This window comes from Ranitomeya imitator, chromosome 3 (genome assembly GCF_032444005.1).
Source record: "Ranitomeya imitator isolate aRanImi1 chromosome 3, aRanImi1.pri, whole genome shotgun sequence".
In the NCBI taxonomy this organism is placed as follows: domain Eukaryota; kingdom Metazoa; phylum Chordata; class Amphibia; order Anura; family Dendrobatidae; genus Ranitomeya; species Ranitomeya imitator.
In genome coordinates this window covers 113,778,833-113,904,020 of record NC_091284.1, presented here as the reverse complement: position 1 = coordinate 113,904,020, position 125,188 = coordinate 113,778,833, and the positions used below count along the sequence as shown (strand labels likewise).

Here is a 125,188-nt window from a genome sequence, read left to right as displayed (position 1 = left end):
CCCCATCCTGTCATGTGCTGCTCCATCCTGCGTCCCCATCCTGTCATGCGCTGCTCCCATCCTGCGTCCCCATCCTGTCATGCGCTGCTCCATCCTGCGTCCCCATCCTGTCATGTGCTGCTCCATCCTGCGTCCCCATCCTGTCATGTGCTGCTCCATCCTGCATCCCCATCCTGTCATGTGCTGCTCCATCCTGCGTCCCCATCCTGTCATGCGCTGCTCCCATCCTGCGTCCCCATCCTGTCATGCGCTGCTCCCATCCTGCGTCCCCATCCTGTGATGTGCTGCTCCCATCCTGTGATTCGCTGCTCCCATCCTGCGTCCAAATCCTGTCATGTGCTGCTCCATCCTGCGTCCCCATCCTGTCATGTGCTGCTCCATCCTGCGTCCCCATCCTGTCATGCGCTGCTCCCATCATGCGTCCCCATCCTGTCATGCGCTGCTCCCATCCTGTGATGCGCTGCTCCTATCCTGCGTCCCCATCCTGTCATGTGCTGCTCCATCCTGCGTCCCCATCCTGTCATGTGCTGCTCCACCATCCTGCGTCCCCATCCTGTCATGCGCTGCTCCATCCTGTGTCCCCATCCTGTCATGTGCTGCTCCATCCTGCGCCTCCATTCTGTCATGTGCTGCTCCATCCTGCGTCCCCATCCTGTCATGTGCTGCTCCATCCTGCGTCCCCATCCTGTCATGTGCTGCTCCATCCTGCGTCCCCATCCTGTCATGCGCTGCTCCCATCCTGCGTCCCCATCCTGTCATGCGCTGCTCCCATCCTGCGTCCCCATCCTGTGATGTGCTGCTCCCATCCTGCGTCCCCATCCTGTCATGTGCTGCTCCATCCTGCGTCCCCATCCTGTCATGTGCTGCTCCATCCTGCGTCCCCATCCTGTCATGTGCTGCTCCATCCTGCGTCCCCATCCTGTCATGCGCTGCTCCCATCCTGCGTCCCCATCCTGTCATGTGCTGCTCCATCCTGCGTCCCCATCCTGTCATGCGCTGCTCCATCCTGTGTCCCCATCCTGTCATGTGCTGCTCCATCCTGCGCCTCTATTCTGTCATGCGCTGCTCCCATTCTGCGTCCCCATCCTGTCATGCGCTGCTCCCATCCTGCGTCCCCATCCTGTCATGCGCTGCTCCCATCCTGCGTCCCCATCCTGTCATGTGCTGCTCCACCATCCTGCGTCCCCATCCTGTCATGCGCTGCTCCCATCCTGTGTCCCCATCCTGTCATGTGCTGCTCCATCCTGCGCCTCCATTCTGTCATGCGCTGCTCCCATCCTGCGTCCCCATCCTGTCATGCGCTGCTCCCATCCTGCGTCCCCATCCTGTCATGTGCTGCTCCATCCTGCGTCCCCATCCTGTCATGTGCTGCTCCACCATCCTGCGTCCCCATCCTGTCATGCGCTGCTCCATCCTGTGTCCCCATCCTGTCATGTGCTGCTCCATCCTGCGCCTCTATTCTGTCATGCGCTGCTCCCATCCTGCGTCCCCATCCTGTCATGTGCTGCTCCCATCCTGCGTCCCCATCCTGTCATGCGCTGCTCCCATCCTGCGTCCCCATCCTGTCATGCGCTGCTCCCATCCTGCGTCCCCATCCTGTCATGTGCTGCTCCACCATCCTGCGTCCCCATCCTGTCATGTGCTGCTCCATCCTGCGTCCCCATCCTGTCATGTGCTGCTCCATCCTACGCCTCCATTCTGTCATGTGCTGCTCCCATCCTGCGTCCCCATCCTGCTACGCACAGGCGCCGATTCCGGCACCAGGAGGAGAAAGAGAATGGCTGCGGAAATGCCGTAGGTAACAAATGGCTGTGGCATGAAGTGCCACAGCCTCATGACACAGCCATTTGTTACTTACGGCATTTCCGGCGCCATTGTCTTTCTCCTCCTGGTGCCGGAATCGGCGCCTGCGCAGTACGCGCTTTCCGGCGCCATTTTATTGAAGACACTGCAGTGTGTCTTCAATAAAATGGCGCCGGAAAGCGCGTACTGCGCAGGCGCCGATTCCGGCACCAGGAGGAGAAAGAGAATGGTGGCGGAAATGCCGTAAGTAACAAATGGCTGTGGCATGAAGTGCCACAGCCTCATGACACAGCCATTTGTTACTTACGGCATTTCCGGCGCCATTGTCTTTCTCCTCCTGGTGCCGGAATCGGCGCCTGCGCAGTACGCGCTTTCCGGCGCCATTTTATTGAAGACACTGCAGTGTGTCTTCAATAAAATGGCGCCGGAAAGCGCGTACTGCGCAGGCGCCGATTCCGGCACCAGGAGGAGAAAGAGAATGGTGGCGGAAATGCCGTAAGTAAGAAATGGCTGTGGCATGAAGTGCCACAGCCTCATGGCACAGCAATTTGTTACTTACGGCATTTCCGGCGCCATTGTCTTGCTCCTCCTGGTGCCGGAATCGGCGCCTGCGCAGTACGCGCTTTCCGGCGCCATTTTATTGAAGACACACTGCTGTGTGTCTTAAATAAAATGGCGCCGGAAAGCGCGGACTGCGCAGGCGCCGATTCCGGCACCAGGAGGAGCAAGACAATGGCGCCGGAACTGCCATAAGTAAAAACTTTCTGTGCCGGGCGCACATATGGCGCCCCCGTGCTCCCGACCCCCTGCTCTCGTCGGCATCTCCCCGTACTCCCGACCCCCTGCTCTCGGCGGCATCTATAATCTAACGCTGGGAGCGTCGCGCCTGCCCAGTCTATTAAGGCTTCGGACAGAGTGACGCTCCCAGCGTTATATTATAGAGATATATATATATATATATATATATATATATATATATATACGAAAGTCATTTCACGTAACTTGACGGAGGGGGGTTATTTACGAAACATTGCACAGGTGTGTGGGAATTTTATTCATCCAAAGCAGTATCTCAGCATGCAGGATGTATTCCTACTGACCTATAGCAATATCTCACAAGGTAGCAGTGCGCACCAGCGTGAAATGACTTTTACACATCTTTTTATTGGATTGTATGTTTGAGCTACATACTGTATAAATAATTATTGTGATTGAAAATAAGATCTGTTGGAGGTTGTCTTCATTTCTATGTAGCATAAGTGAGCATTAGATAGCTCTGACACACCCTATTGAACTTGCTTTTATAGTTGCCTGCATTTGAAATGATGTCCATAGGATATAAAATAAGTGTCTAATATAGGCGCACTCAGCGGTATTCAGAACTCCCATAGCAATGACTGTACAGAGTCGGCAGATGCAACACCATCTCTCTACTCACTGGTGACAGGACGCCAGCTGGAATCAAGGATCATGGGGCTCCAATTCTAGAGATAGGTGAGGGTCCTGGATTTATCAGACATATAGGACCTATCCTTCCATAAATGACTCTTGTGAGATGACTCCTTTGAAGGGAATCTGTCAACAGGTGTTTGCTACCTCATCTTACAACAGCCTGATATAGGCAAAGAGAAGCTGAATCCACAAATGTGTTACTTAGATTACTGTATGCAGCTGTTCTAACACAATCAGAGCTTTTAGATTTAGCAGTGCAGCAGAGCTGAGGAAGCTAACCCCGCCCTCACCAGTCTCTCCATGTACAAAGTCTATAGACAGTGAGCTGCCTATCACTGGATGGGGCATGTCAGACTAGCATGCACGCACTGCTGTGTCCAGTAATGATGAGCTCCTGGTGCTAAAACAATCACTGCAAGCAAACAAAACCGCGTAGCTTGATAAGAGAGACATCACTGAAATCTGTGTTTTAACTCTTACATCATGCCGTGTTCAGATTACATTGCAACGACCTTCTGACAGATTCTCTTTAAACCTGAATACGACTTGTACGAAGTACATATTGCAGGTCTTATTTTACACTGGCGGTCCATCCGAGTTGCACATTTTCCATCGCATTACGCATAAATATGGAATTAATGTAATTTCAAAAGGTAATTATACATTATCTTTATTTAGTTTTACATTTATCATACAGTTTAAATGTATTTACATAAGAACATTCTATACAGATCCGTAAGAAAGATTTGCACACTAATGATTAATAAAAAAAAATGCTTGTTTAAATATTCTAATATAGACTCTGATAAAATTCAGATACTGTAAAAATACAATTAGATAAAATTATGTTTGGTTGCAAACTACTGAATATTGTTGTTATTCAAACCCCTGGTCCAGCCAGGCAATGTCAACCATATATTATTATTCTAATCACAGAGGGCAGGGTGGTCCGCAGATGTATTCAATAGGCTTCTATTAGGCAAGCAAAAAAAGCAAGGCACCGGAGACACATCAATATATAGACACAGTACATTAATATTTACTACGATCATATTTGGGGGGGGATTTATCGCTATTGGATATGCCCATAAGGCCTTATGCGTACACATTTAACACTGCGTGTAGCGCTGTATGTTGCTTCCATCACGCACCATATTCTTCCCTAATAGTGTAGTTTCTACTGTAATGCAGAATTGTTTTGTGGATTTTCCTGAAAAACTAATCATGGAAACTTCAGGCATGCAAGGGTACAGTGTGGACCCATATCATTTTATGGCTGCCATATTTGAAATGCATGCCACATAAATCGATAATATGACCATGTGCATGATCCCAAAGGATATCTCTCATTCTTTAATTCTACCCTAATGAACAAAATCAAGTTTGGGAGCTGTGACCACTCCCGACATGTCTACTTTAGGAAATACTTCTATTGCCCAAATTATAAACATTGTGGATTCATAAATTGACAATTGTTTCCTACAAGTTAACCTACAAGGTCTGGCACTGGTAGTACTGATTCTTTAAAACAAACCAGTCACATTGAGCATAATATCTGGGCTTATGAGTCTTTTCCATATGTGTATGGCTGTCAATAACTAAGTAGGAATACGGAATCTGTTGCCGGAAAAATGCATTTAATTTTTGGCTCAGATTGACCTGTTTGTTTAATTGCTGTTCACTGATCAAGATGTTATATGTGGCGTGGCTAGACCCATACCAGCGTGACTATAAAAGCTGTCGTAAAAGTAATTTATAGGCAACTTGTCAGTAGATTCATGCTGCCTGAACTTTGGAGTTTCTTGGCTACAAAAAACAATAGGGGTGATTCATCAAATGTTTCATGCCAGAAAATTGATGTAAAAGCCTTGAAACGTCTCAATTTTTTGAGCAACGGGGTGTTGCACAAAAATGCTACTACTTTTGCCATTTTATCGCCACTTTGACTTGTGTCATTGCCTCCCCCATCAAATTCATCAAAAATGCTGGCGTTTTGTACACCAGAAATGCTACTCCGGTCCCTGAATGGAGTAGCATTTCTGGCGCAGTGCATGGAGGCACACAGCACTCTGCAGAGAGTGTGCGTCGTAATGAATTTGGCTTCTCCTGTACTCTGTAAAGACCGGGGTAGCTCGAGTGTGCACTACGCTAGTCATGAAGAATCGCCATTTATGGTCTACTCTAAAATGCTGTAAACTTTCAAATAAAACTTCAATGAAGGAGAGGAAATATTGTCCAGGAAAAGGCTTTCAAATACTTCTCCCACAAATAGGAAAAATCCTATCAATTAATCCGAGCCGAGTGAGGAGAGGCCAGAGGAAGCCGTCCTGCAGACTTAGTTTGGCATCTTAAAACACAGTTTTACATCTTAAAAGTTATGAAAGCAAAAAAATTAAGAGGTTAAAAGCCTGACATAATTCCAAATCAATAACATTAATTTAAATATGATAAAAATTAGTGTTGCCAAACAGAAAACCTATATTTGTACAATGTATTACAGAAATTGAATGTATCATTTGCTTGAGAACACAAGACCAGTTGATCTGATTGTGAAATAAATGAGCGTTCTGCGTTTCTACCAGTCCACAAGTATAAATTCATTGGAAGATTGCGTGTATGTGATTCTGAATGCAAAACCAACATTTTTCCAAATTCTATCCCGCCATGGTATTGCATTGTCAAGTTTGATGTTCAGCCTATTGCGGCAGTAACTTTACAAAAGTCTTCATTTTTCCATGATCCATTGGAAACCAGTCATCCATAACTGTAGGTGTCTGGATATTTTGAAATTCTACTTTTTTTTTTAAGGAAATTTTAGTATACTACAAATACACAATCTTCCACAAAGGCCAATAGTATAAAAAACTGATACTCCTTGGATGATAAAGTATGAAAAAAGTCTTTCTTAATGAATTGTTTGCTTCTTTCTTGCTTTCCATGCCATGTGTTGTCCATGGGGGAGATGCAGTGTTTGGCAGTCGTATGATGTGCCATGGATTAGATTCCATTCTGTGGCAGTTGTGGCTTGTATGTCGCCCCAAAGATATCTTCATGATAATGCATTTCATTCTGTAATATAAGAGAAGTGTCATTATTAGATCTTGTATAGCACACAATGTTGGATGGTGATCGACACACTCTTTCTGTATGTTGGGGAGGCATGTTCTTCTATCCCGGCATTTTAACCTTGAGTACTTGGAGGCATCTCTAGTACAGTGGTTTTTCATCCACTAATTTAGAAATATAATGTTCTGTATGGTTGGATATTACTGATATTGTGCTCCCTGTAAAGATTCTAAGAAATGGAATATACCGTATATATATTTCCTGCAAATTGTACTTGCAGTATGAATGCTGAAGCCTGAGACCGAGGGGGTGAGTTATTACTAAGTCTCTGTTCACAGGAGTTCAATATGAGCTTCACATATCCAAACTGTCTTAAGGTACCGTTACACTAAACGACTTACCAACGATCACGACCAGCGATACGACCTGGCCGTGATCGTTGGTAAGTCGTTGTGTGGTCGCTGGGGAGCTGTCACACAGACAGCTCTCTCCAGCGACCAACGATCAGGTGAACGACTTTGGCATGAAACTGTCTTCAACGATGCTGAATTCCCCGGGTAACCAGGGTAAACATTGGGTTACTAAGTGCAGGGCCGCGCTTAGTAACCCGATATTTACCCTGGTTACCATTGTAAAAGTAAAAAAAAAAAAAAAACCACTACATACTCACATTCCGATGTCTGTCACGTCCCCCGCCGTCAGCTTCCCGCACTGACTGTGTCAGCGCCTGCCGTAAAGCAGAGCACAGCGGTGACGTCACCGCTGTGCTCTGCTTTACGACTGGCGCTGACAGTCAGTGCAGGGAAGCTGACGGCGGGGGACGTGACAGACATCGCAATGTGAGTATGTACTGTTTTTTTTTTTAAACTTTTACAGTGGTAACCAGGGTAAATATCGGGTTACTAAGCGCGGGCCTGCGCTTAGTAACCCGATATTTACCCTGGTTACCAGTGAACACATCGCTGGATCGGCGTCACACACGCCGATCCAGCGATGACAGCGGGTGATCAGCGACCAAAAAAAGGTCCTGATCAATACCCAGTGACTAACGATCTCCCAGCAGTGGCCTGATCGTTGGTCGCTGTCACACATAACAAGATCGTTAGCGGGATCGTTGCTACGTCACAAAAAGCGTGACGTTGCAACGATATCGTTAACGAAATCGTTATGTGTGAAGGTACTTTTAGGCTAAATTCCCACTATTTGTCTTTGGTGCATTTTTGCAATTAGCTAAATTAGGTTACTTGCATTTTTTTTTTCATTGTGTTTTCTAGTGCGTTTTATTTACACGCGTTTTTATCATTTTTCTTCCGCTGTGACTTTAAAAATAAATAAAAAAGAAAGCATATTATAAAAAATATAAATTTCCTTGCTGCATCTCATACGCCGAAAGATGCAATAAAAAGTGATCAATGCATTGTATTTAAGAATAGTACAAAGAAAAAAATAGAGCTCGGCATGCACAAACAAAAAAATTGCTCTTGGAAAATGGTGACTTGAAGTCAACATTTTTTTTTCTTCTTTTACAAAGTTCTAAATTTTGCTCTTTGACATTAATATTTATTATGAATATATGAAGGTTTAAGACAGTTTTATTAAATGTTTCCTATCATACTTCATATTTCTTGGTGCACAAAACCATTTATTCTGCAAGACAGTTTTGGCAGTTGCTATTTCTGAGTTGTGCACTAAATGTCCATTTTTTGTGTGTTACGTTCTGCCTGTGCTTCTGGCTCATTCATGTACAAGTGAAGAACAAATCCCGCATTATTGTGTAATATACCTTTAACTGGGTCAGACATGTCTCCGCTTCCTGGTCACTCAGCCGCTTCTTCCTGGCAATAACGAGTTTAATCGTTGTAGCCACATCTCTGGCCATCTCAATTTGCCCACACACATACACGTGGCCTTCTTCCTCGAATAAAGTCCTGATCACTTCATCTTCCAGATTCTTTTCCAGAATGTGCTGAACGTACATCTGCAGATAACGAGCAGAGGGATCATTCATATTCAGAATCATAATTGTGCAAAAAGTTTTTCACTTAGTTGAATAAAGCGTCTAAAATACAAAATGTGACTATTGACTTACGTGTGACACTTTTATAATAATATTACTATAATAATAGTAGTATAAAAACACAACAATAATGTCAACATGTGATACACGCTATGAGTATACACTTATTAAATGGTTGTGCTTCGTGAGCAAACTCCTTATATTTGACTATCCCATGATGATCTGCTGGTTCTGGGGAGAGGGATGGGTGTGATGCTACTATTAGGACCTGAAAATATCAGCTGTTAGGGTAAGTAATTCCCCTAAAATCTATTCATATAATTAAAGCCTCGTTCAGACATCAGTTTTTCTCGCGCTTGTATCTATTATGGGGTAGTTCACATGTCCGATTTTTTTTTTCTTAGACCGAGAAGCCCACACAAAAGCACTGAGACTTGTCCATTATTGATCCGAGTGTCAAATCAAACTCAAAAATAAAAGTCTATGGGTCAGTGAAAAAATTGGGCAGCGCTTGAATGCCATCCATGCTTAATGGGAGAAGTTGGAGAAACTTTTTTGTCCCATTCGAGAAAAACTGATGAAACCCGAATGACAGGTGGAAATCTGATGAAACTCTGATCAAAGACGCTGACGAATCTCGGACCAGTTTTCTAATACAATGAAATAACTAACACTTAGATGAGCCCTAAGACTTTGCTCACACATTAGTAATTTTTTTTACCAAAAATTGTTTGTTTTTCATCATTGTGCTGGATCCATGTTTCGTCCACTTTTCATCCGTGTCCATTTTACCATCCAAAATTCTGCCCGCAAAACAGCTCAGAGATAGCCAATGCTCATGTTTTCTATGCAGACCATCAGTCAAAACAAAACCCTGACATTTGAAGAGCCCCATGGAATATAATGTATCAATATGTTATAATTGAAAAACACATGGAAGACAAACACTCATGTCTAATACGGCCTAAGGCAAAGTCCCATGTCATTATTTTCTTGTACAGATGGCATCTGTGTGCTGTTTTTTTTTCACGGACCATGTAGTATTTGGCCAATATGTTACATCAGTATTTGTAAGCCAAAATCAGGAGCGGAACAATCAGAGGAAAAGTAAAAACACGTCACCACTTTTTATATTTATCACCCACTCCTGGTTTTGGCTTACAAATAGTGATGTAAAAAACTGCCAAAATACTGTACACGTGAATATGGCCTTTGAAGAAAAAAAAAATGGAAACGTCAAAAGGCACATAGACCAAAATGGGCACATGTTCTAAATAAAAGGAGCTATAACGCTATAAGGCTATGTGCACACATTGCGGATTTTGCTGCGGATCCACAGCAGTTTTCCATGCATTGTACAGTACCATGTAAACCTATGGAAAACCAAATCCGCAGTGGCCATGCTGCGGAAACTACTGCACGGAAACGCTGCGTTGTATTTTCCACAGCATGTCAATTCTTTGTGCGGAATCCGCAGTGTTTTACACCTGCTGCTCAATAGGAATCCGCAGGTGTAAAACCGCAGGTGAAATCCACACAAAAACCACGGGAATTCCGTGGTAAATCCGCAGGTTAAACGCACTGGAATTTGCAAAAACGGTGCAGAAAAATCCGCACACGAATCCGCAACGTGGGCTCATAGCCTAACACGTATGTGAAAGTCAGACATGAATAAGAACTCACTGTAGTTAGTAAAGAGGAGTCCTGATTTAGTGCCCTCCTCTATGAACCCAATATACCCTGCTAGTGAAAACACAGAATCCAAATTTACCGTTTGGCTATTCGAAATGACAATGGAGCTGATTCATTAAGGCCGGCGTCACACACAGCGTAAAACAATACGGTCCGTATATTACGGCCGTAATACGCTGAAAAGTCCCCAAAAAAATGGTCCGTTGCTCCTCCGTAGGCAGGCTGTGTCAGCGTTTTTTGCGCATGGCATCCTCCGTATGTAATCCGTATGGCATCCGTACTGCGTGGTTTTCTCGCAGGCTTGCAAAACCAACATACCGCTATAGAAGTGATCCATGTGTCCCAAAAAGAAAAGAATATATATATATATATATATATATATATATATATGTCAGTAGACACATATATGTATATATATTAATACTTATTCCAGCGCTATACAGCTTGAAAGCCGGTAATTCAATTACCGGCTTTTTCTTTCTCCTTCATAAAACCCGACATGATTTGAGACATGGTTTACATACAGTAAACCATGTCTTCTCTCCATTTTTTTTGCAGATTCCACACTACTAATGTCAGTAGTGTGTATCTGCAAAATTTGGCCGTTCTAGCTCTTAAAATAAAGGGTTAAATGGCGGAAAAAATTGGCGTGGGCTCCCGCGCAATTTTCTCCGCCAGAGTAGTAAAGCCAGTGACTGAGGGCAGATATTAATAGCCTGGAGAGGGTCCACGGTTATTGGCCCCCCCCTGGCTAAAAATATCTGCCCCCAGCCACCCCAGAAAAGGCACATCTGGAAGATGCGCCTATTCTGGCACTTGGCCACTCTCTTCCCATTCCCGTGTAGCGGTGGGATATGGGGTAATGAAGGGTTAATGCCACCTTGCTATTGTAAGGTGACATTAAGCCTAATTAATAATGGAGAGGCGTCAATTATGACACCTATCCATTATTAATCCAATACTAGTAAAGGGTTAAATAAAACACAAACACATTATTTAAAATTATTTTAATGAAATAAAAACAATGGTTGTTGCAGTATTTTATTCAACGCCCAATCCAGTCACTGAAGACCCTCGTTCTGTGAAAGAAAAAACATAATAAACCAACAATATCCTTACCCTCCGCAGATCTGTAACGTCCAACGATGTAAATCCTTCTGAAGGGGTTAAAACATTTTGCAGCAAGGAGCTGTGCTAATGCAGGCTGCTCCTCGCTGCAAAACCCCAGGGAATGAGGCTAAAAATAGATCAATGATCTATATTTAGCTTCATTTGCGGTGAGGCGCCCTCTGCTGGATGTTCATAGATCGTGGGAAATTACCTAGAAAGCCAGGGAGCTTTCTAGGTAATTTCCCACGATCTATGAACATCCAGCAGAGGGTGCCTCACCGCAAATGATGCTAAATATAGATCATTGATCTATTTTTAGCCTCATTCCCTGGGGTTTTGCAGCGAGGAGCAGCCTGCATTAGCACAGCTCCTTGCTGCAAAATGTTTTAACCCCTTCAGAAGGATTTACATCGTTGGACGTTACAGATCTGCGGAGGGTAAGTATATTGTTGGTTTATTATGTTTCTTTACTCACAGAACGAGGGTCTTCAGTGACTGGATTGGGCGTTGAATAAAATACTACAACAACCATTGTTTTTATTTCATTAAAATAATTTTAAAGAATGTGTTTGTGTTTTATTTAACCCTTCACTACAATTGGATTAATAATGGATAGGTGTCATAATTGACGCCTCTCCATTATTAATTAGGCTTAATGTCACCTTACAATAGCAAGGTGGCATTAACCCTTCATTACCCCATATCCCACCGCTACACGGGAATGGGAAGAGAGTGGCCAAGTGCCAGAATAGGCGCATCTTCCAGATGTGCCTTTTCTGGGGTGGCTGGGGGCAGATATTTTTAGCCAGGGGGGGGCCAATAACCGTGGACCCTCTCCAGGCTATTAATATCTGCCCTCAGTCACTGGCTTTACTACTCTGGCGGAGAAAATTGCGCGGGAGCCCACGCCAATTTTTTCCGCCATTTAACCCTTTATTTTAAGAGCTAGAACGGCCAAATTTTGCAGATACACACTACTGACATTAGTAGTGTGGAATCTGCAAAAAAAATGGAGAGAAGACATGGTTTACTGTATGTAAACCATGTCTCAAATCATGTCGGGTTTTAGGAAGGAGAAGGAAAAAGCCGGTAATTGAATTACCGGCTTTCAAGCTGTCTAGCGCTGGAATAAATATTAATATATATACATATATGTGTCTCACTGACATATATATATATATATATACCTATTCTATGTGTACACATTTATTCTACCTATTCTACTGTAAGCTGTCAGTGTGATTTTACTGTACACCGCACTGAATTACCGGCTTTTCTCTCTAACAGCGCTGCGTATTTCTCGCAAGTCACACTGCTTGTCCGTGTGTAATCCGTATTTTTCACGCTTCCATAGACTTTCATTGGCGTATTTCTTGCGCAGTACGGTGACAAACGCAGCATGCTGCGATTTTGTACGGCCGTAGAAAGCCGTATAATACTGATCAGTAAAATACGGCAAATAGGAGCAGGGGCATAGAGAATAATTGTGCCGTATTTTTTGCGAGTTTTACGGACGTAGATTCTGCGCTCTTACGTCCGTAAAACTCGCATGTGTGACGGCGGCCTAATACTACCATTGAGTATGCCAGTCTTAGGGCCACAAATCTATTTTTTTATATAAGAATATAACTGATGATAGAACTCCAAGACTGAATATGCGATGAATATTCATCACCTTAATGAGCGGCACCACGTGACCGCTCACACAGTACGAGCTGCCGGCGCTGAGAGCAGTCATCGCGGGAGTTGGATAAGTAATTCTCTTCAAGCGGGCGGGAGCACGGGGGGTGGGGTGGGGCGGGAGGCGGGATTGGTGACCCCAAACTTTAATTTAAACCAAAAAAAATTGATCTTTCATCCCTTCTCTCCTGCTAGCGCTGCTTTCAGCCGAGCATGAGAGAAGGGATGAATGCCGGCTTCTGCACCACACGCAGGGGACAGCACTTACTGTAGTGCTGTCTCTCCTACCGCGGTATGTGCACACGGAGGAGAGTGCACACTGTTCTCCGTGTGCACGTGTGCGGGACGCTTTGCGGACCATGCTGCCGGAGAAAAACGGACATGTCTACGTGTTTTCAACACGAACACACGGTCTGTGAAAACACGCAGGCCTGTGCATAGACCCATTCATTTGAATGTGTCTACGTGTATCAGTGTCTCCGGTACGTGAGAAAACTGTCACTACACGTACCGGAGACACTAACGTGTGAAACCGGCCTTTAGAGAATAGAGATTTTCCCATCATTGAGATAGGAGATGACAATTGGCGCTTATAGAGTTCTATGTAGAACTTTAGCAGTTCAGGAGAACTTGCAGCAGAATGTCTCTGTGTTGTGTGCCTCCAGCTCCTTATCTTCCTCCACTCTCCAAAGAATTTTAAAAGCACCAGCTGTCATCTTCTATCTCAATATTGGGGAAATCTGTCTTCACTGAATACAGATTTTATCTATGAATTAAGAAAGATCAGTCCAGGAGGAGAAAGAAGCAGATTTCTCTAATAAACAATATAATAAAGTTTCTTACTTTCACATGCACTATTGATTTATGATGTAAAAATTATACTGCCGGTTACATATAATATATCTCACCTTGGCTTGTCCTGGCTGACGGGAGTAAGCAGTGAACACGTCTTGTATAACACCTTTTCTTTTCATGTCTTCCTTCTCTTCTTTATAGATTTCATCAACTTCCATTTGCTGGCAACCACTTAGCAATATCATAGAGCCAACCGCCTTACCTGAAATTGTAAGTTTGCAACACGTAAGATTTATTTTGGAATATAGTAATTACTATATGATATTATATGTAAAAAATAGATTTTTTTTTTTAAGATATCAGAGTAGCTCAAATAGCAATTCCCTGATATTCTGTAGTATTAGGCTACTTTCACACTTCCGTCAGCCTGACGTACCGACGGATGTTGTGCTAAATTTAGCGCAACGTGGGCAGCGGATGCAGTTTTACAACGCATCCGCTGCCCTTTGTGATGAGCGGGGAGGAGGGGGCGGAGTTCTGGCCGCGCATGCGCAGTCGGAAATGGCGGACACGTCGCACAAAAAAACGTTACATTGAACTTTTTTGTGACGACGGTCCGCCAATTACCGACGCATCCAGTGCATGACGTATGGAACGTGTGTCCATACGTCGCGATGCGTCGGTAATACAAGTCTATGTGCAAAAAACGCATCCTGCGGGCAACTTTGCAGGATGCGTTTTTTTGCACAGAACGACGCATTGCGACGTCTTTATAAAGATGTAAGTGTGAAAGTAGCCTAACACTGACAATCAGTGGAAGCAAGTCATTCCTAAATTCCTACAGAAACAGAACATTAAATGGGGTTATCCCGTGAGAAGCGTTATCACCTTGCGGGAATGGAGCAGCAGCGCGCATGCCTTACTAGGGATGAGCGGACCCGTAGATGTTGGAGTTAGACAGAACTTTAGACCAAGGTTCGATTCTGTACCAGAACTGAACCCGAACCCCATTAAAGTCAATGGAGATCTGAACTTTGGTGCTCTAAAATGGTCATAGTAAGGGCTAGGGGTCTCTCTCCGAACACTAAAACGGACTTTTGGGAGAAGTCTCGCAAAGTGTCCCAGTATGGACCCCGAACTTTACAGTTTGGGTTCCCTCATATTCACTTACCACCAATCTTCATTTCCATGAAATTGACGGAGAAAGTGATGAGCTGCACTGGCACCGTAGAAATAGAGTGGTGGTCATGAATAGGCAATAAAGTGGACTCTGTTTTACCGGGACTCAGGGACCCCGTCCACGGAATCAGTAAAGGCCTGAATGGTTGGATCCCAGTCATACATTTATTCTCTGTCTTGGGGATAAGTGATAAATACTTTTCTTGGGATAACCTCTTTAGTTTAGTTGCCTCCTGCCAAAAACATTCATGGACCAATCACGGATCTCCAGTATCGACAAGTCACCGATACCAAATCTGGTGTGTTATTTTGGCACAGATACGAGTGGAGGTTCCTAATCACATGTTTGATCTCATATTTTAGAAATATTTTCTTTTTGAATTTGATTATCTGAAAATAACGGTTATCCAACCTGACAAGCACCTTCAAATTAGGAAAATGACCAGGCTGGTTTATGTAGCATGTTGGCCTTACCTTTCTCCATGTCATACAATCTCTGATGCCAGAAAGATCTGTAAGGAGAAATCCCAGTGCCAGGCCCGATCAGGATGCACGGTGATAAGGGGTTTGGAGGGAGATGGAACGTGTTTGTACTGGAAAACATAGAAATGTAAATGTAAGACGCAAGTGCAATACACAGCGGGTGAACCAAGGGTTAATGCTATTGGATTAAAACAAGCATGATGGGGACTTGTAGGAAGGGAAGAGGCTGGGAGAAGGAGGAGAGGAGTAAAGGAGAGGACGATCTATTCTCCCACTCTATCAGAAAGTCAAAGCAGCTAGTCATTGGAAGTGGGGAAAATGATGACCCCGAGTAATCAAAAATGGCATAAAAAGCTTTAAAAAGTCACGACATTTTGGTGAAAAGTGAGGCTGTGCTAAAATGCATGATTTGTGTGACTTTTACCATTCTGACACCAACAGAATAAGTAGAGCTTGGACGGAGCGTGCAATCTCAACCCCTGCTTGTCAAATTCGTGAGAAGTGGCGCACTCCGTCAGCCACAAATCTTACTCCAGTCCCCAATTGGAGTAAGATTTGTCGCAAGGAGCACATGGAGGCACACAGCACTTTTCTTAATGAATCAAGATCGTCTCACTCCAGCACACGCCATCGAAACCCGCGTGAAAATCGCAGGTCTTAGAGTTGGGTCCTATGAATACAGCTTGGACTGAGATTTTCCAACTCCAAGCATTCCCTCTGTGTTGTTGTGCACCTGTCTACAACGTAATGTACACAGTACATTACTCATCAACGAATTGATGTAGATAATTCAACCTCATGAAATATCTCCGTGTCTTATTTGATATGTAGGTTTTGGGGAATACGTGAAGGATCTTGGACATTAGAGTATATGTTAGGGCTCATATATAGTATATCATGCTCCTATAAAAAAACATATTAAATTTATAAAACTATTGTTGAAGCTTATACTTTGCCCTAATCTTTACATACCTCCTTATGAAACAAGGAACCGTATCATTCAGGCTTATCGTGTTCAACCATGTGCTGCATACCCCATGGTGGACCGGACCATGACCTCCTAAAAATAGACAAGTTATACCTTAAACAGGAGAACAATGGCACACCAAATCTTTACATTTGTTTACCAAACTGTTTTTGAACAGAATCTGTCACCAGGTTTTTCTAACCTAATCTGAGAGCATCATAAAGTAGAGACAGAAACCCTGATTCCAGCAATGTGTCACTTACTGGGCTGCTTTTTGACTTTTTTCATGAAATCGCTGTCTTACAGTGGGGGTTTATCGCTAGTAAATCTGCTGTCATGAAACTTCCAAGCTCTGCATAACTTCACCCCCACCACTGATTGGCAGCTTTCTGCCTATGAACAGTGTAAACAGAAAGCCACCAATCAGGGGTGAGGGCGGAATTATACAGGGCTCAGCATTCAGATAACTGATAGATCTGCAGCAGATAAAACAGTGATTTTATTTAATTAAAAATACAGCAAGCAGGCCAATAAAGTGATACATCGCTGCAATCAGGGTCTCTACCCTTAGGTAATGATGGTGGCAGATGGGGAAACAAAAACCTAGTGAAAGATTCCTGTTAAGTTTCGAAAGTCTTGTAATGCAATACATTTTTTATGTTTTTGATTTACAGAGGGCATCTTATTCCTGTGATAATAGAAACGTACATGGATGAAAACTTTTTTTTAAGACTCATCACATCAGTAGATTCAGTAGATGTTCGTTACAATTATTACCTGTATATTGAACTTATCAATAATAACAAAAAAGAGGGTCATCATTATGACACTCATCTCCAGGGGGTATTCTATGCTAAGCAACTGAAGTTCATTCATTATTCAGCCATTCTAAGCTTAATGTTCCTGCCATCGTAAAGTGGAGAGGTTTATATATTTTTTATATCTTCAAGACATTGATTCTTTGTTTGTTGATCAAATTTGGATTACATGGTGCCTGGCTCGCTACAGATCTGTCTCTCAGGGCTCGCTCACACTGGCGAGAGTATCGGGATGATTATTCTAATGATATACGGCTCAAACTCTGTCATAGTGTGATCCGAGTGTCATCTGAGTGTGATCGGAGCACAGGTGTGGAGAAGAAGGAGAACTTAATTTCTCTATCCCCTCCATTGTCTCTATGATCTTACTTCGGACTGCACTCGGATGTCATCCAAGTGCAGTCCGATGTTTCACTTGCCCCATAGACTTGTATGGGTGCATGTGATCTGATTATATTCACTGGATGCACTCGCAGCATGCTGTGATTATTTTCTCATGCCGAATCGTGTAACACTGGGCATCGGAGAGCTCTCGGTCATGTTATACACCAGTGTGAGTAAGCCCTTTTAAAGAGTGATGCACCAGTGTCTCAGACACATGACCAGGACAGATTTTGATCCTCTATTGCTAAATTGTCAAGCACATTGCCCAACTTATTTCTAAGGTCATTTGTGGCTCCATCATCTCATCTACTATGATACTAACCTTTAGTTCTGTAGTTTGCAACAGCAACGGTGAGATGGATCTCCCCGGGTGTCAGGTCATTTGAGGAGCTTATAGAGTAGTACCTGGCCTTAAGAGGTGGCAACTGAGTCAAAATAAATGTAGTAGGTACATGAAGAGATTTAAACTCCTCCAGTACGTCAAGGAATGATGGGTAATTGTAGGACTTCCAAGCATTGTACCGTTTTGTATCCTACAAGTGTAAAATGATACAAGAGGAAGTTTATTAAACCAAGACCAAGTATAGACACTTTAAAATCAATGTTATACTACAGTATGTATGGCCTGAATAAATGAAGAACAGCACAAGATACAAACTTAACCAACCAGTTGGCTAAAATATTTCCCCGAGAGTGAAATGTTAATTCAATAGTTCCGTAAATGATTGTCTCTGGTATTATTCCCGCTGTGGCGCTAAAGTCACATGAACGGAGCGGCAGCCAATCAGTGCGCTCAGTGACATTGGCAGCAGTGGCGGAAATTCACTATTACTACAACTGCTACAGCGCGGTTTGTTTCTTTATATTGATCCGCACCTAGGGACATTCATTTACTGAAAGGGAACAACCACTGGTAATTCCTTCCTTTATTGTCTTTATGGACCTAGGTCTTTTTTCAACCCATGTAACTTTGTAACACCTATAATGAAGTTCAACTGAAGGTGAGAAATTTTGCACAATAGCTGCAGGATTGCCTGAATTTACTGGGTAGAAAGGCAAAATGAGCAATTGTAAGTGCACAGTGCTGTATAATATGATGAGTGCAATATATTAAAAGGATAAAAACTTTGATGGGAGGAGGAAGAGGACTTCTTTAATATAAGAAGTAGCACAAAGCCACATATCTGAAACAGGTCTTTGCTGGGTCTTAGGGCTCATACTCACATGCGAGAAACTCAGATGAGTCTCGCACGTCAATACACGGCACTCAGGAGCGGAGCGTGGGGCTGCACGTATTGCTATACGGGCGCACGCTCCGATCCGTGTGCTGGGGATTGACGTGCGAGACTCATCTGAGTTTCTTGCATGTGAGAATGAGCCCTTAGGCTGAGGCTATAAAGTCACTTAAAGGGGTTGTACTGACACATAAAATTACATAAACACCTCTCCATTTACCTCTATAGGACTGATGGCTATCTCTGTACAATAGCACCATTGACTTGCAGAATTTATGATTGTTCATGAAACTTCATGCTACCACTTAACTCCAACTCCATGGTCTTCTACGGACTGATGAAACGGCTACAATCGAACCAGTGAGAGAACTACCATAGGAGCACATGAAGCTGCCCAACTTGTGAAAGTTGTGACTGCAAACTTGGAGTTATGGAACAGTCGAAGACATTATACAAGAATATGATGCCTCTCCGCAGAGCATAGAGAAAGACGACGTTGTTGTACTCTTACATGCTCCTTTGTTTTTGTATGTATATATTTATAAGGCTAGGCTCACATTGCGTTAGTGCAGTCCGTTCAACGCATACGTTAAACGGGCTGCGTTAACGCAAGTGCCGAAAAAGATCGCGTTTATGCGATCGCGCTAGCGCAGATGCTCTATCTGTGCTAGCGGTGACGGACCCGAAAACGCTGCAGACTGCGTCCGAGGGTCCGTCACGGAATGACGGCACATCGCTAACGCATGCTGATTATGACATTCGTTAGCGATGCGCTACATAATGGCAGTTAATGGGTGCGCTAACCATAGCGTTAGTGCCGCCATGTAACGAATCCCGTCAGCGCTTTGCCATTAACGCAATGTGAACCCGGCCTAATTGCCGTCCAGATGCGACTTCTTATTTATAAAATGCGTACGTGCCTGGAACGCTATGTTTATAATGATGATTCGCAATTTCTGCCACAAATAAGTTGCCCAAAGTAAACACAGTACATTAACACTAATGGAGAAACGTAGGTGTAGAGTGAGTGGGCCTTGCTCCTACTTTGCTCAAGTCTTCCAGTCTCCGTTTGTCTTCCACGTCAGCGGCCAGCAGAGACAGCTTTTTCAGAAGCAGCTGGGAAGGTGGGGTGGTTATGTCTAGGAAGTAGGTCAATGCCTGGGACAGTGAACAGGGGGGGACTTTCTCGCTGGTTGTCCAGAAGTTACCTGAAAACACAGGAAGGAGAGGAAATGTATTAATATAGGATCCAAAGTCTTCCTGACAGTTTCTAACTTTTCCCATACTTGCAAAGTGTAGGGAATTTTAAGTAACAAAATAATGTGTGAAATCCCAGAAAATCCAGATAAAGACATGACCTTGGCCAGCTTCACACATCCTTCCTCCATATCCTAGGCAGGTGCTTTCATGTGCAGCATCGAGTCATTTATTTTCAATAGTTCCTGGATCTTATTTAGTAGCGGAGACGACTTGTGACTCATTATTTTTTTGGCACACAGATTAAAATTTTCCGAGCCTCCAAGAATATATATTCACCGGCTACAAGTCGGCCTGGGTCTCAGCACATGGACAGGAGCCCATCTTCTGATATGTCTCAGTCATCTTCATTATTCAGGTGGCTCAGGCTAACTTTTCATCTAGCATATCCCATTTTATGGATGTGATCGCTGTATTGGCCTTTAGAAAAGGGATTGTATGATCTATATTTATTTATTTATAACTAACTGAGATTGCAAAATATATTCCTTTTTTAGAATTTGTTTTATGGTTATAGATTTTTGCACATGATTATGGAGGTTATCATCTTGCTGGAGGGGTATAGTTCGGCCTAGGCTATTTTACACCCCCGGGTATAGTTTATCTCCTTGGATATACTCTGGACTGGGCCAAACTATACCCGGGTTTAATCTGGACAGTGGCCTGTTACACCGATACTTGTTCTGGGATAATTAGGTCCAGTGGTTGAACATTAATCCTTGTAGGATATGTCATGGAGGCAAATAAGTCAGCTGCAGAAGTTGCACCTTGGTCGTTGCAGTATGTCTTGGCCAAAGTATCATTATGGCCAATACATTTGTGTAAAAGTTGTTGGACAGCAGAGTATGGGGACTAGTTAACTGTAATAGTAGGTCAAAATAATAGCTTTAACATTTCTTTAAGAAATGCTATCAAATAATAAAGTGGACTTCTAGTTCTGTATTTTGTATCCTAGAAGAATAAACTTTTCCCATATTATTTGCCCCTTTAGCCGGGCAGCACTGTCTGCTGACAGATCCTCTTAAATGGATGTTACCATTCATGGTGATATGGCCAGAACCCTACTTCTATCCAATGAAATGCTATAAGTTACAGTATATCGTGGTACATGTAAGGAATCTGTCACGATCGGCAGGCAGGATGTTATGGAGAAGGAAAAGCTGTTCAGATTCATATACATTTTTGTAGGAACAGTTTCAGTAAAATGTTATTCATTGAAATCCCTGGTGTTTATAGGTATGAGTCCGGTGGGCGATCCTATTCAGTCACTAGCAGTCTTCCCTGTGTGTCTGTGTACGCAGAGATAGCTGTCAATCACTGAATAGGACCACCCACTGGACTCCTGCATATACTGAGTTTTTTCCAATAAACCAATATAATTCTGCTCATCGTCTCCTTCCCTATATCATGCTGTCCACCGATCGGACTGAATGTGAAAGGTTCACTTTAATGGATGTTGTAGGGATGGAACTGTAAAATATGGCACAGAGCAGAAAATGTCTTTTTATCAACGAGTTGCCCAAAAATGACATGTCTTTGATGATTTGAGTCGGGAAGTTGTTATTTCAAAGAGACAGCACAATTGTCTAGTATATTAATGACGCATCTGAATAGACCAAGAAGGAAGTCAAGGCGTTCACCAAAACACAACAGATCCTTACCCTGTTCACTGCGTGTCTCCAGCCGGATGTCCTGATTGATGGGGGGAGCATCCTTCAGAAGTGTAATTATGCTTGTAACCAACTCTGGCTGGTTGCCCGAAAACACCCCAACATGTTCTCCTGGCAGATACTGAACTTCCTGGTTATTCTCACTGGAAAGTTTCACTAGGAGGGTGGCACGGCTGAAAACAACAAGTGCGAATCATAATAGGACCGAGTACGTACAGAATACAGGATTTCCTCTCTCTGAGCAGAATCAACAATTTCATTTACACTGGGACTGCACCATGTTACTAAGTTTGCTTCTTTGAAGCCTCGTAGGAGATGATGACTAGGTGTATTTATAAGTGCAGTGAAAAATGTAAAAATTTATCGCAAAATCAAGCCTTTTATTTGAGGTATAGATGCAGTAAATGGCATAAGAGCAATTATGTCTCACCGCACCTGCTGGATAATGCAGCAAGTCTCTTGGTTTGAAGAGTCTGAGATCAAGGGAAGAGTCTACTGGGTGGATCCCTTAAATGGTAAATGTTGTTTTAATCTGTATTTTATAAATTATTAGTGCACATGAAGAGAAGCAACTTGGTAACATATCTATCTGATTAGATAAATCTGCTTCTTCTCTTGTGCTGATCATTTATTCTCCATTCATGGACTAGTGATGTAAAATATTTCTTCAGTGAATACAGACTTTCCGATTAGTGAAATAGGCAATGGCAATTGATACACAGCATTCTATGGAGTGGGGATGGACATGAGCCAGAGGCAGACATAGACATTCTGCTCCAAGTTCTCCTGCAAGCTCATCCCTCCTCTCCAGCCTCCCCTCTCCATAGAATCTTATGAGCACCAACTCCTATCTTTGTAATGGAGCAATCTGATCACTAAGTACAGATTTTACACAGGGAAAGATCAGTCCTGGAGCATCGAGAAAGAAATTTCTCTGATAAGATATCTTACAAAGTTTCTTATTAGGTGTACTCTTGATTTATGAAAAAATTTTGAACAACGGTCACGATTTAAAGAGTATATCCGGGACTTTAAAAAAAAAAAGAAGCATGTACCGTATTTTCCGGCGTATAAGACGACTGGACGTATATTAAACGACCTCCAACTTTTCCGTATAAAATATAGAGTTTGGGATATACTCGCCGTATAAGACTGGAGTCATCTTATATGCCAGGTGTCATCTTATACGGCGTGTGCGGTCCGGATGGTTCCCTAGAATAAAAATAAAAAATAGGGATATACTTACCTTCCAACAGCCCCCGGAGTTCTCCCGTGTACACCGCTGAGAGCCGGGGGCCGTCGGAAGGTAAGTATATCCATATTTTTTATTTTTCTTCTTTTTTTACATGAATATGGATCCCAGGGCCTGAAGGAGAATCTCCTCTCCTCTAGACCCTGGGAACCATCCAGGACCGCTCCCTGCACACGCCGTACCCAGCGTATAAGACGACCCCCGACTTTTGAGAAGATTTTCAGGGGTTAAAAAGTTGTCTTATATGCCGGAAAATACGGTAGTTGCTAAGAGATGCAGCTACCTGTCTGTTGTACCCGGCGCCGGTCATTGACCGCTTCTGCCAGAGAATCAGCTACTACCTGACTGCAGAGCAGCAGTTTCTCTTACTGTTGACAGGGCAGGACTACTGATTTATAGAAATCCCCTGCTCGCTGCACTTTTTTTTTACACAGTGTAAACTGACCTGCGGTGCGTTTTTCAAATCCGCAACATTTCAATTTCTCTTGAAGATACGCTAAGTTTTCGGTGTGGATTTTCCTTATAGATACATGCGGAAAATCCACATGTAAGAAATGCACATGCGTTTTTAGTGCGTTTCTGCAGCAGAAACTCAATAAAACCGCATGTAATCCACACTTAAAAATGTCAATAAAGTTTTGTCAAAGCCAAATACCAGGAAGTATCAAAAACATAGCAACTTTATTTAAAACTTGACACACCAACAAGAGATAAAAAATGCAGCATCCAAAACACGTAAAAAACTTATGTTAATAAGATGCACACAAAAACAATGAAAAAGTGCAAGTAACCTAATTTAAATAACAGGTTGAGAAATGGGACAGAAATTCTGCAACATCAGAAGCTCACCAAAAGCTCATTGTGGGAACGCAGTCTTAGACCTTTATGTTAAAAAATACATGTAATGTAATGTTTGTTACTGGACTCTGTGGGTTGGAATTGGGTTGTCTACTGCGCTATGCCATACCTTTTTTATATAGTATATAGAAAAAAAGTGGCTAGACAAATGTGAATAGGAGACTCTTTTGTCCTCTGTCAGGCAATAGAGCCATGTGCACATGTCTAAACATAGGAAAAAATGTATAAGTGGATAAAGCCTAAGGCTGCATATATCTAAAGTCAGGCAGTATTAATATGATCCATTGTTTTCATGCTTCTTACCTAGATTTAGAGCTATGCAAATTTTCCCTTGACTTTAGGGTCATTGTCAGGATATTTCTTGAATGTACTTTTGAGAGTGCTAAATGAGAAAGAAAAAACGAGAATTTGGTGGTAATTATATTGATAACATTTGACTACTGTCAGACCAGAATATGAATGAGTTAATAGCATTTCGCTGTATTGAATATATGGTATACAATTTACCTTCAAGCTCTGTCTTTTGAATACTGTGATGCTTTTATGGTAGATTGCGTAAGGCTACGTCCCCACGGTCAGTAATCAGCAGCGCTTTGGACACATGTCCGCGCCGTCCAAAGAGCTGCCGGCTTTTGTACGCACGGTGATTCCGCATGTGTTCATTGAACCATGCGGAATCACAGCGCCCAATACATTGGACTGGTGATATTTATATTGCAGAGACTGAGCGTCTCCGCAAGATAAATAGTCATGCTGCGGTCTGAAAAGATGCGCCGCATGTCTGTCTCCGCAGGGAAGCCGGAGGCGTCCGTGCACACATAGTGGAGATGGGATTTCTTGAAATCCCATCCACTATGCTGTAACATCTGGCCGCTGCGGGTTGGACTCTGCGGAAGTATGCAGCGTCCAACCTGCAGCGTTTACTGACTGTGGGAACATACCCTAATGTGCAGATGAATTGCCTGCTATATCAGAGCGTTATTTTTTTCTGGAAAAGAAGAGCTAATCCCCTAGCATTCTTTTTAAACCTTGATAAATGCACTAGTCAGGCGGTAAAACGCGTTGGTGTGAATAAAAAACCCTGTTTATGCTCTCCGGACAGCATTAATACCGCAAGCCCACATATCATGATAACCTGCAAATTGGTAAACTGCTACCTGGAAGAATTGTTTTCCTCCAGCTACGGCATACTTGGCTTTTATATGTGTTATGTCCTCACACAACGCCCACATGTGAGTGCTACCATCATCCCCATCTTGCGCCTTACGGTATTGCGTTATCTGTGCGCTTTAGTCCCATCTAGATTTCCTTAATCCCTCCGCATAGACATAGAGACAGATGATAAAACTCTAGCAGACTGAGCCATTACTAAGAGGAGCTTAGGATCTTGCTGCATAACAATCTATCATTACGTCAAATGTTGAAACTGTGTGTAGTAATCACCTCAGCACCCTGTAATAGTGTCTACAAGCATTGCACCATGCTCTAATATATTTTTATATATTGTACATAATCATTTAAAAATGTTAATTTTGCCCTTTTTTATTATTCTACTATGTCTGATTTTGTGGTTCATTATATTGTGCTACCGAAACTGCCAGGCACAAAAAAAAAAACACAAAAAATTGGTAATAAAAAAAATTAATTGGCTGTAGAGAACTTCATAACTTCATGTCCCCCTTTATGTTTATCCAGCGATTGGCTGGATATGTACCCCGGTTCCTGGTTGCCAATCAGGCACCAAAAAGCCAATCTTACTTGGTCAAAGAATTCAGATATAGGAGGGTTGCTGATTTAATCTTTTCCCGGAGTGAAGGAAAGCCGAGCATCTTATAACACTATCATTAATAAATTATTCTACATAGAACGCAATGTTCATAATATGTATTATCTGCAGCATTTACCCATCTATGTCACATAGTTACGTACATAGGATGAAAAAAGACCTAGGTCCATCAAGTTCAATCTTTTTCTACCAATTGTGTATTTTGTCACTAAATTAATTAATGTATTATCTTATTTATTAAATAATATAGTGAGACTGTTTCACAGCTGAAGAACAAATGGTCCCTTTACTCAGCAGTTAATGTGCACATCATTTTGCAGCCCGTTTCCTCCGTACTGAGCACGCACACCTTTTTCCGGGCTTCAGCTATTAGACAGATGTTGGGTAACAATGAGCTGAGCACTGAAAGAATAGGATAACTGGAAACTCAAGAGTAATTGAAAACATAATAGCTGGCTAGCAGAATAATACCCTTGTTCTTCCTGGCAGTAAATATGTGGGGTCACTCAGCAATTACCTAATATATTGTTATGGTCAGTCCTGCTCACTTTAGCCTTTATTTATATCACTCTATTATCCGTTGAGCCTATGTCAACACATGGGTCACTTGGACAAGCATGTGGGATTGCAAATTTCCTGCAGGTTTTTATTAGAACATCCATCTTAAGAGGGTGACTACAACAATAACCATCATAATTTTAATTTTTCACATCACATCTGTCCCCGTTTATGAATCTAAACCCATGAAAACCAGGATTCAGACATGACCTTGATGGAGCTACTCAGTCCGATTATGTTAAAGGAGTCCAAAATATAAAAACTTGAACCCTTTTGCCCTTTTTTCAGCTGGTGTTTGATTTTTTAGCTGGACACAATACATAGTATTCTATTGCAATAGATACTTTGATACTTTTTTATTCTGTAGGCAATTGGATTTTTTTTTTTTAGCTATTCTGGTAATTTGTTTTAGAATTAGTTGTAAATAGCATTCTCCATAGACAAATACCTTTGATGTGATCGAAAGGCTGAGTTTCATTTACAAGACGATGATTTTCTGGGCTCCAGCCTTCTGTTGAGGTATAACATTTTGGGAGCACAATTTTCTGGCTTTCAGGAATTTTGAACTCTTCACAGGCAGCCTGAGAACGATGCAAAAGTCATTAGTTGGGTGTGATTTTTACTATTACCGTATATTAAAGAAGTATAAATACAGTCAGTGCTCCTGGGGGTTGAGTAATAAAGTTTTAAAACTTTTAAAACATTGTTAAAAACAGTTGCAAACTTTCTAAAATATGAAACTAAATAGTCCTCGCCTCTTTTTTTTTCCCTGCATAACCACTGCAGACAATATCTGGCCTCAGCGCTCCCATCTCTGAGCGTTGATGCCATGTGACTGCTGCCACCACTGATTGTCTGCAGCGCTTAAGGACCTCAGAGTGCCAGACCTCGATCGCCAAGTTTAAGAATAGTAATGTTCATTTTGTTATTTTGTGGTTGTTTTAGTCTAATAGTAATATAGACAAAACAGACACAACTGGTACAGTATGAGATAAATTCAAATGGTTGAGTGTGAGAAAATCCATAAGGGCTCCGATCTACCCATTTATCCCTGCTCGTTTGTCATTTATAGCTCAGTTAATCTTTGTTATTTTTTTTTTTTGTCGTTTTCACATGTTGTCAGTTCATTTTTATTCTGCGAAGTATATAAAAATATCTCCTGTCTTTACTGGGAAATTACTGGGAAACAAGAAGCTGTTGGTGGACCTGGAATTTCTAATGTATATATTTAGTTTGTTGTGTGCATTGGCTCAGTAATACATGAATACCCAAATACTAAATACCGTATATACTTGAGTATAAGCCGACCCGAGTATAAGCCGACCCCCTAATTTTGCCACAAAAAACTGGGAAAACTTATTGACTCGAGTATAAGCCTAGGGTGGAAAATGCAGCAGCTACTGGTTAATGTCAAAAATAAAAATAGATACCAATGAAAGTAAAATTAATTGAGACATCAGTAGGTTAAGTGTTTTTGAATGTCCATATTGAATCAGGAGCCCCATATAATGCTCCATACAGTTCATTATTGCCCCATAAGATGCTCCATATAAAGCTGTGCCCCATATACAATGCTCTGCACTGTTCATTATTGCCCCATAGCTGTGCCATACAGTGCTCTGCACCGTTCATTATTGCCCCATAGCTGTGCCATATAGTGCTCTGCACCGTTCATTATTGCCCCATAGCTGTGCCATATAGTGCTCTGCACCATTCATTATTGCCCCATTGATGTACCATAGAAAGCTGTGCCATTGCTGCTGCAAAAAAAAAAAAAATGCCATACTCACCTTTCTTGCTTGCAGCTCCCGGCGTCCGATCCCGGCGTCTCTGCACTGACTGATCAGGCAGAGGGCGGCGCAAACACTATATGCGTCATCGCGCCCTCTAACCTGCACAGTCAGAACGGAGAGACACCGGGAAGATGGAGCGGTGCCCGGCGTGTGGAACGGGGATAGGTGAATATGCGATACTTACCTGCTCCTGGCGTCCCGCTCCTTCCCCCGGACAGCTGGCCTTCGGTGCCGCAGTCTCTTCCTCTATCAGCGGTCACCATTACCGCTGATTAGAGAAATGAATATGCGGCTCCACCCCTATGGGAGTAGAGTCCATATTCATTTTTCTAATGAGCGGTCCCACGTGACCGCTGAAGAGGGGAAGAGCTGCGGCACCCGGAGACAGTGACGGCAGGGGGAGCGCCAGGATCGCCGGGACTAGGTAAGTATGCCTCAGCGCCCTCTCCCCCTCACCCGCCGACCCTGCCACCCACCGTAACTCGAGTATAAGCCGAGAGGGGCACTTTCAGCCCAAAAATTTGGGCTGAAAATCTCGGCTTATACTCGAGTATATACGGTACTTAAAGTATTTAGCACTAACTTTTTTCCAGTGTATAAATTGGAGAGTTATGTGAAAGAGAACAGAACCTTTGAAAAGCTACACATACCTTAAATGTGTGGACAGCCCATGACAAGAAGGCCTCCTCTTGCCCACTAAGTTCATCTCCTTCACCCGTAAGGCTAATTTGGGAGGCACCAACCTCTGCCAGTCTATCATCTAAGGTATGGGCAAATGCACAAAATTGTGGATACATGCTGGAGCCAAGTCCAAAAACAGCGTACCTGTAAAATAAAAAAATATATATATATTCTCTTTCTCTCTCTCCATGTCCACAACTTTTTAACAGTCTTTGAGTATGTTCACACCAAGTTTCTTTCAGAGTTCAAAAAACATGAGTTTTGAAGCAGAAACAACTACAGGAAACTCCGTTTTGAGGGTTGGTTCTGGAAGAGTTTTTTTTTTCTTAAAATGGTTTTGAATAGCTTTGGCAGAGTTTTTTCCTGAAGCATTCTTTGCAGCCTATTGTTTAGACAGTGCTTCTTGGAAAGGTTTCTTTGAGGATCTCCATCAAAGAAATAACATGCATTTTCTTTGTTCCCTCATGAGATTTTTAAAACATCTTCTAGAAAAAAAACTAAAAAAAAATATAATATTAGCAGAAGAATGGATTTGCCATGGAAGCACTTTGGAAGAGTTTTCCAAGACGTTTTGAGGAGGATTTTGGAAAATGTTTGCTCCAAGAACTCCTGAAAAAAACTCAGTGTGAACATACCCTAAAATAGCTTTCCTCCAACCTCTTGATATGATCCCAGCTTTTCAAATATCTCTGAAAATGCTTTTATAGTTGCACAGCAATGTATGTTAATGGGCGCAGAGTGGTCTGAAGGCCGTGCCCAGCACCTCCTCTGTGTCCACAATTGCGCCGTCTCTTAACTGCAATTGACATGGAAGAATTCTACTACATCATTCACATGGCCTGTCCCACTGTAATGCCTGTATAGGTAGCAAGATATTTATTTTTTGTATTTTTTCCTCCTTAAACAATAATTGAAAACTATGAAGACTGGCGCCCAAGTTAGATCTGAAAATAAGGCACTTTCAAATGGAAGGTGTCACATTTGTTAACTCATATACTGGCACATTGTGCTTGTCTTATGGTGTCTTATTGTGCCTAGAGGTATCTAAAAGGTGATATAAAATATCTTTCTTGGAAATACACCAGTGATGCCCGATTGTGGATAAAACTGGTGAATCTTTAGATAAACCAATTCTCCCGAGAGATGACTTTCCACTTTTTACTCTATCCAACCATAACTTGGAGTGAGTTTGCGACTTTTTATGAGACTTTTTAAAAAGTTTCAAGTATAAATCTGTCTTTAAAAAAGTCAGTCGGCACAGAATGACTGCTTAAACCATGTACAGGTGCTCGCTGCACCCTTGGCGTGGCCAATCAGTGCACCTGTCAACGTTCTTGTTTTCTCTCTCCATTCCCGCCACCCCCTTTCTTCTTTGATTCACAGCTCTGGCTTTAAAGATCCAGAGAAGAGCAGAGACAGATGGAAAACAAGTAGGGTGAACGGTGCATATAATTGGCCACGTCAAGGGTGCATCATGTGCCTGTTTAAACATTCATCCTGTGCCGAAAGACTATCTTAAAACTTCATTTGGATCACTAACTACACACAGATTACATCTACTTTTTAATAGTGTAAAAGAGTGGCACTAATTTTTGCGCTAATATGGCATGCAACGTTTTTTGCAACTTTTGGAAGACAAAAAATCTGTAAAATGTCCTGATCTATTCTCCCTAACTGTACCAAATAATGCTAATATCTTTTTGCACACAGTATATCGCTGTAGTGTCCAGGAGCTTACTCTGTACTGTATTATACTTTCATACCTCAATTTCTTTTTCAGTTTCTCCAATTTGAAAATTGATTTCTTGAATTTCTGTAAAATAAAAACATTAAATATACACTCCTCAACATGGAAACTCCAACACCAAGAAGGAAAAGTCATGGAATTATGGAAAATAGGAAAAATAGAAATGAGATTTATTAGACCCACCTCTCCATTGCTGGGGCAGTCACCATTTCCGAAGGTACTTGTAACCACCAAGAGAAGAGATTCTTTATCCAAGTTATCAATGTTGCAATCTTCCATACAGAAAACCTACAATGTAAATCATTTCATTACAAAAATGCTCCGATCTGAGCATAAGGATAAGAGGTGGTCGAGGGTTTGTTTGCAAAGAAGCACTTGAGGAACATGTTGGTAAAACAAATCTACTGTTAGTAATCATTTTCACAGTCTTACACACGGCCCTTCGTCCATCCCGGACTGGTAAATGCTACTTCACAGATACCACAGGTTGGAATTATTTTCCAATTCACCTATGCGATTTAGCACAAATAAACTTGGTAATCTATGACTATCACGTCCACAGACTTTAGAGTAGGAGGGTCACTTTCCATGCATATGACCCTATGAATTAAGCAGCAATGCCTCCTACAACTAATATTTTCTTGGCCCATTGATGTCTGACATTACTTGCAGCAAACAAAAAACTTCCCTCTTGGAGCTCACCTCCCCAAGGGCTGAAGATCCTCTTAGCCCATCCTGCTTGTTCACTCTTTCTCTGAGGGATGAAGGTACAACTGACTGTCATCTTAATCCTCTGGACCTATAAGCTGAATTTCCATAAGAAACTTGTTCCGGCCTCATGCCTACTGTTTCTCTTTCTCTCGGTGAGGGAAAAGCCTCACCTACTTCAGCCTACTGACAGTTGCATGGTAGAGAATCCAATGTCTAATGTGTAGCTCAATGGCAGTTTCTCCAGACACAGCACACGGTCCACTCACACTGTTTCTTGTCAAACCCCACTTTTATTCACTCCCCTTACTCCTACCTACCAGCACTATTGTGCAGCACTCCAGAGCCAGAACATACACACTAACTACAGCAACAAGCTCTTCCTAGTCTCTACTGAAAAAAATTCTGACACCAGCAACCATGACAGAATTTGGTGGCACAGCCCATGAGGCCATGTAACCTTGGACCTCAAAGTGCACGAATCATAAAAGCACAATATACAGTCTTTTACCTAATGGGGAATAGACCACTAAAGCAATCGTTAGTGGTTATTGAAACACCCAGCTCATCAATAAAGAAGAGCTATTCAACACAGCTTGCTGTGACTCTGAAGTTGACCCAGCATTTGGGTTGATCACAATAGATCAAAAAACCCCAGATAACAATTAATATAGTCAGAATCAGTTGCACATTTCCATAAAAGTAATATTACATGCTAGTTGTTAAATAAAATAATAATCTTGTATTATATGGGTGAACTGGACTCTTCACAGTGAGAGCCATGCTGATAAATGAGTTGGACCAGATGACCTAGGAGGCCCCGTTCAACTCTACTATTCTATGATTCTAAGTAGGATCCCAGCTGGGAACTTTTTAAATTAGTCTTTTGTTTCCTCCGAACACTAGGGGGATCATCCATACTCAAAAGTGGGGTTGCAATCAGTGTTCAACAGGGATCATGGAAAGGAATGTGAAAATTGAAAGATATTTCAAGAAAAATCTAAGTGAGAAAAGGTTGCAGAAGACAGAATGTAAAATTATAAAATCAGATTATAACCTTTTCATTTCCTTAGCTCCCTTCCTGCAGAAGATCTTTACAGTGCACTTGATACTCATTCTAAGTTTTGTTATGTGGGCCTATACTCACCTGTTTTGCCGTTGATGGGTAGCCATAATGGTTGCAACAATTTATTCCCAAGTTGAGAACACAAGAACGGCATGTTAAAAACTTGCAGCATAGGTCACTTAAAGATCACAGGATCAGTATCTGCACTGGTAACTGTATTTTCAGGTGACTTTTCAGAATAAGCCGTTGTGCATACATGAGTAAAAACACCATTTCAGACCATTTTATAACTTGTGTGTTTACTTTTTCACTACACGCAAAACCTTAGCAGTTTCAGCTTGTGTTTTCCTACTTTCCCTCCAGTTTCTCCCATCTCTATAGAGTTTACTAAGCAATGGGTGAGGGGTGTAATTTGATCCCTCACTGCAAAACGATGTGTAGATGATTTGAGCATTTTTGGAGAGTAAATGATCAGTGAGGGAGAAATTTAGTGCCTGATAAGTGGGGAAAGATGCAGTTTCTCTAAAAAGACTATATGATAGTTTCCTATCTTTATGTGAACTGTTTTATGGAAAAAAGGAAGTAGAACTTTGCATACCTATAAGTGTTTTAAGATAATATACTTTTTCTTACCTTAGTGTTAAATGCATAGCTAAATAATGTTTGTAGGTTTTTAGCAAATGTCTCAGACTTTCCAGTTTCAGTCGCAAAGAGGATTGTTGCTTTTGTCCTGGCCATCATAGATTTCCGCATAAGCATTGAAGCAAAAAGCACTGCCCTAAAAAAAGGACATAATATGCATTAAGCATGTAATGTATACAACCAGCAAAATATTTCAGATCAACACATCATCTATTTCTGTAACAGGATTAACACGTGGTTTCCTACGAGGCCAGCGGTTTTTTCTTCTACAATACATGTCCGCCAGCTAAATGGTCTGAAAGTTATCTGATTTCGGCAGCCTGCTTACTCCTTATTACAATGTTGAAAACTCCCTTAAAACCCATTGACTTGTCAGAAAGGATGGATGTGATCAGAACCATTTTATGTTACTGCAAGTATAAAGACTTGGTTCCCATTCAGATATCTAACTTGACGATCTTCTTACTTGGAGATAACACTGAATTTGAACTCTTTCTTCTTTGGCTTACTCTTCTCGTTATGCCACTTGTGAGTTTTCCAAGCATCAATCTGAAATAAAAAAAAAATTACAAAGCTTTGTAAACATTTATTTAAGTACATGGAGTTACCTGTATAAAATAGACAATGATTTAGGTATCAAACTTATGTATCATAATCTTAAGCAATGTCATGGAACACAAAGTAAGTAATGTTTTTAGAAGAAGTGGAAGATTGGCTCCATTGGCCAAAAATTACGTTTTCTAAATTGATCCGAAGACACAAAAGTCTCAGTGCTTCAATATTCATGTAAATATAAAATCTAGAAACATTTGGGTATAAAAAAAAATCAAAGCATGCTATTAAAAGATGCCATCCACCAAAATGCATTATCACGATAAACTTTTAACATCCTGAAGTTTAGATGAATATTAAATCTAAAATTGGTTAAATTGCAAAGTTCTTGTAAAAAGGAGCAACTTTGCTAATTTCTTGTTAATAAAATTGCTCTCTGGTCTCATGGATGGACTCATATTTTATTTTATTGTTTATACTGTAATTCGTAGCCTAGGTTACAGACCACCAATGCAGTTTATCAGAACAAGTCGAACAGGGTCTGTCTCATAAGTGCTTTCCAATAGAGCTAGTAAACACTGCCCTGAAGCGGGTTTGATCTCTGGAGAGTACTGATAGCTACCGATCCAGCCAACTACAGTGTCCTTTCACTCTCACAAGGCTGAAGAGGCAAAGCTGCTGAGTGAAGCTCCAAAAAAAAGCATAGATCAGGCTAAAAGCACAAGACTGCCGCTGGTCCGAACTATGGATCAAACAGGGACAGACTGCCCCAGTGAGCAGGAACCTCGAAAGCTGGGGAGCTGTGCTCTCCTGCTTCAGAAGATGAGACAAACTTTAAAAAACAGATCCAAAAAAATGTCTTAATTCAGCATTACACAGCTCGGGGGGATGCTGGTCTGACTTTATGGCATGTGTGCACTTGTTGGTCTTACAATGGGAGATACAAAAATTGAAAATCAGGTAAAAAAAAAAATTAATATATCATCAAGAGAACCAGTTAGTTAGGGAAACTAAACATTTCTTTCATTTTTTATATTCATATTCCAAAAATAGTTTTATGTCAGAAGTCATAAATGGCTGCATTTGTATGAAGATCTAATAGGTTCTCCGCGTTGGTCAATGCCAATTCAGAGGAAATGAAGCACTTCGAAATCCCATGAAAATCCATTAGCTGTGTCACATAAAGCCTGGACTTCAGGCAGACACATGAAGGTGCTGGGTCATCCAGAGCAATAGACCCTCTTGGCAGTCATTCTCAGCTCTGACTATGTTAGGGTCTCATTAATCTCTCTATTTACTTAATATTCCTTGATAGAGTAACTAAAATCGAGTTTTTAAACAAAACAACCTCTTTAAAAGAATGTTAGTCAATGACTTGGGTATATGGGCTGAAGAAGATGCAAAGGTACTTTATCCGGAGGGGCCAGAAGAATGCTTATTGAGGTGCAATGTATAAAATGACTCTGGACAAAAAATTATTGTTAAAATGGTATTTCAGCCTAACATATTTTATACCTACAGTATTTAGTTTAAAAATACTAAACTGTGGAAAATCTGACCACTTCAATGCCTAAATGTCACCAGAAATGGGTGCTAGAGGATTTTGAATAGCATAGTGGTCAAGTGTATGCCCTATTACACCATTCAAGGTGTATGGTCCTCACTAAAGCAGCCACACACGTTGGTGATAATTTCTTCAGGCTATAATATTCCTTTAGAAATATTGTGGAATAATATTACAATTAAGTTGCATTACAATGAATTAATTTTATACACAGTCAAATGATGACATTAGGAATTAGGTAGGTGCTCAGTTAAAGTTTTTCTAGCAATGAGATGACATCTATGCCTGTGAACGGAACAGAATCAGTGGCTTCAAGTATAAATACGATATCATGTCTTTTGTAGACTTTTCTCCTACCTGATAGAAGTAGAAAGGACTCAGAATGTAATTAAGCATTTCTTGGTGAAACACTTTAGTGATGCTTCCTGACATTGGGGGAACAAGCCAAACCCAATCTGCTGGACATCCTCCCCTCAACCGGTATTCGTTCTCCATATGCTTCATGAAAGACTCAGATGCAGAATGATGGTCCATGATAGTCACATTTTGTTTCTGAATATAGAAATGTTATACTAGAAGTTACCTTCTGCTTGATATTATCAAGAATTGAGGAGAAGAGGTTGCGACGGTGGTATGGTGGTAGAAGAATAGTGGTTTGCGTGATCAACCCCTTTCAACTGAAGAACGGAGAGAGAGTACCAAAAGTGTACCCGTTCATGTACTGAGCGGGATGAAAGTGATCTGTAAAGCTGTGCAGTGTCAGTGCGCTACCCGATGAACAAAGGGGAGTACAGTGTGAATAATTAATTACCTTTATTAGAAGTCCTCAATTCACTTAAAGAGTTTTGGGCTCCGGAAGAAGCCTTCATCAGGTGTCTGCTAGTAAAGGTAATTAACTATTTGCAGTGTACTCACTTTTTTTCATCAGGTAGCGCACCAGCACTCTGCCACTGTACAGATCAATTTCAAGAATATGTATTTTATCATTAACATTTATTAGATTCTTTGTAGGATAGGCTTTCTAAATATAAACAGTGCACATTAGAATATTAGGATATATGTTCTACTGTATTAGAGATTATTGGAGATTAGCTGGATTACAACTTTTTGAATTTTGGGGCATATGCATTTGAAAATTTAGACAAACATTACAAAAATCTTCTAGACAAGTCAATCAGTTTAATCAGAATTAATGACTGAATCAGCTACACTTAGACACAGATAAGCTGAAATAACGTGAGTCTTATTTTGGCTTTTGAACATCTATCTAGTTTGTTTCTACCTCGCTGATAAATGACATTCAGTGGTGAAACGTCTCATTTTTTTTCTTTTTCTTGATTCAACTCAACTTGGCAGAGTTTGAATCAAACAGTTTCTGAGCTAATCTTGTGTCATTTTGCCAAGATCCTCTTTGTGGTTTCTTCAAAACTCAGAAGGATACATTCTAGAGACAAAGGGATATTTGTGGTAACCCAGTGCCCATAAGATCTAAAGATGGCTGTCGGGAAAAGTGGGCCCACTAGGTCACTAACAAATTTGAGTCACGACTCATTCAGGAAGTGGAGTCCAATGGATTGTACCCTGTTTGTGACCCCTGACAAGGTAACACCTGAAATATTGGCCGAGAGTCAGTGTTAACATGCAGTACCAGGGAAGTAGGCAGGAATTATAGTTGGACATAGCATGGGTTGAGGATGGCAGGGTTCGGTTGTATGTCATGGTCAGGCAGAGGTTAGGGTCAGTAGATTAGTCAGAAAAAAACAAGTTGAGTGGTAACAATAGGAAAAAAAAGTACACTAAAGCCGTAGGGAGAATTTAGCACATACTGACTCTTCCATAGGCCATACACTGATGCAGGTGTGCAGCCCACAAACAGTGCAATGTAGGAGAGAAGCATTGCCAGGCTGAAGAATGGCAGGCACCTACAAAGACGAGATGGCAAATTTGTATTGGAATTCCAAGTTGGGTTGTAACTGTTATTTCCAAAGTCTTGTGAGAAATAAAAGCAGGAATCGCATTGTTTTCTATGGGCAATTTCTTTAGGGCCACTGCTTTTCTGCCCATATGAACATATCATAGCTCACATTTAATTTTTCCTTTGCAATTTATAACATGCAGCTTGAATTCTCACTGGTTGCTGTAGACTATAGGGGTCAAAGTTTATTGGACACAGTCATGTTACATAAACCCCAAGTATAAACCGTACAATGACAATCAAGTTTCATTTCATGGGATAATATGGAATTTACCCACAATTTATACATTGATCTGACATTTTCCAATATGGCAGAACTTACCTGGAAGCTGTATAGCACGGCTACATTAATTTCAACAATGGCATGGTCTTTCCACAGTGAAGCCAACTTGTGCGTTTCTAGGCCCATCCTCTTTCCCACTTCCTGAAAATTCACATTGTGACACATTAGATATTGTACTCATATAGAGAGAAAAATATAAGATCAAAACCATAGGTAATGGTTCCATAGACGTGAATGGGATTATTTTTGCAGCATGTGCATGGAAATGAACGAAACTATCACAGATTATAAGAAATCTAAAACTGATACATTTTTCCAAGAAGAAATAAAAATGACCAAAAATGTTATATAGTCTCATGATAGCCGAGTGAATAATTTTAGCATCATATTTCTTTAATTTTTTAAAAAATCTTTTAGTAAAGAATTTTAATTAAAACAAAAAAAGTTTAACTCTTTCACGGCCTTTGATGCCGCCTCACACGCCAAGCCCACACTTGATGGCTGAATTAATCAGCCATCATGTGCCTCTAGCAAGACGCGGTTGTTAACCTGGTAAATCCTGCTGTCTCTGACAGCGGCATTTTACACATCCCGGCAGGGGGCATGTCGGTCTTGGCTTCCATCGCGATCATGGGGACATAATGCGCTGTCATGACAGCCAGGGTCGGATGATGACTGCCATGCCTGTCTTGACGATTCTCCTGTGAAAGGCAGCCTGTAGCTGCTGTTCTTAAGCGACTGTGATTTTCAGCAGAAGCCCTGCTATGTATAGCACAAGCGATCAGAAGGGCGCAACTTCAAGTCCCATAAGGGGGCTATTAAATATAGTAAAATGTGAAAAAAGTTGTTAAAAACGCCAAAATTACAGTTTTTGAAAAATTACAGCAATAAGATGTACCCCCAAAATACTATGAGTAAAAACATCAGTTCAGGGTGCAAAAATAAGCCCTCACACAGCCCTATATCCCGAAAAATGAAAACATTACTGGTCTCGGAAAATAGTGAAAAAAATAAAAAAATTTGTTACAAATTTCTGAATCTATTTTTCACCAATTACGGTAAATAAAATTAAAACTATACATGTTTGGTATCTGTGTACTCGTACTGACCTGGAGAATCACATTGCCAGGTCAGTTTTACGATATATAGTGAACATCGTAAATAAAAAAGGTTAAAAAAAATTGTGAAAATGCACTTTTTTGCAATTTCAACACACTTGTATTTTTTTTTCTATTTTCCAGTACAGCATGTGGTAAAACGAATGGCGTCATTCAAAAGTACAACTCGTCCCGCAAACAAGCCCTCATGCGGCTATATTGACGAAAAAATTAAAAGGTTACGGCTCTTGGTAGAAGGGGAGGAAAAAAAAAATTAAAAATCCCCATGTCATGAAGTGGTTAATAGTGATATAATATATTATTTTCTTTTTGAATAATTTTAGTGTAGTATTCCTATTAATTTGTATTTAATATTTGTAGCATTTCCGTAATTTCTGTGTTATTTGGCCGTCTACATGCCTTCTGCAGAATTAATCAGGCTGATTAAAATAAGTAATGACAAGAATCTGCCCTGGTGAAAATGACAGTCGCCTAGTACTTTTAGAATGGGTTTCAGAGCACACCAGAAATGGGTGGGCTACGTGTCAGTTCCTGTCGCACTACTTTCCCATGCCTGTGCTCGCTGCAAAGGTTTCACTTACTTTCTAATCCTAATAATGAAGCTGTTAACCCTTAACCTCAGCACAGCTAACCATTGTGTGAGTCCATTACCTCCAGCACGTTGTACCGTTGAACGTCACAGAAGTCTCGAACACCAATTTCTGTCCCCATGTACCAACCATTAAAGGGGCATGCTGTAAATTCAATACCTCCAGCCTCAAGCATCATGCTAGAAACTGCAGGTAATATGTACCACCGCAGGTTAAGATCCTTAAACCAATTGAATCTGTTAAAAGAAGACAAACTATTAGTCACCTGAAGAATACTGCTACGCTGCTCTATTATTTTTATATCCAATACGCTATACAATGCAAAAAAGTGCAAAATTAAGGGAGTCTGCTGGCACAAAATGACTGTCCAAACAAACCACTTGGCATGGCCAAACAGTTCAGTTCTATTTTCATCCCCCTTTTCCTTGATTCACAGTTCTGGCTTTACAGGAGCCAGAGAAGAAAGGAGATAGATGGATAACAAGTGCAGTAGATGAGAAGGTGTCCTGAATTGTTTGACCATGCCTAGGATGCATCGATCACTTGTGCTTGGTTTGAACAGTCATTTTGGGCTGACAGTCTCTCTTTAACAATTTCCAGGAGTGTTCGTCTATAGATCAGGGGGCTGAACAGTGGGTGCTGCTACAATTGCTGTTAGACATCTTTATGTACAGCAGGACATGGCGGCCTTCAAATCCATCTCCCAACATAATCTAGCAGAAGTACGGTAATAAAATTTGACATATGAGGATTTGCCTCTATAAAGACTTTTTTTTAATAACCTCCTATAACAAACCCGCCCTATCTATTCATCTTTACATTCATTCAATGTATATACGGTACATTGATAGATACAGTACATATCCGAATACGAAAGTTCACAAGATTGTAAAAGTATTTTTGAAATAATCTGATTTTCTTACTTTGGGTGTTCCATTACGACTTCAGACACCAGATCTTTTGGCAGCTCAAATAATTCTGGGTCCTCACCATTTGCCTGCAGGACCAGAGGAAGAACCTCAAACCGCTCATATTTTGGCTTCCATCCAAGCTGTATACATAGCTAGCAAAACAGTATATGTGTAATTACACAATGTACAAGATTCTTTATCAGCATTCAGTATTTCCTTAAAAGGGTTGTCCGGGACAAACATATTGGTGACCTAACTAAAGTGGAATAAATCCAACACCTGGTACGCCAATAAATGAGCTGATATCTGCTCTGGCAGCAACGGATGTAAGCAATGTAAGGAGCAGAACCACGCAGCTCCTTACATTGTTTAATGGCTGCTGCCAAGTACTAACGTTTATCTCCTATTCACTTGAACGATAGATCATCAACATAGTAATCTTAGACAACTTCTTTATGCTCAATCCAATTATCACATTTTTTATACTTGGCTCAGTAACACTAAAAGCAGTTATCTGAGAATCTATCTCTGCGACTGTAAAGAAGCCATACACTAATGGTATTTTGGCCAACGCTAATCTCTCCTGACTCCTCATACAGATGAACAATCAGATCAGACAAGTGTTTTCTATGGAGCGAGGAGCAAAAGCCACAGGCAGCAGCTTATCTCCCAGAAAAATAAATGGAGCAGTCATCTAAATTTGAAAAGTTCAATTCTTCACTCCCCTCCCCCCCACATCATTTGTTTTGGGAGAGTCGGGAGGCACATCAGATAGGACCAAATTTAATCCTTGTATACAGAGTGTGAGGTGTTCAAGAAGGTATTCCCTGAAATAATGCCACATTTGTATGCCATAAAAGTTTATGGGCCTCAGTTGCAATACCTGACACGGCCTTTGGCAAAAAAAAAATCAGACCCTTTATTGTAATCTTGGATAACCTTAATAAACCTGAACAAAAATTAAACTAAAAATGTTTTATGTCTTCAGTTTAGAATTGTATCTTCTAAAACCCGGAAATGATGTTTTTCTTAATTCAAGTGCAAAAAAATCAGTGACATAGTTTACAAAAAAGTACATAACATATAAAACTAACATGAGCCCACACCAAAAGGGCCTCCACCTATTCCCCAACCCTTGGGAACAGGAGGACAAGCAAGGCTCAAATTACAGTGAGTGGGCACCCCTTACTTATCCGATGGTGACCCGTCTGGGTTCTGTTGTCTACCTAAGCTTGCCAAGTTTACCACTAGTGTCTAAGTTTGGCTCCTCTGGAAAAAAAATGGATTTCAGGGTGGGATCATCATCCCTCCCACTAGATAAATAGAAAGGACATCATCCTATAAGGCAGTGTTCCCCAACTCCAGTCCTCAAGAGCCACCAACAGATCATGTTTTCAGGATTTCCATAGTATTGCATGAGTGATTGAGTTATCAACTGGTGTCATGCTAAGGAAAGCTTGAAAACCTGATCTGTTGGTGGCTCTTTATGACTGGAGTCTGGGAACATTGCTATAAGGGCACCTAATGCCATTGTTGTCATCTACAGGGCCCTTCCATTCTTATTACTTCAAGCAAATTCTCCATATCTCACATACTCAGTATGAATGTCCCAGGTTGGATCAGGAAGCTTAGGATAGAACTTGCTTTTCCTTGTCTTTGTGAGATTGATTAAGGCTGTAACCAATGTCGTGAATCTACTTGTACAATTCTATGATATGGAGGATGACTATGATGAATGGTCGTATATTCCACAAGTACATAGTTCCATGGAATCACATACCTCTGTAAACTCTATACTGCCAGGATCTCCAAGGATTGCTCCATCTTCTAATTCATACCCTGCATATTTTATCAGCTGACTGTTCCAGACTCGAAAATCATGTTTCCCATCAGTACGATGAGGAAATACAGTAATCGCAGACCTGAGAGAAGACAATGTGGGATTGCCAAGTAAAATTAATTAGCTATTCCTTTTAATTTCACAAAAAAGTGTGTTCATTATCAGTCTTTGGAAACTTTCTCATGAAATCATTATCTCCTCACATCTGTTGGTCGGTATACGTAAGAATCAAACTTCAAGAAGGATCATGGTTTCCTGTTGACTCTCAGAAGGCAATGGGTTCAGTGACAGCATGCCACTAGGTGATGAAGGAAGCCCTACATATCACATCACACATTAGAGTCCATTGCATTTTGAGGGTTCAGCTTCACCCAACGAAGTTTAAATTCAGTTTTAAATATACTGTAAATGAAGAACAGCGACCACAGATAATTGAAGATTAAAAGATCATCATAATTGAACATCAAACGACTTTTTAGGTTTTGCTCACATGTACGAATTTTCAGCCCGACAGCACTCGGATCAATGTTATTCAATAGGGCTATTCAGATGACCACTTTTTCACAGACTGAATTCTTAAGTGACAAAAATTTTATCATGGACAAGTCTTATCTATATTTTAGATGATGTGCACCTATTCAAATGAATGGGTGTAGAAAAAAAACATCGGATCCATTCTAATCATCCAAATAGCATCCAATTTTTACAGGTAAATTGCAATTTTTTAACATTGTAAACTGTATTTGTTCTTGTAAATTTTAATAACTACTGATGTATAAAAAGCAGATGTCATACAAAATGCATAGAAATGACAATACAGATGAAAAATCAAATAATTTGTTGTTTGTTTTTAATGAAAATTGGACAATTTTTATATGTTTGTGGGAATTTAGCCTAGTCACTGGGTTAAGATAATAGTTTTAACTACAAGTGTTTGAAAAAGTTCTTATTTCTAAAAGTTTTGAGTATTGTGTCATCTTTACATAATGCGAGGTACTTGAAAAATGACTCCATATTACCTTTAGGTCTCATTCACACATCCATTTTTTGTGCAAGAGAAAAAAAAACGGATCGTTTCTCATTATTGTGTTAGATCCGATTTTTATCCGTTTTTGGTCTATGCGTCGGTGTTTACCACAAAAAAATTCAAAACTTCTTCTACCCATGAAACAGTAAAAAACAGACAATATTCAGATGACTCAAGGATGGCAAATTATTCAGTCCATGTTTTCTCACAGCCCCTTGGATCTGATTGGGCAAAATTTATATTTTGTGGGCACTCAGTCCGCAGAAAGAAACTGGCATATGAATGTACCCATCTGTAGACTATTATGGCTTCATGTTCTATCCATGAAAAGCATGTATAGATCTCAAATGTGAAACATGGACATCTGAATTAGGCCTTAGAAACTATAAAATGGTGCTTAAAAGTGGAGCTAACTTTAAAAAAGTACGGACATATTTGCATCTGTGTTTATATTGCAATCATTGTACCTGAAGACCTACCTCTTCCGACAAGCCTACAACCTGCAGTAACCACCGATCGACCAAACCACTGCATGACCAGCTCTATCCTTACCTACTGTATCCTCACCCAACGCTTGTAGATTGTGAGCCCTCGCGGGCAGGGTCTTCTCTCCTCCTGTACTAGTTATGACTTATACTGTTTAAGATTATTGTACTTGTTTTTATTATGTAAAGTGCCATGGAATAAATGGTGCTATAATAATAATAATAATACCTAAAAGAAAAATTGGGGCAACTTTGCAGTTTGTTTAAAGCACCACTCCTCCGTTTTTTTTATTGCAGCCTTTGAATGGTGCTTCTAATCTAGTGTCCCTGACTCTGGTCTTATACTTACCAGTCAACATCTTCATCTTCTATCGCTGCCGCTTCGGTCATCTTCTGCAGGTTGTGACCTGCCGGATCGCTCCAGTGTTTGCTACTGTGCTGGATGTCACTACTCAATGTAAGTCTATAAGAGGCAGAACAAGGCTCTCATAGATTTACATTGAGAGATTATGATCATACCTCTGACATCCGATCAATCATATGTTATAGTCACAATATGGGGGCACGGGACCGGAGTGGTGCTGGGAAGAGCTGAAGATGGCACCTGATAAGTATAAGACTAGGATCAGGGAACTAAGATTAGTGGCACCACTCCAGTGCTGAAATTTTTTTTAAAAACCACTGGGGTGGTGCTTTAATGATAGTTTTAGTATATTTTAATTGGTCAGTTTCTTATTTGTACAGTAGATACACAGTTATAAATATAAGTTCATGTCTACCATGTACTCTACACATTGCACCTCTCATTACAGATGGAGAATAAAGTTGGATATAACATTTAGAATTTTAAAAGAAAAAAAAATTCTTTTACATAAACCTTACCTTAAGTTGCCACCATTTGAGGCATACTTTATGTGGCGACAGATGAGGTGGAACATATTTTCAGCTGTCTTGCACTGTCGGGCATCAAACACCTTTAATAGAAATATGGAATGTGTGATTCATTAAGTTTATAGCATGCTAATAACTAAAAAAAAAGTGAGATTTCACCATTCGGAGATCATCAACTGAAACCCCAAAAATATGTGTTATAAAAGCAGCAAACTTAAAGTGCAACCAATCTTGGGTACTTTTATAAGTGCTGCTATGATTCGTTTACAAACGCATGCAGATGTAGGAAAAAATGAAAAATAGCGTCTATCCTATAACTGATGCTGTATTTCACACCTTCAGTATTTGGTCAGTATTTTACATCAGTATTTGTAAACCAAAATCAGGAGTGGAACAATCAGAGGAAAAGTATCATAGAAACACATCACCACTTCTGTATTTATCACCCACTCCTGGATTTGGCTTACAGATACTGATGGAAAATACCGACCAAATACTGAACATGTGCCTTATTAAACGGAACCTGTCACCCCCAAAATCGAAGGTGAGCTAAGCCTACCGGCATCAGGGGCTTATCTACAGCATTCTGTAATGCTGTAGATAAGCCCCAGATGTATCCTGAAAGATGAGAAAAAGAGGATAGATTATACTCACCCAGGGGCGGTCCCCCTGCGGTCCAGTCTGATGGGCGTTGCGGTCCAGTCTGGGGCCTCCCATCTTCTTACAATGATGTTCTCTTCTTGTCTTCACGCTCCAGCGCAGGCGTACTTTGCCATGTTAAGGGCAGAGCAAAGTACTGCAGTGCGCAGGCGCCGGGAAAGGTCAGAGAGGCTCGGCGCCTGCGCACTGCAGTACTTTGCTCTGCCCTCAACAGACAAAGTACGCTTGTGCCGGAGCCGCAGCATGAAGACAAGAAGAGGACGTCATCCTATGAAGATGGGAGGCACCGCACCAGACCGCGACGCCCATTGGACCGCCCGCCCAGGTGAGTATAATCTATCCTCTTTTTCTCATCTATCAGGATACATCAGGGGCTTATCTACAGCATTACAGAATGCTGTAGATAAGTCCCTGATGCCGGTGGGCTTAGCTCACCTTCGACTTTGGGGGTGACAGGTTCCCTTTAAGGTGCTTTTACAAGCGCCATTTTACATGTGCCACTGCTTCAAACTGGCACATGTCAAATAACACACTTTTTCATAAAGGGGTTGTTAACTTTAGCAGTGCTAAAATAAAAACAGCATACTCAACTAGCTGTCACTGCTGCCGGTTTCCACTTCAGGTCTCCTGGCTTCCACTTTTGACAGAAGGTGAAGAGACTGATTGACTGCAACTGTAATATTCTGTCCGAGCTGGAGGAAAGTGTTAGAAGACTGTTTCTATTAACCCAGACAGAACTTTACTGCTGCAGCTAATCAGTGGCCACCGATTGGCAGCAGAAGTCTCATGAAGATGACCCTTGCTAGAAAAGGAAGCGAGGAGACTGGCATTGGACACCAGCACATGTAAGAGTACTGAAGCTCGATTTACCTGCAAATTATTCCACTGAATCCGGCCTATGCATCGGGGGGCATTTCTCCACGCCTGTTTAGCTGCGAATACCAACTCCTCATACGTTAGCTGGTAGGTTCCGGTAAGTTCAATTTCTTTGGTAATAGTTTCTAGTCTATTAAGGTAGTTTTCGATTTGGGGCCTGAAATGAATTAAAGAATATAATGGATTTAGAGATTTCTACAGTCAAGTTCAAAAATGAAATAGTGTAGATAGACAACCTAATTACTGATTGTGGTGATAGACTTCCAATTTATTCTCAGCAGTTTTAGTCTGTTCTAAATATTATGTGCTGCGGTTTCCAAGAATATCACTTGTCAGAAGAGGTAGACGAGGCAGCAGCGGCACTCAGGACCTGGTGTGTGATGGGGACTCAAGAATACTGACACATAGCACATTGTGGGGAGGGGGGGATGTTACACATTTTGCTTTTGGGGCCCTGGAGCTCGAAGAGACAACGCTGTACTAAATTTTTCTGGAGCTAAATCACCTTTAAGAATAACTTACTCTTTGAAAGACTTGTAATATTGATTAATGAACTCTACGGCTTGAGGTAGCAGAGCATCCAGTGGTATTGGCTCATCTCTTGGACCTCTCGTGTAGCAATTAGGATTCATTACTGATCCATGACAAACAGTAGACTGGCAGGTGAGGTTCTGCAAAGAAAATTGTGATGCATTCAATTATCATCATTTTAGCACCGTAGGAGATAAAAGGGTAAATAAATCTTTTATGACCAAGCCTGCAAAGGGCCTTAAAGAGAACCTGTCAAAGGATTTAGGGCTATAAAGTAAAGCCATTGCCATAATGGCACTGTGACACTGATTAATGTGAAACCTGCTGTGAAGGAATCCAATCAGTGGTTGTGGAATAAATATTCTCTACATTTTTGTTCTAATGATATCTTCTGTGCATCGGTATGCATCGGGGAGGCTTAGGAGACAGGGTGGTCTTCTGCTTCTCCGCCTCCTCACCATCTTCCTCTCTTTCTTTTACAGATCACTGATTATTCAGTGACCTGCCTTTGTAAAATTTAGCTCAGCCACCATCATTGGGATGGGCGGCGCGCGCGCAGTGTAATTCTACAGGCCAGTCTTTAATCAAATGGAGCCAGCAGCGGCGCATGCACACAGATCATGATTTCAGCTCAATTACTTCTTCACAAAATCGCGATCTGCGCATGCACCGTTTCCAGTGCCATTTTATTTAAAACCTGAAGGCCGCCCACTGCGCATGCGCCACCCACCTCAATGATGCGGCAGTGGCCGCATCTTATAGTGGCAAAATCTGCTGACAGGTTCCCTTTAATGAGTCCTCTTCTCAGGATCTACAAGCGAGAGTGGAAAGTCACTTAAAAGACTACCTCAGGAGAGCCATATATTAGTGAGTAATGTGGTGGCATAGTGAAATAGTAATAACAAAGGCCCCTATACAATTCTTTTTGTATTGATTTGTGTAAGCCACATCAACCAAATGATTTTCTGCATGTAACAATATTGCCAAAATGAATATCTATGATGGATTATAATGACCTAAGGTTTGCTACCATACAACATACCTGTTTTGCATTCAGATGTAATGTGTCTTGCAAAATCTTTCCATTCTCATAGTTTCTTAGTTTTAAATATTTGGGACAAACCATTTTTTTGCATGGATGTCCATGATATTCCGGAGCACTCTTCTAAAGTGAAAAAAATATATAGTTATCAGAAAAATGGTAGATAACAGATGAATATCCTTCCCTACTGTGACACTGTCCAAATTTCCAAATCAGGGCAGGAACATGGCCTTTGAAGAGTAAGATTAACACTATTTGAATTTTCAGGTGGTCAAACTGATAAGAGTGGAATGAGGGCAGATCAGGATGTAGTTTGATCTTAGGGAGGGCTGTGTCTCAAAATAATGTGCTTGAAATATGAAGATATTCATTTTATGCTCATGATATGTAACTCGCTAAGCTGTTTTCTTGAGTGATAAAATCAGGGCCGAGTTACAGTGAGGACAAAAAAGGTGCTAGGTCAGATGCCCCCAACCCCTATCAGCCTATATTCTCCAGTTTCCTTTAAATGGAATCTATTATCAGAAAATTACCTATTGTTTAAAATGGGCCTTTCACCAGTATGAGCATGTTAAACTGGCCACATCATGGAATAGTGGTTGCAAAGCTAAATAAACATCAGGTTTTTTTTTTTGCTTTTTTTTAATTCAGTTTCTTGTGTATGTGGTGGAGATTTTAGCTTGTAAAGTTTAGACGCTAATTTCCCATTCAACCAACGGATGCTAGTAGAGATTCCTCTCTGAGGGCATGTTCTTTTACCCAAAGTGAAATTGACCAATCATAAGCAGGAGACATCATGCAGGCGAGAAAAAGAACTTACCCAATTAAACAGCAATTGTTTTAATTTTTACTTTTTAAATCAATAGTACACATGTAATATAGCTTATCAGAAAAAAATGCTGAGCTAGAAAATGACAGTTGCTATGGATAAGATTCTATGTAGATAGAAGGGGTATGAGGAAGGGGAGCTCTGCCTTTATCTCCTCCCTCCTGTCATCTATGTAGATAGAAGGGGTATGAGGAAGGGGGAGCTCTGCCTCTATCTCCTCCCTCCTGTCATCTACATAGAATTGTATCCATAGCAACTGCCATCTCCTAGCAGTAATGGGAAAGTCTGTCTTCACTGAATAGAGATTTTACCTCAGAATTAAGATTTTTATAATAAGTGATCAATTTTGGCAGAGAAATAAGCAAGTTTTTCTGATATATTACAAAGTTGCTTATTTTCATGTGTATTATTGATTTATGAAATAAAAACTAGCAGCGATAGTTAAGCTTTAAGTTCAGGACAAGCCTTCACTGCTAAGACATGTATGACACACAGCTCTCCTTTCTCCCCAGGTCACACGGATCTCAATGCTTTTATCTACTGTGAGTATAATCAGGAGGTAGAGAGTTAAACTATGTGTCACTGCAAATACCACTCTGTAACTATCTCAGGCATCAGGGAATACTGCTGTGACAAATAACAGAAACAAAGCAGTTTATGTGATATGCTGCAGCTCTCATCTCACAGCACTGTAAAGGTACCGTCACATTTAGCGACGCTGCAGCGATCTAGACAACAATCCCGATCGCTGCAGCGTCGCTGTGTGGTCGCTGGAGAGCTGTCATACAGACAGCTCTCCAGCGACCAACTATGCGAAGTCCCCTGGTAACCAGGGTAAACATCGGGTTACTAAGCGCAGGGCCGCGCTTAGTAACCCGATGTTTACCCTGGTTACCAGCGTAAACGTAAAAAAACCAAAACACTACATACTTACATTCCGGTGTCTGTCCCCCGGCGCTGTGCTTCTCTGCACTGTGAGCGCCGGCCAGCTGGAAAGCAGATTACAGCGGTGACGTCACCGCTGTGCTTTCCGGCTGGCACTCACAGTCAGTGCAGAGAAGCACAGCGCTGGGGGACAGACACTGGAATGTAAGTATGTAGTGTTTGGTTTTTTTTACATTTACACTGGTAACCAGGGTAAACATCGGGTTACTAAGTGCGGCCCTGTGCTTAGTAACCCGATGTTTACCCTGGTTACCAGTGAAGACATCGCTGAATCGGCGTCACACACGCCGATTCAGCGATGTCTGCAGGAGTCCAGCGACGAAATAAAGTTCTGGACTTTCTGCGCCAACCAACGATAGCACAGCAGGATCCTGATCGCTGCTGCGTGTCAAACTCAACGATATCGCTATCCAGGATGCTGCAACTTCACGGATCGCTAGCGATATCGTCCAGTGTGAAGGTACCTTTAGTGTGTAGGGGGAAGCAGAACAGACAGTGCTGTGAGATGAGAGCTACGGTGTGTCATATTACTCTAGATCTGTGCCAGCTATCAGGGCATTATTGCGCAATTCCTGGAATAGAAGCAATTAAACTGGCAGGATCTGCTGACAATTATATAATAAAAATCACCAGTAAACAAGGGCTGTCCACCGTTTAAAAATATTTAAAAAAACGACGCAGCCTACTCAAAAAATTAAAGAAATCTATACATAGAATTATACATTAATTTTGTTTTTTAAAGCAGGCTGAATGATTTTTCATATATTATCAATTCAACACTGCCAGCGTTGGAACAGAGTGTGGGTTTATGGCAACTAAAATTAATGGGAGTGAATAGAAATACCATAGATTATTACAGTCACCAGGAAGAGATGGATTACCGCCTCCTCTCTCCTCCTCTCCAGGTCACCATGAAGTGACCGGAGAGCTTCATACCAATCCTTATCTTTGTGTACTGTGCTTCTATCGTGGTGTACAGAGTGTATATATAATGAATTCTGATTTAAGCTATATCATTTTCTGATTATAATAATCAGGTTGCCAACACAAATTTGTTATTTCTTAGTCATTTTATACTGTTCTAGAGGATCCATCAGTGGCACCAGCTATATTAATTATTGTGTTATCACTTACCTCTAATCCTGCTTTAATTTCGGCCATAGCACTTTTTGTGCCATTGGATTTGACATCCTCTTGTTTCAACGAGCTGAAAAAAAATAATATGACCCCGGGTGGTTAATAGTGAGCAGTAGAGTTGAGCGACCTTGACCTTTTTAGAGTCGAGCCGGGTTTCGCGAAACCCGACTATCTCAAAAGTCGGGTCGAGTGAAATCGGCCGATTATGACGTAAAGTCGGGATCGACCGAAACACGAAACCCAATGCAAGTCAATGGGGGAGCATAGTCGGCAGTGAGTGGGGGCCAGGAAAACACCTAGAGTGCCCATTTTAATGTCAAAACCATCCATTCTTCTTAATGAAGCTTGTCAAGCGTAATTTACCTTATAATAATTGGAAGGCATTTGAAATTGGGGGTCATTTGGCTAAAGTTGTGGTGGGTAGGGCTGGTTCAAGTAATTAGTGGGCCCAGGAAATCTGGACCACGTCACGGCAGTGGAGCAGGGAGAGGTAAGTATTTCAACTTTGCAAGTGCTGTGAACCTGAGCAAGCAGGGGGGGCCCACTTGTTGGCATTGGCACTGGCACAGGGCCCCTCAAAGTACAGCGGTGTGTTTGCACGGCGGGGGCGCCTCCCACCGGCAGCAACACTTTTGCGTACTATGAGAGGCCCTGTGCCAGTGACGTCGCCAACTAGTATTCCTCCCCCTCACCTGATGAAGGAACCTGCACTTTCATCTGCACCTTCCTCTTTGTCCCCGTGTAAGGTCGTATGGTATGCGGGAAGAGCAACCTGACTTTCAGCAGGGTCACAATGTTGTTGTGTAGCGTGCACGGGGAATGTTGCGTTATGGGTCAATGTACCAGCAGACTCATCTATCACTGGCTGGGCAATGGGCAGGATGAGGAGGAAACACAGATATAGGCCCAAAGAATAAAGTTGGCTAAATGCAGTTCAAAATTGGTAACACAGGAATAACCAGGGGGCATTGCAGTGGAGGACAACTGGAATGAGAGGCTGACACAGAGAGTAGGCCCAAATCAGTAAGTAGTCGAAATGCAGTTCAAAATTGGCAACCGTAGTAAACAGGCGGCACAGCTTTGTTCAGTGGAGGAGAACAGCAAGGAGTTGCAGACACCGATAGTAGGCCCCAACCCAACTAGTAGACCAAATGCAGTCTAACATTAACAACTACTTAACGAGCGCCTGAAAACGGAATTTCAGGACAGGAAACCAGGAGAACAGCAAGGAGTGGCAGACACCGATAGTAGGCCCCAAACCAACTAGTACGCCAAATGCAGTTGTTCCGTTTAACCACAATTTAATGAGAGCCTGAAGATAGAAGTTCAGGAAAGGCAACCTGGAGAACACCTTGGAGTGGAACACACCATCTCTCTACACCCCATACCCAATTTGTAGGCCTAATGCAGTGTAGTTTCCAACAACTACTAAACGAGAGCATGAAGATCGAAGCATTGGCGAGGAAACCTGGGGAACACCTTGGAGTGGAACACACCATCTCTCTACACCCCATACCCAATTTGTAGGCCTAATGCAGTGTAGTTTCCAACAACTACGAAACGAGAGCCGGAAGATCGAAGCTCAGGAAAGGCAACCTGGGGAACACCTTGGAGTGTAACAAACCCTCTCTCTACACCACGGAAGGGCTGATTCTTAGGAAGGAAGGCTGTCGGAAAGAAGCAGGGCGCGTCCGAGGGTGATTATATTCTTATTAGGTATATACTCACCCTCGGACGCGCCCTGCTTCTTTATTTGTAATGAATGTTTATTTGCAATGTGGTTTTGACTTACTCTATTTTTTTGGTAAATAATGATTTTATTATTTTCATTGTTTTGCATCTTCTTGGCAATAATATAAAGAAGACGCGACAGGACAACACTCGGTGGATGCCATATCTGTGTTTAAAATTGAAAAAACCTTTCAGTTAACTACTTGCAGGAGAAAGTTATTGTAGCTGGTGGCCATTTTTAGTACTGTACCAGATTTTTGTTGTATGTGTTTGTTTTTAATGTTAAAATGTCTGCATTTGATATCTCTCCAGTATTTTCTTTTTTATAAGCAAAATACTTATTTTTATATATTCTGATGTTGGTTCCAGGGGTACACGGGCAGCAGTGGTGTGGTCAGTGGAGGCCTAGTGGAAGGAGTGACCGCAGACAGGCATCGAAGGCCTAAAATAATATCACATGGCTGTAGGCAATTTTAAATTGGTTCCAGGGGTACACGGGCAGCAGTGGTGTGGTCAGTGGAGGCCTAGTGGAAGGAGTCACCGCAGACAGGCATCGAAGGCCTAAAATAATAACACATGGCTGTAGGCAATTTTAAATTGGTTCCAGGGGTACACGGGCAGCAGTGGTGTGGTCAGTGGAGGCCTAGTGGAAGGAGTGACCGCAGACAGGCATCGAAGGCCTAAAATAATAACACATGGCTGTAGGCAATTTTAAATTGGTTCCAGGGGTACACGGGCAGCAGTGGTGTGGTCAGTGGAGGCCTAGTGGAAGGAGTGACCACAGACAGGCATCGAAGGCCTAAAATAATAACACATGGCTGTAGGCAATTTTAAATTGGTTCCAGGGGTACACGGGCAGCAGTGGTGTGGTCAGTGGAGGCCTAGTGGAAGGAGTGACCACAGACAGGCATCGAAGGCCTAAAATAATAACACATGGCTGTAGGCAATTTTAAATTGGTTCCAGGGGTACACGGGCAGCAGTGCCCTGGTCATTGTAGTAGTAGTTGAAAGAATGGACCGCAGACAGGCATCGAAGGCCTAAAATAAAAAAATTGGGCTGGCTGTAGGCAATTTTAAATTGGTTCCAGGGGTACACGGGCAGCAGTGCCCTGGTCAGTGTAGTAGTAGTTGAAAGAATGGACCGCAGACAGGCATCGAAGGCCTAAAATAAAAAAATTGGGCTGGCTGTAGGCAATTTTAAATTGGTTCCAGGGGTACACGGGCAGCAGTGCCCTGGTCAGTGTAGTAGTAGTTGAAAGAATGGACCGCAGACAGGCATCGAAGGCCTAAAATAAAAAAATTGGGCTGGCTGTAGGCAATTTTAAATTGGTTCCAGGGGTACACGGGCAGCAGTGCCCTGGTCAGTGTAGTAGTAGTTGAAAGAATGGACCGCAGACAGGCATCGAAGGCCTAAAATAAAAAAATTGGGCTGGCTGTAGGCAATTTTAAATTGGTTCCATGGGTACACGGGCAGCAGTGGTGTGGTCAGTGGAGGCCTAGTGGAAGGAGTGACCGCAGACAGGCATCGAAGGCCTAAAATAATAACACATGGCTGTAGGCAATTTTAAATTGGTTCCAGGGGTACACGGGCAGCAGTGGTGTGGTCAGTGGAGGCCTAGTGGAAGGAGTGACCACAGACAGGCATCGAAGGCCTAACATAACAAAAATGTCAATACAATGGTATTGTCAGTGGCAGGCATTGAAGGATGTCAGCGCATAGACTAAACATTGGTGGAGCTGTGAGATAATTTTGCAAGTGGTAGAGCACTGTTTGAGGTGGGGTGGGGGGAAACTGTCTTGTGGCCGGCGGTACAGGCCCAGGGCCCCTCATATTACAACGGTGTGTCTGACGTTGGGTGCGCACCACCACCGCCAGAGACACTTTATTGTACTAGGAGGGACCCAGTGGCAGTGCCGTCGACCAAAAGCGGGCTCACCCACCTCTTCAGACAAACTGCACTCCCACGGGTGCTGTCGCCAAGTGTCGATACCACGGCCCCGTGTGGGGAGTTTGGCCATTTAGTGAGGTGTAAACATGTCGTATGCTGGACAATCAGGTGCAGAAAATTACGAGATTGGAAAAGGCATTCAGAATAGTCCACACAGGCAAGACCTTTTCATAGGAAAGCTAGGTGTCAGCCGGGCAAGGTGGGGCAAAAGATTTCGAAATCCAGTTGTGGTTCATTTTAATGAAGGTTAGATCATCTACATTTTGGGTAGCCAGACGAGTCCTTTTTTCTGTTAGTATTGAACCTGCAGCACTGAATACTCTTTCTGATAGGACACTAGCTGCCGGGCAAGCAAGCTCCTGCAATGCATATTCTGCCAATTCTGGCCAGGTGTCTAATTTTGATGCCCAGTAATCAAATGGGAATGACGGTTGAGGGAGAACATCGATAAGGGATGAAAAATAGTTTGTAACCATACTGGACAAATGTTGTCTCCTGTCACTTTGAATTGATGCTGCAGTACCTGTCCTGTCTGCGGTCATAGCAAAATCACTCCACAACCTGGTCAGAAAACCCCTCTGGCCAACGCCACTTCTGATTTCTGCCCCTCTAACTCCCCTGGTCTGCTGGCCCCTGCAGCTCGTGTGAGAACGATCACGGGCGCTGTGTGCAGGGAATGCCAGAAGCAAACGGTCAACAAGAATTGATTGTTTGGTTGCTAATATTAGTTCCAAGTTCTCATGTGGCATTATATTTTGCAATTTGCCTTTATAGCGAGGATCAAGGAGGCAGGCCAACCAGTAATCGTCATCATTCATCATTTTAGTTATGCGTGTGTCCCTTTTGAGGATACGTAAGGCATAATCCGCCATGTGGGCCAAAGTTCCAGTTCTCAAATCTGTGGTTGTGCTTGGTTGAGGGGCAGTTTCAGGCAAATCCACGTCACTTGTGTCCCTCCAAAAACCAGAACCCGGCCTTGCCGCGCCAACAATTTCCACTGGCCCCGGAAAAGCTTCTTCATTAAAAATATAATCATCCCCATCATCCTCCTCGTCCTCCTCCTCCTCTTCACCCGCTACCTCGTCCTGTACACTGCCCTGGCCAGACAATGGCTGACTGTCATCAAGGCTTTCCTCTTCCTCAGCTGCAGACGCCTGATCCTTTATGTGCGTCAAACTTTGCATCAGCAGACGCATTAGGGGGATGCTCATGCTTATTATGGCGTTGTCTGCACTAACCAGCCATGTGCATTCCTCAAAACACTGAAGGACTTGACACATGTCTTGAATCTTCGACCACTGCACACCTGACAACTCCATGTCTGCCATCCTACTGCCTGCCCGTGTATGTGTGTCCTCCCACAAAAACATAACAGCCCGCCTCTGTTCACACAGTCTCTGAAGCATGTGCAGTGTTGAGTTCCACCTTGTTGCAACGTCTATGATTAGGCGATGCTGGGGAAGGTTCAAAGAACGCTGATAGGTCTGCATATGGCTGGAGTGTACGGGCGAACGGCGGATATGTGAGCAAAGTCCACGCACTTTGAGGAGCAGGTCGGATAACCCCGGATAACTTTTCAGGAAGCACTGCACCACCAGGTTTAAGGTGTGAGCCAGGCAAGGAATGTGTTTCAGTTGGGAAAGGGAGATGGCAGCCATGAAATTCCTTCCGTTATCACTCACTACCTTGCCTGCCTCAAGATCTACAGTGCCCAGCCACGACTGCGTTTTTTTCTGCAAGAACTCGGACAGAACTTCCGCGGTGTGTCTGTTGTCGCCCAAACACTTCATAGCCAATACAGCCTGCTGACGTTTGCCAGTATCTGCCCCATAATGGGAGACCTGGTGTGCAACAGTGGCAGCTGCGGATGGAGTGGTTGTGCGACTGCGGTCTGTGGACGAGCTCTCGCTTCTGCAGGAGGACGAAGAGGAGGAGGATGGGGTGCGAACGGCTACAGCCAATTGTTTCCTAGACCGTGGGCTAGGCAGAACTGTCCCAAACTTGCTGTCCCCTGTGGACCCTGCATCCACCACATTTACCCAGTGTGCCGTGATGGACACGTAACGTCCCTGGCCATGCCTACTGGTCCATGCATCTGTTGTCAGATGCACCTTTGTGCTCACAGATTGCCTGAGTGCATGGACGATGCGCTCTTTAACATGCTGGTGGAGGGCTGGGATGGCTTTTCTGGAAAAAAAGTGTCGACTGGGTAGCTCGTAGCGTGGTACAGCGTAGTCCATCAGGGCTTTGAAAGCTTCACTTTCAACTAACCGGTAGGGCATCATCTCTAACGAGATTAGTTTAGCTATGTGTGCGTTCAAACCCTGTGTACGCGGATGCGAGGCTAAGTACTTCCTTTTTCTAACCATAGTCTCATGTAGGGTGAGCTGGACTGGAGAGCTGGAGATCGTGGAACTAGCGGGGGTGCCGGTGGACATGGCAGACTGAGAGACGGTGGGAGATGGTATTGTTGCCACCGGTGCCCTAGATGCAGTGTTTCCTACTACGAAACTGGTGATTCCCTGACCCTGACGGCTTTGGCCTGGCAAAGAAACCTGCACAGATACTGCAGGTGGTGCGGAAAATGGTGGCCCTACACTGCCGGAAGGGATGTTGCGTTGATGACTAGCTTCATTGGCCGAGGGTGCTACAACCTTAAGGGACGTTTGGTAGTTAGTCCAGGCTTGCAAATGCATGGTGGTTAAATGTCTATGCATGCAACTTGTATTGAGACTTTTCAGATTCTGTCCTCTGCTTAAGGTAGTTGAACATTTTTGACAGATGACTTTGCGCTGATCAATTGGATGTTGTTTAAAAAAATGCCAGACTGCACTCTTTCTAGCATCGGATACCTTTTCAGGCATTGCAGACTGAGCTTTAACCGGATGGCCACGCTGTCCTCCAACAGGTTTTGGCTTTGCCACGCGTTTTGGGCAAGATACAGGCCCGGCAGATGGAACCTGTTGCGATGTTGATGCCTGCTGCGGCCCCTCCTCCTCCGCTTCAGAACTGCTGCCGCCTGCACCCTGTTCCCCCAATGGCTGCCAATCGGGGTCAAGAACTGGGTCATCTATTACCTCTTCTTGTAGCTCGTGTGCAACTTCGTCTGTGTCACCGTGTCGGTCGGTGGTATAGCGTTCGTGATGGGGCAACATAGTCTCATCAGGGTCTGATTCTTGATCAGCACCCTGCGAGGGCAATGTTGTGGTCTGAGTCAAAGGACCAGCATAGTAGTCTGGCTGTGGCTGTGCATCAGTGCACTCCATGTCAGATTCAACTTGTAATGGGCATGGACTGTTAACTGCTTCACTTTCTAAGCCAGGGACGGTATGTGTAAAGAGCTCCATGGAGTAACCCGTTGTGTCGCCTGCTGCATTCTTCTCTGTTGTTGTTTTTGCTGAAGAGGACAAGGAAGCGACTTGTCCCTGACCGTGAACATCCACTAACGACGCGCTGCTTTGACATTTACCAGTTTCACGAGAGGAGGCAAAAGAGCTAGAGGCTGAGTCAGCAAGATAAGCCAAAACTTGCTCTTGATGCTCCGGCTTTAAAAGCGGTTTTCCTACTCCCAGAAAAGGGAGCGTTCGAGGCCTTGTGTAGCCAGACAACGAACCTGGCTCCACAGCTCCAGACTTAGGTGCAATATTTTTTTTCCCACGACCAGCTGATGCTCCACCACTACCACTACCCTCATTACCAGCTGACAATGAACGTCCCCGGCCACGACCTCTTCCACCATACTTCCTCATTGTTTTAAAAACGTAAACAAACTAACGGTATTTGTTGCTGTCACACAAATTACACGGTGAGCTATAACTTCAGTATGATTTAGCTACCCCTTTACAGGTGAGTGAGACCACAACGAAAACCAGGCACAATGTTACACACTCTGTTGTTGGTGGCAACAAATGAGAGAGATGCCACACACGCAGGACTGTCACTGAAGCACAAATGTAAATATTAATCTCCCACTGATTTGATTTTTTTTTTTTTTTTTCAGGGAGACTTTAGGAAAAAAAAAAAATAGAATAAAATGATTTTTTCAGGAAGAATTTAGAAACCAAAGAAAATAAAATGATTTTTTCAGGGAGAATTTAGAAAACAAATAAAACAAAAAAAGGCTTTCTATGGCCCACTGAGTGAGAGATGACGCACACAGGAGTCAGGAGTGGCACACAAGCCCAGAGGCCAATATTTATTTCCCACTGATTGATGTAGTGATTTTTTCAGGTAGATTTTGGAACCCAAATCAAGCTAAAAAAATAATAGGCTTTCTATGGCCCACAATTGGAGAGAGAGAGAGAGATGGCACACCCAGGAGTCAAGACTGGCACACAAGCAGAAAGGGCATCTCCCACTGATTTGTTTTTTTTTTTTTTTTTTCAGGGAGACTTTAGGAAAAAAAAAAAATGAATAAAATGATTTTTTCAGGAAGAATTTAGAAACCAAATAAAATAAAATGATTTTTTCAGGGAGAATTTAGAAAACAAATAAATCAAAAAAAGGCTTTCTATGGCCCACTGAGTGAGAGATGACGCACACAGGAGTCAGGAGTGGCACACAAGCCCAGAGGCCAATATTTATCTCCCACTGATTGATGTAGTGATTTTTTCAGGTAGATTTTGGAACCCAAATCAAGCTAAAAAAATAATAGGCTTTCTATGGCCCACAATTGGAGAGAGAGAGAGAGATGGCACACCCAGGAGTCAAGACTGGCACACAAGCAGAAAGGGCAATATTAATCTCCCACTGATTTGTTTTTGTTTTTGTTTTTTTTCAGGGAGACTTTAGGAAAAAAAAAATAGAATAAAATGATTTTTTCAGGAAGAATTTAGAAACCAAAGAAAATAAAATGATTTTTTCAGGGAGAATTTAGAAAACAAATAAAACAAAAAAAGGCTTTCTATGGCCCACTGAGTGAGAGATGACGCACACAGGAGTCAGGAGTGGCACACAAGCCCAGAGGCCAATATTTATCTCCCACTGATTGATGTAGTGATTTTTTCAGGTAGATTTTGGAACCCAAATCAAGCTAAAAAAATAATAGGCTTTCTATGGCCCACAATTGGAGAGAGAGAGAGAGATGGCACACCCAGGAGTCAAGACTGGCACACAAGCAGAAAGGGCATCTCCCACTGATTTGTTTTTTTTTTTTTTTTTCAGGGAGACTTTAGGAAAAAAAAAAAATGATTAAAATGATTTTTTCAGGAAGAATTTAGAAACCAAATAAAACAAAAAAAGGCTTTCTATGGCCCACTGAGTGAGAGATGACGCACACAGGAGTCAGGAGTGGCACACAAGCCCAGAGGCCAATATTTATCTCCCACTTTTTTTTTTTTGTTCCAGGGAAAATTTATAAACCCAATAAAAAAAATAATAAATAGGCTTTCTATGGCCCACTATCTGAGAGACAGAGAGAGATGGCACGCTTAGGACTGGCACACAAGCCCAAAGGCCAATATTAATCTCCCTTTTTTTTTAAAGGGAGAATTTATAAAACCAAAAAAAAATAAATAAATAGGCTTTCTATGGCCCACTATTTGTGAGAGAGATGGCACGCTCAGGACTGGCACACAAGCCCAGAGGCCAATATTAATCTCCCACTTTTTTTTTTTTTCCAGGGAAAATTTATAAACCCAATAAAAAAATAAATAAATAGGCTTTCTATGGCCCACTATCTGAGATAGAGAGATGGCACGCTTAGGACTGGCACACAAGCCCAAAGGCCAATATTAATCTCCCACTGATTGATTTATTGAATTTTCAGGTAGAATTTAGAACCGAAATAAAGCAAAAAAAAAAAAAAAAAAAGGGCTTTCTATGGCCCACTGAGTGAGTGATGATGCACACAGGAGTCAGGAGTGGCACACAAGCCCTGAGGCCAATATTTTTCTCCCACTGATTGATGTATTGATTTTTTCAGGTAGATTTTAGAACCAAAATCAAGCAAAAAAATAAATAGGCTTTCTATGGCCCACTGAGTGAGTGATGATGCACACAGGAGTCAAGAGTGGCACACAAGCCCTGAGGCCAATATTTTTCTCCCACTGATTGATGTAGTGATTTTTTCAGGCAGATTTTATAACCCAAATCAAGCCAAAAAATAAATAGGCTTTCTATGGCCCACTGAGTGAGAGATGACACAGACAGGGATGGCACTCTAGCAGAAATGTCAATCTTAATCTCCCACAAAAAAAAAAAAAAAACAGGGAGTGTCCTTCAATTACTATCTCCCTGCAGTAATCTCAGCCAGGTATGGCAGGCAGCAATAAGGAGTGGACTGATGCACAAATTAAATAAAAAGTGTGGACAAACAAACAAGATAGCTGTGCAGAAAGGAAGGAACAAGAGGATTTGTGCTTTGAAAAAAGCAGTTGGTTTGCACAGCGGCGTACAGACAGCAATGCAGCTATCAGGGAGCCTTCTAGGGCAGCCCAATGAGCTACAGCGCTGAGGAAAAAAAAAAATGTAGCTTCCACTGTCCCTGCACACCGAAGGTGGTGTTGGGCAGTTGAAATCGCTACAGCACAAGCGGTTTGGTGGTTAATGGACCCTGCCTAACGCTATCCCTGCTTCTGACGAAGCGGCAGCAACCTCTCCCTAAGCTCAGATCAGCAGCAGTAACATGGCGGTCGGCGGGAACTCCCCTTTATAGCCCCTGTGACGCCGCAGACAGCAAGCCAATCACTGCAATGCCCTTCTCTAAGATGGTGGGGACCAGGACCTATGTCATCACGCTGCCCACACTCTGCGTTTACCTTCATTGGCTGAGAAATGGCGCTTTTCGCGTCATTGAAACGCGACTTTGGCGCGAAAGTCGCGTACCGCATGGCCGACCCCGCACAGGGGTCGGATCGGGTTTCATGAAACCCGACTTTGCCAAAAGTCGGCGACTTTTGAAAATGAACGACCCGTTTCGCTCAACCCTAGTGAGCAGCAGTGTCGGACTAGGGTGTCAAGGGCCCACCAGTAACATTGACATTGGGGGGCCCACTTTTCACCTGCATACAAATATTATATTACCCTCGTTCATAAATTTACCTACATCTCTATATAGTAATGAACTGAATAGTTTGGTTAAAAAATGAGATGCTTCTTTTCTCTATACAGAGTGAATAAAGTGAATTATGCTACGTACTGCCCATACAGTGGGGTTGGGGGCCCAGATTTGCACAGGGGCTCACCGGGGATTCCCCTGTTACCCTATGGGCCAGTCCGAGCCTGGTGAGCAGTAATCATTTAAGACTTAGACACATTCATGTCTCCTTCTTTTATTTAAATTATTTTATTTTATTTCGGAGGATTTTACATATGATATATGCTTGCCCTTTGTTGTAACTAAGTTCCTGACACAACATTTCTCTTCTTAATGGGATGTGACAAGACGAATAAACTGATCATGTAATAGTGCTTAGTGTTAGTTTCCTCTGCAGTTTGTGCGTCTCCCTATTTGTTATCCTATATCATGAATTGTAAAGACACCGTACATTATCAATATATTTTTTGCTTTGAATTTTACTGTTTTATGCGAATTCCTGATAATATTTTGATATCTTTTGTTATACTTCCATTTTTTTTCTCCCTCCTCCACTGGCTGTTGATGCAGAAGATTGGCGAGAGACACAATATCCTGCAATCATTTAAGAAATACTAACAGTAAATGTATACGGAGGGTGGCCCAAGTCCTCCTAACCTGTGCCATCACATATATGCAAATATACATTATGGGTTTAGGCTTGCTAGCCGTGCCATTTGAGGTAAGGGTGCTTTCACATTGCATCTCTGCATCCGTTCAGTGGCCCCATCGGAATTTACTCCTGAACCCCTGGCAAAACAAGACTCGAATTTATACGCCGTTGGGGCTATAGACTTTAAGGGTGACGGCAGAGTCAACGTGCGCTCTGATGTGCCTCATTATCGGGGGTGTGGGCCTACAGGAGGCAGACACTCAGACGTGGTAGACCCTCACCCCATCTGTCTTCTCTGTGCTCAATAGGGAATATTTAGTTTTACTTTGTTAAATGTAGACAACTTAAAACGAAGCCAGGCAGAAGATCCCCACCCAATGAGCAACACAAATATAAAGTGTGAGGCCCTGATTCTCGAAGAAAGGTGTTTCATACGCCGGTGTTCATGATAGGCATGCAGGAATAAAACATGCTGAATTCATTAGGAGGTGCCCACTACTTAAGGAACTTGGCTCTTCTTCCCAGTGGTGTGGGTCTCTGAGTGCCTCACCAGAAATGTTACTCCAGTCCTGGAGAAGCATTTTTGCTGTACGGAATGCCGGCTCTTTTGGTGAATTTGACAGGCAGGCATATATATATCGACGCCCCATCCTGCCCCTAGTGCACCTTAGCTTTGCCCATTTTGCAGAGCTGCTTGGAACTGGCGTGAAAACACAAAATTTGCAAAAAAAAACTTTTTTGCTCAACTCCGCATTGCGCAAAAATTTTGCTTCTCTTCAAAGTTTTTTACATTAGATTTCTGATATAAACACTTTGATGTATTGAGCTCTTTATGTTTTCTGAAAAACTGACTAGCACAGAATAGTTTTTTTTTTTAAATAATAAGCCTACAAATTCTTTAAAAAAATTAAAAATTAAAAAAAAAATCACTGTATAAAAAGGAATGAAAAAAGGAATTGGCATTGGTCCTGAAAGAAATGTTGCAAAAATCTTGCCAATAGCTCGATAAATAAAAAAGATACAGTTGTTAAGTTCACATATACTAAAGTTGTGCTGAAGACCTAAGATACGCTAGCCTAGAGATGGAAAAAAATAGCAAAATAACTGGGAAAATGTCTTATTAAACTGAAATAAAGCAGCTGCAGAATCCAAGAAACCAGTTTCTATCATAATTGATTGCTAGAATCATCACTATTTCCCTAAATACTGTATGTCACATACAGAATGATAGCAGAATATGTGCACTGCTTGCTACAAAGTAACAGTACGTTCAGTGCTACGTTGTCTGTTGTTATCTAAACATTTCATCAATTCTGAGCGATTCATCTATAAACACCTCTTCATCTGACATCAGTTTCTATTTGAGCACATTTCTAAGGAGGGTTCCCATTAGATTTCCTGTACCGCCCTTCTGTGCAGTTTCACAAGTAGACACCTCTGTTTTTCACTCATGAATTTCAGATTCCAATCAATGAAAGTTAAAAACAATCTTTGAGGACAGAATAGAATATATTATAATTGGGGGCAGATCAACTGAGGGGGTCTCACCTATGAGTTGCACTAACATTGCGGCAGTAGGCTATGTGCACACGTTGCGGATTTTGCTGCGTATCCGCAGCGGATCCGCTGCTGCGGGTCCTTAGCAGCTTTCCATGCGTTTACAGTACAATGTAAACCTATGGAAAATGCAATCCGCTGTGCCCATGTCAATTCTTTGTGCGGATTCCGCAGCGGTTTACACCTGCTCCATAGTAGGAATCCGCAGGTGTAAAACCGCGAATGGAATCCGCACAAAATCCGCATAAAATCCATGGTAAATCTGCAATAAATCCGCAGGTAAAACACAGTGCCTTTTACCTGCGGATTTATGAAATCCGCTGCGGAAAAATCTGCGGAGCTCAAAAATACGTGTGCACATACCCTTAGGGCTGATTTATTCGCTGAATACTTGCTGTGGAAATAATTCAACATATTTCAGTTCCAGTAAAATGAATGAGGTTTCTGGAATCTCATGCACACGCTTCTGGTTTTTCCTTGCAGATTTGAACCATTGAAGTGTTTTTGTTTTCTTCACATCTGCAGCATGTCAATTCTGTGTATTTGCAGCATCCTTCTCCCATTCTAATGAACGGGGGAAAAATGCATAAAAACAGCATGCAAAAAAACATGCATATTTTCTGCAGCTTTTTTCCTACCAACACATATTTTTTCATCCTACATCATGAAGGCTAGAACACATATCCCCATGATCAAACATAGTGACATATCTAAGTGTCTCTAAGTGTACAAGTGCCATTACAGCCGGCGTCAACTTGGGTTATAATAAATATTTATGGCATTAAATACTTATATATTATTTAAATATTATTAATCCACATATAACATATCATTACAATAATGTGCATCTATTAAATAAGCAAACAAAAAAATAACAAAAAATATTATAAGATATTATTAATTATTAATATTTTGTATTAAATTGAACCAAAATACCAAACTTAGCTCTGCTGTATATCATCATACATCTACCGTACTAATGTTTTTCTTTTATTTTTTTTTATTATATGCTTAGTTAAGATTAGGGCAGCCTCTAAAAGCCATTGATAATGAAAAGAATAAATGTTGTTAAATTCTCCATGTAGCTTTTCATTATAAAATATTGAAGTTCATTACTGCATATAGAAGAAACAGAAACAATTACGGTAAATTGTTACCTTCAATAAAATCCTTAGAACTGGATAAAATGAATAAATAGCTACGTCGGGGACGTTCTTCTTACCTGGGATCTTTCTCATTCTTGCTCAGGTTGTTGTTCAGATCTATTACATCACATTGCTTTTTTTTCTTGAGGTTTCCAGATATTACATTCAGCTTCCATGGGCACATCATCGTTCAAGTCTCAGCGATAAGACAGATCTTACACAAGGTGCAAGAAAAAAAAAAATCTCCCTAGAGGGCTGGTCTTCTGGATAAACAAATAGGACCAAGTTTCAGAAAGGAAAAAAAAAAGTTGCTGCTATTAGTCCAGGAAACATTTTTTTTTTCTCACAGTATTACAGGGTGGCATCCTCTGCACTCTAAATACATGACCTTCAAGGCTAATTAGGCTCTTGTAAAAAGCATATTCTACTAAAAAGATCACTATCAGTTCCAGGGTTTCCTACTTGTAACTTTTTTGAACATTTTTTTTGCCTGTTGGCAATGAAAACAGGTTATCTAGGGTAAAAAGAAATAGGATGGTACTTCTGGTTATACGACACATAATTGGATTGGGAGAGACCTAGAAGTGCAGGTCCTAGGGAATAAATGTGTTTACTGGAGCTCGCCACATTGTTTCTGATATTACTTACATTTTTCCCAATAGCCAAAAAAGATGAAACATTTCTTGCTATCAAAGCACATTTTAAAAATGTGCATGTCATCATAAGGCTACATTCCCACAATTAAGTTTTTGGTGAGTTTTACCTATTTTACTTAACCCATTATCTACCAATGTCCTTTTTGGGGGACTGCCTAATTTTTAGCTTCTAGCAACTAAGATTTTATAATTTTTATCATTGGGTCCAATTTTTTGTGTTGTGTTTGTAAAATGAATGTTTTCAAAATAGGAAATCATGTCATTGCCATTTTTAATTGCATATTGGGACGCCCTTTTCTGAAAAATCCGTACTTGTACAAATTTTAATTTGGCAAGTAATGGGTTAAAGAGGTTGTCCACATCTTTTACATTGATGACCAATCCTTAGGATAGGGCATCAATGTCTGATCGGTCGGGGTCCGAAGCCCACCCCCCCTGCCGATCAGCTGTTATCGGTGTCGGCGGTGGCAGCCGCCAATCGGAAGTACTCACTTGCCGAACAGCTCCGTCTTCGGATAGTGGTCGCGGCAGGGTACTGCACATCCTCCTTCTATTCAAATCAATAGGAGGCAGATGTGTTGTACCCTGCGGCAACTACTTCCAGAAGACTGCCAGCTCCGCAGGTGAGCATTTCCAGATCGACGACGACGACTCCATTAACAGCTGATCGGAGGAGGTGTCGGACCTCGGTCGATCAGGCATTGATGATAAGGATAGGTCATCAATGTATAAGTAGGGGACAGCCTCTTTAATTGGTGCAGAAAATTTGCATCATCAAAAAATCTCCAAAAGCTCATCGTGGAAATGAAGCCTAACACTTCAGGCATTTACATTTCTAAGGACAAATATATGATAATTACAATTATGACTGATTTTTTGTGTGTGATTCAAATTTGTGCACAAAGTATATGAAACCACGATATTTGCATAGTAACTTCTAGGTTCACATGTGGAGGCTACACCCAGAAGACATATTGGTGACTGATATTGTAATATTGACACTTCATTGCGTTCAACCATTGTAATTTAGTCAGATGTCACTGCTGTCAGAGGGATCTGTTCTCCTTCCATATTTACTTTATTCTTCGAAAAAATGGAAACAGATGACAAAAGGAATATTTCCAAATCAATGTGTTGGTGAATGGCTGTTTTTCTTTTTGAAAAGTGATAATCCCATGGAAAATCAAATCTTCGCAGTTTTCAAGAGCTCTCCTTGCTGTTGTGCAATAAGAACCTATGCAGACATGGAGTGTTTTTGCTGAGTATTCTGGACAGAAACTGAGCAGAAAACTCAAAGTTTTTGAGAAGTTTAAAGGTATTTCCCCACGTTGTGGATTCGTATGTGCATTTTTTGCACCATTTTTGCAAAATCCGCAGGTTACCGTGGATTTCCTGCATTTTTTGTGCGAATTCACCTGCGGTTTTACAACTGCGGATTCCTATTGAGGACAGGTGTAAAACGCTGCAGAATCCGCACAAAGAATTGACATGCTCTCGGAAAATACAACGCAGCGTTTCCGAGCGGTATTTTCCGCACCATGGGCACGGTGGATTTGGTTTTCCATAGGTTTACATGGTACTGTACACCTGATGGAAAACTGCTGCGATTCTGCAGCGGCCAATCCACTGCAGATCTGCAGGCAAATCCGCAACGTGTGCACATACCCTTAAGATTTGGAGGAGGATTTAGCAAGATTTCACTGCGCTCATATTAGCCCTAAGCTTTTAATGTGGATTATAGAGATGCTTCTGCTCCAAAATCCACATGAAAAAACACTTCAACTGCTCCTTGAAAAAGTTTCATATTCATTCCAATGGGAAACCACACCTATAGTGTACACGGTGCTGTTTTTTCTGTTTGCATTTTTTCCACAAGTAAGGGCGCAGTTAGATGGCCGTATAAACTGGACCGAGTTGAGAGCGCAATGCACAGACTGGTTGGTGGCTCCCCAACCTGAGCGTGATGGCTGCATAAAAATACTGTATATGACACATGGATTTCCACTCCAAAGATTCAGCCAAAAGACTCAGTGTGCACATACCCTTAGGCTATGCTCACAGGAAGTTTTTTGAGAACTTTAACACAAAAAGTTGTTCAAGTATTACCGCGTCATGTAACGCTCATTTTTGGGGGAGATTTTAAGTAGTTACATTTTTTCTCATGTGCCTCCTATAGCAATTTGAAGAGGTTTTGAAGCACTTTGGAAGAGTTTTTTTGCCCGATGTGTTTTTGCAGCCCTTTAATTCAACTGTGCCCAGTTTGGAGCAGATTTGATCAGGAACCACTACTAATGCCGGGGCACACTAAGGCCGGGATCACACATACGATACGATACGATACGATACACTTTATTGATCCCGTGGGAAATTATGGTATCACAGCAGCACAACTTAAATCATAAAAAACATAAAGGAATTACATAGTTGACATGACAGTGAGTTGACAGAAGAACATTATACATTAGACATTAGAATAGGACATACACAACGAGTGAACTGGAATGTAGAGAAATAAGTAGACTTTCACCTTGGTGGTTTAACCCTAATGTTATTATTGTACATTCCCATGGCAGTTGGCACAAACGATTTCCTATATTTTTCCTTCTTACACCTCAGAAGTATTAGCCGGTTACTGAAGGTGCTCTTCTGTCTCATGAATAGCTCATATAATGGATGTGCATTATTGTTCATAATCGCCATACACTTTTTCAGAGTTCTTCTCTCCACTACCTCCCCAAAAGAGTCCAGATTACAGCCCACAGCAGAACTTGCCTTCTTGATAATCTTATTCAGCTTATTAGCATCAGAGGCCCGCACACTACTACCCCAGCACGTGATTGCAAAAAAGATGGCACTTGCCACTACAGATTGGTAGAACATTTCTAACATTTTGCTGCACACATTAAAAGACCTCAGTTTCCTTAGGAAATACAATCTGCTCATTCCCTTCTTGTAGACAAACTCTGAGTGGCATCTCCAGTCCAGTTTGCTATCCAAATGGACCCCCAAATATTTGTAACTCTCCACCTGCTCGACCTCCTGACCTGCAATAGTTATCGGTAAGCATTCCAACTTTATCCTGCTATAGTTGGCCACCAACTCCTTAGTTTTCTTAACATTTAGTTGTAGATAGTTACCATTGCACCAATCCACGAAATTCGACACCACACTTCTGTATTCCTCATCCCCCTGATCTCCCCTAATGCATCCCACAACCACGGAGTCATCCGAAAATTTTTGAAGGTGGCAAAGTTCAGATTTATACTGAAAGTCTGAAGCATACAGTGTGAATAGAAAGGGCGCAAGCACCGTTCCCTGGGGGGCACCTACACTGCTCAATAATCTGCTTGACACCACTGCTCCCATCTGTACAAACTGTGGCCGATCTGATAGGTAGTCAGTTATCCAATTTCTCATCCCCTCCTCAACCTTCATATCAGTCATCTTTTTGTGTAGTAAAAGTGGCTGCAGGGAGTTAAATGCACTCGAGAAATCGAAGAACATCGCTCGCACCGTGGTTCCGTCAATCTCCAGAAATGAATGTACCCTATGTAACAGAGAGAGAATAGCATCATCCACCCCCAATCTATGTCGGTAGGGAAACTGAAGGGGATCGATAAAAGCATTGACCCTCGGTCTTAAGTGAGCAAGCACTAATCTATCCTTCATAGCGTGAGATGTTAAGGCTACAGGACGATAGTCATTTAGGGTTGCAGGAGAAGAAGTCTTGGGTACCGGCACCAGACAGGAAGTTTTCCATAACACAGGTACCCTCTGTGTTTGTATACTTCCATTAAATAGGCGCGTAAAGACAGTACACAGCTGGTCTGCACAAACTTTAAGGACACGTGAGCTGAGTCCATCTGGTCCTGCAGCTTTACCAATGTTAAGTGACTTAAACTGCCTCCTCACATCATTTTCGGATACTCTAAAATTAGTCTGCTCATCCTCCAATATCGATGTTGCAGAATTTGCACCCAGGTCCCCTCCACTATCAGTTGGCACATGTACACATGTACTGCTGAACCTGTTGAAATACTCGTTCATCTCATTAGCCTTGTCTAGATTTCCGCCATGATTTTCAGGCCTCAACTTAAGCCCAGTCAGTAATTTCATTCCTGACCAAACCTCTCTAGTATTATTGTGGGACAGTTTCTTTTCAAGTTTAATTCTGAAGGCTTCCTGGGCCTCCTTTATTTTATGCTTCAATTCATGCTGTATTATTTTAATTTCCTCTTTGTCACCTACTTTAAATGCCTTTTTTTTCCTGTTGAGCAAATGCTTCAATTCCTTTGTTATCCATGGCTTGTTGTTTGCAAAACACCTAATCTTTTTAGTCGGCACCAGCATATCAGTGCAGAAGTTAATGTAGTCAGTCACTCAGTCATGCGAGAAATACGTCCGAGTCTCGCATGGTAATACCCGGCACTGCCACAGTCTTTCTGGAGTGGAGCGTGCGGCTGCATGTATTGCTATGCGGCCGCACTCTTCGCTCCTGAGTGATGGCGGCAATGCCGGGTATTATCATGTGAGACTCGGACGTATTTCTCGCATGTGTGATCCCGGCCTTACCGTATGGAAAATGGGTCCGAGTCTCCCTGCTGAGAGTCGCACAAGTGTTCTCTGTATGGTCATCCCTGTGTAATGCGTTTGCAATGCGATGATGTCATTTTCTCGCACCTATGTATTCGTATGACATCAGTATGACTTTACATTTCTCACTACTTTTCCCCATTGAATTTTATGGCTCAATGGGTTGAAATGAGGAAAATGGGTGCGTATTTCTCACAAGCTACACTGATGGTCCGTGTGGGGTCCGATTTTTTTCTCGCACCCATAGGCTTGCATTGGCGAGCAGGGGCGTAATTACCGCGGTCGCAGAGGTCGCCATTGCGACCGGGCCCATCTGGTCAGGGGCCCGGAAGAGGTCCGAAGCACCCGACATCATGTTGCAGTGCAGGAGATTTCTCCCTCATAGCAACAGTCCGAGGCGTATCTAGGGGGAGCGGTCATCCAGGGCATGTGAGAGAAAGGATTCGGAAGCAGCTCCGGTCAGCACGGTGAGACAGAGCTTCTCCTGAGCTCTGCAGCCCCGGGACAGAAGGCAGGGGGAAGGTGCGTGACAGGCAGAGCTTCTGTGAGCAGGAAATGCTGAGGAGCTGCACATTTATATCAGCCTCCCCTTTGTGTGTGTGATCTGTAGTGTGTACGTGTGTGTGATCTGTAGTGTGTACGTGTGTGTGATCTGTAGGGTGTACGTGTGTGTGATCTGTAGTGTGTACGTGTGTGTGATCTGTAGTGTGTGCGTGTGTGTGATCTGTAGTGTGTGTGTGTGATCTGTAGTATGTGTGTGTGAGTGTGTGTGTGATCTGTAGTGTGTGCGTGTGAGTGTGTGTGTGATCTGTAGTGTGTGTGATCTGTAGTGTGCGTGTGTGTGTGATCTGTAGTGTGTACGTGTGTGTGATCTGTAGTGTGTACCTGTGTGTGATCTGTAGTGTGTGCGTGTGTGTGATCTGTAGTGTGTACGTGTGTGTGTGATCTGTAGTGTGTACGTGTGTGTGATCTGTAGTGTGTGCGTGTGTGTGATCTGTAGTGTGTGTGATCTGTAGTATGTGTGATCTGTAGTGTGTGCGTGTGAGTGTGTGTGATCTGTAGAGTGTGTGATCTGTAGTGTGCGTGTGTGTGTGATATGTAGTGTGTACGTGTGTGTGATCTGTAGTATGTGCGTGTGTGATCTGTAGTATGTGCGTGTGTGATCTGTAGTGTGTACGTGTGTGTGTGATCTGTAGTGTGTACGTGTGTGTGTGATCTGTAGTGTGTACGTGTGTGTGATCTGTAGTATGTGTGTGTGATCTGTAGTGTGTGTGTGTGTGTGTGTGATCTGTAGTGTGTGCGTGTGTGTGATCTGTAGTATGTGCGTGTGTGATCTGTAGTATGTGCGTGTGTGATCTGTAGTGTGTGTGTGTGTGTGATCTGTAGTGTGTGTGTGTGATCTGTAGTGTGTGTGATCTGTAGTGTGCGTGTGTGTGTGATCTGTAGTGTGTGTGTGTGATCTGTAGTGTGCGTGTGTGTGATCTGTAGTGTGTGTGTGATCTGTAGTGTGTATGTGCGTGTGTGTGATCTGTAGTGTGTGTGATCTGTAGTGTGTATGTGTGTGATCTGTAGTGTGTGTGTGATCTGTAGTGTGTGCGTGTGTGTGATCTGTAGTATGTGTGTGTGATCTGTAGTGTGTGCGTGTGTGTGATCTGTAGTGTGTGTGTGTGATCTGTAGTATGTGTGTGTGATCTGTAGTGTGTGCGTGTGTGTGTGATCTGTAGTGTGCGCGTGTGTGTGTGATCTGTAGTATGTGTGTGTGTGATCTGTAGTGTGCGTGTGTGATCTGTAGTGTGTGTGTGTGCGTGTGAGATCTGTAGTGTGTGCATGTGTGTGTGATCTGTAGTGTGTGTGTGTGTGATTTGTAGTGTGTACGTGCATGTTTGTGATCTGTAGTGTGTGTGATCTGTAGTGTGTATGTGTGTGATCTGTAGTATGTGTGTGCGTGTGTGTGATCTGTAGTGTGTGTGTGATCTGTAGTATGTGTGTGTGTGGTCTGTAGTGTGTGCATGTGTGTGATCTGTAGTGTGTGTGTGATCTGTAGTGTGTGCGTGTGTGTGATCTGTAGTGTGTGTGTGTGTGTGTGATCTGTAGTGTGCGCGTGTGTGTGTGATCTGTAGTATGTGTGTGTGTGATCTGTAGTGTGCGTGTGTGTGATCTGTAGTGTGTGTGTGTGTGTGTGAGATCTGTAGTGTGTGCATGTGTATGTGATCTGTAGTGTGTGTGTGTGTGATTTGTAGTGTGTACGTGCATGTGTGTGATCTGTAGTGTGTGTGATCTGTAGTGTGTATGTGTGTGATCTGTAGTATGCATGTGCGTGTGTGTGTGATCTGTAGTGTGTGTGTGTGTGTGTGTGATCTGTAGTGTGTGCGTGTGTGTGATCTGTAGTATGTGTGTGATCTGTAGTGTGTGCGTGTGTGTGTGATCTGTAGTGTGCGCGTGTATGTGTGATCTGTAGTATGTGTGTGTGTGATCTGTAGTGTGTGTGTGTGTGTGTGTGTGATCTGTAGTGTGTGCATATGTGTGTGATCTGTAGTGTGTGCATGTGTGTGTGATCTGTAGTATGTGTGTGTGTGATCTGTAGTGTGCGTGTGTGTGATCTGTAGTGTGTGTGTGTGTGAGATCTGTAGAGTGTGCATGTGTGTGTGATCTGTAGTGTGTGTGTGTGTGATTTGTAGTGTGTACGTGCATGTGTGTGATCTGTAGTGTGTGTGATCTGTAGTGTGTGTGTGTGATCTGTAGTATGTGTTTGCGTGTGTGTGTGATCTGTAGTGTGTGCGTGTGTGTGATCTGTAGTATGTGTGTGATCTGTAGTGTGTGCGTGTGTGTGATCTGTAGTGTGCGCGTGTATGTGTGATCTGTAGTATGTGTGTGTGTGATCTGTAGTGTGTGTGTGTGTGTGATCTGTAGTGTGTGCATATGTGTGTGATCTGTAGTGTGTGCATGTGTGTGTGATCTGTAGTGTGTGTGTGTGTGATCTGTAGTGTGTACGTGCGTGTGTGTGATCTCTAGTGTGTGTGATCTGTAGTGTGTGCGTGTGTGTGTGATCTGTAGTGTGTGCGTGTGTGTGTGATCTGTAGTGTGTGCGTGTGTGTGATCTGTAGTGTGTGTGTGTGATCTGTAGTGTGTGTGTGATCTGTAGTGTGTGTGTGATCTGTAGTGTGTGCGATCTGTAGTGTGCGCGTGTGTGTGTGATCTGTAGTGTGTACGTGTGTGTGATCTGTAGTGTGTGTGTGTGTGATCTGTAGTGTGTGTGTGATCTGTAGTGTGTGTGTGATCTGTAGTGTGTGCGTGTGTGTGATCTGTAGTATGTGTGATCTGTAGTGTGTGTGTGTGTGTGATCTGTAGTGTGTGTGTGTGTGATCTGTAGTATGTGTGTGTGTGATCTGTAGTATGTGTGTGTGATCTGTAGTGTGTGTGTGTGTGATCTGTAGTATGTGTGTGTGTGATCTGTAGTATGTGTGTGTGATCTGTAGTGTGTGTGTGTGTGATCTGTAGTGTGTGTGTGTGTGTGTGTGTGTGTGATCTGTAGTATGTGTGTGTGAGGCAGGGGCGTAACTACCACGGTCGCCGTTGCGACTGGACCTGGCAGGTCAGGGGCCCGGCAGGTCAAAGGCACCCGACTCCCCCCGCCGCCGCATTAAACTATACTGGCGTCTATGACGCCAATACAGTTCAAAGCATTCCCCTCTGACACTGCGGGTGCGTGATGACATCACTTCATCGCGCACCCGCTCTCTGCAGGACCCAGGCAGTGCAGCATCTGCACAGGTGATGGCGGCCACCATATTGGCAGAGCCTGTGGTGGCTGCTGGGTCTGAGGAACATTCGGCTCCAGATCTGGCGGGGGGCACGTGGACCGATCCGCCTAGGAGGGGCATGCGGCAGCCACTCAGCCATGTGGAGGATCCAGGGATGAACATGGAGGTGTACAGAACCAGCCGCAGTGAGGTGTGTCTGCTGCCCGGGTGTTGCCGTCTTTGGCCCCAGCATCCCCGGCCTCCTGTGACACCAGCCCCGTTTCCTCCCTGCTCTCCCGTGCCCCATGTCCTCGTAGCTCCCCATGTTCAGGTCATTGTGCTCCTCCAGGCCCCGTATGCTCCTTGTCACTCCTCCCCTGGTCCCCCAATGCTCCCCATCTCCCATGCCCTGAGTCCTCCTGCTCCCTCCATGCATTCCCAGCCCCTTGTCCCCATGTGACCCGTCTGCCCTTCTCTCAAGTCTCCCCTGTCCCCTTTCTCACCGTGTGTTCCCCATCTACCCTGTCCTCGTAATCCCTGTGCCCCCTTCTTCCCTGGTCCCAAGTCTCCCCCTGTCCCCTTGCAACTCCGTCTACTTGCGTCCCTATCTACTCTGCCCTCAAAGTCCCCTTGTGTCCTCTTGTGCCTGTCTCCCTTGCCCCCTAGTCCCCGTGTGTCCCCTTGTGTCCTTCTCCTCTTCTTCCTGGTCCCCATAAGTCCCCTTGTTCTTGTGTCCCTTGTTCCCGTGTGTAGCCTTGTGTCAGTCTCCCTTGCCCACTAGTCCCTGTTTGTCCCCTTGTGCCTGTCTCCTTTGTCCCCTTGCGCTTGAGTCCCTTGTCCCTGTGTGTCCCCTTGTGTCAGTATCCCTTGCCCACTAGTCCCCTTGTGCCCTTCTCCCCTGCCTCCTAGCCCGCATGTGTCCCCTTGTGCCTGTCTTCCTTGCTCCCTAGCCCCCCGTGTCACCATTGTGCCCATCTCCCTTAGCCCCCTTGTGTCCTTCTCCCCTGCCCCATAGTCACCATTTGCCCGTGTCTTTCTCACTGCACCTGTATGGAGTGGCTGCATTATTCTATGAGGGGGGCTGCATTATATTCTATGGGGTTACATTATATTGTATGGTGGGGCTGCATTATACTTTTGTGGGGTGGTTACATTAAACTCTGTGGGGCGGCTGCATTATACTATATGTGGGCTGCGTTATACTGTATCGAGGACTATGGGGAATACATTATACTATATGAAATACTATGGGGTGCATTATACTATGAGAAATTAATTGTACGACTTGGATGACGATGGCGGTGCATTATACTATATGGAGCACTATGAGGAGTGCATTATACTATATGGAGGACTGAGCAGTGTATTTTAATATATGGAGGACTATGAGGAGTGTATAATACTATATGGAGGACTGAGGAGTGTATTATACTATATGGAGGACTATGAGGGGTGCATTATACCATATGGAGCACTATGAGCAGTGTAGTATACTATATGGAGGACTGAGGAGTGTAGTTTACTATATGGAGGACTGAGCAGTGTATTACACTATATGGAGCACTATGAGGAGTGTATTTTAATATATGGAGGACTACGAGGAGTGTATAATACTGTAGGACTATAGGGAGTGTATTATACTATTGTACTATACGGAGGACTATGGAGAGTGTATTATACTATACGGATGACAATGGAGAGTGTATTATACTATATGGATGACTATGAACTTTGCAGTATTTTATATAGAGGACTATGGGGGTGCATTATATTATAAGGAGTACTGTGGGGGTGCATTATACTTCTTATATGGATCCCCATGACTTCTATGTAAGCCCCTGATGAGTATAATGGTTTATTTTCTTTTATAAATTACATAACAATGGCAGTACGGGGGACAGATATATACCAGGATGGGGCACCGGATAGTTACGCCACTGAGGTCACTATACAACTTTGCAGTAAAGCTATAGTGTGCGAAATGAATAGGGAAAATCTGAATTTGGGTGGAAAATATTTTTGCATGGTTGGGGGGGGCCCCATTTGAAAGTTTGCATTGGGGCCCATAACTTTCTAGTTACGCCACTGTTGGCGAGACTTGGGCAATATACGCATACAATCGCTGCGATTTCACTCACATGCTGAATACGCCCGAGATAAAAAACTGTGATGGGAGCTGCCCCGTAGATTAACACTGGTCCGAGTGCTATGCGATGTTTTCTCGCTTAGCACTCGTCCGTATTCTATGTTAGGCCGGGCTAACACTTGCGAGTGTGATGCGGGAAACTCGCACATCAATACCCGTCTTCCGCTGGCACACGGACCAGAGCGTTCAGCTGCATAGAAATACAAGCAGCCGCACACTCCGGTCCGTGTGCCGACGGCAGTGCCGGGTATTGATGCAAGCAAGTTTCTTGCCTCACACACGCAAGTGTGACCCCGGCCTAAGAAGTGACATGCACTGTTGCCAGCAGTTTTTTTCAGAACTTTTACAGGAGAAAATCCAATAAACAGAACTCCTCATATGAACAGGAAAGTGGATTCCCCTTAAAAATGAATGGGAAGTTTTCAAATATTTGTATGAAGGAGGATTTTGGAGTGGATTGCCTCATAAAACTCATGAAAAAAAAACCTTCACGTAGCCTTATTGTTTATCTCCAGTGAAGAAGTATTTGTCCTCGACATGGAGATGGACACACAGATACAGGGCGTGTTACAAATAGGGCACAGTCAGACGTCTGTATAAATCTGACCGCAGTGCTCAGACTGGCCGGTGGTTCGCCCAAGTAGTGTCGGATTGGGGTGCCAAGGGCCCACCAGTAAACAACTCCACTTTTCAGCTTCGTGCAAATGTGACATTATCCCCAATCACATATTCTTATATCAATGAACGGGGTAGATCGTTAAGTTAATAAGATGCTGCCTGTGTCTGTACATAGGGATTCAAGTATACTGTATAGTGCCAAGTACTGCTGATATAAGAGGGTGGTGGCCCGTTCCTGCACAGGGGCCCACCGGAGGATTCTCCTGTTGGCCAGTCCAAGTCTGCGCCCGAGTGTGACCGTTCCATAGAAATATATGAATCTGTCACGCTCAGGTTGGGAGAGAGCCGCCAGCCAGTCCATGCATTGTGTTCCGTCTTGGTCTGATTTATACGGCCGTCTAGTTAAAGGGACACTGTCACCTGAATTTGGAGGGAACAATCTTCAGCCATGGAGGCGGGGTTTTGGGGTTTTTGATTCACCCTTTCCTTACCCGCTGGCTGCATGCTGGCTGCAATATTGGATTGAAGTTCATTCTCTGTCCTCCGTAGTACATGCCTGCACAAAGCAATCTTGCCTTGCGCAGGCGTGTACTATGGAGGACAGAGAATGAACTGCAATCCAATATTGCAGCCAGCATGCAGCCAGCGGGTAAGGAAAGGGTCAATCACAAACCCCAAAACCCCGCCTCCATGGCTGAAGATTGTTCCCTCCAAATTCAGGTGACAGTGTCCCTTTAAGCCCTTGGAGTGCAGGAATCAGAGCTCTGATACAATATTGCACGTTCTTACTCCACATATCTTCCTAGTTGTGTAAATTAAACAAGAACTGTCCTTTATAACGTACAGAAAAGTATCATATGACAATATTAGTCCTAATTGCCGTAGCGCCTACAACAATGTCCTACCTGTTAAATATAAGGCTGTGTTCCTTTAAAAGTGGGACTTTTTTTTATTCCAGTCCACAGACAGACAGATAATGACAGATCTGAAAATATTCACGTCCCTTTGCCCAGACTGTTAATAGTGCGGAACAGGTAGCTCTGCTTCTGCTGTAGAAGTGCACCAGACATAAAAACAATGGCCACACGTCATAGGTATGTAAGGGTGACAAAACATACAGCATTGCTGGATTTATCACATTATGTTGCCTTGAGGTACAGAACATAAGAAATAATTACTGCCATTTTGTCTGCGTTTTAGATACAAAAATGCAGCTTATTTCAATTTACAAACCTGTAATTGAAATCTGCACCAAATAAGCGACATGTGAACCTTGTCTAATATAAAACATGTCTCTTACCACAACTGCAACCCCCAACCGTGTCCTATATCTGGTGCTTGGTATACAGCAGTAGTGCTTAAAAGATCATGAATTTAATGTGTTTTTTTTCACAATTTGCTTTTTTCTTTTTTATGTTTTCATGTCCTATAGCGAACCCTATAAAAAAAATGTTTGTGGACAAAATAACCCATACCTATTGCAAGTTGTGATTTGATATAAAACAAATGGGTGAAACCGTACAGGATGAAAAAGTGGGAAAATGTCACAAAATTATGATTTTGGATTTCTAAAAAAAATATTTTAAAGCTTTCATGTGTTTTTGCTCCATTGTTTTATCTTGTAACATACACTATAAATTTCAAGTGGGATTGTTTTTTTTACGTCTTTATTTTACTTATGGCAAACTGCATTTTGATTAAAAAGAATAATAAAATAAAGTAAAAAAATTGGGTGAAACTTAACGGGATGGGACAGTGGGAAATTATCACGAAATTACACGTTTTTTTTTTTTTTTTTTTTATATCATTTTATAGTTTTTTTTTTTACATATTTTGTATACATTTTTTAACCTAAGCATTTTGATAAAAAATAAGTAAATGGTTGAACCTGTAAGGGCTTGGGACAGTGGGAACCTGTCATTAAAATAAGTCAACAGTCAAAACAGGTCAATCAACAGGTACAGGTATGTGAACAAAAAGTACAAGAGGCCAAAGAGAGAACACAATATCAATTCAAAGGTAAGAAATGTGCGAAAAACAAGTCAATTAGTGTGGGGAAGACATTTTCTTACCTGACTGTTGGATTATCTTTTCACAAGTGTAAAAAAGTAATAAATCCAAAACTCTTATATATTGTGTCCTAACCTTTACCACGTCAAAGAGGGATTGCCCTATAGGTGGAAGGGGTGGAAGGGGCAGGACTCTACTGTTATATTAGGTCTGGGAAAATCCTTCAGTTTCTGTCAATCTTATTAGCTCATGAGACGGAAATAAAAAAGAAAGTTATTTCAGGAGTTCGTAGTAAACATGAGTCAGAACAGCTGCCATAATACTAAAACTTCTTGTGCAGAACCTGTAAAGGCATGGCTACGATTAGCCAATCATGGGCAAATAAAGCATCACTTAATAACAATCTGGTAACCAGGTGATAGAAATATTGCGTTATGAGATGGGAGGTTCAGCGTTCCCTCGCAGCGTTATTCACTATACAACTGGTAAATCACTCCTTCACCACTAGATGGCGCTAGCTTACATGATGGAAATACAGAGACCAACCAGCTCACAGTTGACTTTCCTGCCCAGAATTTGCATGTATAAAATATTTTGCATAGTAACCCCTTCACGACCTGAGGTGTTTTCGTTTTTTGCTCCCCTTCTTCCCAGAGCCATAACTTTTCTTATTTTTCTGTCAATATGGACATGTGAGGGCTTGTTTTTCTGAGGGACAAGTTGTACTTTGAAACAACACCATTGGTTTTAACATATCGTGTACTGTAATATGGTAAACACATTCCAAGTACAGTAATATTGCAAAAATAGTGCAAATCCACAGTTGTTTTTATTTTAACCATGGTCACTAAATGTTAAAACTGACCTGCCATTATGATTCTCCTGGTCACTACGAGTTCACAGACACCAAACATGTCTAGGTTCTTTTTTTACTTAAGTGATGACAAAAAATCCAAAGTTTGGTAAAAAAAAAAAAAAAATTTTGCATTTTCTGAGACCCGTAGCGTCTCCATTTTTCTTGATCTGGGGCTGAGTGAGGGCTTATTTTTTGCGTGCCGAGCTGACATTTTTATTGATACCATTTTGGTGCAGATACATTCTTTTGATCGCCCGTTATTGCATTTTATTGCAATGTAGCAGTGACCAGAAAAACGTAATTCTGGCATTTTGATTTTTTTTCTGGTTACACTGTTTATCGATCGGGTTAATTCTTTTTTTTATATTGATAGATCGGACGATTCTGAATGCGGTGATACCAAATATGTGTATATTTGATTTTTTTATTGTTTTATTTTAAATGGGGCGAAAGGGGGGTGATTTGAACTTTTTATGGTTTTTTAAATTTTTTTAATATTTGTAAAAACATTTTTTTTTTACTTTTTGCATCCTTCAATAGTCTCCATGGGAGACTAGGAGCTGCAGTACTTTGATCGCCTCTGCTACACACAGGCGATGATCAGATCACCTATGTGTAGCAGAAATGCTTGGCGCTCATAGCAATCCGGCAATGACAACCATAGAGGTCTGCTTCAGACCTCTGGTTGTCATGCCGACTCATCGGTGACCCGTGATCATATGACCAGGTCACTAATGGATTTACGACGTACTTCCGATAAGCATTTGAGTCGCCCCCCGCCAGGGCAGTGGGGTACTCGGTACCGTGTCCGGTAATAGAAGGGGATGTCACTTGGCTGCCACCCCGTCCGTGGCCCTAGGCGCTCAATTAAAGGGAAAGGTCTTTAAGGGAATCGGTGAATAAAGTTTGTGTTCTTGATGCCCCTGTGGTATTCGGTCAGTGGGGACCGATTCTGCTTAAAGGGGTCCTCTGGGGTGATGTTATGGCAGCTAGATGGTATATCTTCCCACAGGTGAATTTGGGTCCCCAGGGCTTCCGGTGTATAGATGAGGATGGTGAGTGGTGCAGTAAAGAATGGAAGACACAGGTTTGCAGTCTCTTTACCTGGTTTACAGATGGCTTCAGACAACCGCAGTCCAGGGCACCAGATCACAGGTACAGGCAGGGTCCGGCTGGCTTGGAAGCGAATGAGGCCAGTTTCACACGTCAGTGGCTCCGGTACGTGAGGTGACAGTTTCCTCACGTACTGGAGCCACTGACACACGTAGACACATTAAAATCAATGCATCTGTTCAGATGTCATTGATTTTTTGCGGACCGTGTCTCCGTGTGCCATGTCAGTGTTCGTGGGAGCGCACGTATTACACGGACCCATTAAAGTCAATGGGTCTGTGTAAAACACGTACCGCACACGGACGTTGTCCGTGTGCAGTCCGTGTGCCGTGGAGGAGACAGCGCTACATTGGTGCTGAAGCCGTGATTCATATCTTCTCTACAGCAAACGCTGCTGCAGGGAAGATATATGTGTTTAAAATAAAGATCTATGTGCCCCCCGCCCTTCCACCCCCTGTGCGCCCCCCGCTGTTCTTAAAATACTCACCCAGCTCCCTCGCCAGCACTGCTTCCTGTTCTGGCCGCATCTTCTACTGTATCAGCGGTCACGTGCCGCCGATTACAGTTATGAATATGCGGCTCCACCTCCCATAGGGGTGGAGCCGCATATTCATTACTGTAAATGAGCGGCCCCATGTGACCGCATACAGGAGAAGATGCAGCCAGAACAGGAAGCAGCGCCGGCGAGCGAGCGAGCCGGGTGAGTGTTTTCAGAACAGCTTTGGCGCACAGGGGGTGGGAGGGCGGGGGGCACATAGATCTTTATTTTAAACACAATTATTCATATCTTCTCCACAGCAAACGCTGCTGCAGGGAAGATATGAATGGGGCTTCAGCACCAGATGCTGGTACGTGTGGTACCCAGCACGATGCGTGTGGTACCCAGTGGGCACACAGGCGGCACACGTGTGCCGCACGTGTGCCACCCTGTTGTGCCACAGAAACGTAGGGGCACACGGACACGGATAATTCCGGTACCGATTTTTTCCGGTACTGGAATTATCTGGACGTGTGGGACAGGCCTGATGTTGTAGTCCCTTACTGCCTATGGCTTCTGGCAAGGTCCTCACAGTTCTCTCTGTCCTCCATATAGGTTAGGACACAAACCCGCATGACAGGTGGCTTGAGTCTTTTTACAGGGTCTCTATCATGACCCGGGCTCTATACGCCACTGTGCCACCTGGGTACTAGGGCGGAAAGGTTACTTGTAATAATCCAGCTGTTCTGCTGGTTTCTGCTATGCCTCCCAGAGTCTGACACAGCCTCGGTCTTTTGGCTACCGGAATCTGCGCTCAGCCGGGGAGGTAGCCCAAATGCTGCTATGCTCCCCTGGTGTCACTCTCCTGTGCTTCCTTCTCCTGCACGCTCACTAAACAATATTCTTCCTTTCATATTCTGTCTCTTTCTCCAGGAGCTGCAGCAACTCTGGCTGCACGGCCCCTTCAGTCCTTCCGACACACAAGGTCTGACTGCTCTCTTCTCTGTCCTCTGACAGACTGCCCAACTTCCTTTCCCTCCAGACCAGAATATAGGGAAGTTCCCCTTAATCCAGGTTCAGAGCTCCCGCTTCTGGCCTGGAGTGTGATTACAGTAATGAATATGCGGCTCCACCCCTATGGGAGGTGGAGCCGCATATTCATTACTGTAAATGAGCGGCCCCACGTGACCGCATACAAGAGTAGATGCGGCCAGAACAGGAAGCAGCGACAGCCAACGAGGGAGCCAGGTGAGTATTTTCAGAACAGCGGGGGGGCGCACAGGGGGTGGGGAGGCGCACAGGGGGTGGGGAGGCGCACAGGGGGTGGGAGGGTGGGGGAAAGATAGATCTTTATTTTAAACACTATTATTCATATCTTCCCTGCAGCAAACGCTGCTGCAGGGAAGGTATGAATCGCGGATTCAGCATCAGTGGGGGGAACAGCGCTTAATGTAGCGCTGTCTCCTGCATGGCACACGGACTGCACACGGACAACGTCCGTGTGCGGTACGTGTTTTACACGGACCCATTGACTTTAATGGGTCCGTGTAATATGTGCGCTCCCACGAACACTGACATGTCTCCGTGTTTGGCACACGGAGACACGGTCCGCAAAAAATCAATGACATCTGATGCATTGATTTTAATGGGTCTACGTGTGTCAGTGTCTCCGGTACGTGAGGAAACTGTCACCTCACGTACCGGAGACACTGACGTGTGAAACTGGCCTTATATAGACAGGTGTGTGCCTTTCCAAATCAAGTCCTATCAGTTTAATTAAACACAGCTGGACTTCAATGAAGGAGCAGAACCATCTCAAGGATGATCACAAGGAAATGGGCAGCATGTGACTTCAATATGAGTGTCAGAGCAAAGGGTCTGAATACTTATGACCATGTGATATTTCAGTTTTTCTTTTTTATCAAATTTGCAAAAATTTCTACATTTGTTTTTTTCAGTCAAGATGGGGTGCAGAGTGTACATTAATGTGAAAAAATGAACTTTTTTGTGTTTACGATATACATTTTTTTGCCTAAAATACAATATAAATGTGTAATCTTTAACTTTAGCCATATTAGAGATCATTATATCTTCAACTTGCTTAACTGTTCACAATAACAGAAATTTTGACCAGGGGTGACCAAACTTTTACATGCCGCTGTATCCATTATGTTTATAGTGTACTGTCTAGTGTGCCGGCGATTAAATATCTAATTTAACCTGTTGCTCCATTATCTCGTTCCACAAAACCACACGTCCGTGTTCTCAGTTTAACATCACATGCTACCAAGGCTGGTTTCTGGCCCAATATAATACCATTAACGGACCGGGCTTTTATCTAACGAGGAACTGGTAGCAGTCCTACCGGGCTAGCAAGGCTCTGTTTCACTGGTGCTAGTGAGAGGGGTCTCTCAACCTGGCAGGTGCACGTTGTGAGCAAGTATTGTGGCCCACACTTTCTTACTCCCTGTGCCTCCCTGGGTCCCTGTGGATAGGGGGGTCTGTATAAAACTGTGCCAAGCTGACATTATGTATCCCCAGGGGGAGCAGAACAACACGTTGGCAAAAGTGGGGAGATCATACCCCTTGGCGTATTAGCGACGTTAGGTGAGGTTGAGAGGTGCAGTTCGTCACATATTGGTGGCAGCGGTGGGATGCCCTGAGCACATAAATGAGGAAATAATAATAAAAAAATCACCAGACTGCTACTTAAACATTGCAGAAATTGTAGTGTTATCTCTGTTATTTACATACCTCAGAAATACACGGTTGAGTTAGGTTAATTACTCATTGTGCAGTTATTTGATGGCATAACAATGATGACATTATGTTTATATGTTAATGGTTAGCTTTAGCTAAAAGTTGTAAAAGTTGTACTAACTTTAAAGGGATTAAACCAGGATGTTGCTTATTTTTCCGTAAGGAGCTAAGATTTGACAGCCTGGTGGTTGCTACCTACCTGCCTGTTGAGTGATGATCCTTGCCAGCTCAGAGCGGCCACGGACCACTTAGGATGGCAATTCGGCTGTTTCATTTGACCTCACATCTACTGAGCAGTTCTCCTTCTTCCAGACTGCTTTGTTGACATCATGCAGATTGACAGCCGGCTCCTTGCATAACATCAGCAGTGATGCCTCGTCAACAGAACAGAAGAGAGGAAGCTGCTCTGTCAAAAGTGACGTCTCAGGAAGCTGCAGAATCGACAGCAGGAGCAGTCAATGACCATTCTGAACTGGCAGGGATCAGCACTGGATAGAACAAGTTGGCAACTACCAGGCTGTAAGATCTTAGCTCCATAGGGAAAAATAAGTAAAGTCCTGGATAATCCCTTTAAGACTGTAATCTCCATTTCTTCATTTTTAAATCAGTCAGCTGTGTTTTCTCTTTATTGCTGAACCACGAACAGTCGTAACTATGCCATGTAAATGAGGTTATGCTATAGTACAAGACACAGCTACATTAAGGATAAACCATTAAAGGGGTTTTCCCATTTTAGAAAATGATGGCATATTTAATAAATGTATCACACATGTCTAACAGATACATGTCCCACCTCTATGACCTGCTCCATCTACTCAAACCCAAATGGAGAATTTATGGAGACTTGACTGTGCATGTTTGCAATTGTCCCCATTCACTTCTCTGAGAATCACAGACATGGCTACCTTTTCATTCATTCTACACCTGATGTAGAGGCAGGAGGCTGTCTTTCCAGGTGCATGCTCGGCATTAGGGGCAGGCATACTAAGCATCTGCCCAGTAATCCTATCCTATGTGCAAAAAGACGTGTAATAGCCACTAAGCCAAGTCTCTAATAAATATGATTTTATTACATAACACACATTACAATAAATACAAAGAGGAGTTTGAAAGAGATGTTAAAGCGATCCTGTCAGCATGGCGTGATGCTGATTAATATAATACCTGATGTGAAGGGATCTGTTCAGTGGATGTTTAATATTCACATTACGAAGTTTTCATAAAATGTTTTCTGTGCTCTAGTGTGCTTCGGGGCTGGACTGTGTTTCCTCTGTTTCTTCTGAATAATCAGTGACCTGCCTCCTTTTTAAAATTCAGCACTGCCGCCATCATTGTGCGGGCGACAAGTGCACAGTGGAAGCTGGCGTCCTGTGTGTACGACTTCAATAAAATTGCACCGGAGACAGCGCATGTGCAGATCAAAATTTTGTCTCAGACCAGAGCCGAAGTCTCATTCTGCGCATGCGCCACTTCTCCCACTGTTTTCTGAGTCCTGCACACGGGACACCAGCTTCCACCGCGCACGTGCCACCCACACAACAATGGCAGCAGCAGCAGAACTGAATTTTAAAAAGGCAGGTCAGCAGAAATTTCAAAATTGAAACCATTGGGTAATAATTCAGAATGTTCAATTAATTTTACCCTGTAACAGAAAGAATTTTCTACATCACGAGAATACTGTGACAGAGAGGGGCCAGAAAACCGCAGTGTCTGGTTTCACGAACTCCTGCACTGGTTAGAAGTACTTCACGATCTTATTAAACAGTGCAGGTTTTTTTTCCTTGCTAGTGGTGCAAGGGTTAAACTGTTCAGTGTGTTAAAGCTAGTGGAGCATTCCTATCTGCATTGACTCATCTGTTCAGTGATGGCCTCTCCCCTCTGCTATGTATGCTTTCCTCTGGGACTAAGGTATTGCCAGTGTTAGTTCTTGCTGCCTGGTTCTGGAGTTTGATGTGTAGTTTGGTGTTGGAGTTGGCGTTTGGAGTTTTGTTCAAGAGATTGTTGCTTGGAGTTTGTGTGCAATTCCTCTTCCTCTAATATTTTATTTCTACTTCTTTTAACACCCCTGTCTCCTACTCTGTTGTTTTATGAGTATGTTTTGCATGCTTGGTATTTTCATTTATTCCTAGTTGTCTTCCCTTGTTTGTCTGTTTAGTGTGCTTCTATACACTGCAGTTTCCCATTACCCTGGATGAGGTAGGGGACAGATACGAGTTGCATAGCAAAGCATCTCCACCTTCAGGAGTAATCCAGGGGACAGGGAAAAACTAGGGCGCCCCTAGTCCTAAGGACCTGGTTAGCGCTCATAGTCCCAAAGTCACTGCATGACATTCTACAAACAGAAAAACAGTATCTTTAGAATAAGGCATATTGGGTAACATTTAGAAGGGCCCATTTGGTATAGGAAATACTAGTGTCTTAGAGAGCTGTTAATAATAAGGTGAACCACACAGTAGAGTAAACCTGTCACCTGGGGATTCAGTGTGATCAATGCACATCCCATTGTGTGAGTATTTGAAAATGGGACATGTGAAGCACACAGTTCCAGATGCACACAGTTCCAGTTCAATAGTGAAATGGCACAGTAAACAGGAATAAATATCTGGTGTGCATAGAGCCCACAGAACTAACCTTATGCGGCAGGTAGCTGCCAGGTACCACTCCAGGGCGGTATCTGGCAGTAGCAGCTAATCCCACAGGGGGACAGGACACTGACGACAGGTGCAGGCAAGTATTGTAACTGGCCGAGATTTAGACTGGCAAGTACTGGCAAGCATGGATGATATACAGGCAGGTGGGAACGGCTGGCACTCTGGCAGGCAGGCGGGCACAGCTGGCACTCTGGCAGGCAGGCAGGAACAATTCAGACTGGAGGGACAGGAACTGTTTCGGGAAGGACAGGAACATGGGCTGGTACGAGTGGGATCAAGGAACAGGTAGGAACCAATTCAGACTAGAGGGACAGAGCCACAGGGTTCGGAACGGAAACAGAGCAGAGCCGCAGGATGCAGAACGGGATTAGAGCAGAGCATCAGGATGCAGAACGGGAGCACAGCAGAGCCACAGGGTGTGAGACGGGATCAGAGCAGAGCCACAGGATGCAGAGCGAGAGCAGAGCAGAGCTGCAGGATGCGGCATGAGAGCAGAGCAGAGCTGTAGGATGCGGGATGGGAGCAGAGCAGAGCTGCAGGATGCAGGATGGGAGCAGAGCAGAGCCACAGGATGCAGGACGAGAGCAGAGCCACAGGATGCGGAACGGGAGCAGAGCAGGGAACGGGAGCAGAGCAGTGCCTCAAGATGTGGGATGGAGAAGAGCAGAGCCGCCTGATGCGGGACAAGGGCAGAATCGCAGGATGCGGCATGAGAGCAGAGCCGCAGAGGCAAAGAGGGAGCAGACACAGGGATAGATACAACAGGGTAGGGAAAGCTTCAGACAAGGATGCAAACAGGTTCAGGCAAAGGACTTAGTTCAGACAAGGTCAGACACTGGAACAAGTTCAAGATGAAGGATTCAAGCCTGGGTATACAGGCCCCAGGGTGGAAGAAACAAGACAAACAGGAAACAGGAACAGACCTGGGTATACAGCCCCCAAGGTGGAAGAAACAAGAGCAGGGACAGGACCTGGCAGCTCAGTAGCAGAACACAGACTGAGAGAGAATGTTACTCAGGCATCTTCCTATTGGTGGAGATCCCGATACCTCTTGGCAATAGGCTGGGGACACATTAGGAATGTGTACACTGTCTCTTTAAGACAAAGGAAGTGTCAGCGCCAACACCCTAAGCATACAGGGTGGAAGAAACCAGACAAACAGGAAACAGGAACAGACCTGGGTATACAGTCCCCAGGGTGGAAGATACAAGAGCAGGGACAGGACAGGACCTGGCAACTCAGTAGCAGAACAAAGACTGAGAGAGAATGTTACTCAGGCATCTTCCTATTGGTGGAGATGCCTTAAATACCCGGTACCTCTTGGAAATAGGCTGGGGACACCTTAGGAATGTGCACACTGTCTCTTTAAGAACTCACAGCATGGCCCAGAGTGGTGAGTAAGTCGGTGTGTCAGCCTGATGGGAGATGGAAAGCCATGCAGTGATGCCAGCAGGGATGTTACAGTACCCCCTTTACGCCCCCTCTTCTTCAAGACCACCAGGATAGTTTGCAGAAGGAGTATAGCCCAACTCTCCTCAGGACCACGCACAGTCCAGTCCATCAAGACATCCTTAGGTAAGAATGAGGCAGGCGTGATATCAGGAATCCCGGAATGCCAAATCTCTGTCTGCCTGACCAGGTCAGCTTCCACCATAGAAGACTCAACAATCTGAACCTCTTCCTCCTGGTTGGAGGAAAGCAGAGCCACGAAAGCTTATGTTTTCCTATCGCCACGACAGCACCCCTACGAGAGAGGGGATCCGCCCACCTTCCGGACAGGAACCTACAGGATTTAAAGGGGTGGTCCCCCTCACCACTCCAGCTTGGGTTTCTGTCCAGACGGCGGGAGCCTGCAGGAATGATCATCAGATCATCGATCTCACCCGGGTCCTCCATGCCTCTGCGCGGTGTCTTTTAGGAACGGCAGAATCGGGGGCTCGGAAGCAGCGTCGGGGGTATCCTGCTTGCAGACCCCCCCTCATCTGGCCATGCGGAGTGCGTCCCAGGAGTCGGGCAGTGCCGTCCTGGTCCGCAGTGGAGCGCGTTGCACACCGGCGCTGGTGAACCCGGAAGAAGTTCTTACACTTCCGGGGTAAGCCGGGGAGGAGCGCTGCAGCGCTGTTAAAAGGGCGGCGCTATGGAAGGAAGCGTGCTACAATGTCCTCAGTAGGGGACGCCGAGCACCCTCATGGAGAGGGAACGGAGCAGCGCAGCAAAAATGGTAGCGGCCGCTCAAGAAGAAGCAGCAGCAGCGTGGTACGGGGGCAGCAGCGTGCGAGCGCCCCAGCGTCACATTTGGATCCTACTCCTCCAGAACCGGTATTCACAGAATCAGCCTTATGGTGAGTGTTAACAATACACCTGGTGCTGATATGGTCTGTTGTTTAGTGCTTTGTTTTAGGGGAAAAAATCAGCTAAATCTAAGCACAAGCAATGTGCTTTATGCACGACTCCTTTGCCTGACAGTTACACTAAAAGACTTTGTCAGGCTTGCATCTGTCAGACCTTAGAAGAGGAAGCTCCCCTTAGGTCATCAGACCTAAAGGTACCTTCACACATAACGATGTCGTTAACGATATCGTTGCTTTTTGTGACGTAGCAACGATATCGTTAAGGAAATCGTTATATGTGACAGCGACCAACGATCAGGCCCCTGCTGGGAGATCGTTGGTCGCTGAACAAAGTCCAGAACTTTATTTCGTCGCTGGATCTCCCGTGGACATCGCTGGATCGGCGTGTGTGACACCGATCCAGCGATGTCTTCATTGGTAACCAGGGTAAACATCGGGTTACTAAGCGCAGGGCCGCGCTTATTAACCCGATGTTTACCCTGGTTACCAGCGTAAAAGTAAAAAAAACCAAACACTACATACTTACCTACCGCTGTCTGTCCCCGGCGCTCTGCTTCTCTGCACTCCTCCTGTACTGGCTGTGAGCGTCGGTCAGCCGGAAAGCAGAGCGGTGACGTCACCGCTCTGCTTTCCGGCCGCTGTGCTCACAGCCAGTGCAGGAGGAATGCAGAGAAGCAGAGCGCCGGGGACAGACAGCGGTAGGTAAGTATGTAGTGTTTTTTTTTTTTTTACTTTTACGCTGGTAACCAGGGTAAACATCGGGTTACTAAGCACGGCCCTGCGCTTAGTAACCCGATGTTTACCCTGGTTACCGGCATCATTGGTCGCTGGAGAGCTGTCTGTGTGACAGCTCTCCAGCGACCAAACAGCGACGCTGCAGCGATCCGGATCGTTGTCGGTATCGCTGCAGCGTCGCTTAATGTGAAGGGGCCTTTAGAGCGGTCATTAAGGAAGAAATAAGCTATTCCCTTAGAGGCAGCCGCCAGGAAAGGTCGAGCAGGGACATATTGCCAGGATCTAGTCTGTCCCTGCAAGAAGGTGAATGTTCCCGCTCCTCATCTCCATCCTCCTCAGATGAAGAGGGAAGGCCTTGTTTCTCGGTGGATAACATGGACATATTAGTTAAGGGAGTCCGAGCAGCCATGGGCTTTGCAGAGAACAAGGAACCAAGGTCCGCACGGGACATAATGTTTGCGGGCTTATGCCAGAGGAGTCGTAAGGCTTTCCCGTAGTGGATACAGTTAAGACCCTTATAAAACGGGAATGGGATAAACAGGATAAAGGTTTCCTGCCGTCATCAGCCAAAAGAAGGTATCCCTTTGACGACAATGATCTGGCAGAATGGATGAAAGTCCAGAAAGTGGACGCAGCGGTGGCTTCTTCATCTAAAGCCGGTGCTTTGCCGCTGGAGGACGTGGGCCTTCTGAAAGATCCGTCGGATAGGAAGGCAGACATGTTTTTGAAGAAGATGTGGGAATCATCAGCAGGGGCTTTCAAACCGGCGATCTCTAGTACGTGTACGGCTAGATCAGTCATGGTGTGGATATCCCAGCTGGAGGAACAGCTGAAATCCAAGGTGCCCAGAGACAAGATGCTGAACTCCCTTTCGCAAATTCGGGAAGGGGTGGCGTATTTAGCGGATGCATCGGTGGATTCTTTAAAATTAGCAGCAAGATCAGCAGGTCTCTCAAACGCTGCTCGCCGAGCCCTATGGCTTAAGACCTGGAAAGGGGATGCCCAGGCGAGAGCTAAACTGTGTACAATACCATGTAGGGGTGGGTACCTGTTTGGCCCGGTATTGGATGACATCCTAGCTAAGGCTGAGGATAGGAAGAAAGGTTTTCCTAAAGCTTTCAATCCTACCTTTAGGAATACCTTCAGGAGACTCTTCCAATACCGAAGACCTTACCACAACCGAGACTGGGAACCAACGGACCCGAAAAAGAAAGGTTCGGACTTTAATGCCTCTTCATCTTCCTCAAGAAGAAGAAATTATCGCTAATAAAGATCTTCCAGTAGGGGGCAGGTTAAAATATTTATATGCTCAGTGGGCTAAAATAACTGCGAGCAATTGGGTTTTAGGTATAATTAATTCAGGGTTAAAATTAGAATTCCGAGAAAAACCTTCTGTTTTTTATATCTTGACTGCCCCTGATTCCTTAGACCAACAAAAGGCCCTTGAAAAAGAGGTCCAAATGTTAAGGCGGAAGGAAGTTATAGTGCAGGTTCCAAAACATCAGCAGGGGAAGGGATTCTATTCCCCTTTATTTTTAATCTCCAAACCGGATGGATCCTTTCGAACCTTCATAAATTTACGGAGATTGAACAAACATCTAAATTACCATGCCTTTAAAATGTAATCTATTAAAACGGCGACTAAACTTTTTTCCCAGATGTTATATGGCAGTCCTGGATTTAAAAGATGCGTATTACCATCTGCCCATTCACCTGGATCACCAACAATTCCTCAGAATGGCGGTGCGCTTAAACGACCAGGTCAGACACTTTCAGTTTACTGCAATGCCATTTGGTCTATCTATGGCACCGGGGGTGTTTACTAATGTCATTGCGGAAGCAATGGCCTACGTCAGAGAACATGATACGTTAATTATACCCTACTTGGATGACTTCCTGGTAGTGGGAAATTCATTTTTTCAGTGTAGTAGTCGCCTAAATCATGTAATATCTTCCTTACAGGACTTGGGTTGGATAGTCAATATGGAAAAATCAAGATTGGAACCATCAACGGCTCAGACTTTCCTGGGTATTCTGCTAGATTCGGAAGAGCAACTATGTTTCCTTCCGGAAGAGAAAAAGCAGAGGATTGTGCACAAAGTCAGTACGGTAACAAAAAGGCCATATCTGACTTTGAGAGACGCTATGTCCCTTCTGGGATCCCTAACGTCTTGCATACCAGCCGTTCAGTGGGCTCAATTCCACACTTGAGTTTTGCAGGCCCAGGTCTTGGAAGCAGAGAGGAGTCTTCAAAGGCAATAAGCCAGAAGACTCAGGCTATCCACCGCCACTCTACACAGTCTGAGATGGTGGTTAAACAGGGGACATTTAGAAAAAGGAGTACGCTGGAGTATAGTTCCAGACAACACGGTTACAACCGATGCCAGTCCGATAGGATGGGGAGCTCATATAGGAGATGTTTGGACTCAAGGGCAATGGTCTCTCTTAGAGGCTCAAGAGTCCTCGAATTGGAAAGAGCTTACGGCAGTAAAAAAGGCCCTACTCAGGTTGCTACCATCTCTGCAGGATTCACACGTAAGAGTCCAGTCAGACAACACAACAGTAGTAGCGTATCTCAACCATCAAGGAGGTACAAGGTCAAGATCTCTAATGAACACCACCATGGACATACTCAACATAGCCAAGGCTCACTTTCGCTCTCTGTCAGCCGTTCACATTCGGGGAGAGCTCAACACAGAGGCAGATTACCTCAGCTGTCATTCTCTACGTCAGGGAGAATGGGTTCTAAATCGACGGGTGTTCAAACAGATAGTAGACCTATGGGGGTTGCCCGTTATAGATCTATTTGCAATGAGAGAGAACAGACAGACCAGGAGGTTCGCTTCTCTTCGGGTGGCGGACAAGCCCTGTATAATAGACTCCCTTCAAATACACTGGGATTTCCCTCTGGCTTATGCGTTCCCCCCAATGTGTCTGGTCCCTATAGTCCTCAGGAAGATCAGGGAGGAGAGGGCGAGAGTGATCCTGATTGCCCCCTTTTGGCCCAGGAGGGCATGGTTCTCGTTACTCAGGGCAATGTGTGTGACCGACCCCTGGGTACTGCCGGTCAGTCCGGAGCTTCTTTCTCAGGGTCCGTTCAGTCACCCCAATGTGGAATCCCTGCATCTGATGGCGTGGAATTTGAGAGGGAGTTATTGAGGAGAAGAGGGTTTTCAGAAGCTCTGATAGCTACCCTTTTAAATAGCCGAAAAGAGGTTACTACTAAGATCTATGCTAAAACTTGGAAAAAGTTCCTTGCCTTCTACCAAAATCCCTTTTCAGGCAAGGTTCCAATTCCGGCTATCCTGGAGTTTTTACAGAAAGGCCAAGAATTGGGCTTGGCGGTAAATACCCTTAGAGTCCAAGTATCAGCTTTGGGAGCATTATATAACAGCGATGTGGCGGGAAATAGATGGGTTTCCCGATTTATTAAGGCCACTGAACATAGTAGCCCAGTGTATATTCCTAGATTACCTCCATGGGATTTAAATTTGGTTTTAGATGCCTTAACAGAACCTCCCTTTGAGCCACTAGATTCTGTCTCAATCAAAAATTTAACTTTAAAAACAGCCTTCCTAGTAACCCTGACCTCTGTTAGGAGAGTGAGTGATTTACAAGCATTATCGATAGATCCTCATTTAATGGTCTTTCAGGATAGGGTAGTATTAAAACCAGATCCAGCATACCTACCAAAAGTAGCTTCCAAATTTCATAGAAGTCAAGAAATAATTTTACCATCTTTCTGTGACAATCTGAATTCAGCTGACAAGCAGAAATATCACGTTAGATGTCAGAAGAACTCTATTAGAGTACCTACACAAGACAGAACCATGGAGGCAGAGTAGGGCTCTGTTTGTTTCCTTTCAGAATCCAAGGAAAGGGGCGAGTGTAACTAAAGTGTCTATCGCCAGATGGATAAGAGATGCCATATATCTTGCTTATACTGCTAAAGGCCAGACACCACCAGATGGCATCAGGGCCCACTCCACTCGAGCCATGGCCTCATCCTGGGCGGAAAGAGCGGACGTGTCCATAGACGTAATATGTAAGGCGGCAACGTGGTCATCTCCTTCCACCTTTTTTAGCGTCTTGACTTATCTTCAGAGGCCAATTTAGTTTTTTGCCATACAGTACTTAGTGCTGTAGTCCCTCCCAGGTGATTGATCTTTGAAAATCTCGCGTAGGGGTGCTGTCGTGGCGATAGGAAAACCGGTTTTTACGTACCGGTAATAGGATTTTACGGAGCCACGACAGCACCTGCACATTCCCCCCCCGTAGTTGAGCACTGATTTCTGCACCCTTTTGGGAAAGTGTGCTTTTAAAAATCACTCTTTAGAAGGTGATGGTATTTAGTAATGTTTAAGTATATATGTTTATGTACTAACTCAATGGCGGTGTCCCTTATACTCTGAAACACAAACTGGAGTGGTGAGGGGGACCGCCCCTTTAAATCCTGTAGGTTCCTGTCCGGAAGGTGGGCAGATCCCCTCTCTCGTAGGGGTGCTGTCGTGGCTCCGTAAAATCCTATTACCGGTACGTAAAAACCGGTTTTGATATCTTCATCAACCCGCCACATGGAGACTGAAGGAACCCTCACAGGATCCATCTTCTGCCCGTTATCCACAGAAAAACATCCTAGAGGCAGGGATGTTCCTGGGAACTGATCATTGGTACAATCTCTAGAGATGTATGGAGAAAATGCCACCACTTCCCTTTCTTTGGTGACGTCAGCACACCATGACTCGACGACTAGCACACCAGGTGAAGATGACAACACTGCTGATTGACCTTGACGTATGGGAACCAGACACCTCTCGTGATTTGGTTGTTCCCAAAGAAGAACCACCCTGGGTCTCCAGACCTGAACGGTTAGTAGAGTTCTTGGCTCTGAAAGACATATGGGCATATTAGACAGCATGTGGAAGATGATATTCTCCAAGTATAATGCTCCTGCTTGGAGCTATAGTTGTTCCTGCAAGACTAGACTATTCTTGAGTAGGGCTCGCCCATCACCAGACAACAACCTCACCGGAATCTGGAGCTGTTGAACAGGAATCAAACACTGACTCCATATTGCTTGCTGCTTTAATACACCTGCTGAACCAAAGCTCCCACAAGGCATGGAAACAGTCATAGACTGTAGTGGAGAGGAAGTACTCTCGTCAAGGGCAGCCTCTCCTGCTGGCTCAAGGTTTTGCAGTTTAAGGTTTTCAGGGCAGAGTCCATCAAGATGTTCCACACAATCGCAGCGGTACTGCAAACCCATCTCACGACTGAATTCAGGCTGCTGCTCTGCCAGCCCACTTTTATCAGCCTTCTTGGGTTTTGCTCAGTTAGCTGCTTTTATAGGTTGAAGAACAGATGGTTTTTGGATGGTTGCATTGCGGACAGATGTGAAAGTTTTCCCACAGGTGTCACCTGTCTGGTCTACTTCTGGAAGCTTAGGAGGGAAGTCTTTGCAGAAGCAGGACTAGGCACAATGAAGACTTTACGAAAGGCCACCAGGAAGACCTGTAGGTCCAAGGTGAAAGGATCTCCTGCTTCCCAGAAGGGGTGGAGCCATTTCAAGGCATCTCCTGCTAAGTAGGACATTAGAAATCCCACCTTGACCTGATCTGGGGAAAAATGGGGAGCATACCATTCGTAGTGCTGCAAGCAATGCTCCAGGAACACACGGCACTGCTTTGTATGCCCATCGTACCTTGGCGGATCCGCTGGAATGGATTTTACTCTGGGAGTACAAGTTGCAGGTACATCTGCAGGGACTGCGACTAGGGCTGGTGCAGCAAATGTCAGGGATTCAGATGGGGTAAAAAATTTATTTTTGTGCTCAAGCTGGCAAGAAATAAGCTCATCTCGCTCCGATAGGAAAAATCCATGAGACTCAGCAGGGACCATGGCCTGAGCAAACTGTAACGCTCGTGCCCAGACTGGATGGCACGAGTGAGGATTGTGGCCCCACTGTGCCACGAACCAGACTAACCCTCAAGGGACGTGACTAAGTAGCTACCTTGGTGTTCACTAGAGCCTGTAGTGGTGAGGTCAGGCTTGCGCGGCAGGTAGCTGCCAGGTACCACTACAGGGCAGTGTCTGGCAGTAGCAGCTGATCCCACAAGGGAACAGGACACTAACGACAGGTGCAGGCAACTACTGAAACTGGGTGAGATTTGGACTGGCAAGTACTGCAGGCACGGATGATAGGCAGGCAGGCACGACTGGCACTCTGGCATGCAGGCGGGCACGGCTGGCAGGCTGGCGTGCATGGCTGGCACTCTGGCAGGTACGGCTGGTACTCTGGCAGGCAGGCAGGCACAGCTGGCACTCTGGCAGGCAGGCACGGCTGGCACACTGCAGGCAGGCGGACACAGTTCAGACTAGAGGGACAGGAACTGTTTCGGGACGGTCAGGAACATGGGCTGGTACGAGTGGGATAAAGGAACCGGTAGGAACCAATTCAGACTAGAGGGATCAAGGAACAGGTAGGAACCAGTTCAGACTTGAGGGACAGAGCCGCAGGGTGCGGAACGAGAGCAGAAAAGAGCCACAGGGTGCAGACCAGAGCTGCAGGGTACGGAACGGGAGCAGAACAGAGCCGCAGGTTATGGAATGGGATTCAAGAAAGAGAGGAGGGGGGAGAGGGAAGGGTTGGAGCTTGACACGCCGAGACATGCATCTGTAAGCCGTTGCAAATGTAGCTGGTAGGTGCCGTACCTGCTGGTGATTTCAGCTGAAGTAGAGGAAAGGAAAAGGGGATTTCCAGCATGTCCATCCAGTGTAAGTAAAATATCCAAAATTTATTAGAACATTTTAAAAAACAATATTAAAAAAGAGAGAGACCCTCTCAGCCTGACGCGTTTCTGGCGCACCACGACGCCCTTAGTCATAGGAATGGGAGTAGAGCAGAGCTGCAGGATGTGGGATAGGAGCAGAACAGAGCCGCAGGATGCAGGACGGGAGCAGAGCCGCAGGATGCTGGATGGGAGCAGAGCCGAGCCGCAGGATGAGGAATGAGAGCAGAGCAGCAGGATGCGGGACAAGAGCAGAGCTGCAGGATGAAGGACGATAGCAGAGCCGCAAGATTTGGGTTCGAGAGCAGAGCAGAGCCGCATAGGCAAAGAGGGATCAGATATAGGGATAGACACAGCAGGTTAGGGAAGACTTCAGACAAGGATACAAACAGGTTCAGGCAAAGGACTTAGTTCAGACAAGAGCAGACACTGGAACAACTTCAGGATGAAGGATTCAAGCCTGGGTATACAGCCCCCAGGGTGGAAGAATCCAGACAAACAGGAAACAGGAACAGACCTGGGTATACAGTCCCCAGGGTGGAAGATACAAGAGCAGGGTCAGGACAGGACCTGGCAACTCAGTAGCAGAACACAGACTGAGAGAGAATGTTACTCAGGCATCTTCCTATTGGTAGAGATGCCTTAAATGCCCGGTACCTCTCGGAAATAGGCTGGGGACACATTAGGAATGTGTACACTGTCTCTTTAAGACTCAGGAAGTGCCGATGCCGATGCCCTAAGCATACAGCCAGGAAGTATGCACACACCAAGCAGAGGACACATGATATACAGCATGGGGCAGGCGTAGGGCAGAACTCACAGTATTATTATTATTATTATTTATTGTTATAGCGCCATTTATTCCATGGCGCTTTACATGTGAGGAGGGGTATACATAATAAAAACAAGTTCAATAATCTTAAACAATACAAGTCATAACTGGTACAGGAGGAGTGAGGACCCTGCCCGCGAAGGCTCACAATCTACAAGGGATGGGTGAGAATACAGTAGGTGAAGATAGAGCTGGTCATGCAGCGGTTTGGTCGATCGGTGGTTACTGCAGGTTGTAGGCTTGTCGGAAGAGGTGGGTCTTCAGTTTTTTTTTTAAGGTTTCGATGGTAGGCGAGAGTCTGATGTGTTGTGGTAGAGGGTTCCAGAGTAGGGGTGATACGCGAGAGAAATCTTGCATACGATTGTGGGAAGAGGAGATAAGAGGGGAGTAGAGAAGGAGATCTTGTGAGGATCGGAGGTTGCATGTAGGTAAGTACCAGGAGACGAGGTCACAAATGTATGGAGGAGACAGGTTTTGGATGGCTTTGTACATCATGGTTAGGGTTTTGTACTGGAGTCTCTGGGCAATGGGGAGCCAGTGAAGGGATTGACAGAGGGGAGAGGCCGGGGAATAGCGGGGGGACAGGTGGATTAGTCGGGCAGCAGCATGGCCCGGAGTGGTGAGTAAGTCGGTGTATCAGCCTGATGGGAGATGGGAAGCCATGCAGTGATGCCGTCAGGGATGATTCGTAACCCAGATATACTGCTTCTGCAACCTAAAAAGAAAAGTCCTTTCCAGGGCTACATATTTTATTTTCCTTATTAATACGGGAAAGTTTGCAGGCATATATTACAGTATATACCTAATTTAAAATGTGGAAGTTGTGCGGTAGGGGATGGGGAAGTGGACGTGCTGTTTCCTTATTCCAAATTTTTAGAGGGTAAACAGGTAGCCCTCACTTATAATTTTTTAGAGGGTCATCAGGCGGCTCTTGCTCCTAATTTTTCCAGGGTATGAATGATGCCCTCCTTCATCATTTTTTTAGGATGTGTATGAGGCAAACCTCTACTATTCAATTCTCATATATATACAGCTGTGCTCAAAAGTTTATAAACCCTGGCAGAATTTCTGCTTTCTTGGTCTTTTTTCAGAGAATATGAATGATAACACCAAAACTTTTCATCCATTCATGGTTAGTGGTTGGATGAAGCCATTTACTGTCAAACTACTGTGTTTTCCTTTTTTAAATCACAATGACAACCCAAAATATCCAAATGACCCTGATCGAAAGTTCACATACCCCATTTCTTAATACCATGCATTGCCCCCTCTAACATCAATGACAGCTTGAAGTCTTTTGCGGTAGTTGTTGATCAGGGTCTTTATTTTCTCAGATGATAAAGCTGTGCATTCTACTTGGCAAAAAGCTTCCAGTTCCTATTAATTCCTGGGCTGTCTAGCATGAACTTCATGCTTGAGATCTCCGCAGAGTGATTCAATGATATTGAGGTCAGGAGACTGAGATGGCCACTCCAAAACCTTCACTTCTGCTGTAGCCAATGACAGGTTGACTTGGCCTTGTGTTTTGGATCGTTGTCATGTTGGAACGTCCAATGACATCACCCCTACCCTAATTCAAAATACCAAGGATTGTCTGTCTGCTGTCTCTAACATCATGTCCTCCCTCTATCTGAAACTAAATCTCTTCAAAACGGAACTTCTTGTGTTTCTCCTTTCTACTAACCTCACTCTACCCAACATCGAAATTACTCTGGAGGGTTCAACCATAACTCCCAAGCAGCATGCCCGCTGTCTGGGGGTCACATTTGACACTGAACTTTCTTTTACTCCCTATATCCGATCACTCACTCGCTCTTGTCACCTGCATCTTAAAAACAACTCCAGAATCTGACCTTTTCTCACCTTTGAAACGGCTAATACTCTTACTGTCGCTCTTTTTCTATCCCATCTGGACTACTGCAACTCTCTTCTGATCGTTCTCTCTCTCTTACCAAACTTTCTCCTCTCCAATCCATCTTGAATGCAGCAGCCAAGGCCATATTTCTGTCCAGCCGCTTCACAGATGTCTCTATCTTGTGCCAGTCATTACACTGGCTACCCATTCGCTACAGGGTCCAGTATAAACTCATCTCTCTCACCCACAAAGCTCTCCATAGTTCTGCACCACCTTATATCACCTCTCTTATCTCTGTCTATCGCCCTACACAGGCCCTCCGTTCTACAAATGACCTAAGACTAACATCCCCCGTAATCCGAACTTCGCACCTTCGTCTCCAAGACTTCTCTCGTGCTGTGCCAGCTCTCTGGAATGCACTTCCCCAGACGATCAGGCTGATAACTAGCCCCGACCTATTCAAGCGCGCTTTAAAAACCCATTTCTTCAAGCCTACCACATCAACTACTCAGTAAACCAACTTTGCCCTGTTCCCTCCTTCCAAATATTATTCTGAATCTGCACCCTACTATTCATCTGTCTCCACACCCTCCATGCACATAACTGCACTTGATACTTGACTATTGCACTTAAACACACGGGCTGATGACCGGATCATGCAGCTTTATATGAAAATCCCTATTTATTATAATTGCCAGACCTGAAATAACAAGCACTTTTCACCTATTGTGTCCCCCCCATTGCATTGTAGATTGTAAGCTTGCGAGCAGGGACCTCACTCCCAATGTCACTGTTTAAATTGTCTTAACTTGTATTGAATTTCTTGTCTGTACCTGTCCCCGCTAATTGTAAAGTGCTGTGGAATATGTTGGCACTATATGAAAAAATATTATTATTATTATTATTATTATTATTATTAAGTACGTCCCATGCGCAGCTGTTGGGCTGGTGATTGCAAATTTGCCTCCAGTATTTGCTGATAACGTGCTGCATTCATCTTTCCTTCAACTTTGACCAAGTTTCCTGTGCCTTTGTAGCTCACACATCCCCAAAACATCAGCGATCCACCTCCGTGCTTTATAGTGTGAATGGTGTTCCTTTCATCATAGGCCTTGTTGACCTCTCTCCAAATGTAATATAGTAACATAGTAACATAGTAAGGCCGAAAAAAGACATTTGTCCATCCAGTTCAGCCTATATTCCATCATAATAAATCCCCAGATCTACGTCCTTCTACAGAACCTAATAATTGTATGATACAATATTGTTCTGCTCCAGGAAGACATCCAGGCCTCTCTTGAACCCCTCGACTGAGTTTGCCATCACCACCTCCTCAGGCAAGCAATTCCAGATTCTCACTGCCCTAATGTTTATGGCTGTGGCAGAGGCGTAGCTAGGGGTTCAGCTCAGGGGGGGCGAGACATCTGAGTGGGCCCCTAACCCCTGATTACAACTACGGTGTGGCACTGTAATTGTGTGTATAAGAACTTCAGCCAATGATGCTCCTGTAACTAAAAAAAAATCTCCACAAAGACCAACACTGATATTACTGCCATATTGTGACCATAAAGTGGTAGATACCAGTCCAACAGAACATAGATCACTGCACAGTTACAGATGGTGACTTACCACTGACGTTCTTTCTGATGGAGTCATCACTTTTCCTGTCTTTTCCATCTGGCCCAGACCGACATGACAACTTCTTCCAGCAACGACTCGGCTGCAGAGAATACAACAAAGACACATTTCACTTCTCATATTCCAGCCATCACCATCTATTCCCAACCTGCACAAATACCTCATCCTGCTGATACCCCAATACTGAGCTGCTGCTGCCGTATGTGTCCCTATTACTGCCTCTGATACCCCAATACTGAGCTGCTGCTGCCGTATGTGTCCCGATTACTGCACCTGATACCCCAATACTGAGCCACTGCTGCCGTATGTGTCCCTATTACTGCACCTGATACCCCAATACTGATCCGCTGCTGCCGTATGTGTCCCTATTACTACACCTGATACCCCAATACTGAGCCGCTGCTGCCGTATGTGTCCCTATTACTGCACCTGATACTCCAATACTGAGCTGCTGCTGCCGTATGTGTCCCTATTACTGCCTCCGATACCCCAATACTGAGCCGCTGCTGCCGTATGTGTCCCGATTACTGCACCTGATACCCCAATACTGAGCCACTGCTGCCGTATGTGTCCCTATTACTGCACCTGATACCCCAATACTGATCCGCTGCTGCCTTATGTGTCCCTATTACTACACCAGATACCCCAATACTGAGCCGCTGCTGCCGTATGTGTCCCTATTACTGCACCTGATACCCCAATACTGAGCCGCTGCTGCCGTATGTGTCTCTATTACTGCCCCTGATACCCCAATACTGAGCCGCTGCTGCCATATGTGTCCCTATTACTGCAACTGATACCCCAATACTGAGCCGCTGCTGCCATATGTGTCTCTATTACTGCCCCTGATACCCCAATACTGAGCCGCTGCTGCCCTATGTGTCCCTATTACTGCAACTGATACCCCAATACTGAGCCGCTGCAGCCATATGTGTCCCTATTACTGCCCCTGATACCCCAATACTGAGCCGCTGCTGCCGTATGTGTCCCGATTACTGCACCTGATACCCCAATACTGAGCTGCTGCTGCCGTATGTGTCCCTATTACTGCACCTGATACCCCAATACTGAGCTGCTGCTGCCCTATGTGTCCCTATTACTGCACCTGATACCCCAATACTGAGTCGCTGCTGCCGTATATGTCCATATTACTACACCTGATACCCCAATACTGATCCGCTGCTGCCGTGTGTGTGTCCCTATTACTACACTTGATACCCCAATACTGAGCCGCTGCTGCCGTATGTGTCCCTATTACTACACCTGATACCCCAATACTGAGCCGCTGCTGCCATATGTGTCCCTATTACAGCACCTGATACACCAATGCTGAGCCGCTGCTGCCGTATGTGTCCCTATTACTGCACCTGATACCCCAATACTGAGCCGCTGCTGCCATATGTGTCCCTATTACTGCACCTGATACCCCAATACTGAGCCGCTGCTGCCGTATGTGTCCCTATTACAGCACCTGATACCCCAATACTGAGCCGCTGCTCCCGCATGTGACCCTATTACTGCACCTGATACTCCAATGCTGAGCCACTGCTGCCGTATGTGTCCCTATTACTGCCCCTGATACCCCAATACTGAGCCACTGCTGCCGTATGTGTGACTATTACTGCCCCTGATACCCCAATAATGAGCCGCTGCTGCCGAATGTGTCCATATTACTGCACCTGATACCCCAATACTGAGCCCCTGCTGCCATATGTGCCCCTATTACTGCACCTGATACCCCAATACTGAGCCGCTGCTGCCGTATGTGTCCCTATTACTGCACCTGATTCCCCAATACTGAGCCGCTACTGCCGTATGTGACCCTATTACTGCACCTGATACCCCAATGCTGAGCCGCTGCTGCCGTATGTGTCCCTATTACTGCCCCTGATACCCCAATACTGAGCCACTGCTGCCGTATGTGTGACTATTACTGCCCCTGATACCCCAATAATGAGCCGCTGCTGCCGTATGTGTCCATATTACTGCACCTGATACCCCAATACTGAGCCACTTCTGCCGTATGTGTTCCTATTACTGCACCTGATACCCCAATACTGAGCCGCTGCTGCCATATGTGTCCCTATTACTGCATCTGATACCCCAATACTGAGCCGCTGCTGCCGTATGTGTCCCTATTACTGCACCTGATTCCCCAATACTGAGCCGCTACTGCCGTATGTGACCCTATTACTGCACCTGATACCCCAATGCTGAGCCGCTGCTGCCGTATGTGTCCCTATTACTGCCCCTGATACCCCAATACTGAGGCACTGCTGCCGTATGTGTGACTATTACTGCCCCTGATACCCCAATAATGAGCCGCTGCTGCCGTATGTGTCCATATTACTGCACCTGATACCCCAATACTGAGCCACTTCTGCCGTATGTGTTCCTATTACTGCACCTGATACCCCAATACTGAGGCGCTGCTGCCATATGTGTCCCTATTACTGCATCTGATACCCCAATACTGAGCCGCTGCTGCCGTATGTGTTCCTATTACTGCACCTGATACCCCAATACTGAGCCGCTGCTGCCATATGTGACCCTATTATTGCACCTGATACCCCAATGCTGAGCCGCTGCTGCCGTATGTGTGACTATTACTGCCCCTGATACCCCAATACTGAGCCACTGCTGCCATATGTGTCCCTATTACTGCATCTGATACCCCAATACTGAGCCGCTGCTGCCGTATGTGTCCCTATTACAGCACCTGATACCCCAATACTGAGCCGCTGATGCCGTATGTGTCCCTATTACAGCACCTGATACCCCAATACTGAGCCGTTGCTGCCATATGTGTCCCTATTACAGCACCTGACACACCAATACTGAGCCGCTGCTGGCGTATGTGTCCCTATTACTGCCCCTGATACCCCAATACTGAGCAGCTGCTGCCGTATGTGTCCCTATTACTGCATCTGCTGTGTGGTACAAAAGCATTGTTCCTCATACTGCTTCACATAGTAATGCCACCATTGTGCCCTTACATAGTAAAATGTCTATGTGCCTTCACAGTAGCCCCAAACTCTTTACAGCCCCCACAGTGGTCCCAATACTGTATAATGACCCCCACAGTAGCTCCCACACTATATATATGCCCCTATACTGTATGATGGCCCGACAGCAGCCTCCAAACTGTATAACAGCCCTTGCATTATCTCCCACAATGTATAATGACCCCCACAGTAGCTCTCACACTGTATAATGGAACTTGCAATAGCTCCCACTCCTTAGAATCTGGTCACTGCATGTCCCCGTCTGTGGGCTGCTACTTGTACAGCCCTGATATACAGTTAGGGCCAGAAATATTTGGACAGTGACACAATTTTCGCGAGTTGGGCTCTGCATGCCACCACATTGGATTTGAAATGAAACCTCTACAACAGAATTCAAGTGCAGATTGTAACATTTAATTTGAAGGGTTGAACAAAAATATCTGATAGAAAATGTAGGAATTGTACACATTTCTTTACAGACACTCCACATTTTAGGAGGTCAAAAGTAATTGGACAAATAAACATAACCCAAACAAAATATTTTTATTTTCAATATTTTGTTGCAAATCCTTTGGAGGCAATCACTGCCTTAAGTCTGGAACCCATGGACATCACCAAACGCTGAGTTTCCTCCTTCTTAATGCTTTGCCAGGCCTTTACAGCCGCAGCCTTCAGGTCTTGCTTGTTTGTGGGTCTTTCCGTCTTAAGTCTGGATTTGAGCAAGTGAAATGCATGCTCAATTGGGTTCAGATCTGGAGATTGACTTGGCCATTGCAGAATGTTCCACTTTTTGGCACTCATGAACTCCTGGGTAGCTTTGGATGTATGCTTGGGGTCATTGTCCATCTGTACTATGAAGCGCAGTCCAATCAACTTTGCAGCATTTGGCTGAATCTGGGCTGAAAGTATATCCCGGTACACTTCAGAATTCATCCGGCTACTCTTGTCTGCTCTTATGTCATCAATAAACACAAGTGACCCAGTGCCATTGAAAGCCATGCATGCCCATGCCATCACGTTGCCTCCACCATGTTTTACAGAGGATGTGGTGTGCCTTGGATCATGTGCCGTTCCCTTTCTTCTCCAAACTTTTTTCTTCCCATCATTGTGGTACAGGTTGATCTTTGTCTCATCTGTCCATAGAATACTTTTCCAGAACTGAGCTGGCTTCTTGAGGTGTTTTTCTGCAAATTTAACTCTGGCCTGTCTATTTTTGGTATTGATGAATGGTTTGCATCTAGATGTGAACCCTTTGTATTTACTGTCATGGAGTCTTCTCTTTACTGTTGACTTAGAGACAGATACACCTACTTCACTGAGAGTGTTCTGGACTTCAGTTGATGTTGTGAACGGGTTCTTCTTCACCAAATTAAGTATGCGGCGATCATCCACCACTGTTGTCATCCGTGGACGCCCAGGCCTTTTTGAGTTCCCAAGCTCACCAGTCAATTCCTTTTTTCTCAGAATGTACCCAACTGTTGATTTTGCTACTCCAAGCATGTCTGCTATCTCTCTGATGGATTTTTTCTTTTTTTTCAGCCTCAGGATGTTCTGCTTCACCTCAATTGAGAGTTCCTTTGACCGCATGTTGTCTGCTCACAGCAACAGCTTCCAAATGCAAAACCACACATCTGGAATCCACTCCTGACCTTTTAACTACTTCATTGATTACAGGTTAACGAGGGAGACGCCTTCAGAGTTAATTGCAGCCCTTAGAGTCCATTGTCCAATTACTTTTGGTCCCTTGAAAAAGAGGACGCTATGCATTACAGAGCTATGATTCCTAAACCCTTTCTCCGATTTGGATGTGGAAACTATCATATTGCAGCTGGGAGTGTGCACTTTCAGCCCATATTATATATATAATTGTATTTCTGAACATGTTTTTGTAAACAGCTAAAATAACAAAACTTGTGTCACTGTCCAAATATTTCTGGCCCTAACTGTATATAATTGTATTTCTGAACATGTTTTTGTAAACAGCTAAAATAACAAAACTTGTGTCACTGTCCAAATATTTCTGGCCCTAACTGTACTTAACAAAGAGCTAAATAGAAGAAAATAGAAACAGCCAGTGGGTGCGTATAGAGGCCAGTGTATGGGTATAGCCCCCTGAATATATCCAGGTAACCCTAAAAAAATACTTTTGTCTGGACAAGACCCCAAAGAGGGAAAAGAGGCACCAAAAGAAAGAGGGGAAGGTAGACTATTACCAATCTAAAGAAGAAAGTACACCCCCTCGCTCGTCTGCTCCTCTCTTTTTCCCTTCTCCCCCTTTGGGGTCTTGTTGTCTAGACTGAGTATATGTTCAGGGGCCCGCAACCATATGTGATTTTCTATACACACTTACTTGTGATGCTTTTTTCTTCTGTCTGGCTATTTATCATACTGTATAAACTCACCCATAACTTTTTTTTTTAATAAAAGGTTTTATAATGGGGGTTTTGTGTTTACAACCTTGGATTTACTGATATGAGATCATACAGACACTGGACTGAGATCCTGATCCCGGCTATAGGACTGAATTACATTATATATATATATATATATATATATATATGTATATATATATATATACACATATATCTCCTATAGCAGGGGTCAGGATCCTACTAGTCCAATGTCTGTATGATCTCATATAAGTAAGGCTATTTTCACACTAGCGTCGGTACGGGCCCGTCGCAGTGCGTCGGGCCGACGTACCAACGCATGCTGTGAAGTAAAAGCACAACGGGGCAGCGGATGCAGTTTTACAATGCATCCGCTGTCGCAAGCAACGTTTTTTTGTCCCGACGGACTGCAAAAACACGTCGCATCCGTCGCACGACGGATGCAACGTGTGGCAATCCGTCGCAATGCGTCGCTAATGAAAGTCTATGGAGAAAAAACGCATCCTGCGGGCAACTTTGCAGGATGCGTTTTTTCTTCAAAACGACGCATTGTGACGTGCGTCGAACGACTCTAGTGTGAAAGTAGCCTAAATGAAAGGTATATATACTGACAAGACTGGTCAGTAATGTGCACTGATAGACGTGACCCCGGCTGCAGGACCCCACAGATGAGGATATATGTCTCTTTCCTATATATAAAAAGGAGATGTGTGTGTGCGTGCGTATATATATATATATATATATATATATATATATATATATATATGGGAAAGAGACCTATATCCTCATCTGTGGGGTCCTGCAGCTGGGGTCACATCGATCAGTGCATATTACTGACCAGTCTTGTCTATCTGAGGAACCATTAGATTTATATCAGCTGCTCTGAAGTTTTTTACAGATCGGGTGATGCTGGGGCTATTTGCACTCACAGTGACCATAAATCTACAGTGTCTCAGACTGCAGATACAGCATGTAGCTGGGTCTTATCTGGAGAGAAGCAGTGTCCTGCCACCTCCTCCCTGCACAGTGCAGACACCTCCGGCTGTACAGGCAGAAGTGTGAGCTGTTACTTACAGCACTGTGTCCCCTGTCCTGCTCCTCTGGAGGGAAGACCCAGCGCCATGGTCCTGACTTGTCTGCCGCAGACACGTTCACTGAGCGTGCAATGTGGGCGTGTCTGCTGGACACAGGTACAGTGTCAGCACTGGGGGGAGGGGCATAGCGTCACTGCCTTTCTCCAGCCCCTGCCCGAGGTAGAGCAGGGAGATCTGCTCTACCACTGAGCTAATTAAGTGTAGTGTAGCTCCGGGTGGGCCCCTGTGAGCTGTGGGCCCGGGGCGGCCGCACCCTCTGCCCCCCTGGTAGCTATGCTACTGGGCTGTGTCCAAAAAGTTCAATATTGGTTTCATCACTCCAAATTACCTTGTTCCAAAAGCTTTGAGGCTTGTCTCTGTGCTGTTTTGCGTATTGTAGGTGAGATACTTTGTAGCATTTGCACAGTCATGGCTTTCTTCTGGCGACTCGACCACACAGCCCATTTTTCTTCAAGGGCTTCCTTGTTGTGCATCTTGAAACAGCCACAATGCTAGTTTTCAGAGAGTCCAGTATTTCGGCTGATGTTATTTGTGGGTTTTTCTTTGCATCAAAATAAAAGGGGAGAAGCCAACGCTTCTTGTGGTCAGAACGCAATACAAAAGTGCACATGCACATATTAATTTCTAACTGTATATCAAAATGAGACATTTAGCAAACAATTGATCAATTCTTTGAGCCACCCCGCCACGCCAAGGCATTCTCATAATGGGGCAGTCCTGCTCTACGATTTTTATATTCACTGTGCCGTTACGGCCTCTTAAATGTGTTGGAAGCAAGATGACATTAATCCCACTTTACATTTTTTTATATTCGCTGTGCCATTACGGCCTCCGAAATGTATTAAAAGTGGGATCATATTGAATGCAAACTGTACCTGTAGCATTTCAGAATCACTCCCATGGCGCCAGAAAGGGTACACGCAGATAAGGGTCGACCTGGTTCAAACATAGACATTTCAGATCTAACCTGCACACTGCCTGACCAGCACCACAGATAAAGAGTGAGACAGGCACAGGTGCACAAATCAAACAGAGCCTGGGGCAGGGCTGCTGTATGTGTGTACAGCAGCCTAGATCAATCACAATGAAAACAGAAAGAATGGCGTGCATGACCCAGCGCGCACGGCTACAGTGGTGGTCAGCCACAAACCAATATCAAAATAAAAGGGGAAAAGCCAGCGCTTCTTGTGGTCAGAACGCAATACAAAAGTGCACATGCACCTATTAATTTCTAACTGAATATCAAAATGAGACATTTAGCAAACAATTGATCAATTCTTTGAGCCACCCCGCCACGCCAAGGCATTCTCATAATGGGGCAGTCCTACTCTACGATTTTTATATTCGCTGTGCCATTACGGCCTCCTAAATGTATTAAAAGCGGGACCATATTGAATGCAAACTGTGCCTGTAGCATTTCAGAATCACTCCCATGGTGCCCGAAAGGGTACGCGCAGATAAGGGTCGACCAGGTCCAAACATAGACATTTCAGATCTGACCTCCACACTGCCTGACCAGCACCACAGAAAAAGAGTGAGACAGGCACAGGTGCACAAATCAAACAGAGCCTGGGGCAGGGCAGGGCTGCTGTATGTGTGTACAGCAGCCTAGATCAATCACAATGAAAATGGAAAGAATGGCGTGCATGACCCAGCGCGCACAGCAACAGTGGTGGTCAGCCACAAACCAATATCAAAATAAAAGGGGAGAAGCCAGCGCTGCTTGTGGTCAGAACGCAATACAAAAGTGCACATGCACATATTAATTTCTATCTGTATATCAAAATGAGACATTTAGCAAACAATTGATCAATTCTTTGAGCCACCCCACCATACCAAGGCATTTTCAAAATGGGGCAGTCCTACTCTACGATTTTTATATTCGCTGTGCCATTACGGCCTCCTAAATGTGTTGGAAGCAAAACCACTTTAAACCCACTTTACGTTTTTTAAATTCGCTATTCCATTACGGCCTCCTAAAGGTATTAAAAGCGGGACCATATTGAATGCAAACTGTACCTCGTCAACCTTTATCTGCGCTTGCCCTTTCTGGTGCCATGGGAGTGATACAGAAACGCTTCAGGTACAGCTTGCATTTAATGTGGTCTTGCTTTTAATACATTTAGGAGGCCTTCATGGCACAGCGAATATAAAAAACGTAGAGTAGGACTGCCCCATTATGAGAATGCCTTGACGTGGCGGGGTGGCTCAAAGAATTGAAAAATTGTTAGCTAAATACCTCATTTTGAAAAATCAATATGTGCATGTGCACTTTATATATTGCGTTCTGACCATAAGCAGCGCTGGCTTCTCTCCTCTTTTGCTTTGACATTGGTATGTGGCTGACCACTACTGTTGCCATGCCCGATGTGTTATGTACGCCATTCTTTCTGTGTTCACTGTGATTGACAGGCTACTGTACACACATACAGCAGCCCTGCACTGCCCTAGGCTCTGTTTAATTGTGCACCTGTGTCTCAGCCTGTCTCACCCTTTATCTGTGGTGCTGGTGGGCAGTGTGGAGGTTGGACCAGAAATGTCTATGTCTGGACCTGGTCAACCTTTATCTGCGTTTGCCCTTTCTGGCGCCATGGGAGTGATTCAGAAACGCTTCAGGTACAGCTTGCATTTAATGTGGTCTTACTTTTAATACATTTAGGAGGCCTTTATGGCACAGCGAATATAAAAAGCGTAGAGTAGGACTGCTCCATTATGAAAATGCCTTGACGTGGCGAGGTGGCTCAAAGAATTGATCAATTGTTTGCTAAATGTCTCATTTTGAAATACAGTTAGAAATCAATATGTGCGTGTGCACTTTATGTATTGCGTTCTGACCATAAGCAGGGCTGGCTTCTCCCCTCTTTTGTTTTTCCTTTGCATCCTGAACAATTTTCCTGGCTGGTGTTGGCAAAATTTTTATTGGTCTACTGACTGTGGTTTTGTTTTTACAGAGCCCCTGATTTTCCATTTGTTAATCACAGTTTGAATGCTTCTGACTGGCATTATCAATTCCTTGGATATCTTTTTGTATCCCTTTCCTGTTTTATACAGTTCAACTACCTTTTCCCATACATCCCTTGACAATTCTTTTGCTTTCCCCATGACTCACAATCCAGAAACATCAGTGGCTGGATGAAAGATGCAAGAGTGTTTGGATCCCAGAAACTCACTCAGCTTTTATGCACACAAACTGATTACAAGCAAACAAGTCACAGGTGAGGATGTTAGCTATAGCAGCCATTCAAATTCATTTGTGCCAACTTCTGTGCATGTTATCAGGCCAAGTCACCAGTGTATGGAAACTTTTGATCAGGGTCATTTGGGTGTTTTGGGTTGTCATTAAGATTTAAAAAGAGAAAACACAGTAGTTTGACAAAAAATGGCTTCACCCAACCACTTACCATGAGTGGAGAAAAGGCTTTGGTGTTATCATTCATATTCATATACAGTACAGACCTAAAGTTTGGACACACCTTCTCATTTAAAGATTTTTCTGTATTTTCATGACTATGGAAATTGTAAATTCACACTGAAGGCATCAAAACTATGAATTAACACATGTGGAATTATATACTTAACAAAAAAGTGTGAAACAACTGAAATCATGTCTTATATTCTAGGTTCTTCAAAGTAGCCACCTTTTACTTTGATGACTGCTTTGCACACTCTTGGCATTCTCTTGATGAGCTTCAAGAGGTAGTCACCGGGAATGGTTTTCACTTTACTGGTGTGCCCTGTCAGGTTTAATAAGTGGGATTTCTTGCCTTATAAATGGGGTTGGGACCATCAGTTGTGTTGTGCAGAAGTCTGGTGGATACACAGCTGATAGTCCAATTGAATAGACTGTTAGAATTTGTATTATGCCTTGAAAAAAGCAGCTAAGTAAGGAAAAACGAGTAGCCATCATTACTTTAAGAAATGAAGGTCAGTCAGTGCGAAAAATTGGGAAAACTTTGAAAGTGTCCCCAAGTGCAGTGGCAAAAACCATCAATCGCTACAAAGAAACTGGCTCACATGAGGACCAGCGCAGGAAAGGAAGACCAAGAGTCACCTCTGCTTCTGAGGATAAGTTTATCCGAGTCACCAGCCTCAGAAATCGCAGGTTAACAGCAGCTCAGATTAGAGACCAGGTCAATGCCACACAGAGTTCTAGCAGCAGACACATCTCTACAACAACTGTTAAGAGGAGACTTTGTGCAGCAGGCCTTCATGGTAAAATAGCTGCTAGGAAACCACTGGTAAAGACAGGCAACAAGCAGAAGAGACTTGTTTGGGCTAAAGAACACAAGGAATGGACATTAGACCTGTGGAAATCTGTGCTTTGGTCTCATGAGTCCAAATTTGAGATCTTTGGTTCCAACCACCGTGTCTTTGTGCGACGCAGAAAAGGTGAACGGATGGACTCTACATGTCTGGTTCCCACTGTGAAGCATGGAGGAGGAGGTATGATGGTGTGGGGGTGCTTTGCTGGTGACACTGTTGGGGATTTATTCAAAATTGAAGGCATACTGAACCAGCATGGCTACCACAGCATCTTGCAGCGGCATGCTATTCCATCCGGTTTGCATTCAGTTGGACCACCATTTATTTTTCAACAGGACAATGACCCCAAACACACCTCCAGGCTGTGTAATGGCTATTTGACCAAGAAGGAGAGTGATGGCGTGCTACGCCAGATGACCTGGCTTTCACAGTCCCAAGACCTGAACCCAATCGAGATGGTTTGGGGTGAGCTGGACCGCAGAGTGAAGGCAAAAGGGCCAACAAGTGCTAAGCATCTCTGGGATCTCCTTCAATATTGTTGGAAGACCATTCCCGGTGACTACCTCTTGAAGCTCATCAAGAGAATGCCAAGAGTGTGCAAAACAGTCATCAAAGCAAAAGGTAGCTACTTTGAAGAACCTAGAATATAAGATATAATTTCAGTTGTTTCACACTTTTTTGTCAAGTATATAATTCCACATGTGTTAATTCATAGTTTTGAAGCCTTCAATGTGAATGTACAATTTTCATAGTCATGAAAATACAGAAAAATCTTTAAATGAGAAGGTGTGTCCAAACTTTTGGTCTGTACTGTATATAGGCCAGGAAAGCAAAAATTCTGCCGGGGTATGTAAACCTTTGAGCACAATTGTATATATTAGCCCTACAATGGGAAATAAATATTTTCTAAGGCCCTGATCTAATTGTCTTCAAGGGTGTATTGCAGTCCCTTCAGGGTGTATTTCAGGGAGGCACATGTTTTGAGGGCTTGTTCACTTTAAGGTCCAGCTGTGGACTGGCCTTGTGAGGGCAGGAGCTATGGGAAATCAGGGTCAGCCCAGAATATTGAGGGCTATCTAGGACCTCCTTTGAAGCTTCGCTTGGTCATCTGATAATCAAGATGGATGTCTGATGCAATGACTATTCCCCTTTGATCAAGACTTAGGTGAGTGTTATGGACCTGGTGGTTAGGAGCACCCGGAACGACCTGATGGTTAAACTCACACAGGACAAGCTCTGGGAAGTGGGAGCTCTGCCGACCGCAATCCCTAATCCTATCACACAACTAGAAATAGCCGTGGAACGTACCTAACACGACCTAGACGCCTCTTCACAGCCTAAGAGCTAACTAGCCCTAACGATAGAAAATAAAGCCTACCTTGCCTCAGAGAAATTCCCCAAAGGAAAAGGCAGCCCCCCACATATATTGACTGTGAGATAAGATGAAAGTCACAAACACAGAAATGAAACAGGTTTTAGCAAAGGGAGGCCAGACTTACTAAACAGACTGAGGATAGGAAAGGTATCTTTGCGGTCAGCACAAAACCCTACAAAAAGACCACGCAGAGTGTGCAAAAAGACCTCCGCACCGACTCACGGTGTGGAGGTGCCACTCTGCATCCCAGAGCTTCCAGCTAGCAAGGCAAGATCATGATAGCCAGCTGGACAAGGAAACAATGAACAAATAAATAACTAGCAGGGACTTAGCTTCTGCTGGAGTAGACAGGTCACCAGAAAGATCCAAGAGCGAACTGAACCAGTACAAGAACATTGACAGCTGGCATGGAGTAATGATCTGAGTGGAGTTAAATAGAACAGCCAGCCAAAGAATAAACTACGTCACCTGTGGAAGGAACCTCAGAAGCAGCAGCTCCACTCACAGCCACCAGAGGGAGTCCATGGACAGAACTCACCGAAGTACCATTCATGACCACAGGAGGGAGTTCGATAACAGAATTCACAACAGTACCCCCCTTGAGGAGGGGTCACCGAACCCTCACCAGAGCCCCCAGGCCGATCAGGACGAGCCAAATGAAAGGCACAAACCAAATCGGCAGCATGAACATCAGAGGCAAAAACCCAGGAATTATCTTCCTGACCATAACCCTTCCACTTGACCAGGTACTGGAGTTTCCGTCTCGAAATACGAGAATCCAAAATCTTCTCCACCACATACTCCAACTCCCCCTCAACCAACACCGGGGCAGGAGGATCAACGGAGGGAACCATAGGCGCCACGTATCTCCGCAATAACGACCTATGGAACACATTATGGATGGCAAAAGAAGCTGGAAGGGCCAAACGAAATGACACAGGATTGAGAACTTCAGAAATCTTATACGGACCAATGAAACGAGGCTTAAACTTAGGAGAGGAAACCTTCATAGGAACAAGACGAGATGACAACCAAACCAAATCCCCAGCACGAAGTCGGGGACCAACACAGCGCCGGCGGTTAGCAAAACGTTGAGCCTTCTCCTGGGACAATGTCAAATTGTCCACCACATGAGTCCAAATCTGCTGCAACCTGTCCACCACCGTATCCACACCAGGACAGTCCGAAGGCTCAACCTGCCCTCAAGAGAAACGAGGATGGAAACCAGAATTGCAGAAAAAAGGCGAAACCAAAGTAGCCGAGCTGGCCCGATTATTAAGGGCGAACTCAGCCAAAGGCAAGAAGGACACCCAATCATCCTGATCAGCAGTAACAAAGCATCTCAGATATGTTTCCAAAGTCTGATTAGTTCGTTCGGTTTGGCCATTTGTCTGAGGATGGAAAGCCGAAGAAAAAGACAAATCAATGCCCATCTTAGCACAAAAGGACCGCCAAAACCTCGAAACAAACTGGGAACCTCTGTCCGAGACGATGTTCTCCGGAATGCCATGCAAACGAACCACATGCTGGAAAAACAATGGCACCAAATCAGAGGAGGAAGGCAACTTAGACAAGGGTACCAAATGGACCATCTTAGAAAAGCGATCACAAACCACCCAAATGACCGACATCCTTTGAGAGACAGGGAGATCTGAAATAAAATCCATGGAAATATGCATCCAGGGCCTCTCCGGGACCGGCAAGGGCAAAAGCAACCCACTAGCACGAGAACAGCAGGGCTTAGCCCGAGCACAAGTCCCACAGGACTGCACAAAAGAACGCACATCCCGTGACAAAGAAGGCCACCAAAAGGATCTAGCCACCAAATCTCTGGTACCAAAGATTCCAGGATGACCCGCCAACACCGAACAATGAACCTCAGAGATAACTCTACTAGTCCATCTATCAGGGACAAACAGTTTCTCCGCTGGACAACGGTCAGGTCTATCAGCCTGAAACTTCTGCAGCACCCACCGCAAATCAGGGGAGATGGCAGACAAAATTACCCCCTCTTTGAGAATACCCGCCGGCTCAGGAACACCCGGAGAGTCAGGCACAAAACTCCTTGACAGGGCATCAGCCTTCACATTCTTAGAGCCCGGAAGGTACGAAACCACAAAATCAAAATGGGAGAAAAACAGCGACCATCGAGCCTGTCTAGGATTCAACCGTTTGGCAGACTCGAGATAAGTCAAATTCTTGTGATCCGTCAAGATCACCACGCGATGCTTGGCTCCTTCAAGCCAATGTCGCCACTCCTCGAATGCCCACTTCATGGCCAACAACTCTCGATTGCCAACATCATAATTGCAATCAGCAGGCGAGAATTTTCTAGAAAAGAAGGCACATGGTTTCTTCACCGAGCCATCAGAACTTCTTTGCGACAAAACAGCCCCTGCTCCAATCTCAGAAGCATCAACCTCGACCTGAAACGGGAGCGAAACATCTGGCTGGCACAACACAGGGGCAGAAGAAAAACGACGCTTCAACTCCTGAAAAGCCTCTACAACCGCCGAGGACCAATTGACCACGTGCACCTTTCTTGGTCAAATCAGTCAACGGTTTAGCAACACTAGAAAAATTAGCGATGAAGCGAAGGTAAAAATTAGCAAAGCCCAGGAACTTCTGCAGGCTCTTCACAGATGTCGGCTGAGTCCAATCATAAATGGCCTGAACTTTAACAGGGTCCATCTCAATAGTAGAAGGGGAAAAAAATGAAACCCAAAAATGAAACCTTCTGAACCCCAAAGAGACATTTCAACCCCTTCACAAACAAGGAATTCGCACGAAGGACCTGGAACACCATTCTGACCTGCTTCACATGAGACTCCCAATCATCCGAAAAGACCAAAATATCATCCAAATATACAATCATGAATCTATCCAGGTACTCTCGGAAGATGTCATGCATAAAGGACTGAAACACAGATGGAGCATTAGAAAGCCCGAATGGCATAACCAGGTTCTCAAAATGGCCCTCGGGCGTATTAAATGCTGTTTTCCATTCATCGCCCTGTTTAATTCGCACAAGATTATACGCCCCTCTAAGATCTATCTTGGTGAACCAACTAGCCCCCTTAATCCGAGCAAACAAATCAGACAGCAGCGGCAAAGGGTACTGAAATTTGACTGTGATCTTATTAAAAAGGCGGTAATCAATACAAGGTCTCAAAGAGCCATCCTTCTTGGCCACAAAAAAGAACCCTGCTCCCAACGGTGATGACGACGGGTGAATATGACCTTTCTCCAAGGATTCCTTTATATAACTCCGCATAGCGGCGTGCTCTGGCACAGATAAATTAAACAGTCGGCCCTTAGGAAACTTACTACCAGGAATCAAATTAATAGCACAATCGCAATCCCTATGAGGAGGTAAGGCACCGGATTTGGGCTCTTCAAATACATCCCGGTAATCTGACAAAAACTCAGGGACTTCAGAAGGAGTGGAAGGCGAAATTGACAGCAATGGAACATCACCATGTACCCCCTGACAACCCCAGCCAGACACAAACATAGATTTCCAATCCAATACTGGATTATGGACCTGTAGCCATGGCAACCCCAAAACGACCACATCATGCAGATTATGCAACACCAAAAAGCGAATATCCTCCTGATGTGCAGGAACCATGCACATGGTCAATTGAGACCAGTACTGAGGTTTATTCTTGGCCAAAGGCGTAGCATCAATTCCTCTCAATGGAATAGGATACTGCAAGGGCTCCAAGAAAAAACCACAGCGCCTGGCAAACTCCAAGTCCATCAAATTCAGGGCAGCACCTGAATCCACAAATGCCATAACAGAATAGGATGACAGAGAGCAAATCAGAGTAACGGACAAAAGAAATTTAGACTGTACAGTACTAATGGTGGCAGACCTAGCGAACCGCTTAGTGCGCTTAGGACAATCGGAGATAGCATGAGTGGAATCACCACAGTAAAAACACAGCCCATTCCGACGTCTGTGTTCTTGCCGTTCAGCTCTAGTCAAAGTCCTATCACACTGCATAGGCTCAGGCCTATGCTCAGAGAATACTGCCAAATGGTGCACAGCTTTGCGCTCACGCAAGCGCCGATCGATCTGAATGGCCAAGGACATAGACTCATTCAGACCAGCAGGCGTGGGAAATCCCACCATGACATCCTTAAGGGCTTCAGAAAGACCCTTTCTGAAAATTGCCGCCAGGGCACACTCATTCCACTGAGTAAGCACAGACCACTTTCTAAACTTCTGACAGTACACCTCTGCTTCATCCTGACCCTGACACAAAGCCAGCAAGATTTTCTCTGCCTGATCCACTGAATTTGGTTCATCATAAAGCAATCCAAGCGCCAGAAAAAACGCATCTACATCACGCAATGCAGGATCTCCTGGCGCAAGGGAAAATGCCCAGTCTTGAGGGTCACCACGCAACAAAGAAATAATGATTTTTACTTGTTGAACGGGGTCACCAGAGGAGCGGGGTTTCAAACCTAGAAACAGTTTACAATTATTTTTGAAATTCAGGAACTTAGATCTATCCCCAGAAAACAAATCAGGAATTGGAATTTAAGGCTCTAACATCGGATTCTGAACCACAAAATCTTGAGTGTTTTGTACCCTTGCAGTGAGATGATCCACACAAGAGGACAGACCTTGAATGTCCATATCTACACCTGTGTCCTGAACCACCCAGAGGCTTAGGGGAAAAGAAAGACAAAAAACACTGCAAAGAAAAAAAATGGTCTCAGAACTTCTCTTATCCCTCTATTGAGATGCATTAATACTTTGGGCCAGCTGTACTGTTATGGACCTGGTGGTTAGGAACACCCGGAACGACCTGATGGTTAAACTCACACAGGACAAGCTCTGGGAAGTGGGAGCTCTGCCGACCGCAATCCCTAATCCTATCACACAACTAGAAATAGCCGTGCAAAAAGACCTCCGCACCGACTCACGGTGTGGAGGTGCCACTCTGCATCCCAGAGCTTCCAGCTAGCAGGGCAAGATCATGATAGCCAGCTGGACAAGGAAACAATGAGCAAATAAATAACTAGCAGGGACTTAGCTTCTGCTGGAGTAGACAGGTCACCAGAAAGATCCAAGAGCGAACTGAACCAGTACAAGAACATTGACAGCTGGCATGGAGTAACGATCTGAGTGGAGTTAAATAGAACAGCCAGCCAAAGAATAAACTACGTCACCTGTGGAAGGAACCTCAGAAGCAGCAGCTCCACTCACAGCCACCAGAGGGAGTCCATGGACAGAACTCGCCGAAGTACCATTCATGACCACAGGAGGGAGTTCGATAACAGAATTCACAACAGGTGAGACCGTTTCTAACTATATTACTTAGCACTTTTTTGTTATACAAGCTACTGTATATACAGTGGGGAAAAAAGTATTTATTCAGCCACCAATTGTGCAAGTTCTCCCAGTTAAAAAGATGAGAGAGGCCTGTAATTGACATCATATGTAGACCACAACTATGAGAGTGAAATCCAGAAAATCACCTTGTCTGATTTGGCAAGATTTATTTTGCAAATTATGGTGGAAAATAAGTATTTGGTCATTAACAAAAGTTCATCTCAATATTTTGTTATATATCCTTTGTTGGCAATGACAGAGGTCAAAATTTTGTTGGCCAATTCCTCCATGCAGATTGCCCTCCAAACGTTGCCCTGGCAGTGTGCTTGGGATCATTATCATGCTGGCCATCCACAGTTTATCTTCAATGCCCTTGCTGATGGAAGGAGGTTTGCACTCAAAATCAGACGGGCCCGGACATATACTGGCTTAAGCAGGGGGACACGTCTGACACTGCAGGATCTGAGTCCCTGGCAGCGTAGTGTGTTACTGATGGTAGCCTTTGTTACGGTGCTCTATTCAGGTCATTCACTAGGTCCCCCCATGTGGTTCTGGGATTTTTGCTCATCGTTCTTGTGATCATTTTGACCCCATGAGGTGAGATCATGCGTGGAGCCCAAGATCAAGGGAGATGATCAGTGGTCTTGTATGTCTATTATTTTCTTATTATTGCTCCCATAGTTGATTTCATCACACCAAGCTGTTTGCCTATTGCAGATTCAGTCTTCCCAGCCAGGTGCAGGGCTACAATTTTGTTTCTGGTGTCCTTTGACAGCTCTTTGGTCTTCACCATAGTGGAATTTGGAGTGTGTCTGTTTGACGTTGTGGACAGCTGTCTTTTATGCTGATAACAAGTTCAAACAGGTGCCATTACTACAGGTAATGAGTGGAGGACAGAGGAGCCTCTTAAAGAAGAAGTTACAGGTCTGTGAGAGCCAGAAATCTTGCATGTATTTTGGTGACCAAGTACTTATTTTCCACCATAATTTGCAAAATAAATCTTCCCAAATCACACAAGGTGATTTTGTGGATTTATTTTCTCAATTTTGACTCTCATAGTTGTGGTCTACCTATGATGTAAATTACATGCCTCTCTCTTCTTTTTAAGTGGGAGAACTTGCACAATTGGTGGCTGACTAAATACTTTTTCCCCACTATACATGTAAGCACTGGCACTTTATGTAGGAGGAGAAAGGTATGTTCAACTTCTAAAAAAGTCTTTGTGGTGCTCAGAAGTAGCACGTAGTCTTCAATAGAATAGATAAAATATTTTGGCACTCAACTTGGAAAATCATGCAGTAATTTAATTACTATAATTAGACCCAAATAGAAAACCAGAAAAATGACTTCCAACATTTTGGCCACACTCTGCCTTTTTCAAGGTATTTCTGTCAGTGAAGGGGTCCAAATGCCCTGCGTTGTGACTCCGGTGGATGAGGAGGACTTTGCCTGCCCATCTAATAATCAAGATGGATGTCTGATACAATGACTTCCCCTTTGATCAAGAATTAGTGGAGACCTGTTGTGAATTCTGCTCTTGGGTTCCCTCCAGTGGTTGTAGGTGGGAATGCAGTTGTCTCTGAGTCGCAGTCCTGGCCAGGTGTATCTGCTGATTGCAGTTCTGTATTTAGGTGTGCAGGATTCATTAGCCCTTGCCAGTTGTCAATGTTTCTTGTGAAGTGTTGGATCACTTTCTGGCTTCTCCTGCTTAGCTGCCAATTCAGCAAAGGTAAGTGTCTGGTTTTTGTTTCTGTGGCACACATGCAGTGTGCTTATATTCTGTGCTATTCATTTGTTTTTCTGTTGTCCAGCTTAGACTGTGTCAGTGTTTTCTCAGTCTTGTTGGATTCTCTGGAGTTGTAGATATACGCTCCACATCTTTAGTTAGATGGTGGCGTTTTTGTATTTTGTGCTGTGGATATTTTTGGAAGGATTTTTAATACTGACCGCTTAGTATCCTGTCCTATCCTTTCCTATTTAGCTAGTGTGTGCCTCATTTGCTAAATCCTGTTTCCTGCCTGCGTGTGTCTTTTCCTCTACTAATCACAGTCAATATTTGTGGGGGGCTGCCTATCCTTTGGGGTTCTGCTCTGAGGAAAGGTAGAAATTCCTATTTCCATCTCTAGGGGTATTTAGTCCTCTGGCTGTGTCGAGGTGTCTAGGTTTTGTTAGACACACCCCACGGCTACTTCTAGGATCAGGGTTTGCGGTTAGTATAGTTACCACCTACTCCAGTGATAGTTATTCATGCTGCTCCAAGGTCACCTGATCATAACAGTACAACTGGCCAATAATGAGTTAAATGCATCTCAGAAGAAGGGAAGAAAGGTCTTGAGCCATTTTTTTTCTTCAGTCTACTTTGTCTTCTCCTCCCTCTTTATCTCTGGGTGGCTGAAGAGCCTTGTGCTAGCATGAATGTTCAGGAATTAGCTTCTCGTGTAGACCAGCTTGCTGCTAGGGTACAGGGTATTTCTGATTATATTGTTCAGACTCCTGTTTTAGAACCGAAGATTCCTACTCCTGATTTGTTTTTTGGTGACAGGTCCAAATTTTTGAGTTTTAAAAACTGTAAACTGTTTTTTGCTTTGAGACCTCGATCCTCCGGTGATTCCATTCAGTGGGTTAAAATTGTCATCTCCCTGCTGCGTGGCGACCCGCAGGATTGGGCATTTTCCCTGGAATCTGGGAATCCGGCTTTGCTTGATGTAGACTCCTTTTTTCAGGCTTTGGGATTGTTACATGATGAACCTAATTCTGTGGATCAAGCTGAGAAGACCTTGTTGGCCCTGTCTCAGGGTCAAGAGGCGGCAGAATTGTATTGTCAGAAATTCAGAAAATGGTCGGTGTTGACTAAATGGAATAATGATGCTTTGGCGGCAATTTTCAGAAAGGGTCTTTCTGAATCCGTTAAAAATGTTATGGTGGGGTTTCCCACGCCTTTCGGTCTGAGTGATTCTATGTCTCTGGCCATTCAGATTGACCGGCGCTTGCGGGAGCGCAGAACTGTGCGCGCTGTGGCGTTATCCTCAGAGTAAATTCCTGAGCTTATGCAGTGTGATAGGATTCTGTCTAGAACGGAACGACAAGGTTTCAGACGTCAGAATAGGTTGTGTTATTATTGTGGCGACGCTTCTCATGTCATTTCTGTCTGCCCTAAGCTGACAAAGAGGATCGCCAGTTCAATTACCATCAGTACTGTACAACCTAAATTTTTGTTATCTGTGTCCTTGATCTGCTCATTGTCATCATTTTCTGTCATGGCGTTTGTGGATTCAGGCGCCGCCTTGAACTTAATGGACTTTGAGTTTGCCAAGCATTGTGGTTTTCCCTTGCAGCCTTTGCAGAACCCTATTCCTTTAAGGGGCATTGATGCTACACCCTTGGCTAAAAATAAGCCCCAGTTTTGGACACAGGTGAACATGCGCATGGCGCCAGCCCATCAAGAAGATTGTCGATTTCTGGTGTTGCATAATTTGCATGATGCTATCGTGCTGGGTTTTCCGTGGTTGCAGGTACATAATCCTGTGTTGGATTGGAAGTCCATGTCTGTGACTAGTTGGGGTTGTCAGGGGGTTCATAATGATGTTCCTTTGATGTCAATCTCCTCTTCTTCCTCTTCTGAAATTCCAGAGTTTTTGTCTGATTTTCAGGATGTATTCGATGAGCCCAAGTCCAGTTTCCTTCCACCGCACAGGGACTGTGATTGTGCTATTGACTTAATTCCAGGCTGTAAGTTTCCTAAGGGTCGACTTTTCAACCTGTCTGTGCCTGAACATACCGCCATGCGGAGCTATATTAAGGAGTCTTTGGAGAAAGGGCATATCCGACCATCTTCTTCACAGTTGGGAGCGAGGTTCTTTTTTGTTGCTAAAAAAGATGGTTCCTTAAGACACTGTATTGATTATCGCCTCTTGAATAAGATCACGGTCAAGTTTCAATACCCCTTACCTTTGCTTTCCGATTTGTTTGCTAGGATTAAGGGAGCTAGTTGGTTTACTAAGATTGTCCTTCGGGGGGCATATAATCTTGTTCGTATTAAGCAGGGTGATGAATGGAAAACTGCGTTTAACACGCCCGAAGGCCATTTTGAATACCTTGTGATGCCATTCGGACTCTCTAATGCTCCATCTGTTTTTCAGTCCTTAATGCATGATATCTTCCGGACTTATCTTGATAAATTCTTGATTGTATATTTGGACAATATTTTGATTTTTTCCGATGATTGAGAGTTTCATGTGCAACAGGTCAGGATGGCATTTCAGATCCTTCGTGACAATGCTTTGTTTGTGAAAGGGTCTAAGTGTCTCTTTGGGGTGCAGAAGGTTTCTTTTTTGGGCTTTATTTTTTCTCCCTCGTCTATAGGAGATGGATCCGGTTAAGGTTCAGGCCATTCATGATTGGATTCAGCCCACATCCGTGAAGAGCCTTCAGAAATTTTGGGGTTTTGCAAATTTTTATCGCCGTTTCATTGCTAATTTTTCCAGCGTGGTTAAACCCTTGACCGATTTGACAAAGAAAGGCGCTGATGTGGCGAATTGGTCCTCTGCGGCTGTCTCTGCCTTTCAGGAGCTTAAACGTCGATTTACTTCTGCTCCGGTGTTGCGCCAACCGGATGTTTCTCTTCCGTTTCAGGTTGAGGTTGACACTTCTGAGATTGGGGCAGGGGCCGTTTTGTCTCAGAGGGATCCTGTTGGTTCCTTGATGTAACCGTGTGCCTTCTTTTCCCGTAAGTTTTCGCCTGCTGAACGCAATTATGATGTCGGCAATCGAGAGTTGTTGGCTATGAAGTGGGCATTTGAGGAGTGGCGACATTGGCTTGAGGGAGCTAAGCACCGTATTGTGGTCTTGACTGATCATAAGAATCTGATTTACCTCAAGTCTGCCAAAAGGCTGAATCCTAGACAGGCTCGATGGTCCTTGTTTTTTTCCTGTTTTGATTTTGTGGTCTCGTACCTTCCGGGTTCTAAGAATATTAAGGCTGATGCCCTCTCTAGGAGTTTTTTGCCTGATTCTCCTGAGGTCTTAGAACCGGTCAGTATTCTGAAAGAAGGGGTGGTCCTTTCTGCCATTTCCCCTGATTTACGACGGATTCTTCAGGAATTTCAGGCTGACAAACCTGACCGCTGTCCTGTGGGGAAACTGTTTGTTCCTGACAGATGGACTAGTAGAGTGATTTCTGAGGTTCACTGTTCCGTGTTGGCTGGTCATCCTGGCATTTTTGGTACCAGAGACTTGGTTGGTAGGTCGTTTTGGTGGCCTTCTTTGTCGTGTGATGTGCGTTTTTTTGTGCAGTCCTGTGGGACTTGTGCGCAGGCCAAGCCTTGTTGTTCCCATGCTAGTGGGTTGCTTTTGCCATTGCCAGTCCCTGAGAGGCCCTGGACGCATATTTCGATGAATTTTATTTCTGATCTTCCGGTCTCCCAGAAGATGTCTGTTATCTGGGTTGTTTGTGATCAGTTCTCTAAGATGGTTCATTTGGTGCCTTTGCCTAAATTGCCTTCCTCTTCAGATTTGGTTCCGTTGTTTTTTCAGCATGTGGTTCGTTTGCATGGTATTCCGGAGAATATTGTGTCCGACAGAGGTTCCCAGTTTGTTTCTAGGTTTTGGCGGGCCTTTTGTGCTAGGCTGGGCATTGATTTGTCTTTTTCTTCTGCATTTCATCCTCAGACAAATGGCCAGACCGAGCGAACTAATCAAACTTTGGAGACTTATTTGAGATGCTTTGTGTCGGCTGATCAGGATGATTGGGTGGCCTTCTTGCCATTGGCCGAGTTTGCCCTTAATAATCGGGCTAGTTCGACTACTTTGGTTTCGCCTTTCTTTTGTAATTTTGGTTTTCATCCTCGTTTTTCTTCTGGGCAGGTTGAGCCTTCTGACTGTCCTGGTGTGGATTCTGTGGTTGACAGGTTGCAGCAGATTTGGGCTCATGTGGTGGACAATTTGGTGTTGTTTCAGGAGGAGGCTCAACGTTTTGCTAACCATCGTCGGTGTGTTGGTTCCCGGCTTCTGGTTGGGGATCTGGTGTGGTTGTCTGACCGTCATGTTCCTATGAAGGTTTCTTCCCCTAAGTTTAAGCCTCGGTTTATTGGTCCTTATAAGATTTCTGAGATTATTAATCCGGTGTCTTTTCGTTTGGCGCTTCCGGCCTCTTTTGCTATCCATAATGTCTTCCATAGATCTTTATTGCGGAAATATGTGGTGCCCGTTGTTCCCTCTGTTGATCCTCGGCCCCTGTGTTGGTTGATGGAGAGTTGGAGTATGTGGTTGAGAAGATTTTGGATTCTCGTTTTTCGAGGCGGAGGCTTCAGTACCTTGTCAAATGGAAGGGTTATGGCCAGGAGGATAATTCTTGGGTTTTTGCCTCTGATGTCCATGCTGCTGATTTGGTCCGTGCCTTTCATCTGGCTCATCCTGATCATCCTGGGGACCCTGGTGAGGGTTCGGTGACCCCTCCTCAAGGGGGGGGTACTGTTGTGAATTCTGCTCTTGGGTTCCCTCCAGTGGTTGTAGGTGGGAATGCAGTTTTCTCCGAGTCGCAGTCCTGGCCAGGTGTATCTGCTGATTTCCAGTTGTCAATGTTTCTTGTGAAGTGTTGGATCACTTTCTGGCTTCTCCTGCTTAGCTGCCAATTCAGCAAAGATAAGTGTCTGGTTTTTTTTTTTGTGGCACACATGCAGTGTGCTTATATTCTGTGCTATTCATTTGTTTTTCTGTTGTCCAGCTTAGACTGTGTCAGTGTTTTCTCAGTCTTGTTGGATTCTCTGGAGTTGCAGATATACGCTCCACATCTTTAGTTAGATGGTGGAGTTTTTGTATTTTCTGCTGTGGATATTGTTGGAATGATTTTTAATACTGACCGCTTAGTATATTGTCCTATCCTTTCCTATTTAGCTAGTGTGTGCCTCATTTGCTAAATCCTGTTTCCTGCCTGCGTGTGTCTTTTCCTCTACTACTCACAGTCAATATTTGTGGGGGGCTGCCTATCCTTTGGGGTTCTGCTCTGAGGCAAGGTAGAAATTCCTATTTCCATCTATAGGGGTATTTAGTTCTCCGGCTGTGTCGAGGTGTCTAGGTTTTGTTAGGCACACCCCACGGCTACTTCTAGTTGCGGTGTTAAGATCAGGGTTTGCGGTTAGTATAGTTACCACCTACTCCAGTGATAGTTATTCATGCTGCTCCAAGGTCACCTGATCATAACAGAGACGTACCTAATGTAGTGCAGTGGGGTTGGTGCAGTGTGACAGATAGGCAGCGACCATAGGAAAGATCACAGCAAACGTGTTTAATGTCCAAACAACTCACACGATGAACAGCACACAATATCCTCAGGATCGCAGCTGGGGCGTCACAACAGTCCGTATATGAGACAGGTTGCCGAGGGTGACTGCAGAACCATATCGTGCTGTGGGGTGCCGGGCGTTAGCTGCTCTTGGCTCTGTGTTACCTCACACAGTCTGGATGCTGCAGAGCCACCTGCTCTGCCACTTGCAAACAAACACTGACACACCCAAACCCTTTTCTGCAGGGTTTTTAACTGGAATCTGTGGCCATGGGTCACTTGTAAGACCCGGCTTGGAGGGAGTGAAATGCTCCACTATCCATCCTATAGTTCACTATAAAATCAAAGCCCTTAACGGGTTTTCCTGACCATTGCCTTGGTCAATTAACTTGACCAGGTCCACACTTACTTTTAGTTTGACTTGTGACTCACAGGCATCCTGCTGTAAAGACAAGGCATGCACAACAGCGAGTCTAATAGGATTTCGCCTGCTTCCTGGGGGATACATATTGACCCTCGCATATGATCCCCCTCACTGTCTCACATATTCCCCCCTCTGTTCAAACTTGTGGGGTTGAACATTTGCCACC

The 125,188-nt window shown here is 44.0% G+C and overlaps 1 protein-coding gene across 4 annotated transcripts; it reads right to left on the bottom strand.

Annotated features, from left to right (window-relative positions):
• Window positions 1–3,909: 3,909 nt before the first annotated feature.
• NOS2 (nitric oxide synthase 2) lies at window positions 3,910–77,871 on the bottom strand. Of its 4 annotated transcripts, none has more exons than XM_069761303.1 (28): window positions 77,851–77,868; window positions 76,684–76,827; window positions 64,103–64,288; window positions 49,953–50,025; window positions 47,045–47,167; window positions 45,994–46,142; window positions 45,466–45,628; window positions 43,927–44,018; window positions 41,473–41,614; window positions 39,705–39,844; window positions 38,843–39,017; window positions 37,113–37,214; window positions 35,173–35,367; window positions 33,166–33,248; window positions 32,691–32,835; window positions 30,467–30,571; window positions 30,300–30,349; window positions 28,506–28,680; window positions 26,511–26,643; window positions 24,022–24,100; window positions 21,600–21,781; window positions 19,726–19,889; window positions 17,769–17,979; window positions 16,250–16,337; window positions 15,269–15,387; window positions 13,729–13,877; window positions 8,105–8,299; window positions 3,910–6,324 (listed from the first exon to the last, which is right to left on the bottom strand). In XM_069761303.1, the coding sequence occupies exons 3-28, from the start codon at window positions 64,210–64,212 to the stop codon at window positions 6,253–6,255; spliced, it is 3,414 nt and encodes a 1,137-aa protein (XP_069617404.1). In that variant the 5' UTR covers window positions 64,213–64,288; window positions 76,684–76,827; window positions 77,851–77,868; the 3' UTR covers window positions 3,910–6,252. The 4 variants fall into 4 exon arrangements, with proteins under 4 accessions (XP_069617404.1, XP_069617405.1, XP_069617403.1 ...); XM_069761304.1 differs by having other exon boundaries at window positions 64,103–64,285; XM_069761302.1 differs by lacking the exon at window positions 76,684–76,827 and having other exon boundaries at window positions 77,851–77,871.
• Between the last annotated feature and the right edge of the window lie 47,317 nt (window positions 77,872–125,188).

What these genes read in the sequence shown, in the direction of transcription:
- NOS2 (XM_069761302.1), bottom strand. Translation starts at nt 64,212, where the DNA reads ATGATGTGCCCATGGAAGCTGAATGTAATATCTGGAAACCTCAAGAAA. An exon ending in AAATTAAAGCAGGATTAGAG is followed by an intron (nt 47,168 to 49,952) that starts GTAAGTGATAAC and finishes TTTTCACTTTAG; the next exon opens with AAGAGTGCTCCGGAATATCA. An exon ending in TCAAATGGTGGCAACTTAAG is followed by an intron (nt 41,615 to 43,926) that starts GTAAGGTTTATG and finishes GTCTTCTCTCAG; the next exon opens with GTCTGCGATTACTGTATTTC.